Source organism: Crotalus tigris, unplaced genomic scaffold (assembly GCF_016545835.1).
Source record: "Crotalus tigris isolate CLP2741 ecotype Arizona unplaced genomic scaffold, ASM1654583v1 scf7180000018730.549990, whole genome shotgun sequence".
NCBI classification, from domain to species: Eukaryota; Metazoa; Chordata; class Lepidosauria; order Squamata; family Viperidae; genus Crotalus; species Crotalus tigris.
In genome coordinates, this window is record NW_024097172.1 from 388227 (window position 1) to 532405 (window position 144179).

General features: G+C 40.7%; 1 protein-coding gene across 1 annotated transcript; it reads left to right on the top strand.

The window, feature by feature from the left end:
* The first annotated feature begins 22806 nt into the window (after positions 1-22806).
* Positions 22807-108869, top strand: GLIPR2 (GLI pathogenesis related 2). Its single transcript, XM_039355684.1, has 5 exons — positions 22807-22951; positions 74707-74815; positions 86093-86196; positions 89567-89644; positions 105472-108869. Exons 1-5 carry the CDS (start codon positions 22939-22941, stop codon positions 105630-105632), a joined length of 465 nt encoding a protein of 154 aa, XP_039211618.1. The 5' UTR covers positions 22807-22938; the 3' UTR covers positions 105633-108869.
* Positions 108870-144179: the final 35310 nt, after the last annotated feature.

Sequence of the window (144179 nt, forward strand, 5' to 3'; positions counted from 1 at the left end):
AGTCCAAATGACAAAACTTTGAATTGGTAGGATCCCATTGGGCAATTAAATGCGGTTTTCCCTTCATCAATAGGGAATAACATGTCCTTCATGAGGGGTAGGGGGTATAGGTTACTTTCACTGATTGCATTCAGGACACAGTAATCCATGCACAAGAGCAAAGTGCCATCCTTCTTCTCTCTAAAGAGGACCGGGGCGGCTACCTTAGGCTTGGCAGGTTCAATAAACACACATTCTAGGGTTTTATTTATGAAGCTTTCCATTTTCTCCTTTTCTTTAGGGCTCATAGAGTATGGGGAGTTTTGCACCAAGCTTGAATTCTATGGCACAACCCATGGGTCAGTGAGGGGGAAGCTCATTCACCCGCTCCTCACTGAAAACTTCAGCAAGGTCTTGGTATTCCTCCAGTATTTCAGGTAGTCCCTTTTCCTCTCCCACCGATGCTTTCTCTGCTCCTCGGTTTGATAGGGCTCCTTGGGGGTTTAAGTTCGCACAATCCCCTTTGGGAAATTGAGTTCTGCCATCTTCCAATTTACCCAGGGTTCCATTTTTTTAGCCACTCCAGCCCTAGGATCACTTGGCATTTCATGCCTGGAATCACTACAAACGTTATGTCTTCCTCATGGTTCCCCAGGGATAGGTGGACTGGTAAAGTGGCTAGGGTAGCTGGCACCTCCCCTGCTATGGACCCATCTAACTGGCCAAATGAAATTGGTTGTCTCAGCCTCCTCACCAGAATGCCCAAGTTCCCCACTAGCATCAGGCTAATGAGGCAGCAGATGCAGCCAGAGTCTATTAAGGCTTTCATTTTGACAGCTTCATGCATGGAGGGGGCTGTCTTGAGGAGGGGTGTGATGGGTCCACTTACCAGGGGTTCACATTCTGAGCTGTCATCTGAGGTGTCCACTACCCCTGTGGTGTAGGCCAGAGTTCCCTCCCCATGCTTGGCAGCAGGTGGGGACTCCACAGTCTCTGTCACCCACATGGCAGGTTCTATTGGCTTGGCTGGGGATTTCCCTGATTTCCTGGCCAGTAATCGGTCTGGGTTGCGCTGAGGGGCTTTCAAGTGGCATTCTACAATGTGATGCCCCTCTCTCCTGCATTTGAAACAGCCCGTTGACTTCTTGGCCATAGCTGGTGGTTTCACTGGCTCGTGCATCAGCTCAGAAGGCAAGCGGCCCCATGGTTTTCCTCGGTGGTGCCTCTTCAGTAGGTTGATCTCTGCTTCCTCTGCCAGGATGTATCATTCATTGAGTTGACATGGGTCCCCTTGAGGCAGGCAAGCATCATACAGGTCATAGTTTAGGCCATCTTTGAAATGGCTAAGGAGGATTTCTTCTGGCCAGTTCAGCTTGTTGGCAATGGCCTGGAATTCTTGTGTATATTCGGCTACCAGGTGTCTGCTCTGCCTCACCATTTTGATTCTCTTGTGGGCCTTTCAATCAGCCAGGGAGTCATCAAATCACCTTCTCAGAGAGGATATGAAGAGGTTGAATTCGTTGAGCTCTGGGGCATTGGAATCATGCAGGTTCACATTCCAGTCTGCGGCCGCCCCATTCAGAGCGGATTGCACAATACGGGTATGGGCTTTGTCACTGGGGATGTCCCATCCATAATCTTTCATATAGCTAAGGACTTGGATTAGGAAGAACCCCAAGCGTGGCGGCTCCCGTCTGAATTTCGCGTCCAGTGGTGGGAATCTTTGGATGGGAATCCTTCACTGCCGATGGTATTGTCTCCAATCCTGATCATCATCTGTGGGTCAGCGGAGACTGGGGGCTGCCAAAGCGGTAGCTGCTGTCTCCACGGACATCCCCGGAGCTACAGTTTCTGATTCCCCCTCAGCACCTTATAGAATTAACACCAAAAAATGATGTCCTTATCATCATGGGGGATTGGAATGCTAAGGTAGGAAGCCAAAAGATAACTGGAATTACGGCAATTTTGGCCTTGGAGTACAAAATGAAGCAGAGAATATGATGGTCATAACAAACACTCTTTTCCAACAACCCAAGAGACGGCTCTACACATGGACATCATCAGACGGTCAACATAGAAATCAGATTGACTATGTGCTCTGCAGCCAAAGATGGAGAAGCTGTATACAGTCAGTAAAAACAAGACCAGGAGCTGTCTGTGGCTCAGATCATGAGCTTCTCGTTGCAAAATTTAGGCTTAAATTAAAAAAAGTAGGGAAAAGCACTAGGCCACTCAGGTATGAACTAAATCATATTCCTGATGAATATACAGTAGAGGTGACAAATAGATTTAAGGAATTAGATCTGATAGACAGAGTGCCTGAAGAACTATGGATGGAAGTTCGCAACATTGTACAAGAGGTAGCAACTAAAACCATCCCAAAGAAAAAGAAATGCAAGAAAGCAAAATGGCTGTCTGAGGAAACTTTGCAAATAGCTGAGGAAAGAAGGGAAGCGAAAGGCAAGGGAGAAAGAGAAAGATACACCCAATTGAATGCAGAATTCCAGAGAGTAGCTAGAAGAGATAAGAATGCCTTCTTAAATGAACAGTGCAAAGAAATAGAAGAAAACAACAGAATAGGGAGGACCAGAGATCTCTTCAAGAAAATTGGAGATATGAAGGGAACGTTTCATGCAAAGATGGGCATGATAAAGGACCAAAATGGCAGAGACCTAACAGAGGCAGAAGAGATTAAGAAGAGATGGCAAAACTACACAGAAGAACTATACAAGAATGAGCTTAACATCCCAGATAACCACAATGAGATGGTCACTGACCTCGAACCAGACATCCTAGAATGTGAAGTGAAATGGGCCTTAGAAAATCTGAGCAACAACAAAGCTAGTGGAGGTGACAGTATTCCAGCTGAGCTATTCAAAATCTTAAAAGACGATGCAGTAAAAGTGGTACACTCAATTTGCCAGCAAATTTGGAAAACTCAACAGTGGCTACAGGATTGGAAAAGGTCAGTTTACATTCCAATTACAAAGAAAGGAAATGCCAAAGAATGTTCAAACTATCGCACCATTGCACTCATTTCACATGCTAGTAAAGTTATGCTTAAAATCCTACAAGCTAGACTCCAGCAATATGTAGATCGAGAACTACCAGAAGTACAGGCAGGATTTCGAAGAGGCAGAGGAACTAGAGATCAAATTGCCAACATACGCTGGATCATGGAGAAAGCTAGGGAGTTCCAGAAAAACATCTACTTCTGCTTCATTGACTATGCAAAAGCCTTTGATTGTGTGGATCACAACAAATTGTGGCAAGTTCTTAAAGAGATGGGAGTACCAGACCATCTCATTTGTCTCTTGAGAAACCTATATGCGGGTCAAGAAGCAACAGTGAGAACTGGACACGGAACCACTGATTGGTTCAAAATTGGAAAAGGAGTCCGGCAAGGCTGTATACTGTCGCCCTGCCTATTTAACTTATATGCAGAGCACATCATGAGAAAGGCAGAGCTAGATGAATCAAAAGTTGGAATTAAGATTGCCGGGAGAAATATCAACAACCTAAGATATGCAGATGATACCACTCTAATGGCAGAAAGTGAAGAGGAACTAAAGAGCCTCTTGATGCGGGTGAAGAAGGAGAGTGCAAAAGTTGGCTTGAAACTCAACATTAAGAAAACCAAAATCATGGCATCCGGCCCTCTCAATTCCTGGCAAATAGATGGGGAAGAAATGGAGGTAGTGACAGATTTTATTTTTCTGGGCTCCAAGATCACCTCAGATGGGGACTGCAGCCAAGAAATTAAAAGACGCTTGCTCCTGGGGAGGAAAGCTATGGCAAATCTAGACAGCATACTAAAAAGCAGAGACATCACCCTGCCAACAAAAGTGCGTATAGTCCAGGCCATGGTTTTCCCAGTTGCAATGTATGGCTGTGAAAGTTGGACCATAAGAAAGGCTGAGCGCAAAAGAATTGAGGCCTTTGAACTATGGTGCTGGAGAAGACTCCTGCGAGTCCCTTGGACTGCAAGGCGTTCAAACCGGTTAGTCCTAGAAGAGATCAACCCCGACTGCTCTTTAGAAGGCCAGATCCTGAAGTTGAAACTCAAATACTTTGGCCACCTAATGAGAAGGAAGGACTCACTGGAGAAGGGCCTAATGCTGGGAAAGATTGAGGGCAATAGAAGAAGGGGACGACAGAGAATGAGATGGCTGGATGGAGTCACTGAAGCAGTAGGTGTGAACTTAAATGGACTCCAGAAGATGGTAGAGGACAGGAAGACCTGGAGGAACGTTGTCCATGGGGTCGCGATGGGTCGGACACGACTTCGCAATTAACAACAACAGCATTTTCACTTTAATTCATGCTTTTCCCCCTTGCCAAATAAATCTCAACATAGTTGCACTTAGGTTGTCAAAAAAGACCTTTCCCAATTTTACAGGAATCATTTGAAATAAGCAGAGTAATTTCAGTAAGATATTCATTTTCACTGTAGCTATTCTTCCTAACATTGACAGTTGAAGATTTTTCCACTTTTCCAGGTCCAATTTTATTTGTTTTAACAGTCTTTCATAACTGTCTTCTTTTAATGCTGCACTTCTTGCTGTTAAGTAGATTCCTAAGTACTTAACTTTTTTGACTATTTGCAGATTTGTCCTGTAAGTTGACTTTTCTGTTTATCTGTTAAGTTCTTTGTCAATACCTTAGTCTTTTCTCCATTTATTTTCAGGCCTGCCACTTCTCCAAACTTTTCTATTTTCTCCAACAATTTAATAGTTGTTTCAAGTGGCTCCTCCAAGATAAAAACCAAGTCATCCGCAAAGGCTTGTAATTTATATTTTTGATCTTTTATTTCCAATCCTTTAATTTCTATATCTTGTCTAATATTTCTAGTCAATACTTCCAATGTTAGTATGAATAACAATGGGGATAATGGACATCCCTGTCTTGTACCTTTTTTGATATCAAAATTTTCTGTGTAGTCTCCATTTAAAATTATTCTAGCAGTTTGTTTATGGTAAATTGTTTGAATTGCATTTATGAAATTTTTCCCAAAATCCATTTCCACCAACTGCTGGAACATAAATTGCCAGTTTAGATTATCAAATGCTTTTTGCACATCAAGGAATATTAATGCCATCTGAGGACCAGGAATTAAGGGACAGTGTCAGAATCCAATTATATTTCATCTTTAAATTATCAAATATAGAAACTCCCAATTCTGCCTTCTCTGGATTCTGCCATAAGAGGGAGAGAAGGGGGAGAACAAAGGGGCTTTATGGCCCTCACTTCCTTCTTTACACTTCAAAGAGCTAAATGCTGAATGTGTGTTTATTGTAACCTCGAAGTGTTAGCATACCAAAGGAGAGTAATTGCCTTTCATGTAGTTATCTGAAGTCTCCATCCAGACGGAAGAAAGAAGAAAGGGAGTGGAATTGTGATACTTGAAACTATCACTGGAAGGGGGGTTGATTGGGTGGGACTACTGGGGAACCCCTTAAAACCTTGAATGGGAGAGCTTGGACCCCAAGTCCTGTCTAGCATGCCTGCAACCATTTTCTCTTAATAAAGGATTCCTGTTGGAAGAATTATTCCAAGAGTTCTGTCTTCTTAAGATGCAAAGTGGGGTGGGTCCTTACATTAGACAGGACTTGCAAAATTAATCCACCTGGAAGGAAGACCCTTGCCGGGGGATTTTGCAAAAATTTACCATGTCAGACAATGGAGCAAGAGAGGGGGAAAACTCCCTGGAAAGAGAGCCGCTGACCCAGTTGGAACCTTGCCAGATGTTGGGATCCGAGAGGCCAGATTCCTCAGGAGAAGAAGTGGTGGAGACACAGGACCACAAGCCTCGCTGGTCGATGGGCGTTGGAAAGAAAAGTGAGTGGGGAAAGGAATCAAGAAAGGTGACCCTGAGACGGGGGACCAAGCAACCAGAATGGAAGCAGGAGATGGAGAAATCCCTGCACGCAAGTGAAGAGGGAGGAAGCTGGGCACCGTACTCAGACTGGATCCTAGAGAAAGCTATTGACCTGATGAAGAGAACTCTCAGCTCCCTAGGAGAGGAGAATACTGAACCCTACGGCCGCCCCAGTTCCTGGAGCCGCAAAGGGAGAGACACCGAGGGGGACATGGAACCTGCAACCCCAGGGACATCTACTGATCCAGGAGCTCCCACCCCCTACCGGACCACAGATGGCAATCTGGACGGAAGGCACTACCACCCACAACAGAGGCACCGATCCATTCCAAGACGTCCACCGTTGGAAGTGAAATTCAAAGGGGAGCCAACACGCTTGGGGTTTTTCCTAACCCAAGTCCTCAGCTACATGGAGGAATATGGGCAGGATATTCCCAGCGACAAAGCCCGCATCCGGATCGTGCAATCTGCCCTGGATGGACCAGCTGCGGATTGGGTAGTGAACTTGCATGACTCCAATGCCCCAGAACTCAGTAACTTCAACCGTTTCATGTCCTCTTTTAGAAGACGATTTGAAGACCCCCTGGCTGATCGCAAAGCCCGTGAAAGAATAACAACGATGAGGCAGGGCAAACGCCCAGTGGCTGAGTATACACAAGAATTCCGGGCCATTGCCAGCAAACTGAATTGGCCAGAAGACATCCTCCTTGGCCGTTTCAAAGACGGACTAAACTATGATCTATATGATGCTTGCCTGCCCCGAGGGGACCCACATCGACTTGAGGAATGGTACGTCTTGGCAGAGGAAGCAGAGATCGACATATTGAAGAGGCACCGCCGAGGAAAACAATGGAGCCGCCCCCCGCCTGAGCTGACACACCAACCGGTGAAATCATCGGATACAGCCAAGAAGCAAATGGGATGTTTCAAATGCGGAAGAGAAGGGCATCGAGCTGTAGAATGCCGCTCAAAGGCCCCCCAGCACAACCCAGACAGATCCCCAATCAACAAACCCGGAAAGTATTCAGCTAAGCCAAAAGAAACGGCCATGAGAATGATGGAAATTGCAGAAACCCCCACCTCTGCTCACCAAGGGGAAAGGACTCCAGCCTACACCACAGGGCCGGTGGATGCCTCAGATGACAGCTCGGAGGGCGAACCCCTGGTAAGTGGATGCATCACACCCATCTTCAAAACAGTGACTATATTAATCCCCCCCATGCCCGAAGCTGTGAAGGTGAAAGCCTTAATAGACTCTGGCTGTACCCGCTGCCTCATTAGCCCAACACTAGTGGGGAATCTGGGCATCCCATCCAGGAGACTGGAACAACCAATCTCATTTGGCCAGCTAGATGGATCCATAGCAGGGGGGGTGCCAGCTACCCTAGCCACTTTGCCAATACATCTCTCCCTGGGCAACCATGAAGAGGACTTAACGTTTGTGGTGACCCCAGGTATGGAATGCCCAATGATTCTAGGGATGGAATGGTTGAAAAAATGGAACCCCTGGGTAAATTGGAGGACGACAGAAATCAAATTCCCGAAGGGGGACCCTATGGACTTAAAACCCCAAGGGAGGCTACCAGAATCAAGAATAGAAAAAGCATCCATAGGAGAGGAAAAAAGATTAACAGAAATACCAGAGGAATATAGGGACCTTGCTGAAGTCTTCAGTGAGGAGAGGGCGAATGAGCTTCCCCCCCACCGACCCACAGACTGTACCATTGAATTCAAGCCTGGGGCAAAACTCCCGAAGCCCAGATTATACTCCATGAGCCCAAAGGAGAAGGAGGAAATGGAAAGATTTATAAAAAAAAACCTGAGAGAGGTTTCATTGAGCCAGCCAAGCCTAAAGTGGCTGCCCCGGTCCTTTTTAGAGAGAAGAAGGATGGCTCTTTACGTTTATGCGTGGATTATAGGGCCCTGAATACAATCAGTGAAAGCAACCTATACCCGCTGCCCCTCATGAAAGACATGCTGTCACACCTATCGAAAGGGAAATTTTTTTCTAAACTAGACTTAAGGGAAGCTTACTATCGCGTGAGAATCAAGGAAGGGGACGAATGGAAGACTGCATTTAACTGCCCCATGGGGTGCTATCAATTCAAAGTCTTGCCATTTGGATTACAAGGGGGCCCTGCAGTCTTTATGCAATTAATCAATGACGTTCTAAGGGAGCACCTGTTTAAGGGGGTCCTTGTTTACTTGGACGACATTCTTATCTTTACTGAAACAAAAGAAGAACACGTCAAACTTGTCAGAGCGGTTTTAAAGAAGCTGCGAGCCGCTCACCTATATGCCAAACTCTCAAAATGCGAATTCCACCAGGAAAGGATAGACTACCTAGGCTATCGCATATCCCCACAGGGCATTGAAATGGACCCAGAGAAGGTCAAAGCAGTACTAAATTGGGCACCACCCCGCACAAGAAAGCAACTACAAAGTTTCCTGGGCTTTGCAAACTTTTATCGCCAATTCATCCCCTCATTTGCCCAGATAGCCTTGCCCCTCACTAACTTACTAAAAACGAAGGGAGCATCCTTAGTAAAACCTAGCCAGCCACTAACATGGACAATGGAGTGCCAAGCAGCGTTTGAGAGACTAAAGAGACTTTTTTCTGCCGAACCAATACTAAGGCACCCAGACATGGACAAGCCCTTCGTAATACAGGCAGATGCAAGTGATGTGGCAGTGGGGGCTGTGCTATTACAAGAAAATGATGATGCAGTATTGCAACCCTGTGCATATACATCCAAGAAACTCACGGAAACAGAACAGCGCTGGCCCGTATGGGAGAAGGAGGCTTATGGGATACGTTGGGCATTACTCACGTGGCGACAGTTCCTGGAAGGCAACAAAATCCCCTTCCAGGTATGGACTGATCACAAAAATTTAGAAGCCCTGAAAACTTCCAGGAAACTCAATCCCAAACAAGCCCGCTGGTCCCAGCATTTTCACCAATTCCAATTTAAGCTCAAACATTTACCAGGAAGAAAGAACTTCCTGGCAGATGCACTATCTCGCATGCCCCAATATAACAGCGCACGAACCACAGACTCTAGACCAATAATGGCAGAGTCACAACTGGCAGCACCAGTAACCACAAGAACCCAAGCCAAAATAAAACCACAACTGGACAGCCAAACTGGGATTGAATTCAGAAAAAGCTTGGAAACAGATGAATGGTTCCAGAAAAACAAAAATGTGTGCACAATGAGAGACGGGTTGCCTTGGGTAGGGGAAAAGTTATATATACCAACAACTCAAAGAGTAACTTTCATGCACCTTTGCCATGACACAAAATCAGCAGGGCATTTTGGATTTGTAAAAACTTTACATTTAATTAAACGGCAATTTTGGTGGCCATCCATGAAAAAGGACATTGAAAGTTATATAGCCAGTTGTCCAAAATGTGCCACGGCAAAGAGGTTGCAAGGGAAAGTGCCAGGACTATTGCAAACAGTGGCAAGTCCCTCAGCCCCCTGGAGAGAAATAGCCATGGATTTTATAGTGGAATTGCCAGAAAGCAATGGGAATACTGTGGTCTGGACGGTCACGGACTTGTTTTCCAAACAGGTGCACTTTATCCCTTGCCAAAAGATTCCCACTGCAAAAGCCTTAGCAAAACTTTTCATCCAACACATTTACAGATTGCATGGGGCACCCCAACGCATCATCTCTGACAGGGGGGTGCAATTTACGTCTGCATTTTGGAAGGAATTTTTATCCCTCTTAGGAACCACTCAGGGACTGACATCTAGCCACCACCCTCAAGGAAATGGGGGGGCTGAAAAAATGAACTCAGTACTTAAGCAATATTTAAGATGTTTTCTTAGTTTCCAGCAGACCGAGTGGGCGGACTTACTCCCCTTTGCAGAAGTTGCCTACAATAATGCAGTCCACTCCAGCACAGGTTACACTCCTTTTCAAATAGCCACCGGTCAAAGCTTCAACCCCATGCCAGAATTAACCCCAAACGAACCAACGATCCCCTCGCTGAAAGAATGGATGGAAAAATTACAAAACACCTGGCCAATAGTCAGAAAAGCACTAGATGAAGCTAGGCAGGCTTACAAAACACAAGCCGATAAAAAAAGGGTTGAGCCTACACCATTCATTATAGGAGAAATGGTGTACTTATCTACAAAATACCTAAAGTCCCTACAGCCCTGTAAAAAACTTGGACCAAAATATATAGGACCTTTTCCAATTAAAAGAATCATAAATCCAGTAACAGTAGAATTAGAATTACCCAAAAATCTCAGGCAAATACACCCAATTTTTCATTGCAGCTTGCTGAAAAGAGAGCATCAGTCACCTCTACGGCCAAAAATCCCCCCCCCCACCTCCAATCATGGTGGAGGGTGAACAACACTTCGAAATAAAGGAAGTCCTTGACTCTAGGAGATATCATGGAGCAACTCAGTACCTAGTTGCCTGGAAACACCTCCCTCCCTCACAAAATGAGTGGGTCCATAAACGTCATGTCAGAGCCCCGAAGCTATTGAAGAAGTTTCACACAGAGTATCCTAACAAGCCTGACTAAATTTTATACTTGTGTTTTCTTTCAGGTGGATTTCTCTTATTGTTAAGAGGGGCCGGATGTCAGAATCCAATTATATTTCATCTTTAAATTATCAAATATAGAAACTCCCAATTCTGCCTTCTCTGGATTCTGCCATAAGAGGGAGAGAAGGGGGAGAACAAAGGGGCTTTATGGCCCTCACTTCCTTCTTTACACTTCAAAGAGCTAAATGCTGAATGTGTGTTTATTGTAACCTCGAAGTGTTAGCATACCAAAGGAGAGTAATTGCCTTTCATGTAGTTATCTGAAGTCTCCATCCAGACGGAAGAAAGAAGAAAGGGAGTGGAATTGTGATACTTGAAACTATCACTGGAAGGGGGGTTGATTGGGTGGGACTACTGGGGAACCCCTTAAAACCTTGAATGGGAGAGCTTGGACCCCAAGTCCTGTCTAGCATGCCTGCAACCATTTTCTCTTAATAAAGGATTCCTGTTGGAAGAATTATTCCAAGAGTTCTGTCTTCTTAAGATGCAAAGTGGGGTGGGTCCTTACAGACAGTATCAATTGTGAATACGTACAGATGGCCCCTCTCTCTCTGGCCACTTGCAGAGTCTGGACAACAGCAAGGACAACACCCAATGTTCTAACCCACCCAAGAACATACAATATCTTTAAGAAACACTCAAATGGGAACATGTTTAGTTACTTCTACTTTCTGCCTTCTTATCTACAGTGTGCCAGACTTACTGGGCAAAATCTTTATCTTATGTGTGTCAGCTTTGCTGGATGGGTTCCTTATGTAATTAGAAAGAATAAATACAAGGATTTCTTGTCATTTGTGGCTCCCCTCATTTAAAGGACTCTGTCTCTATTCAGCTGAATAAAAACGTAAAGCTTGAAGGCAACTTCTGGTTTCCTGTATTTCTTTATCAAGCAAAATCTCAGAACCTGCATATGTTTCCCTGGGTGGTTTTCATAGTACTCTAAAATGTCCAGAATCATTCATAAGTTATTTTTTATCTGTTTTAAGGTAAAAAGCCATTTTGATCTATATGTATAAATTCAGTCAAGAATTTCTTAGTTCTTGCTGCCATTATTGAAGCAAAAATTTTGTAATCCACATTTAATAGTGATATTGGTCTATAGTTTTTTTGTTTGTGTGAGGTCAGTATCTTCTTTAAGTATTAAGTTAATATTAGCTTCAATCCACGACTTTGGTATTTTAGTCTCCATAAGGATTTCATTACACTCTTTCAAAGTCGAGCTTAATACATCTTGTAGTGATGTGTAAAATTCTGCGGGAAGTCCATCTGGGCCCGGAGTCTTATCTCTTTTTTTGCCTTTTTATGGCTTCTGTAATCTCCAGCATTGATATTTTCCCATTTAGTATATTTCGAATATTCTCTGGAATTTTTGGCAAGTCTGCTTTTTTTAAGTACAACTGTATTTTTTCTTTAGGAACTTTCTCTGTCTTATAAAGTATCTCATAGTAGTCTTTAATAATTTTTTTTCATTGTGTCATTTTGGAACTGTAGTTCTCCTTTTGAATCTTGTAGCTTATTTATCATTCTTTTTTATTTTTTCATTCTATATGCTAACCATTTCCTGGCTTATTGGCATTTTAAAAGAAATTCTGCTTAGTCCATTTAATCTGTTGAGTCATTATTTCTGTCTTAGCCAGGTTTAGTTTATGCTTTATTATCTCCATTTGTTTCTTGAGCACTTTCTTTTATGGGTCTATTTGTAACTCTAGTTCCAATTTTTTAAGTTCTTCTCTCAGCTTTAACTGTAGTCATTTCTTTTCTTTATTCTTTTTAGAAGCATAAATTATAGCCAACCCTCTGAAATATGCTTTGGCCATGTCCCATACATTTTGAAGCAATGTTTCTTCTTTCTTATTTATTTTTTAAAAAATTCGATTTTCTTTGTCGCTAATTGCAAGAATTCTTTTTCTTTCAGTATAGATTTATTCAGAGACCATCTTAATTTTTTCTTAATTCCTTTCTAAGTCATTTTTATTGGGTTGTGGTCTGCCCAAACATTAGTTTCTATCTACACATCTTGTATTATCATTTTCAAGTCCAAAGATGTCCATATCATATCAATTCTAAACCCTGATTTATGTCTATTTGAATAAAATGTATATTGTAGTTTTTCTGGGTTTTTCTCTCTCCATATGTCTTGGATATACAGTTCTATCGTTTTTAAAAATGCTTTAAGTAGCATATTTCCTCCTTTTTTCCCTTGCTTATGGCTTTTATAATCTAAAATCGCATCTGCTATTGCATTAAAGTCTCTCATTATACAAAAATTTTGGTAATTTAGGTCCAGTATTTTCTTATGTAGTTTTTGATAAAATTGCTCTTGCTTATCATTAGGTGCATATATTGCTACCATCAATATCTGTTTTTGATCCAACATAATTTCCACCATTAGTATTCTCCCCTCTTCATCTGCATAGATTTGTTTGGGGTTCATCTTTTCTTTAATATAAAGGGCTATTCCTCTTTTCTTTTGAGATGCAATTGTGAAATAAAGTTTGCCAATTTTCAGTTGTTCTAAGATTTTGAAATGTTAGACAATCAGGATATCTTGTGGCCAATTGTTCAACCGGCAGACCAGGTTGCAGAACTCCTGGGTGTACTTGGTTACATTCCTCTGGCCCTGGCTGATGGTTTTGATGCAGTCTTCGGCTTTGCAGTTGATGAAAGGGTCCTTGAAGTGCTTGTGGAGCATGGGCATGAAGGGGTTAAAATTTCTCAGCTCTGGGGCATTGTCATCTGCCTTGCTGCTGCCCCTTCCAGGGCCATGATGATACATCTGACCTTCCGGTGTTCTGTAGCTATTTGGGGACCAAATTTGGTCCAGGAACAACCCAGTTGCTGAGGATTTCCATCAAATTTCATGCCCAGCGGTGAGGTCTTGTGGCTCCTTCTTGTTGATGCCAGTCCCACAGGGGGCCTGTGCTGGGCCACCCCTCCTGGGGCCAGGACTGCAGAGGCTGCTGCTGCCATGGATCCAGCTCCCCCATTGCCTTCTGTGGTGACTCAGGTGAGGGCTTCACATACCTTGAACGCTCCCCATATGAATTTGATGGCTTGCTCCATTATCCAGTTGGTTCAGCCCTGTTCTCTACTTGTCTCTTCCTCTTCTTCTGCCAGTTCTTGCAACTCCATTCTCTGCTCCCATCAGTAGTTGCCACAGCTCCCATGGATCAAAATAACCCCTGAGGGCTTCTCTTCCAAGTCCTTCCTTCTGATGCCCATCTGGGTCTTGTGGGTCACTGCATTAACAGAGGGATAGAATCAAGATCACATGAAGTGTTAATACCACTTTACAATGCCTTGGTAAGGCCACACTTGGAATACTGCATCCAGTTTTGGTCACCGCGATGTAAAAAAGATTTTGAGACTCTATAAAGAATACAGAGAAGAGCAACAAAGATAATTAGGGGACTGGAGGCTAAAGCATATAAGGAATGGTTGCTGGAATTGGGTATGTCTAGTTTAATGAAGAGAAGGATGCGGGGGGACATGATAGCAGTGTTCCAATATCTCAGGGGCTGCCACAAAGAAGAGGGTGTCAAGCTATTTTCCAAGGCGCCTGAAGGCAGGACAAGAAGCAATGGGTGGAAACTAATTAAGGAGAGAAGCAACGTAGAACTAAGGAGAAACTTCCTGACAGTTAGAACAATTAACCAGTAGAACAACCTGCCTCCAAAAGCAGTGAATGCTCCAAAACTGGAAGTTTTTAAGAAGAGACTGGAGAGCCATTTGTCTGAAATGGTATAGGGTTTCCTGCCTGAGCAGGGGGTTGAACTAGATGATCTCCAAGGTCCCTTCCAACTTTACAATAATTATTATTATTTCAAAAGGAACTTTTATTGGGAGATGTTGACAGCAGGAATAGAAGGCAGGATCTGAGGGTTTTCCAAATGAACCAAGTAATCAAAAGTGTCGATAGTAACCCCACCCCAACTATCCATCTGGACAGTTCAAACAGGCCAATCTGTAGATGTGAAAGCACCATGGAAACAGAACGATAAAGTGCAGTTTCCAAGGCTATTAGGTATCTGTGCTGTTTCTTCCGTAGCTGGAGATAAGACAGATGGCCAGAGGCACATTCCATTCTCACTCCATTAGAGAAAGATTAAAAAGTATAAAGCAGAAAACAAAGCAAAGGAAATACACATCAGCACCCCAAGCTTCCCCCTCTCCTCCGGCGTATGGAAGAACCTGAAAAGGATCAGAAAACCCATTCCCATAGAAAGATAGGGTTCTGATATGCTGCCCCCCTAAAAAAAGAGAGATCCACCTGGAGAAAAATAAAACAAAAATAGGGAGAGAAAATTATAAATAGATGAGTCATGTTTGTTGGGGTACTGGGAATGGACCCATTTATGGATCCATTCATTTTGAGAAGAGGAGAGATTCTTCCAGGCTATCAGGTATTGGGTGGACCAATGATGTTTTCTCAAATTTAGGATTTCTTTGATCTCAAAATGCTGTTCTCCCTCTACCATAACAGGTGGAGGAGGAGGAACTGCAGTTGGCCTTAGAGGTGAGTTCAATTCACGTTTGAGCAGGCTACAATAAAAGACCGGGTGAACTTGTCTCAATGTTTTTGGAAGGTCTAATTCTACAGTTACCAGGTTGATGATTCTTTCTATGGGGAACGGTCCTACAAACTTTGGTCCTAATTTCTTTGTTGGTTGCAATGATTCTAAGTATTTTGTGGACAAGTATACTTTCTCTCTCACTTTAAATTGCTTAGGTTCAACCAACTTCTTATCTGCTTGCACTTTACATGCTTCCCTAGCTTTGTCTAATGCTTTTCTCACTACTGACCATGTATTTTGAAGTTGTGTAGTCCACTCCTTTAGGGAGGGAATGGTGGGTTGTATGACAGGCAGTTTGGGCATTGGGTTGAAACTTTATCCTGTTGCCACTTGGAAGGGGGTGTAGCCTGTGCTGGAGTAAACCACATTATTGTAAGCCACTTCTGCAAAAGGAAGTAGATTGGTCCAATTGTCTTGTTGATAATAAAACATCTTAAGTACTGTTCCAATACAGAGTTCGAACGCTCTGTCCCACCATTCATTTGTGGATGATGATTAGATGACAGGCCCTGGGCGGTTCCCAGGAGGTCCAAAAGCACCCTCCAGAACTCTGAAGTGAATTGCAGCCCCCTGAGATTATGCATTGTGGAGCCCCATGTAGTCAGTAGATATCTTGTACAAACATCTTGGCTAGAGCCTTGGCCATAGGAATCTTGGTGCATGGGATGAAATGCACCTGTTTAGAGAACAGGTCAATTACCACCCAAATGACCCTGTTCTCTGCACTCTCTGGCAACTCCATTATAAAGTCCATGGAAATTTCCCGCCAAGGTTCTGATGGGCTTGCTACCGCTTGTAACAGTCCCAGTGTTTTGCCCTATCTCTATTTTGCCACTGCACAGATGGGGCAGCTAACCACATAGCTTTCAATGTCTTTCTTTATGGACAGCCTCTTTACTAGATGGAGTGTTTTTATGAACTCAAAATGTCCAGCCATTTTTGAGTCGTGACATAGTTGCATAAATTTCAGTCTCTGGGCTTTAGGCACATATAGTTCTCCCCCACCCAAGGCAGTCCATCATTCATTGAGCAGAGATTTTTGTGACTCAGGAATATTCATCTGTTTCCAGAGCCTGTCTGAACTCCGCTCTTGCTTCGCTGTCGAAGGACTTTGGTTTCTTTGCTTGCAAGTATGTGGTCACTCAGGCTGCTGATTGTTTAGATGGCATGAGGGAGTCTACTACTTCTGTTTGGGTACTGTTATACTGTGGCAACCCTGATAAAGTGTCCGCTAAGAAATTCTTTCCCCCAGGTAAGTATTTGTTGGAATATTCATGAACAGGAAGAGTCATGTGGTAACTCAGTCAGCCAATGTGAGGAAAGTGCAACTGAGTCTGTGCAAAAAGAGTATTGAGTTAGGAGCTGGATTTCCAGTCTCAAGTTTTGTCTCTGATCTGTCTCTGTAAGAAGTCTTCATTAAGCTATGTTGATGTAAAGAAGAATGGTATTGTAAATATTTTATATAAATATAAAGTTATTTGAATCAGCTAAATGCAGTCAACTGTGAGAGCTTCTGATTTATTTTTCACCAATAGAGAAATTAAAATTCTCTAACAGGTTATGGGCCCAGAGCTTACTAAGGACTGCATTGTAATTTAAAGCTGGAAGAAATTGCCTGTGTTTAGAAAGTTTAAGAAGAAGGCAGAATTAGCAGAATGGCTGCAATGGAATTTAAGGAAAGCTGTGGTGCCTCGTTTAGGCCAGAAGAATTACATTGTGTGGGCTGCAAAAATGGAATGTTTGCTCAAAGCAAAACAGCTGTGGTATATTGTAGAAAATCCACCACAAGTGTTTGCAGCAGTTGATCAGAAAAGTCATGATAGAGCAATGGCTTATCTTATCTTGAATTTAGATGATGCACAATTTCTAAATGTTGCAAATTTAAAGACTGCAAAGGAGATTTGGTTGAAGTTGAGAGCTGTGCACGTGAATGTTTCTGCATGCAATATAATGCAATTGTCAAGAAAACTTTACAGAGCCTGTTTGCAACCAGGTGAATCTGTGGAACAGCATTTAAATAAAATGCAAAGTTTATTTTTGGACTTAGAACAATGTGGGATTAAATTCCCTGAGTCCCAGAAGGTCCCAGTTTAGATAAAACCTGGGACACAGTTTCTGCAATATTTGAGTGCAAATTTTGAGGCTTTAAAGGCATGTTTGCTTAATGAAGAGGAAAAACACCCTTTTAGAAGCAGCACGAGGAGGAGAAGAAATTCCTGAGGAGGAGGTCCAGAGTGCAAGTCTCCAGAGAAGAAGAAACAAGCAGATTGGACCCGGACCAAATTGCAACAAAGGAGAGATTTTGCAAGCAGAGAGCTGCTCAGCAGGAAAAGACTTGCTACATTTGTGGAGCAAGCACACATTTGCAAAGGAACTGTTTGCAGAGGAACTGTTTGCAGCAAAGGACATTTGTGCAACAAAAAAGGACTAATTTGCAAAAGGAACATTTTGGTGTTGCAAAAGTTTGCAATAGCAACAACAGAGACAAGTGGCTAATAGATAGTGGGGGAAGTCAAACAATTGTTAATGACTCTGAATTATTTTGCAGGTTTGTTCCAGTAACACAAGAAGCTGTGGCTTTGGCAAATGGCCAGAAAGCAAAAGTCATTGGAAGAGGCGATGTAAAAATTCCATATTTGGAATCAAAGTTTACCAATGTGCTTTGTGTACCTGAAATGGAACATAATTTGTTAAGTGTGTCTAATTTAGACAAACAAGGTTTTGAGGTCATTTTTGTAAATGGGAAGAGTCTCATCAAAAGGAATGGGAATATTTGTGCAGAAGGCATAAAGGAAGATAATCTGTATGTATTGCAGGGACAAAAGGTTCAATGTTCCCATATATTTAAGAATGTTGCAGAACATGATTCATGTGTTCATCTTCTGCATAGAAGACTTGGCCATGCAAGCTTTAAAGTTTTGCAGCAAATGCAAGATTTTGCAGAAGGGCTAAATTTGAAGGGATGCAAAACATATTTGGATTGTGCAGTATGCAAAGCATCAAAGTCAAAGGCATTCCCAGTTAGTAAATGTAGCACAAGACAAACGAAAAGAGTTCTAGAGCTGGTCCATGCAGATCTGGTGGGACCTATGCAAACCAGTTTGGGAGGAGCAAAATATGCACTGGTAATTGTTGATGATTATAGCAGGTATTCATTTTGCTACTTGCTTAGAAGTAAGACAGAGGCGCTACAACAATTCAAACAGTGGGTAAGTTTTGTAGAGAGAAGGTACGGACAATAAGTGTGTCAGTTGCAAACTGACAGAGGTACTGAATTTATGTCAACAAAATTCCAACAATGGTTGGGGCAGTTGGGGATAAGACACAGACGTACAAATCCTTACACAGCAGCAGAGAACGGTGTAGCTGAAAGAAGGAATGGTGTTTTGCAAACAATGAAAGATTCATTATTGGAGGATTCTGGTTTGAGCAGGTCATATTGGGGAGAAGCCATATTGACTGCTAATTATATAGTTAACAGGCTGTGGAGTTCCTCCATTAATAACACTCCATATGCCATTCTATATGGGAGAAAGCCATCACTGGCACATTTGAGAATTTTTGGAAGTACTGCATGGGTACATATTCCAAAGGCAATCAGAAGAAAGGGACAGCAAAAGGCAAGAAAGCTCAGGTTTCTGGGCTATGAGCCATGGTCAAAAGGATATCGCTTTAGCGATGGAAGTAAAAGAATTGTAATTTCAAGGTCTGCTAATTTTGCAGAACAAAATTGGGACAGAATTAATGCAAATTCTGGGTATGTCTCACTTAATGACGGTGATCTGTTTAGTGACAATAACTCATCTAATGATGAAAAAATGAGTATAGAAGATGTCAATGTTCAGGGAAGAGAGGCTGAACAAGACATGAAACCAGAAAGACTTGACAGCAGTTAATACCTCATAGGTCAGAGCGATGTAATAAAGGAATTCCACCTGACAGGTATTCTGCCAGCAAGGTAAAGGTTTCTAATGTGTGGTATGAGCCAAGAAGTTATAAAGAAGTGTTGGCATTACCAAAAACTGAACAAGAAAGATGGAAGGAGGCCATGGATAAAGAGATGAAATCCATGGGAGACCATGAAGTATTTAAATCAGTGACTTTGCCACAGGGAACCAAAGCTGTGGGTTGTAAATGGGTATATAATAAAAAGGTATTGCCAAATAATGATGTACAGTATAAGGCCAGGTTAGTGGGACAAGGTTTTTCATAATTAAAGAATGTGCACTATGATGAAGTATTTGCGCCAACTGTGAAAAGTGAGAGTATAAGATTAGCACTGGCGTTGGCAGCGGCATATAAACATAAAATCTGGCACTTTGATATCACAATTGCATTTCTCAATGCTGAGTTAGAGGAAGAAATTTATATGATCCAAGCACCAGGATATGAAATTGCAAAACCTAACATGGTATATAAATTAAACAAGGCTATTTATGGGCTGAAGCAGTCAGCCAGAAACTGGAATATCTGTTTAGATACTGCTTTAAAGGATCTTGGATTTAAAAGTTGCAAAGCTGATAATTGTATATATACTGGACAGTTACAAGGAGGGAATTATCTACTGTTATCATTTGTGGATGATCTTTGCTCCATCGCAAAGGATGCATCACAAGTCAAAGAATTTGCTGATAAAGTAGGAAAGTAATTTGAATTAAAGTATTTGGGAGAAATAAAAAAATTATCTTGGTGTAGAGATACAGAAAAATGAAAAAGGTGGTTATATTCTCAGTCAAAGGAGAAAAATTGAGCAGTTATTGGAGAAATATAATATGAAGGATTGCAATACTGCTCTCACACCCATGAGTGTGGATTTTTATAATAGTTTAAGTGCAGACAAAGGTGAAACCCGTGATCAAGAAATATATCACTCAGCAATAGGGAGTTTGTTATATCTATCACAGTGGTCCAGACCAGACATAGCTTGCGCAGTAAGCATTTTGAGTCGTTTTACTGCGCCCTTACAAAGTTACATTGAATGGGTGTAAAAAGGGTTCTCAGATATTTAAAGGGAACTATACATTTGGGTCTTCAAATACAGATTACTGAGGAATTGAAATTAAAGTGTTACGTCGATAGTGACTATGCAAATGACATAAATACAAGGAAATCAAATTCTGGGATTATAATATTGTTTGGAGGGACTCTGATTGGATGGAAGTCCGGAAAACAAACAACTGTTGCTATTTCAACAGTGGAAGCAGAGTTTATTGCTTTATCTGAATTGTGTTCTGAAGTAACATGGTATGTACAGTTGTTGCAAGATTTAAATATTAATGTAAAAGAATCTGTAAAAGTATTTGAAGACAATGCTGCCTTTATAAAAATGGCAATTGGTGACAGGGTGAAGAACAGAAGTAAACATGTAAACATTAAGTATTGTAATGTCAGGGAAGCTGTAAAAGGAAAATTGATTAGTTTACATCATTGTTCTTCTGAGGATAATTTGGCAGACATGATGACTAAACCATTGGGTAATTTTCACTATGGAAAATGTGTTAAGTCAATAGGTCTGATTTCTCTTCCTGTCATGAAGGGAGGAGTGTTGGAATATTCATGAACAGGAAGAGTCATGTCGTAACTCAGTCAGCCAATGTGAGGAAAGTGCTACTGAGTCTGTGCAAAAAGAGTATTGAGTTAGGAGCTGGATTTCCAGTCTCAAGTTTTGTCTCTGATCTGTCTCTGTAAGAAGTCTTCATTAAGCTATGTTGATGTAAAGAAGAATGGTATTGTAAATATTTTTATATAAATATAAAGTTATTTGAATCAGCTAAATGCAATCAACTGTGAGAGCTTCTGATTTATTTTTCACCAATAGAGAAATTAAAATTCTCTAACAGTATTTGATGGTGAAGTTGAATTGGTGGAAATGTTGAGATTACTTTGTTTTGGTGACAATTTTCTGGGTTTTTTTTAAGGCTTCAAGAGGATAGAGCAGAAAACAAAGCACCCCAAGCTTCCACCTCTCCCCGGAGTATGGCAGAACCAGAAAATGATCAGAAAACCCATGCCCATAGAAAGATAGGGTTCTGACAGGAATACTGGTTTCAATGGAGTCAAGCAGAATTTGAAATTCCCATGCAGCAATACAGAACTAAATTCCAGGTTTCCCTAGCCCTCCCCTGTGATCCAGAGTATAGTCAATCCAGCACCACTATGATGTTATAAGAAACTTTGAGGTGTTTATGCTGGTGAAATTCCACACCCAGGGCAAATGACCTTGAAGATGCCAGCTCAAACTGGATTCCAGGCTGCTCTGTTCTTTGTCATCTGTCAATTGTCCTCTCCCAATTTCCCATCATAAAAGTATAAAGCAACCTGGCCATTTGTTCCCCTGTTCCCCTCCCTTGCCTCACTGATGTCAGAATGCCAGTGAGATGTGAAGCTGTGGCTGGTGATTCTGACAGCATCTTATTGCTGCTCTTGGTAAATGTCCTGTTGCCTGTTGTGCCCACCAAGCTTACCTGATGCTGCTGGGTTTCACTGCTTTTCACCTTCTTGCTCACCAGTAGCATGCTCTTAGCAGATGGTATTATCTTTCCTGGTCCTCCTCCTTCTTCCTTCTCCTTCTTTTTCCTTCTCCCATTTTCTTTTTCCTTCTCTCTTCCCCTCTGGTCATTTGCACCTAGTTGCTGATTCTACTCAATGGTTGAAGGGTACAAAGGCTCTCTCACCCATTCTCCTGCTCAGGTTTAGATTTTAATAAACTCAAAGCAATTATATATAGGAAAAGTATATTGAAAAAACGGAAAAAAACTGGACAAGGGCAGAAGCAGTTAATACTGCTGCCCAAAAAGTGACCATTTGAAAAAAAGCTATGTAAAAAAGGACAAATCATAAAGCAAGATCCTGTATCAATAGTTTATAACTGCAGAGATGGTGCACAGAATGTTATTACCACACTGTAAAGCTCCCAGAGATCTTAGATTTGACTAATCCTCTGCAAATGAGAGAAAACAATATGCTGTTTAGCAATTTGTTTAGCAATTTACAAGCACCCTAACAGTTGAAAGAATTGCAGTTCAGTTGAGTTTTAAACAAGCTAGAAGTGTTCTTGGACTGTTACTTTGTACCTGACTATGGGCATTTCCTCACGGCTATTTTAATGTTTTTAATACTATCCTTGAATTGGCAGGAATTATGTTCATGTTTCAACTGTTCTCATGCCTAAGCAAACGCTCTACATTTATTTTGGTTTGAATTGCAAAAGAGACAACAAAGAGGTGCTGTGTTTGGTAAAATGTGAAGATTAGCGTTAAATCTATTTACTTGGTTACATTATCAGGCAGCAACAAGGATCAATGATATAAACATGACAAAACCCTGTGAGTATTTTGCTTGTATAAGCTCTATTAAATCTTGGAATTTCAAAAATGCACATAATAAAAGTTTATATTGTTAAAAATGCAATATGCGACAACTTCCTAGATCAGTAGTGCACATATAGTAACATTTCAGGATTTTAGCAAAGGAAGAGACTCAACTCGGTTTGGAGACTCCTGTTCTTCTTGCTAAAATATGTATCACTGAATGTCCCTAGCATATTTTGCTTTAATATTCTTTCTCCCCAATTTCCTCTTGTTTTCACTGATACATGAAATCATTCAGTATTTGTTTGCATTGCTGTGTTACTCGCAGGATGAAGAATCTTTGATTACAAGGAAGCTTCAAGTTTAGAAGAAGAAAAAAATATTTATTCCTTATATGGCATCATTAGACTATTGAGCTCTGTGAATGGATGATTGCACTTTATTATGCATAGTTGTTTCATGCAGTCAAGTTGCTCAGAGCACTACCAGGAAATTACAGCCAGTTTCTAACAAAAGGCAGCATTTAAAGAAGCAGCAGATTCTTTGAACCCACTACCAGGAAATTACAACCAGTTTCTAGCAAAAGGGAGGATTTAAAAAAGAAACTTTTAAAATCAAGATCATAAGTATGGGAAAATCAGGTTGGTAAATGATTATAATTTAAATTGTTCATAAATTTGTTTGTTTTGCCCCATATTTTCATAGGTAACTTACATTGTTAAAGATTATTCATTCAAACTTAGCTATACCCTTAGACTGGAAGGAATTTCTTTCTAGCAAAGAACACACTTACATTTAAAATTTGGTATCATTTGAACTTCCAGAGGGGGTAGTAATTAAAAACTGATTTGCAGAACCCTAGCAACCAACCAATCCCCATTTTTCTTAATTTTGTATTAATTATTGTTGTAGAAAGATTTGATTAATGCTGTAAGAAATAGTGAGTAGTAAGAATATCTGTCAATTCAGATGCTTGCTTGTATATTGTTTGTAGAATTAGCAGCTATTATGGATGGTCTAAGATGAAGCAAAACATTCTTATCTCTGATTATGTTGTTTCAACAAATGGTAACCTATTTCATTGTTTTTTCTATTTTATAACTATGTATTTGTTTTGCAGTTTTTATAGCCCATCTTACTCAAGCAACTTTAAAATTTCTGAGCAAGTTACATTATGAACAAAATAAATAAACACATTCAATATATAAAAGTAGTAATAGAAAAAAACTAAATTATGAAATTCAATAGTAATAATAAATTAGCCCTTACCTGCATAATGATGGATTACCAACAATTTTAATTAGGCTTGAAGGTCCAGCAAAATAAAACTGTATTTTAAGAATCCTCTAAAAATTATGAAAGAGAAAACTTTATAAACCTCTCAGATTCTGGAAACAATGTAATTTTTATAGAAGCTGCTCTGAATTCAATATATTTTATTTTGTGATTAATGTTATCTTGGATTAGACATGCAGTGTAAAAGACTTTTAATTCCCTGAAAATGATTAGTATTCTTCACTGCTGATTTTGTGCCCTGTCTGATTATCACATTTAATTTTTGACAAGGCTTTTAAATTTTGTTAAAATGGCAATATATTGCTGTTGGTTTCTTTATCATAAGAGATTTAGTAATAATACATTTAATTTAATTAGATTAGATGAGAACTCTTAAAACATTTTTGAAAAAATATCGGGGTGAAGTCTAAGAAATAAGTTTCACTTCAAAAGTTGGAAGATGGATACCTAACGACATCTAGTGGTTGAATAGAGGCATAGCACCAAAATCAGATTTGTCTGGAGTAAACTTGGCATGAAGCCCAGGGATAAGCTTGCTTCTTTGATGTGTTTGGAAACTTTTAGCTCTGTAGACTGCAGCTGGAAGCAGAGAAAAATATTCTGGATTGTTTTCTGCATGGTGGGAGTTACAGAGTGTTTTGAAACATGCTGATCTCTTTGGATTATAAACATCCATTGATTTTTAACTTCAAGAATTATTTAGAGACAGAAAAAAAGTTATCTTTTGGTTATCTCCATTGGGGGGGGGACACCTACGGATTGATTTTAGGATGGCTGGACATTCTGGATAACAAACATCGGTTAATTGACAACTTTTGGATTTTGGATTGAAGAGTGGTAGTAGACTTTGTAATTTTCCTCTTAGACCTGGTGCTGATGGACAGAGATGGATTATAAAATTTTTTGTTGGAGGCTTCTGGTTTGCGAGTGTGGTGCCTGTGGATGTGCGGGGAGACCGCTCCGCCATCCGGTATTACTCCATCAGAAGACCCTGGAAATGATTGAAAGTCACCCTGGAGGGGCGACCACCACTGAGGAGGACCCTTGATTGATCATGGAAGGGCGGCAGCCCTTCCATTGGATCCTAGGCAGCTCCTTTGGGCCGACAAAGAAAAGATCGAGCATTAACATGGCCGATCATCAAGCCATTCAAGACGAAAGCCAAAAGCACTACTAAGCATGACCAAAGCAACATGGAGGAATTAGGTGAGACCTTACCTTACCTTTCCTGCTTCCCAACTACTTTCCTGTAAAAACCTTTGGAAATACCTTTTCCCCTTCTCTCAATTCTGCAGCTCCTGCCTACTTTGGGAATATAAAGCTAAGGGGAAAAAAAGAACAACTAAACTAAATGACTAAATATCTGGACTTGTAATTTCTGGATACCTGGGCTCCCAAAAGGTTCTTTATTCTTACAGAGACTTATTATTTTACCTATTTGCTAAGCTGGGAAAAAAAAGAATATTTCTTCCTTCCTTTCTTAAATTGGATAAAAGCTTAATTTTACATGTTACTGGGGACATCTTGTGGCAAAATTTGGTACAGCAAGTGAATTTTTTTTTGACTGGGAGACTTCTGAGACTAAAATTTGTCCTTGACATTGTCAAAAAAGATAAGAATTTGAAACAGCTGGGTGGTGAAAATAATTCTCTATAGTTGTGGTGGACATTCATTGCTTTTTTAAAAAAATTAAAAATAGCCTCCACTAAAGGACTATCTGTAAATACCACAGAAATGAAGGAATACCACCCAGCTTAACTTCAAACTTATACTTGAAAAAATCTTAGAGGCTACTGAGCTAATGAATTCGAGACTGAAAGATATACACGCCACCTTAAAGCTACAAAACGCAGCCCAGATTTCAACAGTTGAACTTACAACTCAAAAGGCAACAGAAGAAGAAGGAATTAACACTAAAGTGGATTTTAAAGAATACCAGTTACAATCTACTCAGAACTATGATACCCAAACCTTGATTCCATCTAAAAAATCTACAATTTCAACAGCAACAGAAACTGAAGAAAGCAACACTAAGACAGAAGGTGTTGAAGACTTACATACACAGTACACTGAGAATTCAGATAACCCAAATAACAACTATAACATTGAATATGACTTTGTCTCTAAACCAGCTGAAACCAGAAAAAGAAGAAGACCAGCTTGAACTCACGACAAATATACTAAGCCAAATATGGAGACTCAAACTATCAGGCCAACAATCTAATGACTATGAGGGGTCTAGCTTCCTTGACAAGTTGATAACTGGATGGTCTCCCTTATTCAAATGACATATTCAGGAATGAAGAGAGATCCACCCGAGGATTTAAAGGCTCTGCTATGGAAGCCTGTTTGGCACAAAAGGAAGGACAGAGTTAAACTTAAAAATGGTTTTCTTTGTGTGACTTTTAATGGAAGAGCCTAAAGTCTCACTTAATGGGCTAAGTAACCGAAATGTTGGAGATGTGGTAGCTTGGATGCTGCTTATTTTCATATCTGGTGGACTTGTAGAAATATAAAAGCTTTTTGGATTAAGATTTGGTGGAACATTCAAAAATTTTTTAGGAGAAAGACCTAAAAGGACCACTGCCCTCCCATGATCAACAAGGGTCCCCTCTTTCTCCATTGCCTCTTTGGGGTAACTTTGACCCTTTTTAGCATCCCCAGCAGGGCAAAATTGAATGCGGAAGATGGAGCTCCATCTTCCTGCATCTGTTATGCCCCAACATCCACTCACTTTTATTTCCACCCTCCAAGTACTTTGTCAAATCTATTATGTTCCCCAGATACTAGCCTTATCCATGGCAATCAATCTTATGGTCAGTACAACAATATATTATTTAAATTTAAATTTGAAATTGTCTCATATAGTTCTTATAGTCTTTGCTAGCCTTATCCAAAACAACTAATCTTATAGTCAGTACAGCAATAAATTTAAGTTTAGATTTAGAATTGTATCATATAGTTCTTTTAGCTTTTATATATAGCCTTTATAATCCCATAGATTCCAAAATATAGGTTCATTTTGAACAAAAAGTTTTTTTAAAACAAGTTTTATTAATTTTTCATTTTTACAAAGCTTCAGGTATTAAGAAAGCAATATGGTAGTTGGGTAATTCATAGTCCAATAACAGGCTTTACATCAATTTACATCATCAAAAATTCCTCTCTGTTTCTCTTAGTTATTATACCACATTCAAATTAATACATTACTAGTTGTAACTCAATCATTTGAAACATTCATCAATAACTTTTGACTTATATGCCTCCAGATCCTGTTTTTAACTTTTATCTGATTTCAATTGCAGTATTCCAGTTAGATTAATGTCCATAGTATTTAGGTTTTGGATATCCCACGGTTCCCTTAGTTCATTACAAAATAGTTATCATATCTAAAATCCACTTATTATTTATTCGAATAAATTCTTAGTTTATTTTACAATCATATTCTACTTCTCATTCTAATATCATCACCTACTACTATTACTACTACTACTACTACTACTACTACTACTACTACTACTAAAGTTAGAAGGGACCTTGGAGGTCATCCAGTCCAACCCCCTGCTCAGGCAGGAAACCCTATACCACTTTAGACAAATGGCTGTCCAGTCTCTTCTCTTTTTTATTGAGACGTTTTATGAAAATTACAGTATACACCCCAAAGCCCACCCACCCTAAACCCCCCTCTCCCTCCCCCACTTCCCAGAGCTGAGTACAGGGTTACAAATATAATAATCAAACTCTAACATTAACCAACTATATAAATAACCGTCCATAATGCACTTTAACTCCCCTTTAACATAGGTATAAACAAATTAAAAATAAACATAATAATATAAACAAGTTGATATTATTAAACAATACAATATCCAAATTGTTAAACAATACTAATACTAAAATAATAATAAAAGTAATAAAAATTCTACTATAATAAACTATTAATAATAATAATACTTTAAAATTTACTCATAAACTAAATGGAACTTTTTAGTCCCGTATTTATTCTGAATATAATCTATCCATCTTCTCCAGACCGAAATGTATCTTTCTTGTGAATGATCCTTCAAGTAAGCAGAAATTTTCGCCATTTCTGCTAAATTTGACACTTTAAACATCCATTCTTCTATAGTCGGCAAACAATCCTTCTTCCAATATTGCCCTACCAATAACCTTGCAGCTGTTATCAAATTCAACATCAAATTAATTTCTTTAGCATCTACAATAACACCCAATAAAAATAATTGTGGAGTAAACTTTTGATCCAAGGAAGTCTTCCAAACTAGTGGGGGAAAGACTGGCTACATTTGTGTAGCCAGTCAGAAACTGCTGACAACCGAAAAAAATAAGCATTAACCAGCAACTTTCAAGCAATGTGGATGGAACTTGGTGAGACTCTATCCTCTCTTTATGATTTTAAGACTTTTTCCTGGGAAAAAACTGTTCAAAGAAAAGAATCCTCCTGGATGAGAGAGGGAAGGGGAATTCCCATCCCATTCCCTCAGGAAAAGAAAAGCGGCAATTGCTTGGGGGAAAATAGAAAAAATTACAAGATTAGTTTGGAAGCAATACACATATATAGTTTTGAAATTTGGGGACTAAAAGTGCTTTTGAGATTTTTTTTTTTTTTAAAAAAAGAGGCTTAAAAAGCTTGTAATATAAGTTTGGATGTTGTAAAAAGCTGGAAGACAGCATCAACAACATCTAGTGACGAACTACAGCACTACAATTTATTATGCCTCAAGAAAACTTGGCTGGAAGCTCAGACTCTTGTTTTCAGAAACTTTCACTTTTGAAGACTGCAGCTGGGAAAAGAGGAAAAAAACCTCTTGGGCTGCTTATCTGTGTGGCAAAGATAATAAACTATTTTGAAACTGGCCTTCCTGGGCTATGAATATAAATACTAACTGACTTTTAGAGCTGTGTCATGGAGCTATTTCCCTATAGAAGAAGCATACATTATTGATTGAGATGATGATGAAATATTTTAGATCAGTGATGGCGAATCTTTTAGAGACCGAGTGCCGAAAAACTGGCCTCGCCCCCACTCCACCCCCTGCCCTGGCCCTGCTCTTCCCCCACCCTGCCTACCCGCAGGGCCACTCACCACCTCCAGAGCCCACCACAGATTGCCCAGGAGCCCAGCAGCACCATGGTGGCCATGCCCTCCACCTGCACCCCACAGCATCAACTGTGCATGATGGGGCGTGAGGGCAGAATCTTGTCTAAGCTGCCTGGCTGCCATGTCCTTGGCTGCACTGCTCCGCATGGGCCACGCTCGGAGGCAACTCTCCTCCAGGGAGGCTGCTGGTGAGGGGGTCGCGGGGGGAGGCAAGGCTGGGGCTCCAAGTGCCACCTCTGGCTCTCATGCTATAGGTTCATTACCACTGCTTTAGATTATAAACCTTTGATTGATGAACAATTTTTAATTACTTTTCTCTCTCTGAACAGAAAGGATATGTTTTTCATTGGACAGAAAAAATTGAAAAATTAGAACTTTACTTATATTTGCTGAGGGGAGACTTAAGGACAGACTGATAGGCCAGCTGGATAATTAGGAGTTCAAATGAGAATTGATTGAAACTTTTTAAATCCCTAAATATATTGGATGATAAAGACTACATACAAAAAAATGGATGTTCCTGTTCTATCCCAGCCTATTGCCATCCTTGTTAAAGGCACAAGGACCAAACCCCTGCAGATGCAATAGGCTGGAGACTTTACAACAAAACAAACCTGTTTTAATATGGGTGACAAACCTGTCAAATAGTCCAAAACACAAACAGCAAAAGGAAACACGATGCAAACAGACGAGAAGTCACAAGCAAGACGAACAGACCAGGATTCCAAGAAGCACTTTGCAAACGGTTGCCTTCAGCAACCAGCACCGCCCACACCTCCTCCCTTTATTCAGCAGTCCCAAGGCGTTGCCTCTCATCACCTTCTCCTTTTACTCTGGAGGCGTCATATTGATTGCTGTTGATTTTCTCTTGCTAAATGACGACGTGTGCGAGCATCAATTAGCAAGTCCATCAGGTGTGACTCTTCTGAGTCTGACTCATTCTCCTCACACAGCTGAGCTTCATCAGGAACACGACTGGAGGGCCAAGGCTCTGCATCAAACCGTGAGTCCTGTAATTCATCCTAGCCTCCCTCTGCCTCTGATGGCTCTTCAAATACCTCCTCCATTTCCTCCTCAGATTCCTCAGACTCAGCTGTTGCGAGCACAGGCTGGCACGGAATCACAACAGTTCCATTCTTAGCTTTAAATGGTAAAAGCCATCTTTAACACTTGTCCCCACGGTCCCCAGTTGACATACCAACAAGAAAATGTTGATGAATTTCAGAAAGAAATTCTGTGTTAAAATCAATACAAAAGTTAATTGCCTTACTCATGATGAGACGAAAAATAACACAAAGGAGATAAACAAACAATTCTTTGATCTAAATCTACAAACTCAGAAAATGACTACAAAGAAGGATCTAGCACCCAGAAAATAGAAGGAAAATCAGAGGAAGAAAATCCAAAGATGGAGGACCTAAAGAAAGGAATTAATAGACAGACTCAGACAAATGAAGAATTAGAAGACGTAGCGATAATATCAGAAATGGAAAAGACCTTACCTGTCAAGATCTCAGAAGACACTTGGGGATAAGAAAGAAGAGCTGATTGAATGGAAGATAGAGCTGTTAGAAGAATTGTGGGAAATTGGAGAAGGAGGGAGGCTGTTTAATGAATATTAATGGGCTGAGTGTCCTTCCAAAAATACTTTAACCAAATTGTCTTTCTTATTCCAAACAATATAAATAAAAATAGAGGAAGAATTACTTGATGATTCAAATGCATTGATTTGAAAAGTTAGTTGGCAAAGGAAGAAAGCTAGAGCAAGACAGAAAAAATAGAGGTTTTAACCCATTAGATGGGATATTATACTATTAATCAGATGTTTGAACATGGCTGAGAATAGATAATTGTTAGAAATAGAAGTATTATTATAGATAGAAAGATAGGATTTGTAGCTAGAATATTATGTTTTGGTAAGAGAAATATGAAAATGCTAAGAGGGTTTGAATAAGGGAAGCTTTTTTGTATAATTTTATTAGTTTTTATAGGGTTAGGAATAAGGTGGGGTTGGGGTTGGGGTTGGGATTTGGGTTAGGGTTAGGATTGGGATTGGGGTTTTTCCAAATAACATTCTCAATATTTAGCAAATAGTATAATGTCTGGGTTCATGTGTTTATTAATAAACAATAATAGATAATCACTCAATAGCCTTCTTGCTAATATATATTCAAAATTACATATCACATTCCTTTCTCTCTAACTCATTTTTCTAGCCATTGATAGAAATTATCCCATGTTCTAAAGCATGGCTTTTCAACCTTTTCACCCATCGTACCACTTTTAGGTATGGCAACATCCGAATACCACCAGTTGCCTAGCAAGGTGTCAAAAACTTGATGACCCCCCCCCAAAAGGAAAAATCTGATAAAGTACAGGTAGTCCTCGACTTACAACAGTTTGCTTAGTGACTCTTAGAAGTTACAATGGCACTGAAAAAAGTGCCTCCCAAGCCACAGCCGAGCAAGACACTTGCCTGCCTGCCTGGCGGTGCTCTTCCTCCTGTCCAAGGTTGTGAGCATTTCTGTTGAAGATTGGTAGCAGGGGTGGGGTGGGGGGGTGTTTGGTCTTTATTCCCCCCATCTGCTGGGTGGTTGCAGCAGGTTTTGGTCACTTCACATAACCCTGGGACACTGACCGTCATAAATATGAATCAATTGCCAAGCATCTGAATATAAATCACAAGACCCTGGAGATGCTGCAACATTCCAGCTGACTGGTGCTTCTTCTGGGCTCAGCAGAAGCACCAGGATCAACGCTGTCTCCAGCTGATTGGTGCTTCTTCAGGGCTCAGCAGAAGCACCAGGATCAGCACTGAGCTCCAGCTGGAGCCTGGCGCTGATCCTGACTCTTCCGCTGAGCACTGACAGCCCCAAAGAAGTGCCGATCAGCTGGAAAGTGGCACTGATCCTGGTGCTTCCGCTGAGCCCTGACAGCCCTGCAGCTCCAGCCGCTTCTCACTCAGGCTTGTGCAGTGCTGCCATCGGTTCAGCTCATTTCCCTCTCCTGCTACTTTTCTAGAATGGTCGTGTACCACCTGCCAGGTGCCAATGTACCACAGGTGGTACCCGTACCACTGGTTGAAAAGCCCTGTTCTAAAGTGCACCGAGTCTTCTTTCTCTTTTATCTTTAAAATCAATCTATCCATTTCTGCACACTCCGGAATTTTCTTAATTAGTACTTCTTCAGCTGGTAAATTTTCTTTTTTCCAATGTTGGGCAAATACAATTCTTGCTGCCGTTAGTACATGTAGTATTTTCCAGTGTATAAGATGATTTTCTAAAGCCTGAAAATCTTCTCAAAAGTCAGGGGTCATCTTATACGCAGGAATATACGGGTAGCTGTTCTCTGAATTTAAAACCAATCTGCCCCCTAGTGGCCAGCCCTATTTTTTTACAGAAATAAGCACTAACAGGACAAAGCTTTCTAGCAGCAAAGGAGCTCCTATTGTGCTCATCTATAAACAGAAATTCAATATTGTACTGTATTTTCTGGCGTATAAGATGACTTTCTAAAGCCTGAAAATCTTCTCAAAAGTTGGGGGTCGTCTTATACGCCCAGTCGTCTTATACGCCGGAATATACGGTATCTGCAATCTTTCTCATAATTAACTCCTATTATTCCTAACAAAAATAATTCTGATTTAAAGTCTATTTGTTTTTTAGTAATTTTCTCCAACCATAGATGCATTTTAACCCAAAATCTTTTTGCTTTAGGGCACGTTCACCATAATAATAATAAGTCTTTGTTTGCATTTCCAACAGTTGTTTGAAGTATTTTTAAACATTTTTGCTAATCTCATTGGTATCATATACCATCTGTAAAATATTTTATATAAGTTTTCTTTATATGCCACTGCTTTAGTTAATTTAATATTTCTTTCTCATAACTTTTGCTAATCTTCTAATTCTATATTATATCCAAAGTTCTTTGCCCATGTTATCATTATTTCTTTTACTTGTTCTTCCTCCATCTTTAAGTTTAACAGAAATCTATAGAGTTTCTTAATCAACTTTTCATCTATTTTTAGTAATATCTGATCAAATTCTGTCTGTTCTTTATAAAATTCCATTGTTTTAACATTTTTTTCATATCTCGTTTGAATTTGCAGATACGGCCACCATGCTAGATCAAAGCTTGTTCTTGTAAATCTTGTTTGTCTTTCAATTTTCCTTCATTGTCCAAAATATCTGTATAAGTCACAACTTTATCGTAGTTAATTAAATTTGGGTAAGCAAAAGCTTTTGGTTACGCAAATATAACTTATTATGAGAAATTATAAGCGATAGAGACATTTTGAACATTGATGAGAAATTAAAATAAAAAACCGGAAAAAACAGGATATTAATTGAACAAATGGATATTAAGTGCAAATGAAATTAAGATGTATTTTGGTTAGAAAAGATATTTTAAATCAACATTGTTGATATTATTAGGAAAATGTAACCAAGATGTATTAACAACAATAAGAATTGTATTTGCCTAATGTGGGGAAATGTGTACTACTAGAAGAAGAGAGAAGCATTGGATGGTGTAATACTGAGCCTAGGTTGAAGAAGTTAACACGTACCACTGAATTACTAATGGACCTAGGACAATACGTTGTTTATTAAGTACTTATGATTGTAAAACTAGAAAATTAATAAAATATTTATTAAAAAAGAGTGCCCCAAACCTAGCTAAAATTGGTAAAAAACAAGCCCCAGCAACTTCTTCCGAAGTCCCTAGCCCTGTGCATCAGAGATCTACAGAATTAACATTCCAACAAGATAAAATTAACAATTTCCAGAAGGAAATGCAATCTATATTGAAATTAATTCAAGAAGAATTGTTTCACACAAGGAAGATATAAGAAGGAATCGTGATGAGACAAAAGGCAATCTGGATAAGATAAATGAGAAAATTTTTAATTTAAACTACAATTAGAAAACTTTCAACAAACGATCACAAAGAATGAGCAAATAATCCAGAAAATAGAAGACAAATCAGAGGAAACTGACCAAAAGATGGAGGAAATAAAGGAAGAAAATCAAAGATTAGTGCAGGCAAATAAAAACTTGGAGGATTCAGTGGCAGTGTTGGAAATGGAAAAGACATTCCATTTCTTAAAATTTCAGAATATATCTGAAGACAAGGAAGAAGATCCTACAGAACTGATTACAGAGCTGTTAGTAGAAACGTTAGAAATTGGGAAACAAGAAATGGAAGGAGAAATTGATGGAGAAGGAAAGTGGGTTTTTTTAATGAATGTAAATGGGTTGAACTTCCCCTCAAAAATATTTTACCAAAATTGCTTTTCCTATTCCAAACAGTACCCATAAAAACAGAGAAAAAAATCCTTGACAATTTATACACATTAATTTGGAAATTTATTTGGCAAAGGAAGAAAGCCAGAATTAGATTAAAGAAAACGGAGGATTTGGCTCACTGGATGGGATCTGATACTACCAAGCATGCATTTCAACATGGCTAAAAGAATGGATAAACTTTAGACATAAAAGATTATTATACTTAGAAGGATATGATTTACAACTAGGATGGCACATCTCTCTATGGTATGGGAAGAATAAAATTTATACTTTCAAAATCTCTATGTAAGAAATGCATTCTGCTTAGCAGAAATGGCAAAAATTTCTGCTTATTTAAAAGACTATTCACAAGAAAAATATATTTCGGTTTGGAGAAGATGGATTGATTATATTCAAAAGAAATATCAGACTGAAAAATATTATCTTGCTTATGAGTACCGGTAATTTTTAGATTATTATTAATAGTTTAATATGATTGAATTTATATTATTTTATTTTATATAATATGTTATATTATATTATTTTTAGTATTATGGTTTAATTATATAATTATAGAATCATATAATTGTTTTTGTTTTCAATTTTATTTATTTTGAAGAAGAGTTAAAGTATGTTATGGATTTGATTAATAGTATAGTTGGGTAATGTTATTTAGATTATGTTTGTTTATTTGTAACCCTGTAATCAGCTCTGGGAAGTGAGGGACGGGGGGAGGGGATATATATTGTGTGAATATATTGTGTATATCCCCAATATAGATTGGGGATATATATTGTGTGAAATTTTTAAAACTTTTAATAAAAATAAAAAAAAAGAAATGCATTACTTTTACTATGGGAAAAGATAAAAGATAAAATTTATATGAAAATACTAGGATGGCTTCCAACAATGGAAGCTTTTGTTCACCCAAATCTAACTAATTTTGAGAAAATTATAACCTATAAAGATATTTTGAATATTGAAGGGAAATTAAAATCAAAACAAGAGTTGGAAGATCAGGGTATTGATTTACCATGGTGGCCTCAATTCTAGATACAACTGAGATATAAGAAAGATGCTAAAGTACATGATTTTTATAAAGACCAGATAATGTTAGATCAGGTGCTAAAAATATATATTTGGCTAGAAAAGATGTTAAGAAAAATATGTAGATTTTAAACTGGAACTATTTTTACTAGGTATAATATCAGAAAAATATGATAAAGAAAGTGTATATTTAATGTTGCATGTATTAATAACAATAAAAATTGTATTTGTTCACCACGGGGAAAATGGCTGGAAAAACGGGGTAGAGATTAGGAATTTAATATGTATTACTAAGTAAAGCAAACAGACCCAGACAACATGTTGTTTACTAAGCACCTATAAGTTGTAAAAACAGAAAACTAATAAAATATTATAAAAAAAAAGATTGAGGATGAAATTTAAGATGTAAAGACACTGGAATATGATCAGAAAAAGGTTTTGGAAGAATAATGGATTTAGTTACTTTGTGAAGCAGATCTTTTGTAATCCAAATCATATTAATTCTAGAAAAAGGATTTGTGTCTCTCTGAAAGGAAGGTAAAGTCTTTTGTTAGTCTATTTTTATATTCCAAACATTGATCAAATCTAAAGTATAGGTCAGATTGAAAAAAAGTTTGGAGCAGTTTCCCTTATGTTTCTTTAATTCCTTTATCAGCTGATCTGACCAGTTATGGGGTTACTATCCCATTGTAGTCTCCAATTATACACTGATACTGAAAAGAATAGGAGAATAAGTGTTCAGATGTTTAAAAAACTTAGTTTTGTCTTGGTGTGGGGTGTATAATCCCACCACAATGGCTTTTATGCCCTGTAATTCAATTTGCACAATTACACGCCTGCCTTGATCATCAGCAAACAATATATGTGGATGTAGTTGGGGTTTTATATTCAAAACTATCCCATTAATTTTTTTCTTTGAATTAGCAGAAACCAGGCAGGCTGGGGGCTGGGTGGCATTGCGCAGGTAATGTTGACTCTCACACTGCTCATGGCATCCCCTCCCCCAAAGCCCACCAAGCCAGATGTGTGAAGTAGGCGAGGGCCATGTACTGGCCACTTCCAGGCGAGAAATGGTGCATTTCTTCATTCCTCACGAAAGGTGACACCTCCCTAGCTGTGTTTCTTGCCTGTTTTTCTCCCTCCCTCATCTCAAATATTTTCACACCACTCTGTTTTTAGGAAGGAAGGAAGGAAGGAAGGAAGGAAGGAAGGAAGGAAGGAAGGAAGGAAGGAAAGAGAGGGAGGGAGGGTCTGCCCTGCTGCCCTTTCACCATCCCCTTGCCCTCTCCTCCTGGCCTATCCTGGGGGTCTCCCATCCTATTGCTAAGGAAGCTTTGAATACAAAGCCAGGTCTCCTCCCATGGAGACGGAGTGGGCCTCCCTCTGACTTTGCTCTCATACCCATCATGAGCAACCTGGGTAAGGAAAGCAAGCACAGCAGCAGCAGCCTTGAGGAGGAGGTAAGTGCAGCTGGGCACCCCCTTGGAGTAGTGGGGCTGGGCTTGGTGCCGCGGGTGCTTGAGGGTTGGGCTGCACATTTGATCTCTGCTACCCAGTGCTCCGGAAAGCCCACAGCACCATCCAGCCCCCCCTCGCATGGCCTGAGAGGAACAGTGAGGGTCCTCCAGTGGACCATGCCTTGGTGCTTGCCCTGGTCCAACCCCCTTCTGCCAGAGACCCTCAGATCTGTCCCATTCCTGCCCAGGCCCCCACAGTCACACTTGATGCGAACGATGTAGAGCTGGCCATGCACACCCACTCCAGCCATGCCCACCCAGTAGGCCGTGCCCACCCTGGCCACACCTACCTGGCCCCCCGAGGACAACCACAATGCTGATGCGGTCTTCAATGAAATTGAGTTTGATACCCCTGGTATAGATTGAAAAAAGAAAAAGAGAAAAAACTGATAAATAAACTGCAAGATTCAAAAGATCAATTACAGTTTCAAAATGATACAATTAAAAAAAAATCAAAGACTATTTCAAGATACTTTACAATGCAGAGGAAATTCCAAAAGAAAAAATAGAGCAAGCTGCAATGAAAATTTGGGTGTATTTGCCTGAGATTTTTGGGTACTTCTAATTCTACTGTTACTGGGTTTATGATTCTTTTAATTGGAAAAGGTCCTATATATTTTGGTCCAAGTTTTTTACAGGGCTGTAGGGACTTTAGGTATTTTGTAGATAAGTACACCATTTCTCCTATAATGAATGGTGTAGGCTCAACCCTTTTTTTATCAGCTTGTGCTTTGTATGCCTGCCTACATCTAGTGTTTTTCTAACTATTGACCAGGTGTCTTGTAGTTGTTCCATCCATTCTTTCAGTGATGGGATCGTTGGTTTGTTTGGGGTTAATTCTGGCATGGGGTTGAAATTTTGACCGTTGGCTATTTGAAAAGGAGTGTAGCCTGTGCTGTAGTGGACTGCATTATTGTAGGCAACTTTGGCAAAAGGGAGTAAGTTCGTCCAATCACTTTGTTGGAAATTCAAAAAACATCTCAAATATTGCTCAAGTACCGAATGGCAGCGTTCCGTTTGTCCATCCCCTTGTGGATGATGGCTAGATGTCAGTCCCTGAGTGGTCCCTAAGAGGGATAAAAATTCCTTCCAAAATGCAGACGTAAATTGCACTCCCCTATCAGAAATTATGCGTTGGGGTGCCCCATGCAATCTGTAAATGTACTGGACGAAAAGTTTTGCTAAGGCCTTTGCAGTGGGAATCTTTTGGCAAGGGATAAAGTGCACCTGTTTGGAAACCAAGTCTGTGACCGTCCAGATAACAATATTCCCATTGCTGTCTGGCAATTCCACTATAAAATCCATGGCTATTTCCCTCCAGGGGGCTGAGGGATTTGCCACTGGTTGTAATAGTCCTGGCGATTTCCCTTGCAACCTCTTTGCAGATGCACATGTTGGGCAGCTGGCAACATAACTTTCCATGTCTTTTTTTATTGATGGCCACCAAAATTGCCGTTTAATTAAATGTAAAGTTTTTACAAATCCAAAATGCCCTGCTGATTTTATGTCATGGCAAAGCTGCATGAAAGTGACTCTTTGGGTTGTAGGCACATATAACTTTTCCCCTACCCAAGGCAACCCATCTCTCATTGTGCACACATTTTTGTTTTTCTGGAACCATTCATCTGTTTCCAAACTTTTTCTGAATTCAATTCCAGTTTGGCTGTCCAGTTGTGGTTTGAATTTAGCTTGGGTTCTTGTGGTTACTGGTGCTGCCAGTTGTGACTCTGCCATTATTGGTTTAGAGTCTGTGGTTCGTGCGCTGTTATATTGGGGCATGCGAGATAGCGCATCTGCCAGGAAGTTCTTTCTCCCTGGTAAATGTTTGAGCTTAAATTGGAACTGGTCAAAATGCTGGGACTAGCGGACTTGTTTGGGATTGAGTTTCCTGGGCGTTTTCAGGGCATCCAAATTTTTGTAATCAGTCCACACCTGGAAAGGGATTTTGTTGCCTTCCAGGAACTGTTGCCACGTGAGTAATGCCCAACATATCCCGTATGCCTCCTTCTCCCATACGGGCCAGCACTGTTCTGTTTCTGTGAGTTTCTTGGATGTATATGCACAGGGTTGCAATACTCCATCATTGTAATAGAACAGCCCCCACTGCCACATCACTTGCATCAGCCTGTATTACAAAGGGCTTGTCCATGTCTGGGTGTCTTAGCACTGGTTCGGCAGAAAAAAGTCTCTTTTGTCTCTCAAACGCTGCTTGGCACTCCATTGTCCATGTTAGTGGCTGGCTAGGTTTTACTGAGGATGCTCCCTTCATTTTTAGTAAGTTAGTGAGGGGCAAGGCTGTCTGGGAAAATGAGGGGATGAATTGGCGGTAAAAGTTTGCAAAGCCCAGGAAACTTTGTAGTTGCTTTCTTGTGCGGGGTGGTGCCCAATCTAATACTGCTCTGACCTTCTCTGGGTCCATTTCAATCCCCTGGGAGGATATGCGATAACCTAGGTAGTCTATCCTTTCCTGGTGGAATTCGCATTTTGAGAGTTTGGCATATAGTGGGCAGCTCGCAGTTTCTTTAAAACCGCTCTGACAAGGTTGACATGTTCCTCTTTTGTTTCGGTGAAGATAAGAATGTCGTCCAAGTAAACAAGGACCCCCTTAAACAGGTGCTCCCTTAGAAGTCATTGATTAATTGCATAAAGACTGCAGGGCCACCTTGTAATCCAAATGGCAAGACTTTGAATTGATAGCACCCCATGGGGCAGTTAAATGCAGTCTTCCATTCATCCCCTTCCTTAATTCTCACGCGATAGTAAGCTTCCCTTAGGTCTAGTTTAGAAATTTTTTTCCCTTTCAATGGGTGTGACAGCATGTCTTTCATGAGGGGCAGAGGGTATAGGTTGCTTTCACTGATTGTATTCAGGGCCCTATAATCCACGCATAAACATAAAGAGCCATCCTTCTCTCTAAAAAGGACTGGGGCAGCCACTTTAGGCTTGGCTGGCTCAATGAAACCTCTCTCTAGGTTTTTTTTATGAATCTTTCCACTTCTTCCTTCTCCTTTGCGCTCATGGAGTATAATCTGGGCTTCGGGAGTTTTGCCCCAGGCTTGAATTCAATGGTACAGGCTGTGGGTCGGTGGGGGGGGGAGCTCATTCACCCTCTCCTCCCTGAAAACTTCAGCAAGGTCTCTGTATTCCTCTGGTATTTCTGTTAGTCTCTTTTCCTCTCCTATGGATGCTTTTTCTATTCTTGATTCTGGTAGCCTATCTTGGGGTTTTAAGTCCATAGGGTCCCCCTTCGGGAATTTGATTTCTGTCATCCTCCAATTTACCCAGGGGTTCCATTTTTTTAACCATTCCATCCCTAGGATCATTGGGCATTCCATGCCTGGGGTCACCACAAACGTTATGTCCTCCTCATGTTTGCCCAGGGAAAGGTGTATTGGTAGAGGGTAGTGTAGGGTAGGGTAGGGTAGGTTAGGGTAGCTGGCACCCCACCTGCTATGGATCCATCCAACTGGCCAAATGAGATTGGTTGTTCCAGTCTCCTGGATGTGATGCCCAGATTCCCCACTAGTGTTGGGCTAATGAGGCAGCTGGTGCAGCCAGAATCTGTTAAGGCTTTCACCTTCACGGCTTCGGGCATGGGGGGAATTAATATAGTCACTGTCTTGAGGATGGGTGTGATGTGTCCACTTACCAGGGCTTCGCTCTCTGAGCTGTCATCTGAGGCATCCACTGGCCCGGTGGTGTAGGCTGGAGTTCTTTCCCCTTCGTGAGCAGAAGTGGGGGGTTCCGCTATTTCCATCATTCTCATGGCAGTTTCTTTTGGCTTAGCTGAAGACTTTCCAGATTTGCTGATTGGGGATCTGTCTGGGTTGTGCTGGGGGGCTTTGGAGCGGCATTCTATGGCTCGATGCCCTTCTCTTCTGCACTTGAAACACCCCATTTGTTTCTTGGCTGTAGCCGGTGGTTTCACTGGTTCGTGTGTCAACTCAGATGGGGAACGGCTCCATTGTTTTCCTCGGCGGTGTCTTTTCAATATGTCGATCTCTGCTTCCTCTGCCAAGATGTACCATTCCTCAAGTTGGTGTGGGTCCCCTCGGGGCAGGCAAGCGTCATATAGATCATAATTTAGTCCATCTTTGAAATGGCTAAGGAGGATGTCTTCTGGCCAATTCAGTTTGCTGGCAATGGCCCGGAATTCTTGTGTATATTCAGCCACCGGGCGTTTGCCTTGCCTCATTGTTTTTATCCTGTCACGGGCTTTGTGATCAGCCAGGGGGTCTTCAAATCATCTTCTCAGAGAGGACATGAAACGGTTGAAGTCGCTGAGTTCTGGGGCATTGGAGTCATGCAAGTTCACCACCCAATCTGCCGCCGGTCCATCCAGGGCAGACTGCACGATCCATATGCGGGCTTTGTCGCTGGGGATGTCCCGCCCATATTCCTCCATGTAGCTGAGGGCTTGGGTTAGGAAAAACCCCAAGCGTGTTGGCTCCCCTTTGAATTTCACCTCCAATGGCGGACGTCTTGGAATGGGTCGGTGCCTCCATTGTTGGTGGTAGTGTCTTCCGTCCAGATTGCCATCTGTGGTCTGGTAGGGGGTGGGGACTACTGGATCAGCCGATGTCCCCGGGGTTGCAGGTTCGACGTCCCCCTCGGTGTCTCTCCCTTTGCGGCTCCAGGAGCTGGGGCAGCCGTAGGGCTCAGGATTCTTCTCTCCTAAGGAGCTGAGAGTTCCCTTTATCAGGTCGATAGTTTTCTCTAGGATCCAGTCTGAGTACGGTGCCCAGCTTTCTCCCTCTTCACTTGCATGCAGGGATTTCTCCATCTCCTGCTTCCATTCTGGTTGCTTGGTCCCCCGTCTCAGGGTTACCTTTCTTGATTCCTTTCCCCACTCACTTTTCTTTCCAACGCCCATTGACCAGCGAGGCTTGTGGTCCCGTGTCTCCACCACTTCTTCTCCTGAGGAATCTGATCTCTCGGATCCCAACATCTGGCAAGGTTCCATTTGGGTCAGTGGCTCTCTTTCCAGGGAGTTCTCCCCTTTTCTTGCTCTATTGTCTGACATGGTAATTTTTTGCAAAATCCCCCGGCAAAGGTCTCCCTTCCAGGTGGATTAATTTTGCAAGTCCTGTCTAATGTAAGGACCCACCCCACTTTGCATCTTAAGAAGACAGAACTCTTGGAATAATTCTTCCAACAGGCATTCTTTATTAAGAGAAAATGGTGGCAGGCGTTCTAGACAGGACTTGGGGTCCAAGCTCTCCAATTCAAGATTTTAAGGGGTTCCCCAGTAGCCCCACCCAATCAACCCCCTCTTTCAGCGACAGTCTCAGGCATTACACTTCCACCCCCTTTTCATTAGTGCCTGGCTGGATGGAGACTTCAAAGAAACTACATGAAAGGAAATGGCCCCATTCTTATGGTTAGTTCTTTTGCAATACACACATTCAGTTCCTTTGAGGTATATGAAGGATGTGTGGGCCATAAAGCCCCTTTGTTCTCCCCCTTCTCTTCGTCTTTTGGCAGAATCCAGAGAAGGCAAAATTGGGGTTTTCTATATTTGATAACTAAAGATGAAATATAATTGGATTCTGACACCTCAAGCCCAACCCTAACCCTAACCCTAATTGCAACCCCAATCCCGACCCTATTCCTATATATACACGTTTGTGTGTGTGTGTGTGTGTGTGTGTGTGTGTGTGTGTGTGTTAAAGAGGACTTAAGGACTTGCAACTTGAAAATGCTGGGCAACCGGAGATTGCTGAAAGCTCCAAATAATTTTAAAAGCCTAATATTTCAAGGTGTGCAATTTGCCAGGAGCAGGAGAGTCTACCTTTTATATCTGTTTTCAAAATATTTAAGCATCATGACAGCATTTTGCCCAGCATTACCAATGCACAATTTAGATATAAATACCACCTTAGAGATTGAAAATAAATGCTTATGTGTTCCAGGATTAGTTCCATAATAGTTTCACTGAGTATTGATAGGATAAGAAAAGTAACTTAAGAAGATTATTTCCCTACACAAGCAAACCTGAGCTCATGAGGCTCTTGTAGCTAGATGCATCTCATGTTTCAGGAAGAGGATAGACAGATAAAACCCATTTACACATATACGGAAAATGCACAAATAAATCTTTTTCCTCTAAATGAGCTTAAAACATTCCCTCCTGTCAAGGAAAGGCAAAAGGGAACTCAACTCTCTTCACTTCACTCTATTTTGTTGGCCAGACAAAAGAAGAGTGAAGTTATTTTTCTTTTGGTGATTTATTTTAAGCAGAATTTCTAGCAGAATTTTTAAAAAAATTCTCTTTGGATTAGAGACAAGTAACAGTTACTTTTACCTCACACACAAAGACTTTGACATATATACAAACACAAAGACAAAGAAAAGAGAACAGAAAAGGAAAACAGAAGTCTTAGTTTTACACATCCTGGTAATTCCCACCATAAATCTCAGTTAACTCAAATTAAGGAAGGCACACATCTTAAACATATCACTTGGTTGCAGAGAAAGAGAGAGAGAGGGGGGGGGAGAGAGAGTCAGTATTTCTACATCTTATTTTCCTTTTAAGTATCTTTATTTAGCAAAATTGATTTCCCAGCAAAGCCTATTATTCACAAATTTCCCTTTATCATTTTTTTCTTCATACCAGCTAGGACGTGTACTCACCTCTCGTCCTATGCCACCAACAAATTATTTAGAAGAGATCTGGGTACGACCCTCGAGCTACAGCTTCCCATGTTTCCTTTCAGATGTGGGTTCAGTGGGCAATAGCCGGGTCTCCCTCGTGGCAAAATCCCTACCGCACTGCCTGTCAGTTTTTGGACTAAAAAGTATCTAGATTTTGGTTCCCAATGCAGAATAAGGGCCCTGTTATGTACTGAGCTTAAACTAGGAACAGGTGCAAGGAAACCATTAGCAGACCATGTGGCCTGCTAGCCAGACTTACTGTCTGGCTAATTATTAGTATGCATTTAAGCGGGAGAATACATTGCATTCATTGGCTGACAGTGCCCAAAGCTGAATGTATAAAAAGGTGTGGAGTCATTTTGTTCAGAGTTCTGTTTAGCTGCAAATAAAGAAGTACCTGTTTGTGAGTCCTGCCTTTTCAATGCCTACCGATGCAAGAAACAGAACATTGGCAATGAAGGTGGGATCGTGCTGCCACAAATTCAAGGCTGATTCACCATGGGAAGCCTAGAAGGCACTGAGAAGTACGGCGTTTCAACCTCCTTCGCTCTGCCTGCCAGTATGAAAACACTGGAGGAGAGTGCCGCAAGGAATCATCCTGGAACCCCTTCGAAAACCTGTGCAGCACGAGGTGTTGAAAAGTTCCACCATGGCAAAGACTGGTCATCTTTCTGAATTTGACATCAAGCATCCAGAACGATGGAGCTCCTACACTGCTAGGGTGAGAGTCAACCGGTTCGGGAGGATGGACTGAGGGCCACGACACTGTTGTGCCTTTGCGGTCAAAAAAACTTTTGATATTGCAGAAAACCTGGTTGCTTCAGCACCATTACTTACACGGACCTGAAAAGAATGGTCAAAAAATATTTTGAGCTGAAGCTGTCGGTCATAGCTTGGCGACATGCTTTTGAACAGCAGGACCAGTGTCTTGGAGAGTCTGCTGCTGATTTCATTGCTTCTCTGTGACAAGCTGCAAGGCCTTGCAAATTTAAGGACCTAGAAGAACAGCTACAAGACCAGCTAGTTTGTGGTCTGAGGAGCCGAGAACTTCAGCAAAAGATTTTTGATAGAGAAACTGTCTCCTTCTAAGATGCACTGAGGGAGATAACAGCCGAAGAAGAAGCAGGTGGAGCTGTTATGGCCTTGCGGCTTTCCAAGAACCTCCTTACTAGGACACAGTCCATCTAGAGGATGCCAAGAGGGTTGAAGACTCCTAATTTGGACAACGAGGTTGATCGGTTGCAACAACTGCCAGAAAGAAGGCCTCAAAGGCAAGTGGACAAAAGCTTTGACAAGATAGTTCCCTTCTTGAGACTTCCGGTGGATAGTGTAGATGAAGGCGGCTATTCTGTAGCCGTCCTCCTGGGACAGCGTGAGAACCGCGGAGGGCAGCAGATATCAGCTGTCCCGCGGCTCGAAATCTCCCTCCCGGGTGAAGGGGGGGAGAAGAGAATCACCTGAATAGAGGTAGAGCCTCTTAAACCCCCCAGGAATTTTTTTCTTGGGGGGTGAAAAGAGAGCTCCCTCGGAGTTTGGGTTGCCTCTGCCTCCCAGCTGTCTTTGATCCTTTGGGAACAAAGCAAAACGCTGCTATCACCTCCGTGCTTAAAGAAACTTGGTGAGTTACTTTTAAAGCGGACAGAGCTGGGTAAAGGATTGAATTTATTGGTTTTTATTTGATTTTTAGTTTAGGTTGATCTTTTTTTCTTTTTCTTTTTGTTTGTGTGGAGAGTGAAAGTAAAACAGCGATTTGAAAGTTTTTTTTTTTCCGGAAAAAAGTGAGTTAAACAGAACGTTATGGACTACATAGTTTTCCTTCAAACTTTTTTCCTTTTTTAAAAGGTGGATTTGAGATTTTTTAAACTCTCCTTTGTTTTGTTTTTTTTTGAGGATATTTTTTATTGCCTTTCTTTTTTTTTAAGAAGGAAAAAAGAAGAAACAAGATTTTTTGTTTTTGTTTTTTTAAAAAAAATGGCTTCAAAGAGGCAAGCAGCTTCTACAGTTCCTAAGGTGGCTTCTTCTCCTGAGATTCTACCAGCACAACAACCTAAAGCTACACCACCATCCTCTCCTCCTTTGCCAACAATAACGGTACAAGATATAAAAGATATAATGGGAAATGCTGTATCTCAAATCAGAGGGGAAATGAAGGAGCTCTTAGAGCAGAATAAAATTCAAATCAGAGGGGAAATGAAGGAGCTTTTGGAGCAGAACAATACTATTTTGAGGCAAGACATAGTTATGGCATTAACAGGACTTGCTTCTGTGGTTGAGAAGCTAGACTCTAGAGTGAAAGAGGTTGCAGACAAGGTTGACATTCTGGAAGATAAGTTTGAAGGCATGGAAAAAAAGATGGAAATTTCCCAAGATGATATTGTTATGTCTCAGTACAGGGAAATGGAACATGCTTTAAGAATCAGGGGACTGAAAGAGGATATGCAGCAGGACCTGACAGAGATTGTGGTAAATGATTTTGCTGTTATTTTGAATAGAGAGAAAGAAGAGATATTTAGAGAAGTTGAAAAAATTTACAGAGTTAACTCCTGGGTCGCAAAACAAAAAAATTTACAAAGAGATGTGGTGATTTATTTTGCAAAGAGATCTCTGCGTAATGAAATCATACAAGCTTTCTATAATAAGAGGTTTCAGATTGCTGCTCAAGATGTCATTATTTTAAAGGAGATTCCATCTAAAATTTTAAGAAAGAGAAAAGACTTTGCCTTTTTAGCTAATGAGCTTAAAAAAAGAATGATGCCATTCAGATGGGAGATTCCGATGGGTATTGTCGTGAGCCATGCGGGGACGCGTTATAGACTTAACACAGTTACTAAAGCAAAGGAGTTTTATAGTTCGATCCTGGGAGCAGGCTCACCATCATCTATGATGCAGAAAGGTCTGGATGGTAAAGAGGTGGAACAGCAGTCTGAAGGATTAGGTGTGATGGTCGCTGGAAAGTTACAGGCGGACTGGTCGCGACAAACAGAGATCAAAGAGCAAAGAATGACCCGTGCAGCACATAGACGTAAGGAAAAGGAGCAACAGAAGAAAGAAGTTAAAGAATCTCTTCAAGAAATTGCTTCATTGCCGGTGGGAGGAGCAAGACCCAAGAGTTCTGCAGCATATTCTTCAATGGCAGATCTTCAAGCAGTCTTCTCCAGGCTTCTGGTTAAGGGAGATGGTAAAGCTCCTGACCTGGAATGCTAATGGCCTTAATTCCCCCCAAAAGAGAAAAAAAATCTTTCATTACTTAAAGCAATACAATAATGATATTATTTGTTTGCAGGAAACACATATTATACCTAAAGATCAAAAATACTTAGTTAATGCTCGCTTGGGATCTCATTTTGTATCTTCTGCTCCTGGGAAAAAAGGGGGAGTAGTTATTTATGTTAAGCAAAACTTATCAGCCTGTTTGGTAGAATCTGATCTTCAGGGGAGATATGTCATGATTGAAGTTGCCTTATATGGTAAGAAAGTACTTATAGTGGGATTGTACGCACCAAATCAACAACAGGAACAATTTTATAGATTGCTACACCAGAAATTAACTTTGTTGGATTATAGATCTGTTATACTAATGGGAGACTGGAATGGTGTGTTAGATACTCAAAGAGACAAAAAAGGATCTTCTACTTCTTTCAAACAGTCTAAATTACCTAAAGCCTTTTTTGAATTGAAAGAGGACTGGGAGCTGAGAGATTATTGGCGTGAATGCAATCAGGAGGAGAGAGACTTCACTTTTTTTTCAGATAGACACCAATCTTTTTCAAGAATTGACTTTTTCTTGATCACAACTGACTTATATTTTAGGGTAAAGAATGTTAAAATTTTTCCTAGGACACTGACGGATCATAGTCCAGTTTGGATGGAGTTGGTTGATGAAAAAGAGGAGAGGAGATCGTGGTGGATGAATGAAAACTTATTTCGACAAGAAAAGAATGTCCAAAAATTAAAGGAGCATTTAAAGGATTATTTTGTTTTAAATATGCATAAGGGAACTTCAATGTCTATGGTATGGGATGCAGGTAAAGCCTTCATGCGAGGGATTTTGATACAAATGAACAATGCTTACAGACAGAAGCAGATTCAGAAACGTAAGGAATTGGAAAATGAGATTAAATTAAAAGAAAAAACTTTGATTTTAAATCCTACAGATGAGAAGGTTAAAGAATCTATAAAATTGCTTAAATTACAATTTAATATGTTGATGGCTGATCAAACTGCAACTAACTTATTGTATATGAAACAAAATACATTTTGTAATGCTAACAAACCAGGGAGATGGTTGGCATATCAATTGAGAAAGAAACAGAGACAGAGAATTATAGATAAAATAAATTATAATGGTAAATTGGTATATCAGAAGGAGCTGATTAAGAAATCTTTTTTAGATTATTACCAAAAATTATATAAGAGTACTAAAGTACAGGTTTTAGATATAGATAATTATTTAAATGAAGCCACCTTCCCTAAATTAACAGAAGATCAGAAACAAGAAATTAATGGTTTGATTACTAATGAGGAAATTGAGATGGTGAGCAAAGAATTAAAATTAGGTAAAGCACCGGGTACGGATGGCTTGACATCTATTTATTATAAAACTTTGATCCAAGAGATGGTTCAACCTTTAAGAGAACTTTTTAATAATATATTACAGGGCTCAGAGATTCCCCCGTCATGGGGTAGAGCTTTTATATCTTTAATTTCAAAAGAAGATCAAGACCTTACTTTACCAAAGAATTATAGACCTATATCTCTTTATAAGAGATTATAAGATTTTTGCAAAAATTTTAGCCAATAGGCTCATGAGGGTTTTGCATCATGTCATACATACAGACCAAACAGGTTTTATAACTGGAAGGTATATGAAGAATAATGTCAGACAAATCATTAATTTATTAGAATACTTAGATAATCTTAAGAAGACAGAACTCTTGGAATAATTCTTCCAACAGGAATCCTTTATTAAGAAGAAGTGGTTGCAGGCATGCTAGACAGGACTTGGGGTCCAAGCTCTCCCATTCAAGGTTTTAAGGGGTTCCCCAGCAGTCCCACCCAATCACCCCCCCTTCCAGTGATAGTTTCAGGCATCACAATTCCACCCCTTTGCTTCTTTCTTCCATCTGTATAGAGATTTCAGATAAACTACATGAAAGGTAATTAGCTCCCTTTGTCAGGGTAAGGTTCTTTGATGCTAGTTACATTCAAAGTCTTCCTTTGATGTGCAATAAACACATTCAGTTTCTTAGAAGTGTACTGAAGGACGTGAGGGCCATAAAGCCCCTTTGTTCTCCCCCTTCTCTCCCTCTTATGGCAGAATCCAGAGAAGGCAGAATTGGGGTTTTCTATAATTGATGATTAAAGATGAAATATAATTGGATTCTGACATCCGGCCCCTCTTAACAATAAGAGAGATCCACCTGCAGAAAACAAAACAGGTATAAAAGTTAGTTAGGCTTGTTGGGATACTCTGTGTGAAACTTCTTCAATAGCTTCGGGGCTCTGACATGACGTTTATGGACCCACTCGTTTTGTGAGGCAGGGAGGTGTTTCCAGGCAACTAGGTACTGAGTTGCTCCAGGATATCTCCTAGAGTCAAGGACTTCCTTTATTTCGAAGTGTTGTTCACCCTCCACCATGATTGGAGGTGGTGGTGGGGGGGATTTTTGGCCGTAGAAGTGACTGATGCTCTCTTTTCAGCAAGCTGCAATGAAAAATTGGGTGTATTTGCCTGAGATTTTTGGGTAATTCTAATTCTACTGTTACTGGATTTATGATTCTTTTAATTGGAAAAGGTCCTATATAGTTTGGTCCAAGTTTTTTACAGGGCTGTAGGGACTTTAGGTATTTTGTAGATAAGTACACCATTTCTCTTATAATGAATGGTGTAGGCTCAACCCTTTTTTTATCGGCTTGTGCTTTGTATGCCCGCCTAGCTTCATCTAGTGATTTTCTGACTATTGGCCAGGTGTTTTGTAGGTTTTCCATCCATTCCTTCAGTGAAGGGATCGGTGGTTCTTTTGGGGTTAACTCTGGCATAGGGTTGAAACTTTGACCGTTGGCTATTTGAAAAGGAGTGTAGCCTGTGCTGGAGTTGACTGCATTATTGTAGGCAACTTCTGCAAAAGGAAGTAAGTCCGTCCAATCACTCTGTTGGAAATTTAAAAAACATCTCAAATATTGCTCAAGTACCGAAGGGCACCGTTCCGTTTGTCCATCCCCTTGTGGATGATGGCTAGATGTCAGTCCCTGAGTGGTCCCTAAGAGGGATAAAAATTCCTTCCAAAATGCAGACGTAAATTGCACTCTCCTATCAGAGATGATGCGTTGGGGTGCCCCGTGCAATCTGTAAATGTGCTGGATGAAAAGTTTTGCTAAGGCCTTTGCAGTGGGAATCTTTTGGCAAGGGATAAAATGCACCTGTTTGGAAAATAGGTCCGTGACTGTCCAGATAACAGTATTCCCATTGCTTTCTGGAAATTCCACTATAAAATCCATGGCTGTTTCCCTCCAGGGGGCTGAGGGACTTGCCACTGGTTGTAATAGCCCTGGTGACTTCCCTTGCAACCTCTTTGCCGATGCACAGGTTGGGCAGCTGGCAACATAACTTTCTATGTCCTTTTTTATTGATGGCCACCAAAATTGCCGTTTAATTAATTGGATTTACAAATCCAAAATGCCCTGCTGATTTTGTGTCATGGCAAAGCTGCATGAACGTGATTCTTTGGGTTGTTGGTATATATAACTTTTCCCCTACCCAAGGCAACCCGTCTCTCATTGTGCACATATTTTTGTTTTTCTGGAACCATTCATCTGTTTCCAAACTTTTTCTGAATTCAATTCCAGTTTGGCTGTCCAGTTGTGGTTTTAATTTGGATTGGGTTCTTGTGGTTACTGGTGCTGCCAGTTGTGACTCTGCCATTATTGGTCTAGAGTCTGTGCTTCGTGCGCTGTTATATTGAGGCATGCGAGATAGAGCATCTGCCAGGAAGTTCTTTCTCCCTGGTAAATGTTTGAGCTTAAACTGGAACTGGTGAAAATGCTGAGACCAGCGGGCTTGTTTGGGATTGAGTTTCCTGGACTTTTTCAGGGCTTCTAAATTTTTGTGATCGGTCCACACCTGGAAGGGGATTTTGTTGCCTTCCAGGAACTGTCGCCACGTGAGTAATGCCAAACGTATCCCATAAGCCTCTTTCTCCCTTTCTGTTTCCGTGAGTTTCTTGGATGTATATGCACAGGGTTGCAATACTGCATCATTATTTTCTTGTAATAGCACATCCCCCACTGCCACATCACTTGCATCTGCCTGTATTATGAAGGGCTTGTCCATATCTGGGTGCCTTAGTACTGGTTCGGCAGAAAAAAGTCTCTTTAGTCTCTCAAACGCTGCTTGGCACTCCATTGTCCATGTTAGTGGCTGGCTAGGTTTTACTGAGGATGCTCCCTTCATTTTTAGTAAGTTAGTGAGTGGCAAGGCTATCTGGGAAAATGAGGGGATGAATTGGCGGTAAAAGTTTGCAAAGCCCAGGAAACTTTGTAGTTGCTTTCTTGTGCGGGGTGGCGCCCAATCTAATACTGCTTTGACCTTCTCTGGGTCCATTTCAATGCCCTGTGGGGATATGCGATAGCCTAGGTAGTCTATCCTTTCCTGGTGGAATTCGCATTTTGAGAGTTTGGCATATAGGTGAGCGGCTCGCAGCTTCTTTTAAACCGCTCTGACAAGTTTGACGTGTTCTTCTTTTGTTTCGGTAAAGATAAGAATGTCGTCCAAGTAAACAAGGACCCCCTTAAACAGGTGCTCCCTTAGAACGTCATTGATTAAGGGCATAAAGACTGCAGGGCCCCCTTGTAATCCAAATGGCAAGACTTTGAATTGATAGCACCCCATGGGGCAGTTAAATGCAGTCTTCCATTCGTCCCCTTCCTTAATTCTCACGCGATAGTAAGCTTCCCTTAGGTCTAGTTTGGAAAAAATTTTCCCTTTCGATAGGTGTGACAGCATGTCTTTCATGAGGGGCAGGGGGTATAGGTTGCTTTCACTGATTGTATTCAGGGCCCTATAATCCACGCATAAACGTAAGGAGCCATCCTTCTTCTCTCTAAAAAGGACTGGGGCAGCCACTTTAGGCTTGGCTGGCTCAATGAAACCTCTCTCTAGGTTTTTTTTAATGAATCTTTCCATTTCCTCCTTCTCCTTTGGGCTCATGGAGTATAATCTGGGCTTCGGGAGTTTTTCCCCAGGCTTGAATTCAATGGTACAGTCTGTGGGTTGGGGGGGGGAGCTCATTTGCCCTCTCCTCACTGAAAACTTCAGCAAGGTCTCTGTATTCCTCTGGTATTTCTGTTAATCTTTTTTCCTCTCCTATGGATGCTTTTTCTATTCTTGATTCTGGTAGCCTCTCTTGGGGTTTTAAGTCCATAGGGTCCCCCTTCGGGAATTTGATTTCTGTCGTCCTCCACTTTACCCAGGGGTTCCATTTTTTCAACCATTCCATCCCTAGAATCATTGGGCATTCCATACCTGGGGTCACCACAAACGTTATGTCCTCTTCATGGTTGCCCAGGGAGAGGTGTATTGGCAGAGTGGCTAGGGTAGCTGGCACCCCCCCTGCTATGGATCCATCTAACTGGTTGTTCCAGTCTCCTGGATGGGATGCCCAGATTCCCCACTAGTGTTGGGCTAATGAGGCAGCGGGTGCAGCCAGAGTCTATTAAGGCTTTCACCTTCACAGCTTCGGGCATGGGGAGGATTAATATAGTCACTGTTTTGAGGATGGGTGTGATGCATCCACTTACCAGGGGTTCGCCCTCCGAGCTGTCATCTGAGGCATCCACCGGCCCTGTGGTGTAGGCTGGAGTTCTTTCCCCTTGGTGAGTAGATGTGGGGGGTTCTGCAATTTCCATCATTCTCATGGCCGTTTCTTTTGGCTTAGCTGAAGACTTTCCGGGTTTGTTGATTGGGGATCTGTCTGGGTTGTGCTGGGGGGCCTTTGAGCGGCATTCTACAGCTCGATGCCCTTCTCTTCTGCACTTGAAACACCCCATTTGCTTCTTGGCTGTATCCGATGATTTCACCGTTTGGTGTGTCAGCTCAGGCGGCGGGCGGCTCCATTGTTTTCCTCGGCGGTGCCTCTTCAATATGTCGATCTCTGCTTCCTCTGCCAAGACGTACCATTCCTCAAGTCGATGTGCGTCCCCTCGGGGCAGGCAAGCATCATATAGATCATAGTTTAGTCCGTCTTTGAAATGGCCAAGGAGGATGTCTTCTGGCCAATTCAGTTTGCTGGCAATGGCCCTGAATTCTTGTGTATACTTGGCCACTGGGCGTTTGCCTTGCCTCATCGTTGTTATCCTTTCACGGGCTTTGCGATCAGCCAGGGGGTCTTCAAATCGTCTTCTCAAAGAGGACATGAAACGGTTGAAGTTACTGAGTTCTGGCGAATTGGAGTCATGCAAGTTCACCACCCAATCTGCAGCTGGTCCATCCAGGGCAGATTGCACGATCCGGATGCGGGCTTTGTCGCTGGGAATATCCTGCCCATATTCCTCCATGTAGCTGAGGACTTGGGTTAGGAAAAACCCCAAGCGTGTTGGCTCCCCTTTGAATTTCACCTCCAACGGTGGACGTCTTGGAATGGATCGGTGCCTCCGTTGTGGGTGGTAGTGTCTTCCGTCCAGATTGCCATCTGTGGTCTGGTAAGGGGTGGGGGCTCCTGGATCAGTAGATGTCCCTGGGGTTGCAGGTTCCACATCCCCCTCGGTGTCTTTCCCTTTGTGGCTCCAGGAGCTGGGGCGGCCGTAGGGCTCAGTATTCTCCTCTCCTAGGAAGCTGAGAGTTCTCTTCATCAGGTCAATAGCTTTCTCTAGGATCCAGTCTGAGTACGGTGCCCAGCTTCCTCCCTCTTCACTTGCGTGCAGGGATTTCTCCATCTCCTGCTTCCATTCTGGTTGCTTGGTCCCCGTCTCAGGGTCACCTTTCTTGATTCCTTTCCCCACTCACTTTTCTTTCCAACGCCCATTGACCAGCGAGGTTTGTGGTCCCGTGTCTCCACCACTTCTTCTCCCGAGGAATCTGACCTCTCGGATCCCAACATCTGGCAAGGTTCCAACTGGGTCAGCGGCTCTCTTTCCAGGGAGTTTTTCCCCTCTCTTGCTCCAGTGTCTGACATGGTAAATTTTTGCAAAATCCCCCGGCAAGGGTCTCCCTTCCAGGTGGATTAATTTTGCAAGTCCTGTCTAATGTAAGGACCCACCCCACTTTGCATCTTAAGAAGACAGAACTCTTGGAATAATTCTTCCAACAGGAATCCTTTATTAAGAAGAAGTGGTTGCAGGCATGCTAGACAGGACTTGGGGTCCAAGCTCTCCCATTCAAGGTTTTAAGAGGTTCCCCAGCAGTCCCACCCAATCACCCCCCTTCCAGTGATAGTTCCAGGCATCACAGTTCCACCCCTTGTTCCTTTCTTCCGTCTGTATGGAGACTTCAGATAACTACATGAAAGGTAATTAGTTCTCTTTGTCATGGTAAAGTTCTTTGATGCTAGTTATATTCAAAGTCTTCCTTTGAAGTTGCAATAAGCACATTCAACTTCTTAGGAGTATACTGAAGGAAGTGAGGGCCATAAAGCCCCTTTGTTCTCCCCCTTCTCTCCCTCTTATGGCAGAATCCAGAGAAGGCAGAATTGGGGTTTTCTATAATTGATGATTAAAGATGAAATATAATTGGATTCTGACAGCAGGATTGATATTTTTAGATGCTGAAAAAGCTTTTGATCAATTGAATTGGCAATTTATGTTAAGATTAATTGAGAAAATGAATTTTGGAGGAAAAATTTTACAAGCTCTTGGTGTTATTTATCAAAAACAAACGGCACAACTTATAGTTAATGGGAGTTTGTCAGAGGTTTTTACAATACAAAAAGGGACTAGACAGGGATGTCCATTGTCACCATTGCTGTTTGTTTTAACTTTGGAAATATTGCTGATTAAAATTCGAGAATCACAGCAAATAAAAGGAATAGAAGTCAATAAAAAAGAATATAAATTAAGAGCTTTTGCAGATGACTTGGTGGTTACCTTATCACAATCTATTCATTCTGTAGTAGAGTTACTACAATTGATACATCAATATGGACGGGTTTCGGGTTTTAAAATTAACAATAATAAGACTAAAATATGACCCAAAAATATGACCAATCATGATAAGCAGACTTTGGTTAATTTGACAGATTTTGAGGTTGTTGATAAGGTAAAATATCTGGGGGTTACTTTATCTGTCTCTAATGCAAAACTGTATAAAAATAAAGAGATTTGAAAAATTGGGAGAAGTTGCATTTATCTCTTCTGGGACGAATTGCGGCGATTAAAATGAATGTTCTGCCAAAGTTTCTTTTTTTATTTCAAATGATACCTATTTTAAAGAACGAGGTTAATTTAAATGAATAGCAGAAAGATATCAACAAATTTATTTGGGCAGGGAAAAAACCAAGAGTAAAACTTAAAATTATACAAGATACTCGTGAGAGAGGTGGACTCAAGGTACCGAACTTGAAATTGTATTATGATGCTGTGGTTTTAACATTAATTAGTGATTGGGTTAACTTAACAAATGTAGAAATACTCCTCTTGGAGGGTTGGGATCTACTTTTTGGATGGCATGCCTATTTAATTTTTAATAAAAAGGTTGATAGGGTTTTTAAATCTCATATTATAAGGATTTCTTTACTTCGGGTCTGGAGGAAATATTATAGGACTGATTCTAAAATTCCATTATGGGCCATACCATGGCATGCGATAGAGGGGATAAGGAGAGGAGTTAAGATGGATAGTGTTTCTTATGCACAATTACTTAGATGGGATGGTAAAATTTGGCAGTTAAAATCTTTGGAAGATTTAGCACAAGAAAATATTATATATTCATGGTTTCAGTATAGACAAATTGTGGATAGATGGAAGGTAGATTGTAATGTGGGTTTGCTTAGAGAAGATGAGAATTTTTTTAAACAAGTAAAAGATCAAAGACGAACTCACATTAAGAGAATTTATGGGGTGTTAGTAGAATTGGATTCAGAAGCAGAATTAGCTAAAGAATGTATGATTAAATGGGCACAAAATTTTGGTGAACCAGTTTTATTAGATACTTGGGAAACTATTTGGGTGAGAAATGTTAAATTTACACAAGCCCAGAATTTAAGGGAGAATTTTTATAAAATGTTTCACAGATGGCACCTTGATCCACAAAAAATGTCTCGTATATATCCTGACTTACAACCTAAATGTTGGAGATGTGTATGTTTGGATGCTACTTATTATCATATCTGGTGGTCGTGTAAAAATATAAAAGCCTTTTGGATTAAGATATGGTGGAATATTCAAAGAATTTTTAAAAGAAGGGTAAAATTTACCCCACAATTGTTTTTGTTAGGTATCGTTATTGATTGTGATACTAAGGAGATTACATTGATGTTAAATTTAATTACAGCCACAAGATTGTTAGTAGGACAATGTTGGAAGAAGGAATCTTTGCCTACTTTGCAAGAGTGGTTTCTTAAAGTTTCCTATTTGGCGGAAATGGCAAAGATTTTGGCTTTCTTGAAGGATCAATTGCAAGAGAAGTATGTTGCGGTATGGGAAAATGGATAGATTTTATACAACATAAGTTGGATATAAAAAAATATTACTTAGCTTTTTAATAATTTATATTTAAAATGGAATATTTTTTCTTTTTTTTCTTTTTTTTTCTTCTTTTTTCCTTTTCCTTTTTTTTCCTTTCTAAACATTTATTTTTTGTATTCATGTTTTTCTTTATATATATATTATTGTTAATTATTTTATAATTTTTCTAATTAATGTATTTAGATTTCTAACTAATGTTAGATTCATTTATGGTTTATATCTTTTTTAAGATTTTTTGATGAAATTTTAATTAAGCCTATATTCAGCTCTGGGAAGGTCGGGGGAGGGAATGGAAGGGTTGGGGAGGTGGGGGGAAAGATTGTTTTGTTTTTGTAAAATTTCAAAAATTTAATAAAAATTATCTTTGAAAAAAAAAGATAGTTCCCTTCTTTTGGTGTTTCAGGTGTGAAGGCTGCCACAAACATACTGACTGTTGTTTTTGTTCTGCCACTTGCTGGGTGGGTGGCCGGCAAGGCCACATTGCCATGGTCTGCTTGGGTCGCAAGAAAGACCATCCATTGGAAGAGTTGCCTCAGAAAGATATTGGGGTCCCCAGTCAGAACAGGGTTGGGTTTTGCACAATGAGAAGGAGCATATTTAGAACAGGTGCCCACCAGCCATTGAAGAAAAAGTTCCACATTGAAGTCAAACTGCAGAGAGTCCCCTCAGACATGGAGCTGGACACAGGTTCAGCTTTGTCCATAATTTCCCAAAGAACTCTTAAACAGATTTGCTGTAGAAGCGGCCAATGAGTTAAGCTCAGGCTGTCGAATTTTGTTTTGACCGATTTCCAGAATTCCCGAGTCAGCGTCAAGGGGGAGGCCACACTCAGGGTACAGTTCAGGGATTTTGAGGGTCCCTTGGACGTTGTAGTTGTTGAGGGCAACTGCACGAGTCTAATTGGACTCAAATTGGTTTGATGAGCTAGGTATTCAGGTGACTGGTATGCAAAGAATTTGCTGATGTTTTCAGCCCTGAGCTTGAGGCATACAAAGGGCCTCCAATCACTCTTAGGTTAGACCCCTCTATCGCACCAATCAGGATTAAGCCTCATCAGATGCCCTTTGCTCTCAAGTAAAGGATCAATGCTGAGTTGGACAAATTGTTGCAGCAGGGCATTTTGGCACCAGTGGATAGTAATCCATGGGAAACCCCCATCGTTACACCACTTAAGGCCAATGGAGAAGTCCACATTTGTGCTGACTATAAATGCACGTTAAACAAAGCTCTCCAGAAGCACTCCTACCCTGTGCCTGTAGTAAGCCATATTCTGGTGTTTCTACAGGGAGGGCGCATTTTCACCAAATTAGATTTGGCCCAGGCCTATCAGCAAGCTGCCGGTGGACGGCAGAGGCCCAAATGATTGTGACTCACCGAGGAGCTTTCAAGGTGCGACGGTTACAGTTCGAGGTGAACATAGCTCCTGGCATTTTCCAAGGCATGATGGAGCACATGCTCTGAAACATTCCAGGCATATGCCTATATTTTGATGAAGTCTTCATCACAGGGGAATCAGTCAAAAACCTGTCTGACAGGCTCCGGGCCATTTTGCGGTGTTTCTGAGAAGCGAGGCTGAAGCTCAAACAGGAGAAGTGCAAAATTGGAGTCACTTCCAATAATTCCTAGGGTTTCATATTGATGCCGAAGGCATCCATCCTGCTGAATCCAAGCTCAAAGCGATTCAGCAGGCACCCAGTCCCAAGACAGAGAGCTTCAAGCCTTCCTGGGATTCCTTAATTTCTACCATGTTTTTCTCCCCCACAAGGCCGCAGTAGCAGAGCTGTTACACTTAGACAAAATGGACAACTGTCCATGAGAGGAGTTTTGCTGAGGTCAAAGCCTTGTTGTCTTCGAATGCAGTGTTGGCTCATTTCAATGAGCATTTGCCAGTTAGCATAGCTTGTGATGCATTCTGTTGGAATATTCATGAGCGGGAAGAGTCATGTAGTAACTCAGTCAGCCAATGTGAAGAAAGTGTTACTGAGTCTGTGATAAAAAGAGTATTGAGTTAGAAGCTGGATTTCCAGTCTCATGTTTGTCTCTGTATCTCTCTGTAAGAAGTCTTCAATTAAGCTATCATGCTGTAAAGAAGAATGTAGGGTAATGTAATATTTTAATATAAAGAAGTTATTTTGAATCAGTTAAATGCAGTCAACTGTGAGAGCTTCTGATTTATTTTTTCACCAATAGAGAAATTAAAATTCTCTAACAGTTTATGGGCCCAGAGCTTACTAAGGACTGCATTGTAATTTAAACCTGGAAGAAATTGCCTGTGTTTAGAAAGTATAAGAACAAGGCAGAATTAGTAGAATGGCTGCAATGGAATTTAAGGAAGGCTGTGTGCCTCATTTGAGCCAGAAGAATTACATTATATGGGCTGCAAAAATGGAATGTTTGTTCAAAGCTAGAGAGCTGTGGTATATTGTTGAAAATCAACCACAAGTATTTGCAGCAGCTGATCAGAAAAGTCATGATCAAGTAATGGCTTATCTCATCTTGAATTTAGATGATGAACAATTTCTAAATGTTGCAAATTTAAAGACTGCACAGGAGATTTGGTTGAAGTTGAGAGCTGTGCACATGAATGTTTTTGCATGCAATATAGTGCAATTGTCAAGAAAACTTTACAGAGCCTGTTTGCAACCAGGTGAATCTGTGGAAGAGCATTTAAATAAAATGCAAAGTTTATTTTTGGACTTAGAACAACGTGGGATTAAATTTCCTGAGTCCCAGAAGGTTTTATTGGTGTTGAACAGTTTAGATAAAACCTGGAACACAGTTTCTACTATATTTGAGTGTAAAGAAGAGCAAGTCTTAAAGTCTGAGGCTTTAAAGGCATGTTTGCTTAATGAAGAAGAAAAATGCCATTTTAGAAGCAGCCATGAGGAGGAGAAATTCCTGAGAAGGAGGTCCAGACTGCAAGTCTCTGGAGGAGAAAAAACAAGCAGATCGGACCCGGACCAAGTTGCAACAAAGGAGAGATTTTGCAAGCAGAGAGCTGCTCAGCGAGAAAAGAATTGCTACATTTGTGGAGAAAAGACTCATTTGCAAAGGAACTGTTTGCAGCAAAGGACATTTGTGCAACCGAAAGGGACTGCTTTGCAAAAGGAATATTTTGGTGTTGCAAAAGTTTGCTATAGCAACAACAGAGACAAGTGGCTAATAGATAATGGGGCAAGCCAAACAATTGTTAATGACTCTGAATTATTTTGCAGGTTTGTTCCAGTAGCACAAGAAGCTGTGGCTTTGGCAAATGGCCAGAAAGCAAAAGTCATTGGAAGAGGCAATGTAAAAATTCCATATTTGGAATCAAAGTTTATCAATGTGTTTTGTGTACTTGAGATGGAACATAATTTGTTAAGTGTGTCTAATTTAGACAAACAAGGTTTTGAGGTCATTTTTGTAAATGGGAAGTGTCTCATCAAAAGGAATGGGAATATTTGTGCAGAAGGCATAAAGGAAGATAATCTATATATATTGCAGGGACAAAAGGTTCAATGTTCCTATATATTTAAGAATGTTGCAGAGCATGATTCATGTGTTCATCTTCTACATAGAAGACTTGGCCATGCAAGCTTTAAAGTTTTGCAGCAAATGCAAGATTTTGAAGAAGGGCTAACTTTGAAGGGATGCAAAACATATTTGGACTGTGCAGTATGCAAAGCATCAAAGTCAAAGGCATTCCCAATTAGTAAACGTAGCATAAGACAAACGAAAAGAGTTCTAGAGCTGGTCCATGCAGATCTGGTGGGACCTATGCAAGCCAGTTTGGGAGGAGCAAAATATGCACTGATAATTGTTGATGATTATAGTAGGTATTCGTTTTGCTACTTGCTTAGAAGTAAGACAGAAGTGCTACAACAATTCAAACAGTGGGTAAGTTTTGTAGAGAGAAGGTATAGACAAGTGTGTCAGTTGCAAACTGACAGAGGTACTGAATTTATGTCAACTAAATTCCAACAATGGTTGGGGCAGTTGGGGATAAGACACAGACATACAAATCCTTACACAGCAGCAGAGAACGGTGTAGCTGAAAGAAGGAATGGTGTTTTGCAAACAATGAAAGATTCGTTATTGGAGGATTCTGGTACGAGCAGGTCATATTGGGGAGAAGCCATATCTTAAGAAGACAGAACTCTTGAAATAATTCTTCCAACAGGAATCCTTTATTAAGAGAAGTAGTTGCAGGCATGCTAGACAGGACTTGGGGTTCAAGCTCTTCCATTCAAGGTTTTAAGGGGTTCCCCAATAGTCCCACCCAATCAACCCCCCTTCCAGTGATAGTTTCAAGTATCACAATTCCACCCCTTTTCTTCTTTCTTCCGTCTGGATGGAGACTTCAGATAACTACATGAAAGGCAAATACTCTCCTTTGGTATGCTAACACTTCGAGGTTACAATAAACACACATTCAACATTCAGCCCTTTGAAGTGTACTGAAGGAAGTGAGGGCCATAAAGCCCCTTTGTTCTCCCCCTTCTCTCCCTCTTATGGCAGAATCCAGAGATGGCAGAATTGGGAGTTTCTATATTTGATAATTAAAGATGAAATATAATTGGATTCTGACATCCGGCCCCTCTTAACAATAAGAGAGATCCACCTGAAAGAAAACACAAGTATAAAATTTAGTCAGGCTTGTTAGGATACTCTGTGTGAAACTTCTTCAATAGCTTCGGGGCTCTGACATGACGTTTATGGACCCACTCATTTTGTGAGGCAGGGAGGTGTTTCCAGGCAACTAGGTACTGAGTTGCCCCATGATATCTCCTAGAATCCAGGACTTCCTTTATTTCGAAGTGTTGTTCACCCTCCACCATGAGTGGAGGTGGTGGTGGGGGGATTTTTGGCCGTAGATGTGACTGATGCTCTCTTTTCAGCAAGCTGCAATGAAAAATTGGGTGTATTTGCCTGAGGTTTTTGGGTAATTCTAATTCTACTGTTACTGGATTTATGATTCTTTTAATTGGAAAAGGTCCTATATATTTTGGTCCAAGTTTTTTACAGGGCTGTAGGGACTTTAGGTATTTTGTAGATAAGTACACCATTTCTCCTATAATGAATGGTGTAGGCTCAACCCTTTTTTTATCGGCTTGTGCTTTGTATGCCCGCCTAGCTTCATCTAGTGATTTTCTGACTATTGGCCAGGTGTTTTGTAGGTTTTCCATCCATTCTTTCAGTGAAGGGATCGTTGGTTCTTTTGGGGTTAACTCTGGCATAGGGTTGAAACTTTGACCGTTGGCTATTTGAAAAGGAGTGTAGCCTGTGCTGGAGTGGACTGCATTATTGTAGGCAACTTCTGCAAAAGGAAGTAAGTCCGTCCAATCACTCTGTTGGAAATTTAAAAAACATCTCAAATATTGCTCAAGTACCGACTGGCAGCGTTCCGCTTGTCCATCCCTGAGGGTGGTGGCTAGATGTCAGTCCCTGAGTGGTCCCTAAGAGGGATAAAAATTCCTTCCAAAATGCAGACGTAAATTGCACTCCCCTATCAGAGATGATGCGTTGGGGTGCCCCGTGCAATCTGTAAATGTGCTGGATGAAAAGTTTTGCTAAGGCCTTTGCAGTGGGAATTTTTTGGCAAGGGATAAAGTGCACCTGTTTGGAAAATAGGTCCGTGACTGTCCAGATAACAGTATTCCCATTGCTTTCTGGCAATTCCACTATAAAATCCATGGCTATTTCCCTCCAGGGGGCTGAGGGACTTGCCACTGGTTGTAATAGCCCTGGCGATTTCCCTTGCAACCTCTTTGCTGATGCACAGGTTGGGCAGCTGGCAACATAACTTTCTATGTCCTTTTTTATTGATGGCCACCAAAATTGCCGTTTAATTAAGTGTAAAGTTTTTACAAATCCAAAATGCCCTGCTGATTTTGTGTCATGGCAAAGGTGCATGAAAGTTAGTCTTTGAGTTGTTGGTATATATAACTTTTCCCCTACCCAAGGCAACCCGTCTCTCATTGTGCACACATGTTTGTTTTTCTGGAACCAGTCATCTGTTTCCAAACTTTTTCTGAATTCAATCCCAGTTTGGCTGTCCAGTTGTGGTTTTATTTTGGCTTGGGTTCTTGTGGTTACTGGTGCTGCCAGTTGTGACTCTGCCATTATTGGTCTAGAGTCTGTGGTTCGTGCGCTGTTATATTGAGGCATGCGAGATAGTGCATCTGCCAGGAAGTTCTTTCTTCCTGGTAAATGTTTGAGCTTAAATTGGAATTGGTGAAAATGCTGGGACCAGCGGGCTTGTTTGGGATTGAGTTTCCTGGAAGTTTTCAGGGCTTCTAAATTTTTGTGATCAGTCCACACCTGGAAGGGGATTTTGTTGCCTTCCAGGAACTGTCGCCACGTGAGTAATGCCCAACGTATCCCATAAGCCTCCTTCTCCCATACGGGCCAGCGCTGTTCTGTTTCCGTGAGTTTCTTGGATGTATATGCACAGGGTTGCAATACTGTATCATCATTTTCTTGTAATAGCACAGCCCCCACTGCCACATCACTTGCATCTGCCTGTATTATGAAGGGCTTGTCCATGTCTGGGTGCCTTAGTACTGGTTCGGCAGAAAAAAGTCTCTTTAGTCTCTCAAACGCTGCTTGGCACTCCATTGTCCATGTTAGTGGCTGGCTAGGTTTTACTGAGGATGTTCCCTTCGTTTTTAGTAAGTTAGTGAGGGGCAAGGCTATCTGTGCAAATGAGGGGATGAATTGGCGGTAAAAATTTGCAAAGCCCAGGAAACTTTGTAGTTGCTTTCTTGTGCGGGGTGGTGCCCAATTTAGTACTGCTTTGACCTTCTCCGGGTCCATTTCAATACCCTGTGGGGATATGCGATAGCCTAGGTAGTCTATCCTTTCCTGGTGGAATTCGCATTTTGAGAGTTTGGCATATAGGTGAGCGGCTCGCAGCTTCTTTAAAACCGCTCTGACAAGTTTGACGTGTTCTTCTTTTGTTTCAGTAAAGATAAGAATGTCGTCCAAGTAAACAAGGACCCCCTTAAATAGGTGCTCCCTTAGAACGTCATTGATTAATTGCATAAAGACTGCAGGGCCCCCTTGTAATCCAAATGGCAAGACTTTGAATTGATAGCACCCCATGGGGCAGTTAAATGCAGTCTTCCATTCGTCCCCTTCCTTGATTGTCACGCGATAGTAAGCTTCCCTTAGGTCTAGTTTAGAAAATTTTTTCCCTTTCGATAGGTGTGACAGCATGTCTTTCATGAGGGGCAGCGGGTATAGGTTGCTTTCACTGATTGTATTCAGGGCCCTATAATCCACGCATAAACGTAAAGACCCACCCCACTTTGCATCTTAAGAAGACAGAACTCTTGGAATAATTCTTCCAACAGGAATCCTTTATTAAGAGAAGTGGTTGCAGGCATGCTAGACAGGACTTGGGGTTCAAGCTCTTCCATTCAAGGTTTTAAGGGGTTCCTCAGTAGTCCCACCCAATCAACCCCCCTTCCAGTGATAGTTTCAAGTATCACAATTCCACCCTTTTTCTTCTTTCTTCCGTCTGGATGGAGACTTCAGATAACTACATGAAAGGCAAATACTCTCCTTTGGTATGCTAACACTTCGAGGTTACAATAAACACACATTCAACATTCAGCCCTTTGAAGTGTACTGAAGGAAGTGAGGGCCATAAAGCCCCTTTGTTCTCCCCCTTCTCTCCCTCTTATGGCAGAATCCAGAGATGGCAGAATTGGGAGTTTCTATATTTGATAATTAAAGATGAAATATAATTGGATTCTGACAGTTAACAGGCTGTGGAGTTCCTCCATTAATAATACTCCGTATGCCATTCTACATGGGAGAAAGCCATCACTGGCACATGATGAGAATTTTTGGAACTACTGCATGGGTACGTATTCCAAAAGCAATCAGAAGAAAGCAAGAAAGCTCAGGTTTGTGGGCTATGAACCAGGGTCAAAAGGATATCGCTTTAGCGATGGAAGTAAAAGAATTGTAATTTCAAGGTCTGCTAATTTTACAGAACAAAATTGGGACAGGATTAATCTAAATTCTGGGTATGTCTCACTTAATGATGGTGATCTATTTAATAATAACAATGACAATAACTCATCTAATGATGGAAAAATCATTATTGAAGATGTCAATGTTCAGGGAGGAGAGGCTGAACAAGACATGAAGCCAGATAGACTTGAGACACAGGAGCAGTTAATACCTCGTAGGTCAGAGCAATATAATAAAGGAATTCCACCTGACAGGTATTCTGCCAGCAAGGTAAAGTTTTCAATGTGTGGTATGAGCCAAGATGTTATAAAGAGGTGTTGGCATTACCAAAAGCTGAACAAGAAAGATGGAAGGAGGCCATGGATAAAGAGATGAAATCTATGGGAGACCATGAAGTATTTAAATCAGTGACTTTGCCACAGGGAACCAAAGCTGTGGGTTGTAAGTGGGTATATAAGAAAAAGGTATTGCCAAATAATGATGTACAGTATAAGGCCAGGTTAGTGGCACAAGGTTTTTCACAATTAAAGAATGTGCACTACGATGAAGTATTTGCGCCAACTGTGAAAAATGAGAGTATAAGATTAGCACTGGCGTTGGCAGCGGCATATAAGCATAAAATCTGGCACTTTGATATCACAACTGCATTCCTCAATGCTGAGTTAGAGGAAGAAATTTATATGATCCAAGCACCAGGATATGAAATTGCAAAACCTAACATGGTATATAAATTAAACAAGGCTATTTATGGGCTGAAGCAGTCAGCCAGAAACTGGAATATCTGTTTAGATACTGCTTTAATGGATCTTGGATTTAAAAGTTGCAAAGCTGATAATTGTATATACACTGGACAGTTACAAGGAGGGAATGTCTACTGTTATCATTTGTGGATGATCTTTGTTTCATCACAAAGGATGCATCACAAATCAAAGAATTTGCTGATAAATTAGGAAAGAAATTTGAATTAAAGAATTTGGGAGAAATAAAAAATTATCTCAGTGTATGTAGAGATACAGAAAAATGAAAAAGGTGGTTATATTCTCAGTCAAAGGAGAAAAATTGAGCAGTTATTGGAGAAATATAATATGAAAGATAGCAATACTGCTCCCACACCCATGAGTACGGATTTTTATAATAGTTTAAGTGCAGACAAAGCTGAAACCTGTGATCAAGAGATATATCACTCAGCAATAGGGAGTTTGTTATATCTATCACAGTGGTCCAGACCAGGCATAGCTTGTGCAGTAAGCATTTTGAGTCGTTTTACTGCTGCACCTACAAAGTTACATTGGATGGGTGTAAAAAGGGTTCTCAGATATTTAAAGGGAACTATAAATTTGGGTCTTCAAATACAGATTACTGAGGAATTGAAATTAAAGTGTTATGTCAATAGTGACTATGCAAATGACATAAACACAAGGAAATCAAATTCTGGGATTATAATATTGTTTGGAGGGACTCTGATTGGATGGAAGTCCAGAAAACAAACAACTGTTGCTATTTCAACAGCGGAAGCAGAGTTTATTGCTTTATCTGAATTGTGTTCTGAAGTAACATGGTATGTACAGTTGTTGCAAGATTTAAATATTAATGTAAAAGAATCTGTAAAGGTATTTGAAGACAATGCTGCCTGTATAAAAATGGCAACTGGTGACAGGGTGAAGAACAGAAGTAAACATATAGACATTAAGTATTGTAATGTCAGGGAAGCTGTAAAAGAAAAATTGATTAGTTTACATCATTGTTCTTCTGAGAATAATTTGGCAGACATGATGACTAAACCATTGGGTGGTGTTCACTATGGAGAATGTGTTAAGTCAATAGGTCTGATGTCTCCTCCTGTCATGAAGGGAGGAGTGTTGGAATATTCATGAACAGGAAGAGTCATGTGGTAACTCAGTCAGCCAATGTGAAGAAAGTGGTACTGAGTCTGTGCAAAAAAGAGTATTGAGTTAGGAGCTGGATTTCCAGTCTCAGGTTTGTTTCTGTATCTCTCTGTAAGAAGTCTTCAATTAAGCTATGTTGCTGTAAAGAAGAATGTATGGTAATGTAAATATTTTAATATAAAGAAGTTATTTTTGAATCAGCTAAATGCAGTCAACTGTGAGAGCTTCTGATTTATTTTTTCACCAATAGAGAAATTAAAATTCTCTAACACATTTCCTGTCTTAAGCCACCTCAGGGCTGATGGGACACAAGTCTATTAACCTATTACTCCAGAATTCTGTCTACTGCTGAGCACAATTATGTGCAAATAGATAGAGAGGCATTGGCCATTGTGGCTGGCATCAAGATGTTTCACGACTTTTTATTTTAATTTTTATTTATTTTCTTTTCCACCATACACCATACACCAAAACAAACTTAAAATACATAAACATAAATCTTTTCTTTTAACAGAAAAGTGCTGTACATTTTAACCATTCTTTACATCTTCTTTACATTTTATTTACATCATTAATTATATCTTTTTCTTTCTCTGTTCTGGCCAATTATAACATTTATTCCAAATTTCACAAAATTTTGTTGCCTCCTTGTCTTTTAATTCTAGTGTAAGTTTATTCATTTCTGCGCAGTCCAAGATTTTATACATAATCATGTCATTTGTGGGTGTATTTTCACTCTTCAAACATTGAGCATATGCTATCCATGCTGCAGTCAATATGTGTATAATGATGTGTTGAAGTTATTTTCAATCTTTAAATTTATTATGCCCAAAGAAATGATTCCGGTTTAAAGTCCATTTGTACCTCAGTTATCTCCTGTATCCAATCTCTTATTCATTCCCAATAGTTTTTTGCTTTAGGGCATAGCCACCACATATGATAATGTTCCTTCTCTGATTTTATATTTCCAGCACTTCGGGTCCATGTTTTTATGCATTTTGGCCAATCTCGCTGGTGTTAAATGCCATCTATAAATCATTTTATAATGATTCTCCCTGTATGCAGTTGATAGCATCAATTTGCAATTTATTTTTCATAATCTTTCCCATTCCTCTAAATTTATATTTCGCCCCACATTTCGTGCCCATGCTATCATCATCCCCTTCACTATTTCTTCCTCTAACTCTATCTCTAATAAGTACTTATAAATTTTTGATAATTTTCCCTCTTTACTTATTAGAATTTTATCAAGTTGATGTGGGGTCTGACTTATTCCACATTCTTGCCTATCCCTATTATATCTAGATTGAATTTGTAATTACGGCCACCAGTTTATGGTATTCTTTGTTCCTCCAACTCTTCTCTTGACTTAAGATTTCCTCGATTATCTAGTAAGTCTTTGTACCTAATCATTTGTTTTTTCTCTAAGGTATTGTGGTGAATCACTGCCTCCATCGACGAAAACCAATTTGGAATTTTCCCATAGTGTCTTTTTTAATTTTTTCCCATATCCCGATCAATGTTCCTCTTATCTGATATTGCTGGAAATATGTATATATTTTCTTCTGTTTCCTCCATAGGAATGCATGCCAGCCCGTCTGTAAATCATGTACCATAATCATTAGTATCCTTTCATTATCCAAATTTATCCAGTCTTTGATCCATAATAACCCTGCTGCATAATAATAGATTTCCCATTTAGGGAGTCCAAGACCACCTCTACTCTTACTATCTTGTAACGTTTTCATATTTATCCTGGCTTTTTTGCCCACCCAAATAAATGTATTTATTGTTTTATCCAATTCTTTAAAAAAAGCTTTCTCTAATTTTATTGGAATTTATTTATTTATTTATTTATGAGACTTATATACCGCTTTAAGTGCAAGCACTCTCTAAGCGGTGTACAATTATTCCAATTGTTTGGAATAAATACAATAATCTTGGTAGTATATTCATTTTAGTCAATGCAATCCTGCCTAATAGTGATAATTGAAGTTTTCCCCAGGTCTCGAGATCTTGTTTCATTTTTAATATCAGTTTTGTATAATTGTCTTCTTTTATTGAGGAACACCTTGAGGTTAACCAAATTCCTAAGTATTTATTCTTTTTCGCTACTTGTAATTCCAAGTTCTTTTCCAGTTTCCTTTTTCGTTTATTGGTTAAATTTTTTTACTAACATTTTAGTCTTTTCTCTGTTAATTTTTAATCCTGCCACTGTTCCATATTTTTCTATTTCACCCATCAAAATATTTCCTCTCTCTATAGGTTCCTCAGTGAAGAAAACCAGGTCATCAGCAAATGCCTGTACCTTATATTCCTGTTTTGACCTGTACCCCTTTTATTTCTTTATTCACTCTAATTTGAACTAATAATACTTCAAGAGTCAAGATAAAAAGTAGAGGTAAAACTGGGCATCCCTGTCTTACCCCTTTGTTTATTTCAAAAAAATTTGTGTTCTCTCCATTAATTATCACACAACCCTCTGTGTTCTGTATATTGCATTTATTATGTTACTGAATTTCTCACCAAATTTCATATTGTCAATCTGTTGAAACATAAATTGACAATTGAGGCTATCAAAGAAGTTTCATGACTTTTTGTATGGCTGCCATTTCATGGTCTTCACTGACCACAAGCTCCTCCTGGGGTTGTTCACGATGAACAAACAGACACCCCAAATCATCTCTCCTAGAATGTTGAGATGATCAATATTTCTTTCTGCTTATGACTATTGTCTGGTTCACAAACCAGGTAAGGAAATGGGCCATGCAGATAGCCTTAGTAGGTTGCCTTTAAAGCAAGTAGAGCCAGATCCTGCACTGGCCAACCACATCCTGTCTATCCAGGATTTGCCAGCATCTCCCCTCCATGCAGGGGATGTTGCTGCAGAAACAGCTACCAACAACACGTTAACACGCATGTTGAATTGGGTGCTCGCAGGATGGCCTGACACGTGTCCTGGCACTGACTTCCAGGATTTCTGGAAAAGGAAGCATGAGTTATCCACCTTTAAGGGTTGTATACTATGTGGAAGCAGGGTAGTAATCCCGACATCACTGAGGACTAGAGTCCTTGTTTCTCTGCATGAGAGTCATCCAGGAATAGTCCGGATGAAGGCGCTTGCATGCAGCTACTTTTGGTAGCCTGGGCTCAATAAAGAGCCCAGGTCCAAGGGTGCCACATTTGCCAGCAGTCCCCGCCAGAAATGTCACAGGCTCCCATCCATAGATGGGAGACCACACATGCTCCTTGGTCAAGGGTTCATATTGACTACGCTGACCCCTTTCAGGGGCAGCTCTTCCTCATTGTTGTGGACAGTCACTCCAAATGGCTGGAGGTTGTTCCAGTGTCCACTATGACGACTGCCAGGACCATCCAGGTTTTGAGGGGCATTTTCACCTCTCATGGGCTTCCAGACATCATTGTCTCTGATAACGGGCCTCAGTTTACTTCATCAGAGTTCCAGTCCTTTTAAAGGGCAAATATGATTAGGCATGCTACTTTGGCACCATTTCACCCGGCCTCAAATGGTCAAGCGGAATGCATGGTTCGCACCACAAAAGAAGTCTTGAAAAGAATAACCAAGGGAAACTGGTACCACAGGTTGGCAGACTTTCTCCTCTGTCACCGCACAACACCATGCACGTCCACGAGCAACAGCCCAGCTGAGCTCCACTGGGGTTGCTGTCTTATCACCAAGTTGGATAGATTACACTCAGATCAGGTTGCATCGCAGGTGTCACAACCAAGGGCACCAAGGCAATTGAAAGTGGGTGATCTGGTTTGGGCACATAATTATGGACCAGGGCAACTGTGGGTGGCAGCTGTGGTTTGCAAGGCTACTGGGCCACTTTCCTATGAAGTGGCATTGGACGATGGTCGTGTGCTACATAGGCACATTGACCAGCTGCAATGGAGGTTATCTAGCCACCCTTCCGCTCCTTACTCTGCTCTCAGGGGGAGGAGGACCATGATCCCGATTGTGAATCTCAGCCACTCAGCGAAAGCAGGACACTGCATTCACCAAGCAGGGGTTTTGCCAATGAGGTGGCTCCTGACTCTGGCACTGTGTCCAAGGGACATTGCGTTCAACCGGCTTATGTCACTGATCCTTCTTCAGGCTTTGCGCCAACAGGACAGTGTTTCCAACCGGCTTCTTACACCCATCAGGGGAATTTCACTCCACCTCAGAACTCTGGTTTGGGCCTACCAGAACGGACCAGCCAAAGCCAAATGGACAAAGGCTTGGGTCTACCGGAACAGGCCAGCCTTCACAATCCGGTTTCACCTGTATTGAATGGGTCCCAAAGTCCCAGTCTGCCAAGCCTGGCAGGCAAGCTTGCAGATCGGGCACTAGTAGCAGCTCCGAGATGATTGGAACGGGCCAAGGGCCCACCAAAGTTTTTGAAGGACTATGTAAGGTTTCTATCACTGCAAGCTTAAAGAAAATGCTTATGTATTGCAAACTGAAATGCTTATGTATGCTACTTTGAAATGGAAATGTATAGTATTTTAATATTGTGTTTGTAGGACTTATAATGTTGTGTATTATGGACTGTTATAATGTGCATTGTGGGAACGGGTATAGTATTGTAAAATAGGAAGTATGTGCTAAGGATGCAGGAGAGGAGGGGTGTTATGTACTGAGCTTAAACTAGGAACAGGTGTAAGGAAACCATTAGCAGACCATGTGGCCTGCTAGCCAGACTTACTGTCTGGCTAATCATTAGTATGTATTTAAGTGGGAGAATACATTGCATTCATTGGCTGACAGCACCCTAAGCTGAATGTATAAAAAGGGGCGGAGCCATTTTGTTCAGAGTTCTGTTTAGCTGCAAATAAAGAAATACCTGTTTGTGAGTCCTGCCTTTTCAATGCCTACCAATGCAAGAAACAGAACAGGCCCCTCCTTTAATGGGAATACTGCCTTAAGTTTTCAGACCAAAAAGAGGTTTGAGAGGACCTGCTGTCCCCAACCAGCAGGTGTGGGCACCCTCTTCCACCAGCTTTTCACAACTGCTTAGAACTACACTCTTATTCACAACATTTCCTAAACAACATTTACTTTGTGCGCATTTCTACTTTTACTATTTTGGACTCAGAGAAGTCTGAGAGTACTTGACTGCTTCTTCCAAGCAGCAAACATGAGTACTTCCTTCCCAGACCTGGGCTTACAGGACCTTACCAGCTGGTTGCCAAATCCAATTCTCTCATTCACTTTTCCATTCCATTTCATACAGCCTCTCCCTTTTCCCTAACAAAAGATCCTGTGCTCTGGCCAAACCCTCATGCTTTCCAGGGTCTGTCACTTAAACAGATCCTTTCTGCAGTTAGGAAAGGCCAGAGGGAAAAAGATCCAACTGTGATTGGGAAAAGGTCTTCTCATTCACATATACAGACATACACACATTTCTCTCACTCCCCTGGGGTTTAAAGTTAAAATTTAGAGATACTCACCTTCACCTTCTTTCCAAACAGACCTTGAGCTCAAACTCAAAACTCCCTTTACTACCCTCACTCCACATGGGCAGGACCTGGGAAACCCAGGGGTCTACTGCTGGCAAGATGGGACTTACCAGTCTCAGTCCATTGAAGGGATTAGCTTGGAATCCTGTCCTGGATGCCAAATTGTTGAAGGAAAAATCTTCATCAGGGTCCAGTCCAAGTCAGAAATAGACAAAAATGGAGACTGCTTTAGAAAGAAGGTTTTAGTTTAGAGCCAGACAGAGAGATGGCTCTGGAAAAAAAAGTAACCACATGTAGTAGGAGGTGGGTTTTAATACCTTCTTGGGCTTTTGTTTGGAGTTGTTCCTGTGGCATGAACTTTGACCTGAGTGTGAGTGTGCCTTTCTGGTATTCTGATGTTGGTAGATTAATTCTATTATGTCTCAAAGGCCATATCCTGCTTCCCTGGGACTGTAGTTGATGAGTGTTGGATTTTTGGTGTGAGGGATTGTTGATTCTAGGGATCTTTCTTTCTAATCCCAGTTTCCTGACACCAACCTTTCTTACAAGATTATCACATCTGCATTTCTGTAGACCTGGTTTCTGTTTGGGGCAGAGAGACTTGTGTGTGTGTGTGTGTGTATGCGTGCGCGTTGATTTCTGCTTTTAAAATCCTTTGGGGAAATGTATTATGCCTGTTTAATATTCCCAAAAATATTTCTTTCTCTGGATTGTTCCCACAATGGTATATCCATTGCCTTGGAAATGATATGGGACCCTTCTCCTGACTGATTCCTTTCAGCAATATGATCCTTTTAATATTTTATAAGATCTTTGCAGACTGTGACTTTGCTCTAAGAAGTAACTGGCAATTGTCATAAAAATCCTTCTAGAAACACTGAACTTTACATAGGCTGGATCAGAGTCACTTTAATTGATGGCAGTATATGCTGATTACTATTTATCAGTTTGAATTAGTTTGGTTAATTCTGAAGAGAGCAACATTCCTACTTAGAAGAGGATGTACACACTTATGCAACCACATTATTGTGAGCTTTTTTATTTTTATTTTTTCTCCCTAAAAGATTTCAGTTTTTTCTTCAATTGAATTGTACAGCTCATATTTATATTAAAGACAAAAAAAATAAAATAAAATTCTGAAGTGATTTATCTTGGTCTGATTTTTTTACATCTCAAACTCAGGCATTTTAACTGAGATGAGTACACTTTTATATCCACTGTTTATGTATATGTATATATGTCTAGTCTAATGAAGAGAAGGACTAAGGGTGATATGATAGCAGCTTTTCAGTATTTAAAAGGCTGAGATGAACCTGAGGACCTGAGGCCAGGACAAGAAATAATAGATGGAAGATCATTAAAGAAAAATCCAGTCTATAACTAAGGAGAAATTTCCTGAGAGTAAGAACAATTAATCAGTGAAACAGCCTGCTTCTGGATGATCAGTTGCTGGAGATTTTCAAAAAGCGATTGGACAGCCAATTCTCCAGAATATTATAGGATCTCCTTCCATGTGTAGGGGGCTGGACTAGAAGACTTTGAAGGTCTCTTCCAACCCCACTATTCTACATTCTATATTCTTTTTTAAAAATTTAAATGTATACATTTGGTCTAGGTTATTTTTCAGCAAAATGGAAGATCTGCGTATTAATATTATACATGTTAGACATAGAATTTTTAACAGAATAACAGATTTGGAAGGGATCTTGAATCATCATCTTCCTCTTCCTCCTCCTCCTCCTCCTTTTCCTCCTCCTCCTCTTCTTCTTCCTCCTCTTCCCTCTCCTCCCCCTCCCCCTCCACCCTCTTCCTCTTCTTCCTCCTTGTCCCACCTAGGGGCTTCTTGGTGCTTTGTGGCTGCTTTTGGCTTTTTTTTTTTTTTGTCACAGTGCAAATCCCAGCCAACTATGCACGCCTTGTCAGCAATAGGAGCAAGAAAACAGTAAAAGTTAAAAGGGCATCAGAGCAAAGGGCAATGAAAGTTATCAGTGAAGGGTAGATAGGCAGGTGGGTGGGAGTTAAATTACTGTTGTAACTTTGAATGGTTGTTGAACGAATGGTAATAAGTCAAGGACTACCTGTACATAGAAATAATCCCCAAGTTATGAGCATTCACTTAGCACCTGTTTGAAGGTATGTGATAAGTTCCCCCTACTGTTTATGAGCAAGTTCCGAAATTACAAATGTTGCAGCACCACTGCAGTTGTTTGCCTTACAAACGACTGCAGAGGCTCTGCAACATTCACCCTATTCTCCGCCTGCTCCACACAACCACTTCCCCTTCCCATCCTGCCACGTCTGACTAATTTTCCTTGCAAAAATCTGTCTCCTCTCTGCCATGGTTTCTTTGCCTTTGAGGGAGAGGAGTCGATGTAAGCTCCTAGATGCCATAATATTGCACGAGTTCAGGCACCCAACCTCTTTTGCAGAGAATAGGTGCCTGAACTCTCATGAGATCACGGACCCCAGAAACCTTCATTCTCAGCATGAAAAGTGTTTACAGTGCCTGTCTCCTGCTCCTCTCTCCGAACTGCTTTCTGCCACAACCGGAATACTTTTCACCTGGATGGAGACCTGACGGAGACTGGAAGCGTGCAAATGGGGTGTTTGGAAGCAAAGTGAATTGCTCCATTTCCAAGTGCCCCATTTGCAAATTGCTCTGTTTCCAAGCACCCCATAAATACTCAAACACTTTTCACTCAGACAGACTGGAAGCTTTGTCTGCTTGCAAATGGGGTGTTTGGAAAGGAGCAAATTGCTCTGCTTCCAAGCACTCCATTTGCATGCTGACAAAGCTTCCAGTCTCTGTCAGGTCTCTATCAGGATGAAAAGTATTTGAGTACCTATGAGAAACTCAGAAGGGAGCAAATCGCTCCATTTCCAAGCGCCCCATAGGCGTTCAAATATTTTCCTCCTGGATGGAGACCTGACAGAGAGTTGATGGAGACTGGAAGGTTTGTCTGCAAAAGAGTTTGGGTGCCTGAACTCGTGTGATATTAAGGCACCCAGGAGCTTCCATTGACTCTTTTCTCCCCTAAAGGCAAAGAAATAGCAGCAGAGAGGAGACAGATCTTTGCAAGATAAGTGAGTCCAGTGCAGCAGGAAGGGAGGGGAAAGCATGAGGTATCTTAGTAGGTCGGGGAGACCTTGGGGGCCTCTTCCATCACTAGGATCCCCATGGCCTTCCCCATCCTGAGATACCTCATATGCACTTAACAAATGATGCATTTGATTAGTGAATGCATGGGCAAAAGCAGGGAATGATTTTGTTCAAGGTATGAGATTTATTCCTACAAATCCTCGAATTATGAATGCAATGGGCAAGCTCCATTCCATTTGTAACTCGAGGACTACCTGTATTACTCAAATATTGCAGAGTAAGTTTTCTATAAATTATAAAACTGACTTTGTTCTTTACAGGTTTTTTTTTTTGCATTTTGACATGCTCTTATTTAGTAATATTTCTAATATTTTATACTCCATTAGCTTCCAAGCAATTTTCAGGAGAAGTCTTAAGAGCCCACAATGACTACAGGAAGAAGCACGATGTTCCTTCACTAAAACTCTGTAAAAAATTAAATAGAGAAGCACAGCAGTAAGTACAATTAGATCTTCTTGACTGAAAAATATGATAGCATTATACTTGGGTTGCAGGCAATCTTTTTGATATAGGTAGTCCAGACTGTAATGGAACCTGCGGCCCATTATGGTTGAAAGTGATGACAAATATTAAGTGAGATAATATCTCTTAATGAACCTCACTCCCTGCTCTCTCTAATGCCACTGTTATATGAATGTGCAGATTGCTAAGCAAACACTGGTACCTGATGGGTGAAAGGGGCCCTGGGCGGCCCCACCACCTAGCTGAGACAGACAAGCACCAAAAAGCTTTGCAAAGCGAAAAGTAGTCCAGAAGGGTGGAAGAGCACAGATAAATTGAGGCCCAACACTGCATTCTAATGCCAGAAGACTTCGAAACAAGCCTCCATGCTTGGTCAATGAAGCCACATTTGTGAGATGGGCCTCTACTCTGTTCAGCTGCCTGTGGGGATAATGCAGCAAAAAACTTTTCAAAGGTTTCCAAGTGTTTTGCTATCTGACTCCCTTTAGGACCCAGCTTTTGTTGCAGCCATTTGCTGCACATTTATGCCCTAGCTGCATTTTTTTTTGAGCTGAACTTTTTCTTCAGTTCTTCAACACAAACAAAAAGATGTTCTTTCCATCTTTCCTTCTTTTCTTTTTTAAGCTCTTCAATCTGCCAGTAAAATAGCAACTTATAGAGTAACTTTCCAGGCATGCAGTAAATTTAGCAAATGAGCTGGTTAAAGGGGATTGAGATTGGAAGGCAGAGTATTTAGTTTTAGTAGCTAATTGAGGGGAAGGAAGAAAGATCAATAAGTCTGTCCCTCCAAACTTTTTGGTTTTATTGTTTTCTTTATTGAAGAAATGTGAGTTTCTGAGGTAGGGAAGGTGTTACGTCCTGGGCTGTGATTGACACAGCAGGTTCAGGAAGCTGCAGAGAGTCCCAGGCAGACCACGAGGCTGCCTGGGCCAGACAGGCTGTCTCCAGCCTATTGTGCATGCGCAAGACGGGAAAAATACATTGCATTTATTGGTTGACATTGCTACCTGCAGAAGGGTATAAAAAGGATCTGTGCCATTTTGTATTGTTCTGTTGAAGATTGAATAAAGAGGCAACTGTTGTTACTCCTGTCTCGTCTCAATGCCTTACCAACACTCAGAACAGAACATTGGCAATGAAGGTGGGATCATGCTGCAAGGAAACAACAATAGAAAAAGAGGCTGACTCACCACAGAAGGCCCGAAGCGCTTGGAAGTGTGGCATTCCAAACTCGTGTGACTCTGCCTGCCAGTACGAAGACACCGGAAGCGAGCTTGGCAAGATTCATCCTGGAACCCCTTCACAAGCCAGAGCAGCACGAGGTGTTGACGAGGCCACCAAAAAGTAATAATGTCTAAGATAGGGCATTTGTCCGAATTCAATACAGCTCACCCTGAACATTGGAGCTCATATGTGTCCAGAGTAGAAAACTACTTTCGAATAAACCAAGTTCGGGAAGACAGGCTCAAAGCTGCAACGTTACTATATGTCTGTGGGCAAGAGACATTTGATATTGCCGAACATCTGGTTGCCCCAGCACCTCTGGAATCCATTGCTTATACTGAGCTGAAGAAAATGTTAAGGGAACATTTTGAAACAAAGCTATCGGTGATTGATGGTGTCACACATTTGAACAGTGGGACCAACGTCCAGGAGAATCTGCTGTGGACTTTATTGCTGTGCTGCGACAAGCTGCTAGGCCCTGTGAGTTCAAAAACCTGGAGGAAGGACTTTGAGATTGTCTAGTTTGTGGTTTGAGGAGCTGCGAGCTGCAGCAAAAAGATTTTTGCAAAGGAAAACATTTCCTTCCATGATGCACTAAGGGAGATCACAGCCGACGAAGCAGCAGGAGGAGCAGTCAAGGCCTTGCAGCTTTCCAAGCACCCTACGAGTTCAGGATCCATCCATCAAGAGGTTGCTCGAGAGGTAGCTGAGCTGGATTCTGAAAATGAGGTCGACCATCTATAGCAGCCAGCGGAGAGAAGGCCCCAAGAGCGAGCTGACAAGCAAGCTGACAAGGTAGTTCAACTTCCCTTGGTGTTTCGGATGTGAAGGATGCCACAAGTGCTCCAATTGCTGATTCTGTTCTGCTGTTTGCCGGGTATGTGGCCAGCAAGGCCACATAGCCACTGTCTGTTTGAGTTGCAAGAAAAACTGTCCTTCAGAAGAATTGCCTCAGAAAGGTGTCAGGATCCCCAGCCAGAATAGGGTGGGTTTCTGCGCATCCCGTAGGAGTGTTTTGAGAACTGGGGCCCACCGACCATTGAAGAAAAAGCTGCGCATTGATGTCAATTTGCAGGAGGTCCCTTTAACGATGAAGCTGGACATGGGTTCAGCTCTGTCAATCATATCCCAGGACAACCTCAAGCAAATCTGCTGTAGAAGCAGCCAGCAAGTTAAACTCAGGCCATCAAATCTGATCTTAGCAGATTTTCAAAATTACCAAGTCAGGGTGAAAGGGGAGGCCATGCTCAGAGTGCAGTGTAGGCAATTCAAAGGGTTCCTGGACATTGTTGTGGTTGAAGGCGACCACACGAGTCTAATTGGACTCGATTGATTTGAGGCACTTGGGATTCAAGTGACTGGGCTACACAGCTTGCAAACAGCAGGTCTTGCTGAAGTTTGCAAGGAGTTTGTTGATGTGTTTAGCCCAGAACTAGGGTCGTACAAGGGCCTCCAATTGCATTGCGGTTGGACCCATCCATTGCCCCGATTAGAATTAATCCTCATCGGGTGCCCTTTGCGCTGAAGCAAAAGATTAATGCTGAGCTGGACAAACTGCTCCAGCAAGGTATTTTGGAACCTGTGGATAGCAGTCCATGGGAAACACCCATAGTCATGCCACTTAAGGCCAATGGGGAAGTCCGCATTTGTGCTGACTATAAAGGCACATTAAACAAAGCATTACAGCAGCACTCTTATCCGGTGCCACTTAAAGGAGGCCGAGTTTTCGCCAAACTTGACTTGGCTGAGGCCTATCAACAGCTACCGGTTGATGAGGCAACGGCAGAGGCCCAGACGATTGTAACGCACCGGGAAACTTTCAAAGTCAGAAGACTGCAGTTTGGGGTTAACGTAGCCTCTGGCATTTTCGAAAGCTTTATGGAGTGAATGCTCCATAACATTCCGGGAGTTTGCCCATATTTCAATGATGTCCTTATCACAGGGGAATCACCCGAAAACTTGACTGAGAGGCTTTGGTCCGTTTTGCTGCATTTCTGCAAAACGGGGCTGAAGCTTAAGCAAGACAAATGCAAAATTTGAGTCACTTCCACTGAATTCCTGGGGTTTCGTATAGATGCAGAAGGCATCCATCCTGCTGAATCTAAGCTCAAAGCGATTCAGCAGGCCCCAAGTCGAAGAGCGAGCTTCAAGCTTTCCTTGGGCTTCTAAATTTCTATCATTTTTTCCTCCCTCACAAGGCTGCAGTGGCAGAGCTGTTACACCAGCTCTTGGACAAATAGGCTCCATGGAAGTGGACACAAGTCCACAAAAGGAGTTTTGCAGAGGTCAGGGCATTGTTGTCTTCAAATGCTGTTCTTTCTCATTTCAATGAGCAGCTGCCAGTGTGTATAGCCTACGATGTATCCCCTTATGGGATCGAGGCTGTCTTAAGTCACCTCAAGGCTGATGAGACACAAGTCCCTTTAGCCTACTATTCTAGGATTCTGTCATCTGCCGAGCATAATTACGCACAGATAGACAGAGAAGCCTTGGCCATGGTGGCTGGCATAAAAAAGTTCCACGACTTTTTGTATGGTCGCCATTTCACAGTCTTTACAGACCCTAAGCCACTGCTGGGGTTGTTTACAATAAACAAGCAAACCCCACACATAATTTCTCCTAGAATGTTGAGGTGGTCAATTTCCTTTTGTGCATATGACTACTCACTAGTTCACAAACCAGACAAAGAAATCGGCCATGCAGATGGCCTTAGCAGGTTGTCTCTACAGCTTGTTTAATCAGATCCTGCTCCAGCTAACCACATACTAGCTATTCAGGAGTTGCCTGAGTCACCCCTCAATGCAAGGGATGTGGCTGCAAAAACAGCCAATGATCACACATTAACACGTGTGTTGACATGGGTGCTGTCAGGATGGCCTGACACATGTCCTGGAACCAATTTCCAGAATTTCTGGAAAAGGGAGCATGAGTTATCCACCTTTAAGGGTTGTGTCCTGTGGAGTAGCAGGGTAGTGATCCCAACCTCATTGAGGACTAGAGTCTTGCAATCTCTGCATGAAGGACATCCGGGCATAGTGCAGATGAAGGCTCTTGCGTGCAGCTATCTCTGGCTTGATAAAGAGATTGAGACCCAGGTCCAGGGATGCCACGTTTGCCAACATTCTAGGCCTGAAATGCCACAGGCTCCTATACATAGGTGGGAGGAAACACATGCTCCTTGGTCGAGGGTTCATATCAACTACGCTGGTCCCTTTCAGGGGCAGTACTTCCTCATTGTTGTGGACAGTCACTCTAAATGGCTAGAGGTCGTTCCAATGTCCACTACGATGACTGCCAGGGCCATCCAGGTGTTGAGGGGGATCTTCGCCTCCCGTGGGCTCCCAGATATTCTTGTCTCCGACAACGGTCCTCAATTCACTTCTTTTGAGTTTTAGGCTTTCCTACAGGCCAACATGATTCACCATGCTACTTCAGCACCCTTTCATCCAGCTTCCAATGGCCAAGCTGAGCGCATGGTGCGCACAACCAAAGATGCCTTGAAGAGACTCACTCATGGGAGCTGGCATCATAGGTTGCTGACTTTCTTCTTTGCCACCGCACCACACCTTGCACAGCTACTGGGAAAAGCCCAGCTGAACTCCACTGGGATCGCCATCTCATTACCAAACTGGACAGATTGCACCCAGACCGGGTGGCTTCACAGGTGTCACAGCCATAGGCACCTAGGAGACTAAGGTAGGTGATCCAGTTTGGGTGAGGAACTATGGACCTGGACATCTCTGGGTGACTGCAGTGGTCTGCAAAGTCACTGGGCCGCTGTCATATGAAGTGGCCCTGGATGATGGTTGTGTCAATGTCGGCACATTGACTAGCTGCGCTGGAGGCTACCCAGTCAAACCTCTGCTCCTAACTCTGCTCTTGGGGGGGAGGAGAACCACGATGGCAATCATGGATCTCAGTCTTCTTGCAGAAGTGGGGAGTTTGCACTCTGCACATAGGAGTTGTGCCAATGAGGCGGCTCCTGACTCTGGCACTGGGTCCATGGAAAATTACACACAACCGGCTGTTCAGGCCACTCCATCTGCTGGCCTTGTGCCTATGGGACATTGCTCCCAAGAGGGGTCTGTCGTGGACCTGGGGAATTCCACCCCACCAAAGAACTCTGGTCTGGATTTACAGGACCCGGCCAGTCAGCATGATGTAGGTTCGCCTGTACATAGTGGGCATCCAAGTCCCAGTCTGCCATGCCTGGCAGGCAAGCTTGTAGACCGGGCATTTGCAACCACTCCAAGAAAATCAGAGTGGGCCAGAGGCCCACCAAAGTATTTGCAGGACTATGTGAAATTCCTGCTAGTAAGTGGGCAGGCTTACGTGTACTTAGAAATAAGAACATGCTCAAAATAATTGAAAAGGTGTTAGATTTGTAGTAATGTAAAATAGTAAGTTCTATGTGTTTTGAAATAAGAGGGGAGGGGTGTTATGTCCTGGGTTGTGATTGACACAGCAGGTGCAGGAAGCTGCAGAGAGTCCCAGGCAGACCACGAGGCTGCCCGGGTTGGACAGGCTGTCTCCAGCCTATTACAAGGTGCGCAAGGTGGGACAAATACATTGCATTTATTGGTTGACATTGCTCCCTGCAGAAGGGTATAAAAGGGATCCGCGCCATTTTGGGTTGTTCTGTTGAAGATTGAATAAAGAAGCAACTGTTGTTACTCCTGTCTCATCTCAATGCCTTACCAACACTCAGAACAGAACAGAAGGGGTTAAGCAAAGGAAAGATTTTGGGAAGCTCTTCCTGAAGCTGCCATCGTTGCATATGGCTGCCATCGTTGCATATGGCTGCCATCGTTGCAAAAGTCTAGCAAGGGCCAGGAAAAGTTTGCAATCTCCCAATGACCAGCTGATTGGGTAAGAAAGTTCCAAAAGCAGTTGCCATTTCCACAAGGAATTGTTAGAGTACTGAGAATGGTGCTGTTTGAGAAGCATAGAGGCATGAGAAGTAGGCCCAAGCCTGGTGAGGTCTTGTCTGGGTGTGATAGAGGGAAAGAGGTGGTGGTGGTGGTGGTGGGGTTCTAGAGCAGGGCTTTTCAACCTTTTCACCCATTGTACCACTTTTAGGATATGGCAATGTCCGAGAACCACCATTCACCTAGCAAGGTGTCAAAAACGTGATGATCCCCCCAAAATGGAAAAAAGTGATGAAGTACAGGTAGTCCTCGACTTACAACAGTTCGCTTAGTGACTGTTTGAAGTTACAATGGCACTTCACATGACCCTGAGACACTGTGACCATCATAAATATGAAGCAGTTGCCAAGCATCTGAATGTAAATTACAAGACACTGGAGATGCTGCAACATTCCAGCTGATGGGGTTTCTTCTGGACTGAACAGAAGCACCAGGATCAGCGCCGAGCTCCACCTGTAGCCTGGTGCTGCTCCTGGCACTTCCATTGAGCCCTGGCAGCCCCGAAGAAGCGCTGATCCTGATGCTTCCACTGATCCCTGACAGCCCTGCAGCTCCAGCCATCTCTTGCTCAGGCTTGTGCGGTGCTGCCACTGGTTCAGCTCATTCCCCTCCCCCGCTACCACTTTTCTAGGATGGTTGCGTACCACCTGCCAGGTGCCAATGTACCACAGGTGGTACCCGTACCACTGGTTGAAAAGCCTTGTTCTAGAGTGTCTCTTTGGTCAGATATAAGGGCCAATGATCATAAGCAGCTACCAGGATTTTATGTAGCTTTTGTAGTCCATTGTAACTTCCAATAGCTATTTAGTGTCAGATTGTATCTCAAGGACTACCTGCAATGTGGATCTCAAGAATATACTTACTCAAACCAATGTTTTATACTTTTTCATGATTACAAAATATTAGCTTCAAAGATAATACTATTTCTACAAGAAAATTGGTGACATGCTATAATCTGGTATAGTAATTTGTATAAAAATGCATTTGTGTAGAATTGAACAATTTGATGCTGCAATAATTTAAATTAGTAAGATCCTCTATAATATATTATTTATATATTATATGGATAATATTTCTTCAAGAGTAACAAATGTAGCGTATAATTTATATATGTCCTTTTGTTGTGTGCATAGGCCTTTAAGTCAGTCTTGATTCTTGGCAGATGTCTCAATCCATGAATCTTTTCAGCAAAATTTTCAAAAGAGCTTGTCCTCTTCCTGCATTTTGTGCTTAAACCAGGGCTTGAACTCACAGTCTCCTAGTTTCTAGGCTGGTGCTTTTAACCAAACTGGCTCTTTAATAATAATAATAATAATAATAATAATAATAATAATAATAATAATAATAATAATAATAATAATAATAATAATAATAAACCATTGGCATTGACAAATTTGCTATTAGTCAATTGCAAAAGGCAGCCTTACTAGGAACTGCTTCCATCCTACGATGATATCTGTAATACCATCAAATATCCACATCTGCCTATCCCAGGTCCTGGGTAAGGACTCGATAGGTAGACAAAATGCCAAATCCAGTCTGAACATCTGGCTGACTGTGCGATGATCCATAATAATAATAATAATAATAGTAAATTTGTTATTGCACTGTTTCCTCTGTCAACAATACTGAATAACTCAGGACATGGCTATCAAGCATCAAAAACATCTACCAGACTATCCCATCTCCTTTACATGGATGATCTGAAGCTGTATGGAAAAACATCATCTGAAATAGAATCGCTGCTCAACACTGTCCGTATATATAGCCAAGATATTGTTATGGAGTTTGGCTTGGACAAATGTGCCACACTTACTATCAAACAAGGAAAAGTAGTGAAAACTGAAGGAATCAAGATGCCCCACGAAAATAACATTAAGAATCTGCACACTGAAGTCAAGAAAAAGATTAGAGGTGAATACATCAAGAGAGTGAAGAAGATCTTAAAGTCCAAACTCAATGGAGGAAATACTATAAAGGCAATCAACACCTGGGCAATCCCAATCATTAGGTACACAGCTGAAATAGTGGACTGGACTCAAACAGAACTAAAAGCAATGGATAGGAAGACCAGAAAAATAATGACAATGAATCATGCCCTTCATCCACGCAGTGACATTGACAGACTTTATCTACCAAGGCAAATAGGTGGGCGTGGAATGCTACAAGTACATCAGATGGTTGAAGAAGAAAAAATGGCTTTGAAAGAATACCCGAAGAACAATGATGAAGATGCACTGAAATTAGTAAATCATTACTGACTACTGGAGAGCCCAAACTGGCCTACAAGAAAGACCAAAGGAAGAACAGAATAGAGGCATGGGAAGACAAAGCACTACATGGCCAATACATTAAAAAAATAGCTGGGGAAGCAGATAATAACAAGACCTGGCAATGGCTAAGAGCAGAAAAATTGAAGAAAAAGATTGAGGGACTGGCTGCACAAGACCAAGCCTTAAGGACAAATGCATATAAAGTCAAAATTGAGAAGACAGCAACAGACAGTAAGTGCCGTCTATGCAAAGAAGCTGAAGAAACAGTGGACCACCTGGTAAGCTGTTGCAAGAAGATTGCACAGACTGATTACAAGCAGCGGCATGACAAAGTAGCAACAATGGTGCATTGGAAGATCTGCAAAAAATATCATTTGCCTTTAAGCAAAAACTGGTGGGATCATAAAATAGAGAAAGTCATAGAAAATGATAAAATTAACTGCTCTGGGACTTCAGAATTCAAACAGACAAGCACCTGCAACATAACACCCCAGACTTAACAACTGTCGATAAGAAAGACAAAAAAAGTCTGGATAGTGGACATGGCAGTGTCTGGAGACAGCAGAATAGACGAGAAAGAAATGGAGAAGATAACAAAATACAAAGACCTACAAATAGAAATAGAAAGACTGTGGCAAAAGCAAGCAAGGGTAGTACCAATAGTGATAGGCTCCTTGGGTGAAATCCCAAAACAACTGAAGCACCACTTGAACACCATTGGCATTTACAAATTCGCTATTAGTCAATTGCAAAAGGCGGCCTTACTAGGAACTGCTTCCATCCTGCGACAATATCTGTAATAACATCAAACATCCACATCTGCCTATCCCAGGTCCTGGGTAAGGACTCAATAGGTAGACAAAATGCCAAATCTAGTCTGAACATCTGGATGACTGTGCGATGATAGTAATAATAATAATAATAGTAATAATAATATACGATAACCACATATTTTTTCCAAACCATCTCTGTACTTCTCCATGACAACTTTTTTTTAAAGGCAAACTTTGGATAATGTCTAATCTTTGACTGAATCTAGAGAAAGCCCCTTCTTGAGTGGGTACACCACTACCTTTTTAAAGAAAAGGCATTGTCCCCGTCCTCCAAGTGTTGAACATTTTCCTGATCTGACCCTTCACCGACACCACATTATATAGAAGCCAGTTGAAGTATCCATCTAGCCCACAGCTGAAAGCTGAAAAGGGTGCATGTAATTTCAAAAGAGGCTATCTTACACTTCACCACCATTACTTCTTACTTAGAATAGGACCATGCAATTTGTTTGTGTTGCACATCAGCCTCACAGTAGTCCACCTGTTCTTGTTAACCCTGAAAATGGCAAGAAGCAGAATTCATCTGTAATCTGACTGCATAATCCCAACATTGCCCCTTGAGGGATATGTAAGTGCTCAAGATATTAAAAAAGAAGCTCTGCTGATTACATTAAGTAGCAATGTCTCCTTTGTTATCTGGGGGTAGGGAGGAAATCACCAACCTGATGAAAGTGGTACATAGTAGCACCTAATATATAGAAGCAGCAGGTTGAACTCTAATGGATTACATCTGAATTGCAATTCAGCAATGAGGATGAATACTACTACTAGGTAGACCCATTGTCTAATCCCACATTATGCATTGTAGAAATATAAATCTGTTTTTGAAGGAAGAGAGAGATTATACACATGCTATTTCTGCTTTCCTACAACCTGGGTGTTTGCCTTCTGCAAATAATTCAGGTTCATGGTTCTTCTTCAGATACCCTGGCAGATTGAAAAGGAGCCCCTTTGGCACAGTGGTTAGAATGTAGACCAGTGGTTCTCAACCTTTCTAATGCCGCGACCCCATAATACAGTTCCCAATGTTGTGGTGACCCCCAACCACTTATACATCACCGGATGCCAGGGGCGTGGCCAAAGAAAAGGGGGAAAAAATGGTGGACAGCCTTGTTTGGCGACCCCCGTGAAATGGTCATTTGACCCCAAATGGGGTCCCGACCCACAGGTTGAGAACCACTGATGTAGACAGACTCTGCCCACACCTTGGAGTTTGTTCCTGATGGGGCTCAAGGTTGACTCAGCCTTCCATCCTTCTGAGGTTGGTAAAATGGGGACCCAAATTGTTGGGGACAATTTGCTGATTTTGTGAACTGCTCAGAGAGTGCTATAAAGTCTAAGTGCAATTGCTAAAACATACTTGTGCAAACCCATTCCAAACAACTTCTGCAAACAGAAGAACAAATTAATTTGTGGGCTCAAATAACACTAAACTTACATTAACAGCTATTGGCTTCTTCAGGCTGGAGAATTAAATAGCAGTTACAACTGTTGCAAATCCAGGAGCAAGAGCATTGAAATAAATAGAGACCTATTTCAAAGGAAATAATGTTTGTACCAATAGAATTCAGTATTCATTGTTCAAATCAAACTTTGTGCCAAGAACTAAATACAGCAAGTACAAATTAGAAAAATGATTCAAAGTAGAAGACATTCCAGATGGAGGCTATCACAGAAATTCAATATTGAGAAGGAACCTTAAATGCAATAAGTTCAATTTTATTAAATACAAGAAGCACTGTGCTAGGGCTTGGATTCTGTAGGCCCAGTCAGACAGTCATATTAAAGAGCAATCCACTTGTCTGTAAACCAACAGACAATCATGCTCCACAGAGTAGCAAAGGCTGCACAATAAAATGGAAAAAGGATAGATGGCTTTTTCTCACAAGTGTAAAATTTCTTCGCAAATTAAATCATATGTACTTCTGGCTAAATCCTTTAGGCTATGTACTCTCTATATTTAGCAAATGTTTGCTTATTGTGTTAAACAAGGTATTCAGAAGCACTTGCTGGCACAAGAATCCTCAAACACAGTCCTGAATCTATCAGTGGAAAATGTGGAGAAAATCTAGCATGGGCTTCATACAATCAATCAGGTAAAATAAATTTTTGTTCCTATATAAGAAAAGTATGTATTAAACCTTTTAGTGTAAAAAAATAATAATCCTGCTATATAGCGTAATCTGAACCCCAATTAATAAATGCATTTAAAATGTCTGCTCATAGCCTGTTAATCTTTCATAGATATTGTAGCCTATCTAGAATTCTAAATACCATGCAGTGTAAGCTTCTACGTGAATTATCCCACATGCTCCAAAAGAGGCAGTTCTGTGCCAAGATTTATTTATGCACATTCACTTTACTCTGATGGAACTTAATAACTGAAATATAAGCAGACCAAATCAAGAAACATTTAAGTTTTATGGACTGTAGCTAGTGGAATGAAGTGAAATATGTCATGGGGAAAAATTCCTTTTTTTAATTTTTTGGAAATGCATAATGGAGAATGATTTGGGAAGTTTATTTTAAAGGGTGCTTCAACATTAATTCCTCTTGAAATTTGGATTTAGCACTTTTTAAAATATGTAAAGGTTCCCCTAATTTTAGTCTCTTTCCTACCCATGTGAACTCAATGTACAATAATTTGAATTTCCCTCAAACCTGGCCTGTTGACATCCTCTCCATTCTATTCCTTATTCTGATATTTCATACCACTCCTTTACTGAGCAAATAAATATTTCTGATGTGCTTATGTACATCCATAAACTTGACTTATTTATATATCAGTCTGCAGATTTTTTAAAAAAATATGCTTAAATATATCTCCAACATCTAAATATCTATCCCCAAATGTGTGCTTTAAAAAGTAACATGTACAATATAAATATTAGAATATTTGGAAAAGGGAAACATAGTAAATCACAGAATATAGTAAAATGCCTTGGAGGAAACAAATGAAATTATTTGCTACCAAAATTTGCAATACATCAAGCACTTATATTCTTGGTTCTTTCATACATTCTCTGTTGCCACAAGTAAAGGGAATGAACTACTCTTGAACAGTTGTCTTGTCTCTACATTATCTATTAGTGCTGTGCCTAAATTTGTTATTACTGCTTACTTTTGGTAGATAAATTATAGTAGAAAAGTGGTTAAATTATTAGACTAAGGTAGTGAGATCCAAATCAAGTCCTCATTTGATCATGAAGCTCATAGGATAACTTGAGGTTAGATAATATTTCAACTTAGTCTGCCTAGTCAACTCATCCCCGCCAACTCACCTCTGCCAACTTGCCAACTTTGCCTTCACTGAGTTGACACAGGACAATTCCACACTGCCAACTCACTGGGGGACAACTCACCTTGGGCAGCTGTAGAAGTGAGGTGGGCAGAGCTTGTGGGTGCAGCAGGAGGATGGACCATGCCACTACCAGCTGCTAAATGTTTGGCACAAGTTGGCATGGGCCACAACAGGTAGCATCCGGAACACCCCTTTCCCTATCCAATGCATCTTATGTGACCATGGTAATGCCAGGGCAGCTTATTCTCCTTATTCTCCTCTACTGTCCACCCTGGCTGCCCCCACCATCCTTGTTCTCTTCTGCCCAGAGCCCAGCACAGCAGCTAGGATTTCTAGGATTGAATTCAGGCAACTCAGCCAGCCATTGGAACTTATTTGTTTCAGATAATATGCATATATCCCCCAAGAGAGGGGAAAAAAAGAATAACACTGAGCTTCCTATGCCTCAGATTCATTTTCAGTAATCCAATGGCAATCTGCACCAAGTACCAATTGGCTGGTGTTTCTGCATGGCAGGACACATTCTGCACTTTGCAGCTCTGGCTCCTACTGCAGCTGGTGGTGTGACCCATCCTCTCACTGCACCCTGCATGCTCTATCCACTCTGCTTACCATTCAGTTGCCCACTTGGCTCTTTCTCCAGTCACCTAGGTAATCGACCCTCACACCACACCCTGCCCACTCGCTTGCCTGCTGCACCTCATGCATTCTGCCTTCCTGCTCCTCCCCCTTGCCCACCTGGCTCTTCTTCCCACTGACCACAACAAGTTGTCCCCCTGGTGAGTTGGCCATGTGGAATTGTCTTGTGACAACTTGGTAATGGGGAGTTGGCAGAGGCGAGCTGGCCACAGTGAGCTGGCTGCGGCGAATTGTCCCATTCTGATATGGCAGTATGCAAAAAATTGTCCCCAGTCTCATGCACTTCTTATGATTATGGGGTACTTATATCTATGTCTTTAAATAGTCCCAATATAGGTTAGTACCTTAACATGAACATTCTTCCTTTATCTTGCTCTTATATGCATGTTGATGTTAAATAAATGATTTTTTTTAGAAAATAACAGGAAAATATTTTAATAATTACAGAATTATTACAAAAGCTATTTCATAGCTACCTAGGCCTTTAAAAAATTCTTTCAATAGTATTATGTGCTTACAATTTCCTTTAACTTATTTCAATATTTTCTTAAGAAATCAGACTATCATGGCTAATGATCAATATCTTAATCCAGGGCTTTTCAACCTTTTCACCCATTGTACCACTTTTAGGATATGGCAATATCCGAGTACTACGTCACCTAGCAAGGTGTCAAAACCTTGATGACCCCCCTCCCAAAAATGGAAAAAAGTGATGAAGTACAGGTAGTCCTCGACTTACAACAGTTCGCTTAGTGACTGTTTGAAGTTACAATGGCACTGAAAAAAGTGCCCCCCAAGCCACACCTGCCTGCCCAACCAATGGCGCTCTTCCTCCTCTCTGAAGTTTTCATTGTTGTGAGCATTTCTGTTGAGGATTGGCAGTGGGGTTGGGGTGGGGGGGTGTTTAGTTTTTATAACCTCCATCTGCTGGGTGGTTGTAGCAGGTTTTGGTCACTTCACATGACCCTGAGACACTGTGACCATCATAAATATGAAGCAGTTGCCAAGCATCTGAATGTAAATTACAAGACCCTGGAGATGCTGCAATATTCCAGCTGATGGGGGTTCTTCTGGGCTGAGCAGAAGCGCCAGGATCAGCGCCAAGCTCCACCTGGAGCCTGGTGCTGCTCCTGGCACTTCCATTGAGCCCTGACAGCCCCGAAGAAGCGCTGATCCTGATGCTTCTACTGATCCCTGACAGCCCTGCAGCTCCAGCCATCTCTTGCTCAGGCTTGTGCGATGCTGCCACTGGTTCAGCTCATTCCCCTCTCCCGCTACCACTTTTCTAGGATGGTTGCGTACCACCTGCCAGGTGCCAATGTACCACAGGTGGTACCCGTACCATTGGTTGAAAAGCCTTGTCTTAATCAAACTGGAATTAATAAAAATAATTGGATAATCTCTAACTGTCAGAGAAGAGAAGAGAAGAGAAGAGAAGAGAAGAGAAGAGAAGAGAAGAGAAGAGAAGAGAAGAGAAGAGGTTCACTTCATTCCAATTCCATTGCATAGTTTTCTTTGTCTTGCAGGAAATGAAGTAGCTGACAGATGGTATAGTGAAATCAAGAATTATAATTTCCAAAGCCCTGGTTTTTCGTCTGGGACCGGTAGGTATACTGGGCACTGTTTTGTAACATGGCATAGAAAGAAACATTTGGTTTCCTCTCAGATTGTAAAAGCTCATGATGACAGAAATACAAGAATACAATGTTAAAATATTGACAGAAACATTTTTAAGTCATAGGAGTGTATAGAGGCTGATAACAGTTTAAACATTTCTCTAATGTTTTAATTCAAAACATCATTGATTTCAAATATAGGTATAGTTTAGGTTCTCAGAAAAGAAATGGATTACTTAGAAATTTTATTAATAGTTTTATGTTTATTTATGTATTGGACTTGTATTTTAATTAATTTGCCTTATTTACAAAATATATAGCAATAACAATAGCATTTAGACTTATATACTACTTTACAGTGCTTTACAGCCCTATGTAAGTGGTTTACAGAATCAACATATTGTCCCCAACAATCTGGATTCTCATTTTACCAACCTTGGAAGAATGGAAGGCTGAGTCAACCTTGAGCTGGTAAAAAATAAACTGTCAAACTGCTGGCAGCTGGCAGTCAACAGAATTAGCCTGCAATACTGCATTCTAACCACTGTGCCACCCTGGCTCTTAATATAATATACAAATATTATATTTAAAATATGCAAACTACAATATATAAATACACACACATTGTTTCGGTTTCTGGGTGGGGGAGGATAATGACCCTAGGAGGGAGGGAGACTGGGCAGATTGACAGCATGCTTGCACATGCTCTAAAAGAGCACTTGAGGATTGTAAAACAACTAGTGGAGCTAAGGACAGTTTGCCTGAAGCAGAACTTTTGAGGCTTAATTTTTCCTTTAAAAATATGTTTATTTGATTAGTTAAAGATTGCATGGTTAAATGGGCTCAAAATATTCAATTTTATTGGATACATGGGAGACAATTTGGGTTAGAAATGTAAAATTTACTCAAGCGTAAAACTTAAGAAAAATTTTTTATAAAATGTTTTATAGATGGCATTTGGACCACCAAATGTTGTTCCACATGTATCCTAATTTACAGCCCAAATGTTGGAGATGTGGAAGCTTAGAGGCAACCTATTTTCACATTTGGTGGACTTGTAGAGATATAAAAGCTTTTTGGATTAAGATTTGGTGGAATATTCAAAAGATTTTTAAGAGACAGATAAAGTTTACTCCACCCGCGTGCGGCTTCCTTTGCCTTTTTCTCCGCCATCATCACCGCCGCCACCTCTTCGTTTTCCTCGGGCTCCGCGATGGGGCCTTTTCTGGTGATTTGGGCTCCCCGCGTGACTTTGCCTGCTGCCCCGGCGGCAACCGCCGCCACCGCCATTGCGGTGACGGCCAGCAACAAGAGGAAGTGCGACAACAAGGCCAGCACCTTCAGCTTCAATTGTACGCTGTTGTTGGGTCCCGCCGGGGAAAGGCCGGAGGAGTCGGCCTACACTGGCATACTGTGGAAGAAGACGAATTACAGTCCCGCTGTGGCTGGGTTGACTTTACACAATTGCTGGATGTCCGGAGAAGCCATTGATGAGCTGCACAAGTGGTACTTGGAGAAGTTGACCCAGCTCTTTGAGAAGCATAAGGCCAAGTACGGGCTGCCCCAAGACAAGTACCTAATGATCACCTAGCCGGCCACATTGGACCAGTCTGGGACACAGAGGGGCAATATCTTTTAGAGAATGTTTGTTGTGGGTATGTGTATGTACGTAGATGAATGGTGGCCCTGTTATGTATAAATTTTATTATTGTATTTAGGGCGTATGAATGTGAATATTTTTATTTTTATTTATATAAATTGAGTGTAAATGTGTATTGAGTGTTTGGGGTATGAGAATGGTGGGGTTGGGGGCGGAGCCTGGTACCCCCTCTGCTGAGTGCAATAGCAAAAGCAGGGGGGGTAGGACTTACCCTTGGGCTTGGTCTGTATGGAAAGCTAATCCGGTCAGGAAGGGAGAAGGCTGGTGAGGATGGGGGTACTCCGGGGAGGGGAGAAGGTCGGAGCATCCCGGTTATGACTGGGATGGGCAGATATGACGGGAGCCGAGGGGCAGGCCATCTTTGGGGAACGAGGACCCGCTATATTAGAGCGATTCCTTGTTCCGGCCTCTCAAAAGGCTCATCCTGTAGTACTGGTGACAGGGGAGTACAGGGCCCTAGTTGTAGGCTGCTGTTGCTTAATGCCAGGTGCGTTGTCAGCAAAGCCCCCCTTGTCCGTGATTTAATATTGGACAGCGGGGTGGACCTGGCATGTATAACCGAAACCTGGCTGGGCCCTGAGGGGGGTGTTTCCCTCTCAGAGATGTGCCCGGACAGGTTTGTGGTGCTTCATCAGCCTCGACATCAGGGCAGGGGTGGGGAGTGGCAGTCATCGCTCAGAAGTCCTTGAGTCCTCGTGGGATTCCTGCCCCGGAGGTTGTTGGGTGTGAGTCCCTCCTATTGAAGTTGGGTTCACGGGTTCAGTTGGGCTTGCTGCTGACATACCTATCTCCCAGTTGCGTTGCAACAGCCCTGCCTGCATTGCTGGAGTCAGTAGCCGGGTTGGCGGTGGAGTTCACCAGACTTATGGTACTGGGGGACTTTAACCTACCATCACTCGGCGATCGCTCAGAGGCGGCGCAAGAGTTCATGGCTTCCATGGCAACCATGGACCTGACCCAGGTAATTCAGGATCCGTCTCATAGGGGTGGTCACACACTCAACCTTGTGTTTCTCTCGGGGCAATGGAGACATGATCTGGAATTAAGGGGAATAGAGATCTCTCCCTTGTCATGGACAGATCATTTCCTATTGAGGCTGGACTTCAGAGCATCACTGCCCCATCGCAGGGAGAGGGAGCCGACTAGGTGGTTCCGCCCCAGGCGCCTAATGGACCCAGATCGGTTCCAGGAGGAGCTTGGGGAAATACTGACTCCCTTGTCTACAACTCGTCCGGGTCCCTGGTTGCGGCCTGGAATGAGGCGGTATCCGGGGCCCTGGATCGAATTGCGCCTTTGCGACCTCTCTGTGGTGGTGGTCCCCGGAGGGCGCCTTGGTTTACTGAGGAGCTCCGGGAGGTGAAGCGCCACAAGAGACGTCTAGAGCGATGTTGGAGGGCCAGTAACTCTGAATCTGACCGATCACTATTAAGAGCCTATCTTAGGACTTATTTAGTGGCGATAAGGGCGGCAAAGCGTGTTCACTTTTCCGCACTTATTGTGTCCGCAGAATCTCGCCTGGCTGCCTTGTTTAGGGTGACCCGCTCCATTCTTAAAGTGGAGGAGGCGGAGGAACCCTTGCAGGGGAGAGCTGAGGAGTTTGTTCAGTTTCTTTTGGACAAAATCGCTCAGATTCAGAGAGACCTGGACTCCGACTGGGCAGTGCCAGCCGAGTTGCCGGGGGCTGGTCTTAGTAATGTTATCTGGAGCGAGTTTGAGCCTGTGACCCCTGATGAAGTGGACAAGGCCATGAGGGCAATGAATGCCGCCACCTGTTTATTGGACCTGTGCCCCTCCTGGCTGGTTTCTGCCAGTAGGGAGGTGACACGAGGCTGGCTCCAGGCGATAATCAACACCTCCTTGATGGAGGGGTCTTTCCCGCAACCTTTAAAGGAAGCGGTGGTGAGGCCCCTCCTCAAGAAGCCTTCCCTGGACCCAGCTGTTTTGAAGAACTTTCATCCTGTCTCCAACCTCCCCTTTGTGGGGAAGGTTGTAGAGAAGGTGGTGGCGTCCCAACTCTTGCGATCCTTGGATGAAACTAATTATCTGGACCCTTTTCAATCTGGTTTCAGGCCCGGCTACAGCACTGAGACTGCTTTGGTCGCACTGACCGATGACCTCTGGCGAGCCCGGGATAGGGGTCATTCCTCTATCTTGGTGCTTCTTGACCTCTCAGCGGCTTTCAATACCATCGACCATGGTATCCTTCTGCGTTGTCTCGGATAATTGGGGGTGGGCGGCACCGTATTGCAGTGGTTCTCCTCCTACCTCTCTGAGGTAGGAGTTGGCTGCAGTTGGTTCAGAATGCAGCCGCGAGAGCGATTGTGGGCGCGCCAAGGTACGCCCACGTGTCACCTATCCTCCGCGAGCTGCACTGGCTTCCTGTGGGTCTCCAGACGCAATTCAAGGTGTTGGTTATCATCTTTAAAGCCCTTCATGGCATAGGGCCAGGTTACTTACAGGACCGCATACTGCCACACAGTTCCCAGAGACTGGTGAGGTCCCATAGATTGGGCCTCCTTCAGGTCCCATCGGCCAGGCAATGTCGGTGGCGGGCCCTCGGGGAAGGGCCTTTTCTGTGGTGGCTCCGATCTGGTGGAATCAACTTCCCCCCGAGGTTCAAACTACTCCCACCCTGCCAGCCTTTAAGAAAGCCGTTAAAACTCTCCTGTTCTGGCAGGCCTGGGGCTGATGTCCCTGGGGGGGGGGGCGGGATATGACCGGACATGCGGCATGATTGTATTATTTTATTGTATTATTGTTAGATGATTGTTTTAATTTTGTACGCTGCCCTGGGTCCTTTGGGATTGGGCGGCATATAAATAAAAATAAATAAATAAATAAATAAATTTTGTTGGGTATTACGGTTGATTTTGATGTTAAAGAAATAATTTGATGTTGAATCTTATAACAGCTGCAAGATTATTGGTGGGGCAAAATTGGAAGAAAAACTCTTTGCCTACTATGGAAGAATGGATACTTAAGGTGTCTAACTTAGCAGAAATGGCGAAAATTTCCGCTTATTTGAAAGACCATTCACAAGAAAAATACATTTCGGTTTGGAGAAGATGGATTGATTATATTCAAAAGAAATATGAGACTGAAAAGTATTATCTTGCTTATGAGTAGATTTTAGGTTATTGTTAATAGTTTAATATAATTGAATTTATACTATTTTTAGTGTTATGGTTTAACTGTATTATTATTTTTATTTTTAATTTGTTAATATTTGTTTTGAAAAAGGAATTAAAGTATGTTACGGATTTGATTGTTAGTAGAGTTGGGTAATGTTAGTTAGATTGTGATTGTTTATTTGTAACCCTGTAGTCAGCTCTGGGAAGTGGGGGAGGGGGGATTGGTGGGAGGATTTTGGGTTATATATTGTAAAAAAATGTTTAAAACTTTTAATAAAAAAACATGTTTATTGGCTACAAAGTATTGGCACTGTCAAAAGTGAAACCAAGACTAAAATTCCCTCCAAAAAGTTACAGTATACAAAGTTAAACTTCCCATCCCATTACTATGCAATCAACTATGTTTCTTAATAGACTAGTTTGTTGGGCTTTCTAACAGAAAGCTCAGCCTCCCAGTCTAACAGAAATGACCTAGGTTCCCATGGGACAGAGAATTGTTTAAGCTATCAGAAAAATACCACCACCCCCTCCCATTCTCGTGTCAACCAAAAACAAGCCAAATGGCTTCATTGAGGTTCATTGCAGAGTTGACACCATGAATCTATCTGTTGATGATGCTATCTAACCCACATTTTTCTATCTTATAAATAGCTTTTCTCTTATCCACTAATTTTGTCACTTTGATAAAGAATGCAATGAAATTTGTCTGGCATGATCTGTTTTTGCAAATCCATGTTGGCTTTTGATTATGACCTGGTTTGCTGCTAGGTTTTCATTGCTTGATTATCTTTTCCAGAATCTTCCTAGGTATTGATGTCAGGCTGATGGGTTTGCAGTTTTCTGAATTAATTTTTCCCTCTTTTTTAAAAAACAAGTTATATTAATTTTCCAGTTTTACAAAAATCCAAATATTGAGGAAGCAGCGTGGTGATCGGGTAATCAATAGTCCAGTAACAATATCTTTTGTACACATCTCAGGTTGCTTCATCAAAAATTCCCTATTTCCCTTAATTGTTATATCACATTCAAATTAATACATTGCTAATTATAATTCGATCAGCTAAGACATTTATCAGTATATTTTAATTTATACATATCCATATCCTGTATTAAACTTTTATCTAATTTCAATTATACTGTTCTAATTTAGCTTAATATCCATAGTATTTAGATTTCGGGTAACCCAAATTTCCCTTATTTCATTACAAAATAGTTGTCGTATCTAAAATACACATAATGTTTACTTAAATAGATTCTTACTTTATTTCACAAATATATTCTATTTCTTATCCTAGTACCTCATCACTTACTAATAAAGTATTGTAAATCTAAATCCTAAATATTAAATCAATTAATAACTTTTAAAATCTCCTTAGCCCATTAAATATGATTTTAGGCTCTTCCATTATAAGACTAAACATCCCATTTTTAAAATCTGACTCTAGCTTTTTTTTTTTTTTTGTGCCATCAGGCTTTCATACCAGTGCCTTTAAATCCTCAGGTGGATCTCCCTTTATTCCCACACATGTTACTTGAATCAAGGGAAACCAACCAGTTATTAATTTTCAAAGGAATTGGCCCCTTAGTAGTCATTGGATTGTTGGCCTAATAGTTCTCCATGTTTGGTTTAGTATATTTGTTGTCAGTTCAGTCTGGTCTTCTTCTTCTTCCAGTTTCATCTGGCTTAAGTAAGAAGTCATATCCAATGTTGTGATTGTTGTTTGGTTGTCTAGGTTGTCTAGATTCTCAGTATGCTGTACTTGTTGATCTTCAGCATCCTCCATCTTAGTGTTGCTTTCTTCAGTTTCTGTTGCTTTTTGGATTGCAGATTTTTTAGTTGAAATCAAGGTTTGACTATCAAAGTTGTCAGTAGATTGTAATTGGTGCTCTTCTGTTGCTTTTTGGATTGTTAGGTTCATCAGCTAAAATCTGGGCTTCATTTTGTAAATTTAGGATGTTATCTTTGTCTTTCAATCTGGAATTCATTAGCTCAGTAGCTTCAAGGATTTTTTCAAGTATAAGTTTATAGTTAAGTTGTGGGTAGTGTTCCTCCATTTCTATGATGTTTAAAGATTGTAAGGACCCACCCCACTTTGCATCTTAAGAAGACAGAACTCTTGGAATAATTCTTCCAACAGGAATCCTTTATTAAGAGAAAATGGTTGCAGGCGTTCTAGACAGGACTTGGAGTCCAAGCTCTCCCATTCAAGGTTTTAAGGGGTTCCCCAGTAGCCCCACCCAATCACCCCCCTCTTTCAGCGACAGTCTCAGGCATTGCATTCCCAACCCCTTTTCCTTACTGCCAGCTGGATGGAGACTTCAAAGAAAACTACATGAAAGGCAATAGCCCCATTCTTATGGTTAGCTCTTTTGGCAATACACACATTCAGTTCTTTTGAAGTATACCGAAGGAAGTGAGGGCCATAAAGCCCCTTTGTTCACCCCCTTCCCTTCCTTATATGGCAGAATCCATAGAAGGCAGAAATGGGGTTTTTATAATTGATAACTAGAGATGAAATATAATTGGATTCTGACACAGATAGTCCTTTAGTGGAGGCTGTTTTTGATAAAAGTCAGTGAATGTCCACCTCCACTATTCCTGAACGTTGTTTTCACCACCCAGCTGTTTCAAATTCTTATCTTTTTTAGATATTACCAAGGACAAATCTGGACTATAGGCAGATCTCACAGCCAATAAAAAAAAATTGACTTGCTATACCAGGTTTTGCCACAAGATATCCCCGATAGCATGTAAAGTCTTTTTCCAAACTCAAATCCCAAACTCAAATTATCCAATTTATTTTTTTCCCCCAATTTAACAAGTAGATAAGGTAATAAGTCCTCATAGAAATAGGAACTTTTTGGGACCCCAAATATCCAAAAAGTGCAAGTCCAGTTATTTAATTGTTTAGTTTAGTTATTCTTTTCTTTTCAAAGCTTTATTTTCCCAAAGTAGGCAGACACTGTGATGTTAAAGGGGGGTGGGGGGAAGAGAAATTTTAGGAGGCTTTTACAGGAAGGTAGTTGGGATACAAGAAAGGTAAGGTAAGTCTCACCCAATTCCTTCACAGTGCTTTCATTGTGCTTGGTGGTGATTTTGGCTTTTGGCTGATATGGCTTAGTGATCAGCCATGTTGATGGCCAATCATTTCTCCATCGGTCCAAAGGAGCTGCCTCAGATCAAACGGAAGGGCTGTTGCCCTTCTGCGATCTGTTGAGGGTCCTCCTTGCAGTTGTTGCCCCTCCAGGGTGACTTTCGACCCTTTTCAGAGTTGCTAGATGAAGGAACACCAGATGGCTGAGAGAGTGCTCCCCCTGTTTATCCACTGGCGCCACAATCACAAACCGGAAGCTCCATTTTCCCCTCTTTTTTGAAGGTTGGGACTTACATCAGCCCCTTTCCAGTCCTCTGATAGTTCCCTGGTGCTCCAGGGTCTTTGAAAGAGATATGGTTCAGTGGTTCTGAAATCACATCTGCCATTCCTTCAGAACCTTGAGCTATAATCCATGGTCCTGGTGATTTGAACATGTCTAGAGTGGATAAATGCTCATTTTCTGGCCTGTTTTAATCTGTATTCCTAAGCTGTTATTTATGGTACTGATTTTGATAAATTGGACTGTTTTTTCCTTTTGTGTAAAGACAAATGCAGAATACAAGATCAGCAATTTTCGTTTCTGTCTGTTGCTTGTAAAATAAATAAATCAAAATAAATAATAAAATAGCTCTAGCCATAGCACTTAGACTTATATATTGCTTCACAGGCTTTACAGCCCTCTCTAAGTGGTTTACAGAGTCAGCATATTGCCCCCAACAATCTGGGTCCTCATTTTACTGACCTCAGAAGGATGGAAGGCTGAGTTAATCCTGAGCCCGGTGAGACTCAAGCTGCCAAACTGCTGTCAACCAGCAATCAGCTGAAGTAGCCTGCAATACTGCATTCTAACTTCTGCACCACCAGGGTTTATTATATTTATTAAACGGTATTCTCCTTGATTCACACCAGTAATAAAATTTGTCCCAAATTTCAAAGTAATCTGATTCTGTCTTATCCTTCATTTCCATTGTGAGCCTATCCATTTCAGCACACAATAAAATTTTATATAAAATCTCTTCTTCTGTTGGAATTCCTTTATTCCTCCAGTTTTGAGCATACGCCAATCTAGCAGCTGTGAGAATGTGTAACATCAAATAAAGTACCTCTTTGTCGTATTTCTGCGTGGTTATGCCTAGTAAGAAAAATTCTGGTTTTAACTCTACCACTAACATTAATATTTCTTCCAGCCATTTTTTAATCTTATTCCAAAAGTCACGGGCTCGTATGTCCCTGTTGCCAATTTACATTTCCAGCACTTGGAAGAAACATTTGGACCCATTTTAGGTAATCTTATGGATGGGAGATGCCATCTGTAGAACATTTTGTAGAAATTTTCTTTGTAGGAGGTGGCCAGAGTGAGCTTTCTGTTTCTTACCCTTAATTCTTGCCAGATGTGCAGATCAAAGTTGAGATCAAAATCCCTGCTCCACATTAACATGGTCTCTTTTACCTATTCCTCACATGTTACCTGATCTAACAAATAATGATATAGTTTTTTAATCATTTTATCCTCAGTACCTAATTGTAGTTTATCCAGCCCTATCGGTTCTAATTTTATGCCTAACTCTTTTTTGTCTTTCCAATATCTTGCCTGTAATTGAAGGTATGCCCACCATTCCAATTCTATCCCTTCATCTTGAAGAATTTTCCTGGGTTTCAATTCCCCTTTCTCGTCTAAAACATTTTTATATGTTATAATCTTTCCTAGTTGGTTAAACTTTGGATGTACATGCATTTCTAACAATGAGATCCAGCTAGGGACTTGAGTATAATTTGGTTGCCAGGTTTTAACCCATACATCAATTAGAGCTTGTCTGATATAATGCCTTTAAAAATATTTGTGTGTCTTATATTTCTGATCCCATAACATAGCCTGCCATCCTATTTGTAAGTCATGACCTTCCAGACATAATAATCTCCTGTTCCTTAATAATATCCAATCCTTTACCCATAATAATACTATGGCCTGATAATATTTTTCCAGGTCATGGAGGCCAAATCTCCCCCTTTCCTTCGAATCCTGCAGTAATTTTAATTTAATCCTTGCTCTTTTTCCTCGCCAAATAAATCTGAGTATAATTTTGTTAAAGTTTTGAAAAAATTTCTTATCCAATTTTATGGGTATACATTGGAACAAAAATAAAATTTTCGATAGCACATTCATTTTTTATTTTTTTAAATTATTTTTTATTTTTCCAAACTCTCCCCCATACATATACTGTGATATTTATCAGATATTAACATACATTCTTTTAACATTCATATATAAGATACTTTTAATAAAATGAAATAAATACATACACATGACTTTTGGTGTTGCTCGCCCATTTCCCCTTTCACTGTATCCACATTTCTTCTCTACTTTATAGCAATTTGCCCATAAAGGAGAGTTGTAAGTTGGTCCAAGTATCTAAATCCTTTTTAATCTGTTCAATTAACTTATCATAGTTGTCTCTTTTGAGTGTAATGCATCTAGCAGTTAATTGTATCCCTAGATATCTTATTTTGTTCATAATTTGAATACCTATTCTGTCAACCAATTCATTTTTCTGTATTTTAGTCATATGTTTGACGAGCATTTTAGTTTTTTCTTTATTTATCTTTAGACCTGCTATTTCCATATATTTACTCAGTATTTCCATCAATCTTGTCCCTGATTGTAATGGCTCCTCAATTATAAAAACTAAATTGTCTGCAAAAGCTTGTGTTTTAAACATTTCTTTCTTGATGTCTAAACCTTTAATCTGTTCATCTTGCTGAATTACTCTGATTAATACCTCTAGGACTAGTATAAACAACAATGGTAATAACAGACAACCTTGCCTCGTACCTTTTTGAATTTGAAAGCTATCGGTCATTTCTCCATTAATTACTACTTTTGCTGCCTGTTTGAAATAAACTGATTTGAACATATTTAAAATTTCCCCCCCAAAATCCATATACAATTGATTGAGCATAAAATCCTGTTTCACATTGTCAAATGCTTTTTATGCGTCAAGGAAAATTAAACCCATTTGTTTTTCATTTGCACTTCATAATACTCCAATATGTCCAAAACAATCCTGACATTATTTCTTATGTATCTTTTAGATAAAAAGCCATTTTGATCAGAATGTATAAAATCTGCTAGAAAACTTTTAAATCTTTGCGCCATTATAGCCATAAAAATCTTATAATCCGAATTTAATAATGAAATAGGTTTGTATACCCATTTTAAGGGCAAGTGGCAAGCTAATAACGCACTGGGAGCATCCCGAGTCCACTAGCACTTTCAAATCTATTCGTGCACCTGTCTTAGGGATGGGTGGAGGCTTTCGGGGGGGGTGGTCATCTGGTCTGTTCTGGCTTCTGCCCAGCTTCCTGAGGCTTCTTATAATAAGCCAGCTTGACATCCAATCTTACTGCTGCTGGGTACACACCTGCAATAGGTTAGGGACAGCTCAATAGATACAGGCCTGGGAAATGTGATTGTCTAATCTCTCCTTGAAGTGGTGCACTGGGGACTGTTTGGGCCACCTTTCTATTCGACCTGCTATCTTACGAAATTCTCATATGTATTCCAAAGCAGGTCTGCCATCTTGTTTTACCTTATGAATTTGTTTCTCCACTTTGAGGGCTATGGATAGGTCCTTGAACCTGGCTCTTAATCCAAGGAGGAAGAGATGGAGGTTCCCCAACTCAGGTGCTTGCTTGTTGTACAAATTGTTTAGCCATTCAGATGCTTCCCCTTCTAAACTGGCTGTGACCACATCAACCGTAGCAGCTGGATTCGGGTAGAAATTGGCATTGCGATTCATGTGAGAACGTACTTAGGAAGAAGATCAGCTTCTCTGGGTCACTGTCAGAAGTCGCTCTAAAGGGTGGTGCCATCATGGGTTGCTGTCCCTCCCAGTGTGACTGCATTCCCAGTGGTTGCTAGCCTCCCTGCTGTGGCTGTTGCACTCCCAATGGTTGCTGACCTCCCAATGGTGGTTGCAGAATCCCCAGTTGCTGCAGGCTCCCCAGGGTTTGCTGCACATGCAGGGGCTGTTGCCAACCCACTGCTGCTGCACTCCCAACAGATGCTGATCTCCTGGTGGTGACTGGCATCCCCAGTTGCTGCAGGCCTCCCAGGGGTCCCGGTGGCAGTTGCTGTGGCATCCGCAGTTGCTGCAGGCCCACAGTGGTTGCTGCAGATTCAGGGGCTGCTGCCAGCCCCACTGTTGCTGTGCTCCTACCTGTAGCTGGCCTCCTGTCAGTGGCTACAGCATCCCCAGTTGATGCAGGCCTTCCAGTTGTTGTTGCACATTCAGGGGCTGATACCAGCCCCACTGCTGTGGTGTTCCTACCTGTGGCTAACCTTCCAACGGTGGTGGCTGTGGCATCCCCAATTGTTGCAGGGGCTCCAACAGCTGCAGTACTCTCACCCATTGCTGCCTGGCCAACTGATCATGCAGCTGTTGCATTATATCATGTTGAACACTCACATCTGACTCTTCCCCCTGCATAGGCTTCAGCTCAGGTGGTGCCAACAGTGAAGCACTGCGCTGTGTGACTGATAGTAGCGACAGTCAGGGCTTTCATGGTACTTGTGGTGACTGGAGCTCAAGACCCCAAGGTGGTTAAGGTAGAAAATGGTAGTTTTTGGGTATAAAATGGTAGTCATGGTTCCAATAGATGAAATGCATCAAAAGAACGTCCAGGCAAAATTCTTCCTTAAAGAACATTTTATTCGAGAAACAAAGTACCAGCACTACATAGTTGAACCCAAAAACTAATTTCCCTTCCCCTGGGTACAAAGTAACAAAGTACAATTCCCACCCCCAATAAACTGTCATAAATCAAATTTTCCAATTAGTTAAAAGCACGGGCTTTCTCCCCAGCTCCTCAGGCCACCAAAACGTTATCAGCTTGTCCTTGGGTTCCTACAGCAGTGTTATCATTATGGCTAGCTGAGCTTTCATTCCAACCCCCCTCCCCGCTGCACTTGATTTCTAAAAGCAAGAAAAAGCATAGAAAGGGAGAAGAGAAAATGGCTGCATTTTCATCAGTTGTCAAAGAGGGAACATCCAATGTTAGCAGCATTGACAGGTATCTTGGTACTCAACTGCTTTGAAATTCATTGAATTTTGTATACAACACATTCTGATGTGAAAATGTTGTCCCGTTGTTCATTGTTTGTTTGTTACTCAACACACAAGCTAGAACCTGTTGGTATTGGCTGCCTTATGACTCACTATATTATTTCTTATGGGAAAAAATAGTTTGGTGCTCATTATTTTTGGTACTCATTGTGCCTCCTGGAATTAATTAACGATGAGTATCAAGATACCACTGTAGTTACAACCCCCCCAAACCCTAGTTCACCAAAATTCTGAGCAAAATTAGTAATAATTGAACAGTAAATAAATAGCATAAACAAAAGAAAGCGCAGATAAAATTCAATGTAATGAATGCAAGACCAATAAAAGGACACAAGCATTAAGATTCCTTAGGAATCTGTATTGAAATGGCTATATTTTTAATATGTTCATAAATTATCTGGAAATGAGGGAGCATGAAGTAATTCTATTTGCTGATAGCATCAAATAATTTAGGATAATTGAAGACTAGACTAGACTAGACTAGACTAGACTAGACTAGAATAGAATAGAATAGACTAGAATAGAATAGAATAATGTGGAGTGGAGTGGAGTGGAGTGGCATGGAATAGAATAGAATAGAATGGAATTTTTTTTTTCACAGAGTGCATAACAAATGCCTTAAAGTAGCTATCACAAGGTGGTCATCATGGCATCATATGGAGATTCAGGAGGGGATTAGACAAATTCATTAATCTACGTAAATCTACTGGAAACTGCTTCTAATTAAAATTATATTTAATAACAAAGGAGCAGGCTTCTTGATACCAATTTGCAGACAAAATTGAGAGCAAGGCTAAGTACAAGAGAACAAATAGTAGAGTTTTAGTTCAGTATTTCAACATTATCCCTCCCATGGAATCCAAATTAATATAATAGTAATAACAGCATTCCCAAACACAGTGATACAGTAAAACAAACAATACAGTTAAATAAATGTTTCCTCCAGTGTCTAAAAATTCATATGGTTAGGCAAAAAAGCATGAATAAATGTTAAAACATTACAGGATAGTAGAAGTAGAGGTGGCCTTGGGCTTCCAAAATGGGAAACTTATTACCAAGCAGCGGGGTTGCTTTGGATTAGCGATTGGATAAATTTAGAAAATAAAAGGATTCTAACAATTGAAGGTCATGATTTACAGGCTGGTTGGCATGCTTTTTTAATGAGGAAAAATATGGAGTCCCATACATACTTTTACCGGCACCAGATAAGAGATGCATTAATTTGGACATGGGAAAAAGTAAAAAAAATATATATATACAAAAATTCCAAATTGGACCTCACCAATGGAGGCAATGATTCACCCAAATATACTGGATAAAACAAAGATGATAAGGTATAAAGAATTATTAGACAATCAAGGGAATCTTAGATCAAGGGAGGAATTAAAAGAAGAGGGAATAATTATTGATTGGTGGCCATATTTACAGATGCAATCAAAATATAGCAAAGATATGGAAGAGTATGGAATAAGTCAGATACCACAGCAATTGGACAAAATATTGACAAGCAAGAGAGGAAAATTTTTAACAAAAACCTATAAACTTTTATTAGAAGTTGAACTGAAGAAGAAATAGTAAAGGGTCCAATGATAGCATGGGCATGAAATATAGGTAGAAATATAAAATATAAAATTGAATGGGAAAGAGTATAGAACAAAAATTACAAACTAACATTGTCAACCGCATACAAAGAAAACCAATATAAAATGTTTTATAGATGACATTTAGCACCGGCGAGATTGGCTAAGATATATAAAAATATGAATCCAGACTGTTGGAAATGTAAAAATAAAGAGGGAACATTTTTCATATGTGGTGGCAATGCCCCAAAGCAAAGACTTATTGGGAGCAGATAAGGAGATGGATACAGGAAATAACAAAAGAACAAATTGAACCCGAAATATTCCTATTAGGCATAATCAATCCAAAGATGGAAAAACAACTTTAATACATCATTATACACATAATTGCTGCACGCATTGCATATGCGCAATGCTGGAAAGGGGAAAATATGCCAACAAATGTAATGATTATTTACAAGATACTAGAATGTGCTGAGATGTACAAACTTACTCTAGAAATAAAAGACAAGGAAGTTACAGAAGTTTATGAGATATGGGACAGGTATTACAATTGGTTAGAATTGAGGAATAAAAAAGTATGAGAAGTAATGTAAATTAGTGTAAATAAATGTGAGAGATATAGGACATAGTATTGTTAAGAAAAAAAGAAAAATGTACTTTGTATTTTGTTTTTTATAAAGAGAAAAAGAAAAAATTAAAATTAAAAAAAGAAAAAAGAAAAGTAATTCTGCTTATTAACAATGATTCTGAAATGAGATTGAGATAAAGAACCCTTTGTTTCAAGCCACTGTCAATATAATATATTTAGTCAAATCAGTATATCCCTCTGATCAATAATCTATTTTGCATTTGCTGCAGGAAAAATATATGCATATGGAAGTATGTATTACACTTGGCCAAGAATAGTTTGCTTGTATTCATTATTATAATTTACTATAAATTGAGGCAATTCTGTCCTATTTACTTTGACTTATGGTAAAACACGAAAATAATCAAGCATTCTTTGCCTGTTTAAGTTAGCCCAAAAGATTTTTATTTTTAGAATCTTACAAAAGCAAACCTCTTTCATTCACATGTAATATCCTGTAATTACTTGAAGCAGTTTTTCATAAACCACTAATTTGTTATTTCTTTTTCTTTGCTTAGTATGGTCTGATATTTGTGATCAAAGTATTTTTTTTAAATGTTAATGCACTTTTTTTACAATACTCTTGATTTTTCAGGTCATTTTACAGCAATGGTTTGGAAGAACACAAAAAAGATGGGAGTTGGAAAAGCAGTTGCAAGTGATGGCTCCACATTTGTAGTGGCTAGATATGAACCTGCTGGCAACATTGTAAATTCTGGGCAATATGAACAAAATGTTTTTCCACCAAAAAAATAATGGAAAGGAGCCTATTTGGAAAGGAGGCTATGTTTAACAGGTTATAAAAAGGAAACTGGGAGTTCATCTGATTACATTGGATAAACCACTGTTGAATGGTACTTCAGTCTTTTAATGATTGTTTCAAGAAATGTTTAATGGAGAAGCAGTTCTGTCTACAAAATTAATTCTTGTATGGAACCATTACTGAAACATAAAGACAATGACACAAGCCAACGTATGGAACATATATATCAAGAAATGTAAGAGCAAAATATATCGAAATAACACAATTAAAAATATAATATTTTGATATTAAAGTTTGTAAATATATTTTAGAGGGTTTATATAATTTCATATTTGTACATAATTCTCTAAAATATATTTGCAAACTTTAATATCAAAATATTGTAATTTTAATACTGTTATTTCAATATATTATATTTTCAAGGATTTCTAAAAAAATCAGTAAAGACTGATTTTAATGGCTTACAAATGCTATTCATCACCATAGGAATTGATTGTGTTGCAACAGTTTTAAATATGCTAAACTGAATGTAAATGAAAAATAGCATATGTCCTAACATAAATTGTATGAAATGATTTATCTGGTGCTTCCACCTAGTGTTTATGGATAAGCATGGACTGGTGTAGTAAGGTTGTAGGAATTCTGAAAATATAGCTATTTCCACAGAGCACAAAACTTATTTATCCCTTGGACTCTCTTCTGATTTCTTTTTGCTATTATATAAAATGCAAAGACAGAATAAACAAATAGTTTCATTTCTCAGTCTGGAAGTTTACTTAAACTTACAGAATTACCATTCAGTAAGCATTTCACCTTCTGCTTATATTGCAAAGACTTTGTGTCAGTGCAATATATGGAGAATGAGGGACTCCTATTAGGAACAGCTGACATGATTGGAGAATCAGTTAGTACAGTCTGCACCAACTGAATGATACAGTTGTTGGGGAAGTGCTCCATTGCCACAATAGTCATGTATTTTGCTTAGAAGTCACACTTTTGAAATAAATTTTTAAAAAGACTTTAAAAGGTGGAAAAATTTAAACTCTCCTGGTTAGGATTAACAGAGACTCTTAAAATGAATATATTACCCAAGACAATTTTTAAAATTTGAAATGGAGCCAATTTTATTCCCATATAAAACTTTGCAAGAATGGCAAAAAACATTCAACAGATTTATACTGAATGAGAGAAAATCTAGAATAAAATTTAAGATTTTACAAGATGGACCCAGTTGGTAAAAGAAAGCTCAAGACCTTATTGGTTGGAAACGTGAAAGAGGCCTTCAACCTGCAGTGGTTAGACAATGGCTAAAATGATGATGATGATGAGGAGGAGGAGGAGGAGGAAGAGGAGGAGGCGGAGGATATTCTTCTATTCAATCTTTTCTGGTTCTTGGAGATTGCCTGAACAAGACAGCATTTTTTTTGACAAGGTTTTTCAGACATAGTTTGCCATAGCTTTCTTCTTAGGACTGAGAAAAAGTGACTGGTCCAGAAGCCTAACTGGCATGGGTCTAGGCTATTTGAGGAGTGATCTCACTCCAATAAGACTAGCCTGCCTCATTCACTCCAGTGGAAGGATCCTGCTGTGGACCCTGTCAGCCAAGAAATTCCAGCTAGTAATGTCAAAGAAAAGAGCCTTTTCCCCTTCCCTTTGTTACACTAAAGAGCCCCAGTTCTGTGGATCATTCTACAATCAGAAGTGAAAACTGTTCCAACTCTTCAAACCTTCCAGAAGAGTATCAAAACCTGGTTTAGCTAGCTGCCTTAGGAGGTAACTGCTGGAAGTGATTGACAGAGTAAGAAGAAATCTTATCCTAATATCGTTTGTCTCCTTGGTTCTAGTTTTTATATAGTGTTTCAAAAATTTAATTGTTTCTATACTTTTTTATTTTCTGTAACTCACCTTATCATTGAGAAGGGAAAGGTAAAAATTTAATAAACAAACAAACAAACAAACAGTCATCCAGCTGACTTTGTACCCAAGACCAGACTGGAACTCATCTTCTGGTTTCTAGCCTAATGCCTTAATTACTACACCAAACTGGCTGTCTAAACTTTATTATTGTGTAATATAGTATAATATAGTATGCATATTATCTACCATAGATAACAGAATTGAGAAAATGACCAAATAGACTATCAGTTTCTCTCAGACCTAAGCCCAAAGACAACACAGTGAAATCCAATCAAGTTGACAGCCCCAATTTCTAGGTTTAGAGATTAGGGGATAGCCCTTTCATAATCTCAAGTGATTTCCCAAGCACCAACTCATAAGGAGAGATCTCTATATCTTTCTTAGGTCTAGGAAAGGGGAACAAGGCTACGGTTGGATTTGGGGCCTTGATAAATGCTTCTTTTGACAAAGTTTATCTAATAGGGTTTTTAGCATCCTGTTAGCTCATTGTTCTCTCCCTGAAGACTGCAGGTTGTAAGGGGTCTGTAAGAATGGAGAAAAGACTGGACTTGAAAAGAAGAGAAGATTTTGTGGGAATTTTACTTGGATGCAAAATTTTATTCTGATGAGTTCAGGAGAATGATATGACTGTCAGCATTCTTTGTTAGAGAAAGAAGAGCCTTTCCCTTTCTTACACCAAAGAGAGAGGTGACAAATCATATCAACTCAGTATTTACTATTTCTTCTTTTGCTTTATATCAACTGCAAATTTATGTCTATAAATGTTTTCTTTTTAATTTTTCAATATAACTGCAAAGGTTTTTTTAACATTAAGAGCTGCATACTTTTAATATTATACTTTATGAAATTAATTGAATGCAATCTGTGTGCAAAGTTTTTTTTCCCCAACCGTAAGTTTTGTATATTTATAAGGATTATAATCACTATGAACTGAATGTATATGAATGAACTGAATATGAATTTCTATGTATGATCTGAATAAACTGAATGATCATTTATAGACCCTTTGGCTACTGCAAGGCAAAGTTTTGTTTATGCTAAAGAACCTCTAATTGTTGCAAGGAAGGCTTTGTTTCCACTAACCACAAAGCAAAATTGCAAATTTAAGTAAGCCAGTAAAGTTATGAGAGCAGTAAAACTGTGATTTATGAGGATTGTAGATCTGTGTTCTAAGCTGGCAATAAGATACCACAGTTTCTATTTTTCTGCAATTATTACTCTAACCTAGCAATAAGATACTGAGTTTCTATTTCTCTACAATTATGATTCTATCGTGTGGATTAAAAACTAATAAAGATTGCAATATTGTTAAAGGAAAGAACCTCTTTTTTTATAACCGTTTACATTTACTATAAGCTGATACTTCCTTTTTAGCTGAGATTTTATATTTTTCTTTTTATTGTTTTATTCATCTGTCCAGTGCTTTTTTTCTAAAAATAGAAGGTGCCAGAACTCACATACGTCATATAACCCATCTTGCCTACCCTACAAGATTCCATCCAAAAAAGGTGCTGGAACTCCGTTCTGGGCGTTCTATGAGAAAAAAAAGCCCTGCATCTGTCAGTCTTTTATATGTCTTTCAATTACAAACTATAGAGGATTTAAGTTAAGGCATTTAACATTAAAAGACTAACATTTAAGAATAGAATTTTTTAGTTTAAAATTTTTCCAAAACAATATTTTAAATTTTTTGAAATGTTTAATTTTAGATGAGAAGGGGTATCATTAAGCAATCCAATTCTCCCAGGAGTAAAAATCAAAGATGTGACTTATTAAAATAATCAAGCCCACAGTTTTTTATCCCTTTCTTCTCTTCCATGCGGGGACAAATGATATGACTGTAAGGACCCACCTCACTTTACATCTTAAGAAGACAGAACTCTTGGAATATCTCTTCCAACAGGCATCTTTATTAAGAGAAAATGATTGTAGGCATTCTAGACAGGATCTGAGGGATCAACCCCTACCATTCAATGTTTTAAGTGGTCCCAAGCAGCCCCCACTCCACAGTACTTCCGGGCAATGATCACTTATCCTATCTTTTCCCAGATCCCAGGCATTGCATTGTTCCACCCCTTTCCCCTCACTGCCGGCAAAAGGAAGACTTCAGAGAAAGAGAGTAGATGAAAGGCAATGGCCATATTGTTATGGTCAGTCCTCTTGATGAGAATCAACATCCAGTCACTTTGTAGTTTAAATGAAGGAAGTGAGAGTCATAAAACCCCCTTGCTTCCTCCTCCCCTTTCGTAGTATGACAGAATCCAGGGAGAGTAAGAAATGGGTTTTTTTTTCAGAGTAGGTAGCTAGAAATGAAATATAATTGGATTCTGACAATGACAATGAACCAAAAAACAATATAAAGAGATTATACATGAAAGCCAAAGATTTAGGAACACTGGTGGTGAAGGAATAGAGATTTTTAAAAATAAAACACTGGCTTAGGGGATGGTGTTATTGAAAGAACTTCAGATTCTGTAATGACCCACTTCAACTGTTCTCCCAAGAATTTGAACTCTTTTTTAAATAGATTTTATTAGTTTTTATAAGGTTAGGAATAAGGTGGGGTCAAGGTTGGGGTTGAGATTTGGGTTAGGGTTAAGGTTAAGATTAGGGTTGGGGTTGGTGTTTTTCCAAATAACATTCTCAATATTTAGCAAACAGCATAATGTCTGGGTTCATGTATTTAACAGCCCAGCCACTTGCATCTCCTTGGAGAGGCCTTCTTCATCTTTCAATCATTGGAGGTCTCCAGACCATTTCTCTCATGGGAACTCCTCCATTTGTGAAATAGTTGCAGCTCCCCTGGTAGCACAGTTGTGTCTTCAGGTTGAGCATCATGCAGACCTCGCCTTCTGTAACAACCCACTTCAGCTGTTCTCCCAAGAATTTGAACTCTTGAGGCAATCACTGCTTCAGACTGGATTCTTTTATTTGGGGATCAGCAACAGTGGGGGGTCAAGGTGAGGTCTGAGGTAAAAGTTTGTTAACACCATTTAGTCACCCAAGCCGTAAAACCACTCCCACCAAAGCCATGTGTGGATTTGAATTGTATCCAATCAGCTGGCATCTCAGGGTGATCAGCCGTTGCTTTTGGCATATGATTTCCTGGCTTTGCTGACCTCCGGCTCGTTGCACTCATCTTCAGAGAGCTACCATACCCCTCCCCATGGCAATCAGGAAAAGGAAACAGAACTGGTGAGCAAATACAAAAATGCAAGTAACGCTGGGCTCCCTCTTCTGCAACAGAATGGCAGGTCCTAAAGATGGAAGGACAGAAGGAAGGTAAATAAAATAGGGAACCGTTTGGGACCTGACATATGGCCCTCCTTCAAAAAAGTGGGAGATCCACCTAGACAAGAGAAAAAGGAAAAAAAGAAAATAAAAAGGGGGGATGACAATAATGTTATTTAGGTTTATCAGGAAACAGTGTATGAAAATGTTTAAGCAATTGAGTAGCTTAAGTAGCTTGAGTAGATCCATTCCCTCTGGGAACCAGGAAGATCTTTCCAAGACATGAGGTACTGAGTTCTCCCATGGTAGGTTCTAGAATCTAAGATGTCATGGACCTTAAAATGTTGTTCTCCCTCAATCAAGATAGGGGCAGGAAGAGGAGGAGCAGGTGGCCTGAGGTCAGAGGTAATTTCTGGTTTCAGCAAACTGCAATGGAAAACTGCGTGGATTTTCCATAGATTCTTTAGTAGGTCTAATTCAACAGTTACACGGTTTATAATTCGTTTAATTGGGAAAGGACTCACAAATTTTGGGCCCAATTTCTTTGAGGGTTGTAGTGATTACAAATATTTAGTGGAAAGAAATACATGTTCCCCAATGTTGAATGGTTTTTGTTCATTTCTTTTCTTATCAGCCTGGTTTTGTAAGCTTCCCTAGTCTCATCTAGAGCCTTCCTAACTACTGGCCAAATATTCTGGAGTTGCTTAATCCATTCATGTAGCGAAGGGATTTTGGGCTCTTTAAGAAGAAGTTCTGGCATGGCTACAAAAGTCTGCCCATTGGCGTCTTGAAAAGGGGTAAATCCAGTGCTAGAATGTACAGCATTAATATAAGCCACTTCGGCAAATGGTAACAAGTCTGACCAGTCATTCTGCTGGTAGTTAATAAAACATCTTAGGTCCTGTTCCAGGACAAAGTTTAATCGTTCCATCCCCCCGTTAATTTGAGGGTGGTGAGAAGATGGCTAGAGCCCATTAAATTCAGAAATGCTCTCCAGAATTTAGAATTAAACTGGACCCCTCTATCAGAAATTATGCTTTGGTTAAATATAGCCTCCACAAAAAAGAAAAAGAGATCTTCTTTTAAGCATTAATATTAAAATGGAGAAACCTCAGCCACAATTGAACAGTGCACTTATATTGGAAAAGATCTATGAGGCCATTTCAGAAATATGTGCTACATTTAAAAACTGTACTTTAGAACCAAGATCCAGAGACTCTACTACATTTGTTCAAACTGATGTTCAGGCTACAACTGACTATGGTATAAATCAAAACGTATCAGAAGAGGAATATACAGAGATAGAAGGGGAACTTATTTCATCTGACAACCCTCTCTTCAGCAACTTAGAGAATCAGAAGAAGCAAAGACTAAGATCTCAAACTACAAAGCAACGACGCTGCAAGGAGAAGAGAAAAATACTTTTATGGCAGAGGAAGGGATTTATATTTCTTCAAAGATTACTACAAGAATAAGGATGGATTTATTGGTTGAAAGGGAAAAAAGACATTTACTGCAGAGGAAGGGATTTATATTTTCTCAAAGATCATTACAAGCAACAAGAATGGATTTATTGGTTGAAAGGGAAGCGCTTTTATGGAAGCCTGTGTGACATAGAAAAAAACTCAGAATTAGACTGAAAAAAAATCTAAAACTGTTTTATGGGTTAAAAGGCAATGCTGGCTTTATGGATTGTTTTAAGGATAATGATCTAGAGTTAGAAGTAAGAAAAATTCAATTATATACATGTGTGTTTAAATTAGTTAGATGATTTTTTTGCTTTATCGAAATTTGCTTGGTACAGAAATATGAAAGTTAAAATTGGAGTGGAAAAAACAAAGACAAAAAAGAACCTTGGCTTTATGGATTATATTAAGGATAAAAAATATATAATCATATACATACATATATATGTGACATTGCTTCTAGGAGCATGAAGCTGAAAGCACCAGCCTGAAGATAACAAATGAGACTTCGTTGAAACGTCGCCGAGACACTTCCAATTTTACGTGGGAGAAAACCTGAATAACCAAAGACCTACATACAAACACCCGCGAAAACTTCAGAATGTGTGTGTGTGTGTGTGTGTGTGTGTGTGTGTGTGTGTTCTGGAATTGAAAAAACGTTCAGTTATGAGAATGGAATTTTGAAGTGCTTAAATTGATTAGGTGATTTTTGTGTATAACAATATAATCTGATAAGGTATGATAATTAATTGGATGGAATTTGAAGTTTGTGTAATGAATTGAAAGGAATTAAGGTTTAACATTATGTTTTCTTAATTAAGTTAGTTATTATTGGAAGAAGAAATGAATGAGATTGGTGATAAAAAGAGGGATGAGAAAGATTAAGAACTTCAACATATCTGATAGAGATATTTGAAGTAATAATTTGTTGATGTAAAACAATATTTGATTATGGTAATTGTAAATTGATAAAGTTTTAAAATAGGTTGAGTAGTAATAGAAATCTAAGTGAAAAATGGAATATATTAAATTTATTATGTTATCTATGGGAAATAGAAAGATGACAGTGAATGTATTAAGTTGAGCGGTTTATTTATGTTTTTTACTTTGGAATGTTTGTTTACCCAAACACCACGATGTGTCTTAAGTACTTTTTGTTAAAATTAAAAAACCAATAAAATATATTTTAAAAAAAGAAATTATGCTTTGGGGGGACGCCAAGGAACTGATAGATATTTTATACAAAAAGTTTTAGAGACTTCCGGTGGCTGCGCTGTGCCGATGGCAGCTATCTGACAGCCGTCTGTCACAGGGAAGCGTAAAAGCCGGCAAAACAGCGCCGATCAGCTGTTTTGCGGCTTGAAACCTTCCTCCTGGGTGAAGGGAGGAAGGTGAGCCTTCTCCTGGATAGAAGTAGAGCCTCACTAATATCCCAGAGATTTTTTCCTGGGAGACGAAGTGTGAGAGCTTCTTCGGAGTCTGGGTGTGCTCCGCTTTCCTGGACGCCTTTGTTCTCCAGCGGGAGAAAGAAGCTAGATGCTGCCTCCACTGCTGCTGTTTAAATGGAAAACGTGAGTTAATTTAAAAGCAGACAGAGCAGTCAGGAAGATAAGAATTGGATGATTTTATTTTAAACTTAACTCAGTGAGAATTAACATCTTCTCCTGTTATTACTTCAATCGGAGTGAAAAAATATGGCAGAGGAATCCTGCTTCTTTGTTACTTTCTTTGTCTGAGAATTTTCACTTTTCACTTTCCTTTCACTATTGCTAATTGGCAACAAAGTTTCAACAATGTAATAGACTTGGTTTATTTAAAGACGATTTTTCTTTTTAAAGGGGAAATTGCTTTTTCTTCTCCTTTATTCCTATTTTATTATTTTTTTGTTTTTTTTCTTCTTCTTTTTCTCTGTTTTAAAAAATGGCTTCAAAACATCCTGGACCTCTTTCTCTTCCTAAAACTTCAATTTCCTCTCCAGAAATTCAGACTGTACAACAACCTAAACCTAAATCTTCCCCACCTTCTCCTCCACCTCAGGCAATTACACTTAAGGATTTACAAGATGCTTTGGATAAGACTGTACAAAAAACAGCAGAGCTCCTGGCTCAAAAAAATAATGAGTTGAGGGAAGATATTGTGTTTGCACTCCAGGGGCTTGCTGGTCTTGTAGAAAAGATTGACGACCGTGTGGATGAGGTGGTTGGTAATGTTGAAATATTACAAGACAGAGTTGAAAAAATAGAAGATAATGTGGATGTTGCACAGAATGAAATTATAATGTCACAATATAGAGAAATGGAGTATGCTTTGAGAATAAGAGGCTTGAAGGAAAATGTTCAGGAGAATTTGAAAGAAGAAATTGCAACAGAACTGGCTTCTATTTTGGAATGTGATCCTGAAGGAATGTTGAGAGATATAGAAAAGATCTTCAGAGTTAATTCGTGGGTTGCAAAACAGAGAAAATTACCAAGAGATGTGGTGGTTTACTTTGCTAGAAAATCACTTTGTAATGAAATTATACAGGCTTTCTACAAGCAAAGATTTCAGATTGCAGCTCAGGATGTGATAGGTTTAAAGGAAATACCTTCCAAAATTCTCAGAAAAAGAAAAGACTTTGCTTTTTTGGCTGAAGAACTTAAGAAATGACAAATTCAATTTAGATGGGATATACCTATGGGGATAGTGGTGACCTATGTTGGCACATGATATCGTCTTAATACAATTTCAAAAGCAAGAGATTTTTATGTTACTGTTTTAAAAGGAGGTCTACTACCATCTCCAAGATCAAAAAAGGAAGAGAGCAAGGCAGAAGCACAGCTGAATGTAGGTTCAATACCATTTTTGGGAGAAGAATTATTGGTTGAATCTATGCAACAGAGTTTGCAAATAACAGAAGACCCAAGGGAACAGAGAATTACACATGCTGCTCATAAACGTAGAGAAAGAGAACAACAACAACAGCAGCAACAACAACAAAAGGCAGATGATGGAGTTTCATCACAGTCTACTTCAGAGCCAATGGGAGGAGTAAGGCCAAAGAGGTCATCGACTGAAAATTTAGAGGTTTTGTTCCAAAGGCTTCAACCTGCCAAGAATGGCAAAGCTTCTAACCTGGAATGTTAATGGTCTCAATTCACCACAGAAAAGAAAGAAAGTCTTTCATTATTTGAAACAACACAGAAATGATATTATTTGTTTACAAGAGACTCATATTATCTTTAAAGATCAAAAATATTTGTTTAACCCCTGGCTGGGGGTACATTTCATAGCTCCTGTTTGCAGAAAAAAGGAGGTGTAGTTGTTTATGTGAGAAAGGAGCTTTCATCGAAATTAATTGATTTTGATCCACAAGGAAGATATGTCATTATTGATTTATTAATAAATGATAAGAGAACTCTTCTTGTTGGATTATATGCTCCCAATCAACAACAAAAATATTTTTACAAGATGATTCACCAGAAATTAATTTCTTTGGATTACAAGTCAGTTATTATGATGGGAGATTGGAATGGTATTCTAGATTCAAGTAAAGATAAGAAGGGTTCTTCTAAAGTCTCTAATCATGCAAGACTTCCTAAAGCTTTTTTTGATTTAAAGGATGATTTGGAACTTAGAGACATTTGGAGAGAACGGAACATTGAGGAAAAAGATTTTACCTTTTTCTCAGATAGGCACCAATCTTATTCTAGAACTGACTTCTTTTTAATTACTAATGATTTTTCTTCTAGGGTGAAGAATACCAAGATATTTCCTAGAATAATTTCAGATCATACTCCTGTGTGGTTGGAAATTTCACTGGAAGAAGGGACTAGAAGGTCTTGGAGGTTGAATGAGAATTTATTTAGATATGAAGAGAATATACAGAGATGTAGAGGTTATTTAAAGGAATTTTTTGCTTGGAACATGAATAAGGGTACCTCGATGCCAATGGTATATATGAGAGGGATTTTGATTTCTATGAATAATGCCCATAGATGTAAACAGACTCAGAAACGTAAAGAGTTGGAAGATGAGATTAAATGTAAGGAAAAGATTTTAATATCTAACCTAATGGATAATAATTTAAAGGTTTCTATAACTCTGCTTAAGAAGCAATTTAATATGTTAATAGCAGATCAGATGGCAACTAATTTGAGGTATATGAAACACAATACATTTTGTAATGCAAATAAACCTGGTAGATGGTTGGCTTATCAATTACGTAAGAAACAGAAATCGAGGACTATAGATAAAATAATTTATAAAGGTAAAGAAGTGTATCAACAAAAATTGATTAAAAAGTCTTTTTTAGATTTTTATTCAAAGTTATATGCTAGTGAAACTATACAAATTTCAGACATAGAAAAATCTTTACAGGAAGCACGTTTTCCTAGACTTACGAGTGACCAACGTGATGGGATTAATAGTTTAATTACTTCTGAAGAGATTATTTCTGCAATTAAACAATTGAAGGTTGGCAAGACTCCAGGTACTGATGGACTAACAGCAATTTATTATAAGATGCTATCTGAAGAAATGATAGAACCATTAAAGGAACTTTTTAATGACATTCTGTTGGGAGCAGAGCTACCTCCATCTTGGAGAAGGGCCTTCATATCATTGATTCCAAAGGAAGACCAGGATCTGTCCCAACCTAGAAATTATAGGCCTATATCTCTCTTAAATACAGATTATAAGATTTTTGCAAAGATACTGGCAAATAGATTAATGCAGGTTTTGAAACAATTGATTCATACTGACTAATCTGGGTTTATAATGGGAAGATATATGAAAAATAATGTAAGACAAATTGTTAACTTAATAGAGTATTTGGATAAGAACAACCAAATCCCTGCTGTTTTAATATTTATAGATGCTGAGAAAGCTTTTGATCAATTGGATTGGAAATTTTTATTGAAAGTCATAGAGGAAATGAACTTTGGAGACAAATTTTTGTGTGCTCTCAAGGCCATATATCAGCAACAATTGGCACAAATTATAATTAATGGGGGATTAACAGATGTATTTAAAATAGAAAAAGGTATGAGACAGGGTTGTCCCTTATCCCCCTTGCTATTTGTATTAACAATGGAGATTTTACTTATTAAAATTCGAGATTCATCTAGATTAAAAGGAATAAAAATAAGTAAGATTGATTATAGGCTGATTGCTTTTGCTGATGATTTAGTTGTGACGTTATCCTATCCAACAGATTCGGTCAGAGATTTGGTTGAAATTTTAGCACAGTATGGACAGGTCTCTGGTTTTAAGGTGAATAAGAATAAAACTAAAATATTATTGAAAAATATGTCTACGAAGGGAAAAGATATTATAGTTGAAGCAACAGGTTATGAAGTAGTTAATAAGTTAAGTATTTGGGAATATATATTACAACATCTAATGGAAAATTGTATAATAATAATTATGAACGCTTATGGGTAAAAGTACAAAAAGATTTAAATGATTGGCAAAAATTACAACTATCATTACTGGGGAGAATCTCAGTAGTAAAGATGAATGTTCTACCAAAGTTTCTTTTTTTGTTTCAGATGATACCTATTTTAAAAAAGGATGCTAATTTGGATGAGTGGCAGAAGGGTATCAATAAATTTATTTGGGGTGGGAAGAAATCAAGGGTAAAATTTAAGATTTTACAAGACGCTCGAGAAAGTGTGTGTAGTAAGCAGTCCTTAGTCATTAAAGGGTGCAAAGAAATGGCCGGCCGCACGCAGCCTTTATTTGTTTATATAGAGTTTTACAAATAGCAAAAGATACTTCATTTGCTAAATAGCATTTCATTGGCGAAAATCCTTTACCAATCCTCAAGAGTAAAAAGCTAGAGGCCATAAACAGGGAAACTTGTTGTTCACCAGCCAGCCTTATCAAACTGGCAAGGTCACATAGACCTGCGCACTTTCACGTCACTATGGTGATGTGAGGGGGGGGGAGATAGATGCAGAAAGGAGGGGCACCCAGGCTTTGGAGGGGCAGTTTTCTGCGCATGACTTTTGCCTGTCTCTCACTTCTACATCTCACTCCTTTTTGTTTTGTTAGACGAAATATCGCCATAAGCGGGGTTAATAAAAGGATTATAATCAGGAAAGGAGCATCCTTGCAGTTGTTAATATAGGGCCAAAACTTGACCCTGAGGCAATGTGAGAGAGGATCTACTGGGATTGATCGCTGAAATAGTTGAAGAAATAGTATTAATTGTTTTTGCCAAATTTCATGTAATAGCATTAATGTTGAGGTGAGCACGAACAGCAAGTCCTGGCACGCCCACTAGAGATATAGCCAATGCTACAAAGTAAGGTTGTCTCAGAGTCACAAGCGTTGTCTAGCGTAACACCACATGGAGAATGGTCTGTGTGAACTTGTTGTTTGGAAAGCAAAACAGGAATCAGTTGGCTGAGGCAACATTGCGCTTCACTAATATAAGCAGAAATATAATTTAAAGTTTCTTGACCACATGTAAAAAACCCTCCTTGCAGTAGCCAAGCATGTCCAAAATGAAAGGAAGTCTCTATTGAAGCTGTGCAGTTTAAAGCAGGTGAGCCAATGCGATGACAGTGAGGTTTTTTAAGCAATAACCCCCCAGAGTCAGTGAAGTTTTGAATTACTGCAGAAAGGGTGCAAACAAAGACTAAACATGTAGAAAACAAATTACATGTAGTAATTTGTAGATTTACATGTAGATAAACAAAAGAAGTCATTTTGTGTGATGTTAGATTTTGCTTCATTCATTGTTCAAATGATTATTTGAGTGGGATGACAGTTACAGTTGTCAAAGGGCAGATGTTAACGATCAGACATAAACAAATGATGGATAAGAAATTTGCAGTTAAAACCGCAAAAATGGCAGCACACAGGTTCTCGGGGATCAAGTTCTTTACATCTCCTCACGTCACTGGCTGCCTGGCATGTCAGGATTGGATTACTTGCTGTGCCATCTGTAGAGTCACCCTTGCCATTTCTGGGACTGGGTCCAGGGACTGGTGCCACGACATCCCTGGCTGGGTGATCACAACGCGCTGGAATCCGCAAAGGTCCTGTTGGAGCAAGCACAGCAGCATAGCCCCACCCCCAAGTGATCAAAGGGACTGGTCCCAACCATGCTTTGTCTTGTAATGCCCGATAATATGCCAGAGGTGGAGGCAAGCTTATTTTCTGTTGAAAATGTCTCTGATAAGCAGTCAGATTTGGAATGGAGATATTCAATTGGTATAATGTAAATAATACTTTTTGAACCTGTTGTATTACCCATGACAAATTGGGTACCCTAGATAATCCGTCCTTTTTTATTTGTTTGTGAAGGCAGTCCCTGAAAGACCAATTAGCACATTCCACGATAGCTTGACCCATGGAATTATAGAGAAGACCATGAGTAAAAACAATATTTCAGGTTGTATAAAATTGTAAAAAGGCCACTGGAAAATAGGCTGGCCCATTGTCAGTTTTTAGGGAAGAGGGTTTACCCAGGGCTGTAACAGCCAAAAAAGATAAAAAATAACATGTGAAGCTGTTTCCCCTCATAGAGGTGGGGGAAATTGTTCCTAAATACCTATTTATGAATATACATTTCTAGGAAACCAAAAAGAGAGAACATGGATAACATCCATTTGTCATAGTTGATTAGAGGCATAACCACATAAAAGACATAAAAAAGACATACAAAAAAAAATTAGGCCCAGGAAGGGAGGAGTGATTGTGTATATGAGAAACAAAATTATAAATGCTTTCAGTTCTGGAGCAGCTGCTGCAAAGTTAAAAACAAAGTAATAAGATTGGGGTCAATCCTAGGCGTGATGTAAGCACCTGAAGGAGTAAAAGTAAGTTGGCACACATAATGAGAGTCAGAGATTAAGTTAAAAAACTGTTGAGAAAAGGTTTTAAAAGCTAAAATAATTCTGAGCATTGTGATAAGGGTTGCATTACAGTGTAGGACACTTTCCAGGTATCATCCTTGTAAGCAATTGCTCCTCTCATTCACCCTCCATCAGAAAAAGCAATAACTTGTGGCAAGGGAGAAAGAGGAAGAAAGCAGTGGCTGGACTGGAAAGAGAAAAAGTCATTAAACAAGCAAGTCAAAAATCATTAGGCAAATGATATGAAATACAGCCTATATAGTCAGTTAAAGCACATTAAAGAGATAAGTTATTTTTGAAAACAATATTAATTAATCAGTTCCTTTTTGACGGCAAGCTCTTGTGCATCCTAAGGTTATCATTATAGCAACCACCTGGATAAAAAATAAAACATTTTGGGATGGGATGTGGGATAAGTAAATATTATTCAATTCAATATACTTTCTGCACTTTTATTACAGTTAATACTCCATTAGGTAATTTACTAGTAGGAAAAAAATCAAAAGTGTGGAATTCTGTCCACAAATTGAGTATTCATGTTGTCATCAATTTGTGCAACTATATTTTTTCTGGGACTTATTGCAATCCTAAATCATTTTATATTTTCTGAAAGCCAATTAAATTGTATCTTTGGTGCTTCAATTTAAGCAAAGTCCATTCCAAGCATAAACAATTTTTATATAAATAGGTTAAACATGTATAAATCTATAACAAAGTAATTCAGTTAGTTCTTTTGGTTGTTGGATATAAAAAATATTGTCCAACATTACTGTTTCTCTTTTGAGTAAAAAAAATTATTTGCCGAAACAGCATAGGTGAATGTCAAGTTTCAGATTCACTCCACTCTTCTCAGATTACAATTCCAAGCAGAGGAAAAAAAGTTTTAAACGAACAGTTCCCCCCCCCCTTCTTGTCTCTGGCTCTTTAAGCAACGCAGCCAGCCGAAAGAGATGGGGGGGGGGAAATCTCACCACCAAAAAATAGTTTCATCTCCTTCATATGCATTTTTCAATAAATTCTCTCGTACATTCTCCATGAAATTCTTCTCATACAAATATTTACTATTATTTTCACAGTTAGGGAAAAAATGGGTGGGTTTTGAAAGCTAACACACACTTCAACAAATTAACTCATTCAGTTCCATACTGACTGTTTGCATAAAACCATTCCACATACAATTATTTCATTTCATACTTTCTCCAGGCAAACCATATATTCTTAGCAAGGCCTTTTTGTATTGTTGTTATCAGAGAGGGCTTTGAGCCTCTTCCAAGTCTTGGAATAACACAGAACAACACAGACAAACGTATATACACAAATACTGTTACAACAACATTTATTTGGACATATAACTTGTGTTGCAAGAAGCAAGAAAAATAACCAAAAAGTGGTTTTGAGGGCCCTAATCATCTCCCATTTTTCTCACCATTCCAAGCCCAAGCATAATGTTCTGAGTGGCCACACACACACACATAACACAAAACACAACCAGACATTTGTCTGACGGTTAACTTAATATATTGCAAAGTTTCAAAGCACTCTGAGGGAGTACATTTTGAGTTATGACTCTATCTAATAAGCAAAGAATTAGCCTCTTCAGAAGAAGCTGAAAATCCAATTAAAGATGTTTTTAGAAGGAATAAATTTTACTTAGTTGCAAGCAAAAGGGGGCTGATAATTAATTGCCCTTCTGAAGTATTTGGGTCCATTTTTTTTCCTTTTCTGACAGGACTGAACACTATAGATGTAATACTGAAGCCCAAGGTTCAAGATGTAATTTATGCTCTAACTTTTAGTCTAAGGTTAGAGGAGGAATCTGAGTTCCTCAGATTTATTTGGGGTGGGAAGAAATCAAGGGTAAAATTTAAGATTTTACAAGACGCTCGAGAAAGTGTGTGTAGTAAGCAGTCCTTAGTCATTAAAGGGTGCAAAGAAATGGCCGGCCGCACGCAGCCTTTATTTGTTTATATAGAGTTTTACAAATAGCAAAAGATACTGCATGGCAATAGCATTTCTTTGGCTAAAATCCTTTACCAATCCTCAAGAGTAAAAAGCTAGAGGCCATAAACAGGGAAACTTGTTGTTCACCAGCCAGCCTTATCAAACTGGCAAGGTCACACAGACCTGCACACTTTCACATCACTATGGTGATGTGAGGGGGGGAGATAGATGCAGAAAGGAGGGGCACCCAGGCTTTGTAGGGGCAGTTTTCTGCGCACGACTTTTGCCTGTCTCTCACCTCTACAGAGTGAACTTAAAGCACCTAATTTGAAATTATATTATGATGCGGCCACTTTAACTTTAGTAAGTGACTGGCTTAATTTAACAAATAAAAATATTCTTGCTCTTGTAGGTTGGGATTTATTATATGGTTGGCATGCATATTTAATTTTTGATAAGAAAGGGTTTTTAAGTCACACATTTTAAGAAATGTTTTACTTCAAGTTTGGAAGAAGTATTATTGTAAGTTAAATTATAAAATACCTATTTGGGGGATTCCTGGACAAGCAATTCAGGGGCTTTCTAAGGGGGTGAATTTTGATAATATTTCGTATAAAGAGTTACTTATTTGGTCGGGTACTGATTGGCAACTAAAGTCTTCAGATGTGTTAAGGCAAGAAAATATTTTACAATCATAGTTTCAATATTTGCAAATAATGGAGAGGTGGACCTTAGATAAAAATGTGGGAATTACTTTAGTAGATGAAAATTTGGTAATTCAGATTAAAGATCAGAAATGTGCTCATATTAAAAGAATTTACAATGAGTTAATAAAATTGGATTCGGAAACAGAATTAGTAAAAGATTGTATGATTAAATGGGCCCAGAATATTCAGGAACCGATTTCATTGGATTTATGGGAGGTAATTTGGATTAGAAATGTTAAATTTACGCAGGCTCAACATTTGAGGGAAAATTTTTATAAAATGTTTTATAGATGGCATCTGGATCCTAAAAAGTTGTCTTGTATGTACCCGAACCTGGAACCTAAATGTTGGAGATGTGGTTGCTTGGATGCAACCTTTTTTCATGTTTGGTGGATTTGTAAAAATATTAAAGCCTTTTGGATTATGATTTGGTGGAACATTCAAAAGGTTTTTAAAAGGAAGATTAAGTTTACTCCCCAGTTATTTCTTTTGGGTATTTTTGTGGATTTTGATGCTAAAGAAACTATTTTAATGTTGAATTTAATAACAGCAGCAAGATTATTGGTGGGTCAATATTGGAAGAAGGACTCTCTGCCTTCTTTAGAAGAATGGGTATTTAAGGTTTCTAATTTAGCAGAAATGGCTAAAATTTCTGCTTATTTAAAGGACCATTCACAACAGAGATATGTTATTGTATGGAGAAGATGGATAGAATATGTTCAGAAGAAATATGGAACTACAAAGTTTCATTTATTTTATAAGTAATAGATTTGTTTATAAAATTATGATGTTAAAGTTTGAAGAGAGTTAAGGGTTAGTATGATTTTGGTTTTTGTATAATTAGTAAACTTAAATAGATTATGTTTAATATGTTTGTATAACCCTGTACTTGGCTCTGGGAAGTCGGGGGGGAGGGGGGTGGGGGGATGGGTTGAAGGTTAAATAGCTCCGATAAGTAGAAATAGTTTCATTGTATATAATATTATGTTTTATTTTGGAGAGAGGAATTGCTTGCGCATTTCTCCTGGACTGCATCTGGAACGAGAAGATAGGAGGAAGGGGAGAAGTAAGTAGGAAGGTTGAGGAGAAGGAGGAGAGGAGGAGAGTGAAGAAGAAGAGGGAAAGAGGGAAGTGAGAGAAGAGGTTAGAGGGTGGATGCGGATTGGGGGGAAATGGGTGAGCAATACCGAAAGTTATGTGTATAAATTTATTTTACTCTTTATCTAAAGTATTTTTATGATGTAATATAAAATTGAAAATAAAAATTTTTTTACAAAAAAAAAGTTTTGCCAAAGTTTTTGCCGTGGAAAAAACTTGGTGGAGCTACCTGAAAGTGCTGGTAATATGTTTATGTAGGTGGTTACAGATCTGTAACCACCTAAATAAACATATTACCAGCACTTTCAGGTAGCTCCACAATGAAGTCCATGGAAATCTCTCTCCATAGTGCTGAAGGGCTTGCTACCGGCTGAAGTAGTCCTGGGCTCTTCCCCTGGCACCGTTTCACTGCTGCACATATAGGGCAGCTGGCTATGTAACTCTCAATATCTTTTTTGAGTGCTGGCCACCAAAATTGTCTCTTAATCAAGTGTAATGTTTTCATGAACCCGAAGTGGCCGGTGATTTTTGAATTGTGTCCTTAATTCTCATTCCAGCTGGGACATAGATTTTCTCCCCCACCCATGCTAGTCCATCCTTTATATTACATATGTTTTTGTGGTTGCGGTGCCACTCATCAGTTTCTAGTGCTGACTTGAATTCATGTGAAAGGGTTTCGTTCACCAGAATTTTCAATTTTGATTGAGCCCTTGTGATAACAGGAGTTGCTATTGGTGAGGGTATAAGAAGAGTTTAGCAATCTCAGTTTTTTTGCTGTTATATTGAGGTAACTTAGAAAGAGCATCAGCTAAAAAATTCTTCCCTCTAGGGTGGTGGTGGATAGTGAAATTAAAATGGTGAAAATATTGAGACCATCTTGCCTGTTTGAGTGAAAGTTTCCTAGGAATCGTTCTTATGATCTGTCCATACTTGGAACAGTATTTTATTCCCATCAAGAAAATGTCTCCAAATTAGCAATGCCTACTGCACTGTGTAGGCTTCCTCCTCCCAGGATGCCCATCTTTGCTCTGTCTCTGAAAGTTTTCTGGAGGTGTAAGTGCATGGTTGTAACTGCCCCTCTTTATTCCTCTGTAGTAATACAGCACCCACGGCCACATCACTAGCATCTGCTTGTATTATAAAAGGTTGCTCTGGGTCCGGGTGTTTTAACACTGGTTCCACAGAAAAAAGGGTTTTAAATTTTTCAAATGCTGCTTGGTACTTCCCTGTCCAATTGATAGGTTTGCTAGATTTTAGTTTTTAATAAATTTGTAATAGGAAGAGCAATTTGTGCGAAAGAGGGAATAAACTGCCTGTAGAAGTTTGCAAACCCCCAAAAACCTTGAATTTGTTTTCAAGTTTTAGGAGGATCCCAGTCTAATATGGCTCTTACCTTTTCTGGTCCATCTCTATTCCCTGGTGTGATATGTGATACCCCAAATAGTCAATGCGACTTTTGTGAAATTCGCACTTTGATAATTTAGCAAACAGTTTAGCGAAGCACAGTTCTTCTAATACAGCCCTGACTAGTTTAATGAGTTTGTCTTGGGATTCTGTATATATGAAGATATCATCTAGATAAACTAGGATTCCCTTATAGAGGTGTTCATGTAAGTCTTTCTTAATTAGCTGCATAAAAACTGCAGGTGTGCTTTGTAACCCGAATGGGAGGTTACCCTAAACTGGAAGGGCAGTTAAACACAGTCTTCCACTTGTCTTCTTTCCTAATTCTTATGCAGTAGTATGCCTCTCTTAAATCAAGTTTGGAGAAAATTCTGCCCTTCAACAGGTGTGCTAGTATGTCCATCAATGGTAACGGATATACATTTTCCACACAGACTGCATTGAGGCTCCTATAGTCCAGGGCTTTTCAACCTTTTCACCCATTGTACCACTTTTAGGATATGACAACATCTGGGTACCACTAATTGCCTAGCAAGGTGTCAAAAACTTGATGACCAAAAAAAAAAAAAAAGGAAAAAAGTGATAAAGTACAGGTAGTCCTCAACTTACAATGGTTCATTTAGTGACTGTTCCAAGTTACAATGGTAACCTGCCTCCCCACTTGCCTGTCTGAGGTTTTCATTGTTGTGAGCATTTCTGTTGAGGATTGCCAGCGAGGATGGGATGGGGGTGTTTGGTTTTTATTCCCCCAATCTGCTAGGTGGTTGCAGCAGGTTTTGTGTAAGGACCCACCCCACTTTGCATCTTAAGAAGACAGAACTCTTGGAATAATTCTTCCAACAGGAATCCTTTATTAAGAGAAAATGGTTGCAGGCATGCTAGACAGGACTTGGGGTCCAAGCTCTCCCATTCAAGGTTTTAAGGGGTTCCCCAGTAGTCCCACCCAATCAACCCCCCTTCCAGTGATAGTTTCAAGTATCACAATTCCACTCCCTTTCTTCTTTCTTCCGTCTGGATGGAGACTTCAGATAACTACATGAAAGGCAACTTCCCTCCTTTGGTATGTTAACGCTTCGAGGTTACAATAAACACACATTCAGCATTCAGCTCTTTGAAGTGTAAAGAAGGAAGTGAGGGCCATAAAGCCCCTTTGTTCTCCCCCTTCTCTCCCTCTTATGGCAGAATCCAGAGAAGGCAGAATTGGGAGTTTCTATATTTGATAATTTAAAGATGAAATATAATTGGATTCTGACATCCGGCCCCTCTTAACAATAAGAGAGATCCACCTGAAAGAAAACACAAGTATAAAATTTAGTCAGGCTTGTTAGGATACTCTGTGTGAAACTTCTTCAATAGCTTCGGGGCTCTGACATGACGTTTATGGACCCACTCATTTTGTGAGGGAGGGAGGTGTTTCCAGGCAACTAGGTACTGAGTTGCTCCATGATATCTCCTAGAGTCAAGGACTTCCTTTATTTCGAAGTGTTGTTCACCCTCCACCATGATTGGAGGTGGTGGGGGGGGGATTTTTGGCCGTAGAGGTGACTGATGCTCTCTTTTCAGCAAGCTGCAATGAAAAATTGGGTGTATTTGCCTGAGATTTTTGGGTAATTCTAATTCTACTGTTACTGGATTTATGATTCTTTTAATTGGAAAAGGTCCTATGTATTTTGGTCCAAGTTTTTTACAGGGCTGTAGGGACTTTAGGTATTTTGTAGATAAGTACACCATCTCTCCTATAATGAATGGTGTAGGCTCAACCCTTTTTTTATCGGCTTGTGTTTTGTAAGCCTGCCTAGCTTCATCTAGTGCTTTTCTGACTATTGGCCAGGTGTTTTGTAATTTTTCCATCCATTCTTTCAGCGAGGGGATCGTTGGTTCGTTTGGGGTTAATTCTGGCATGGGGTTGAAGCTTTGACCGGTGGCTATTTGAAAAGGAGTGTAACCTGTGCTGGAGTGGACTGCATTATTGTAGGCAACTTCTGCAAAGGGGAGTAAGTCCGCCCACTCGGTCTGCTGGAAACTAAGAAAACATCTTAAATATTGCTTAAGTACTGAGTTCATTTTTTCAGCCCCCCCATTTCCTTGAGGGTGGTGGCTAGATGTCAGTCCCTGAGTGGTTCCTAAGAGGGATAAAAATTCCTTCCAAAATGCAGACGTAAATTGCACCCCCCTGTCAGAGATGATGCGTTGGGGTGCCCCATGCAATCTGTAAATGTGTTGGATGAAAAGTTTTGCTAAGGCTTTTGCAGTGGGAATCTTTTGGCAAGGGATAAAGTGCACCTGTTTGGAAAACAAGTCTGTGACCGTCCAGACCACAGTATTCCCATTGCTTTCTGGCAATTCCACTATAAAATCCATGGCTATTTCTCTCCAGGGGGCTGAGGGACTTGCCACTGTTTGCAATAGTCCTGGCACTTTCCCTTGCAACCTCTTTGCCGTGGCACATTTTGGACAACTGGCTATATAACTTTCAATGTCCTTTTTCATGGATGGCCACCAAAATTGCCGTTTAATTAAATGTAAAGTTTTTACAAATCCAAAATGCCCTGCTGATTTTGTGTCATGGCAAAGGTGCATGAAAGTTACTCTTTGAGTTGTTGGTATATATAACTTTTCCCCTATCCAAGGCAACCCGTCTTTCATTGTGCACACATTTTTGTTTTTCTGGAACCAATCATCTGTTTCCAAACTTTTTCTGAATTCAATTCCAGTTTGGCTGTCCAGTTGTGGTTTTAACTTGGCTTGGGTTCTTGTGGTTACTGGTGCTGCCAGTTGTGACTCTGCCATTATTGGTCTAGAGTCTGTGGTTCGTGCGCTGTTATATTGGGGCATGCGAGATAGTGCATCTGCCAGGAAGTTCTTTCTTCCTGGTAAATGTTTGAGCTTAAATTGGAATTGGTGAAAATGCTGGGACCAGCGGGCTTGTTTGGGATTGAGTTTCCTGGAAGTTTTCAGGGCTTCTAAATTTTTGTGATCAGTCCACACCTGGAAGGGGATTTTGTTGCCTTCCAGGAACTGTCGCCACGTGAGTAATGCCCAACGTATCCCATAAGCCTCCTTCTCCCATACGGGCCAGCGCTGTTCTGTTTCCGTGAGTTTCTTGGATGTATATGCACAGGGTTGCAATACTGCATCATCATTTTCTTGTAATAGCACAGCCCCCACTGCCACATCACTTGCATCTGCCTGTATTATGAAGGGTTTGTCCATGTCTGGGTGCCTTAGTACTGGTTCGGCAGAAAAAAGTCTCTTTAGTCTCTCAAACGCTGCTTGGCACTCCATTGTCCATGTTAGTGGCTGGCTAGGTTTTACTGAGGATGTTCCCTTCGTTTTTAGTAAGTTAGTGAGGGGCAAGGCTATCTGTGCAAATGAGGGGATGAATTGCCGGTAAAAATTTGCAAAGCCCAGGAAGCTTTGTAGTTGCTTTCTTGTGCGGGGTGGTGCCCATTCTAATACTGCTCTGACCTTCTCTGGGTCCATTTCAATGCCCTGTGGGGATATGCGATAGCCTAGGTAGTCTATCCTTTCCTGGTGGAATTCGCATTTTGAGAGTTTGGCATATAGGTGAGCGGCTCGCAGCTTCTTTAAAACCGCTCTGACAAGTTTGACGTGTTCTTCTTTTGTTTCGGTAAAGATAAGAATGTCGTCCAAGTAAACAAGGACCCCCTTAAACAGGTGCTCCCTTAGAACGTCATTGATTAATTGCATAAAGACTGCAGGGCCCCCTTGTAATCCAAATGGCAAGACTTTGAATTGATAGCACCCCATGGGGCAGTTAAATGCAGTCTTCCATTCGTCCCCTTCCTTGATTCTCACTCGATAGTAAGCTTCCCTTAAGTCTAGTTTAGAAAAAATTTTCCCTTTCGATAGGTGTGACAGCATGTCTTTCATGAGGGGCAGCGGGTATAGGTTGCTTTCACTGATTGTGTTCAGGGCCCTATAATCCACGCATAAACGTAAAGAGCCATCCTTCTTCTCTCTAAAAAGGACCGGGGCAGCCACTTTAGGCTTAGCTGGTTCAATGAAACCTCTCTCCAGGTTTTTTTTTATAAATCTTTCCATTTCCTCCTTCTCCTTTGGGCTCATGGAGTATAATCTGGGCTTCGGGAGTTTTGCCCCAGGCTTGAATTCAATGGTACAGTCTGTGGGTCGGTGGGGGGGAAGCTCATTCGCCCTCTCCTCACTGAAGACTTCAGCAAGGTCCCTATATTCCTCTGGTATTTCTGTTAATCTTTTTTCCTCTCCTATGGATGCTTTTTCTATTCTTGATTCTGGTAGCCTCCCTTGGGGTTTTAAGTCCATAGGGTCCCCCTTCGGGAATTTGATTTCTGTCGTCCTCCAATTTACCCAGGGGTTCCATTTTTTCAACCATTCCATCCCTAGAATCATTGGGCATTCCATACCTGGGGTCACCACAAACGTTAAGTCCTCTTCATGGTTGCCCAGGGAGAGGTGTATTGGCAGAGTGGCTAGGGTAGCTGGCACCCCCCCTGCTATGGATCCATCTAGCTGGCCAAATGAGATTGGTTGTTCCAGTCTCCTGGATGGGATGCCCAGATTCCCCACTAGTGTTGGGCTAATGAGGCAGCGGGTGCAGCCAGAGTCTATTAAGGCTTTCACCTTCACAACTTCGGGCATGGGGGGGATTAATATAGTCACTGTTTTGAAGATGGGTGTGATGCGTCCACTTACCAGGGGTTCGCCCTCCGAGCTGTCATCTGAGGCATCCACTGGCCCTGTGGTGTAGGCTGGAGTTCTTTCCCCTTGGTGAGCAGAGGTGGGGGTTTCTGCAATTTCCATCATTCTCATGGCTGTTTCTTTTGGCTTAGCTGAATACTTTCCGGGTTTGTTGATTGGGGATCTGTCTGGGTTGTGCTGGGGGGCCTTTGAGCGGCATTCTACAGCTCGATGCCCTTCTCTTCCGCACTTGAAACACCCCATTTGCTTCTTGGCTGTATCCGATGATTTCACCGGTTGGTGTGTCAGCTCAGGCGGGGGGCGGCTCCATTGTTTTCCTCGGCGGTGCCTCTTCAATATGTCGATCTCTGCTTCCTCTGCCAAGACGTACCATTCCTCAAGTCGATGTGGGTCCCCTCGGGGCAGGCAAGCATCATATAGATCATAGTTTAGTCCGTCTTTGAAATGGCCAAGGAGGATGTCTTCTGGCCAATTCAGTTTGCTGGCAATGGCCCGGAATTCTTGTGTATACTCAGCCACTGGGCGTTTGCCCTGCCTCATCGTTGTTATTCTTTCACGGGCTTTGCGATCAGCCAGGGGGTCTTCAAATCGTCTTCTCAAAGAGGACATGAAACGGTTGAAGTTACTGAGTTCTGGGGCATTGGAGTCATGCAAGTTCACTACCCAATCCGCAGCTGGTCCATCCAGGGCAGATTGCACGATCCGGATGCGGGCTTTGTCGCTGGGAATGTCCTGCCCATATTCCTCCATGTAGCTGAGGACTTGGGTTAGGAAAAACCCCAAGCGTGTTGGCTCCCCTTTGAATTTCACTTCCAACGGTGGACGTCTTGGAATGGATCGGTGTCTCTGTTGTGGGTGGTAGTGTCTTCCGTCCAGATTGCCATCTGTGGTCCGGTAGGGGGTGGGGGCTCCTGGATCAGTAGATGTCCCTGGGGTTGCAGTTTCCATGTCCCCCTCGGTGTCTCTCCCTTTGCGGCTCCAGGAACTGGGGCGGCCGTAGGGCTCAGTATTCTCCTCTCCTAGGAAGCTGAGAGTTCTCTTCATCAGGTCAATAGCTTTCTCTAGGATCCAGTCTGAGTACGGTGCCCAGCTTCCTCCCTCTTCACTTGCGTGCAGGGATTTCTCCATCTCCTGCTTCCATTCTGGTTGCTTGGTCCCCCGTCTCAGGGTCACCTTTCTTGATTCCTTTCCCCACTCACTTTTCTTTCCAACGCCCATCGACCAGCGAGGCTTGTGGTCCTGTGTCTCCACCACTTCTTCTCCTGAGGAATCTGGCCTCTCGGATCCCAACATATGGCAAGGTTCCAGCTGGGTCAGCGGCTCTCTTTCCAGGGAGTTTTCCCCCTCTCTTGCTCCATTGTCTGACATGGTAAATTTTTGCAAAATCCCCCGGCAAGGGTCTCCCTTCCAGGTGGATTAATTTTGCAAGTCCTGTCTAATGTAAGGACCCACCCCACTTTGCATCTTAAGAAGACAGAACTCTTGGAATAATTCTTCCAACAGGAATCCTTTATTAAGAGAAAATGGTTGCAGGCATGCTAGACAGGACTTGGGGTTCAAGCTCTTCCATTCAAGGTTTTAAGGGGTTCCCCAGTAGTCCCACCCAATCAACCCCCCTTCCAGTGATAGTTTCAAGTATCACAATTCCACTCCCTTTCTTCTTTCTTCCGTCTGGATGGAGACTTCAGATAACTACATGAAAGGCAACTTCCCTCCTTTGGTATGTTAACGCTTCGAGGTTACAATAAACACACATTCAGCATTCAGCTCTTTGAAGTGTAAAGAAGGAAGTGAGGGCCATAAAGCCCCTTTGTTCTCCCCCTTCTCTCCCTCTTATGGCAGAATCCAGAGAAGGCAGAATTGGGAGTTTCTATATTTGATAATTTAAAGATGAAATATAATTGGATTCTGACATTTTGGTCACTTCACATGACCCTGGAACACTGTGACCATCATAAAAATGAATCAGTTGCCAAGCATCTGAATGTAAATCACAAGATCCTGAAGATGCTGCAACATTCCAGCTGATCGGTGCTTCCTCTGGGCTCAGCAGAAGCACCAGGATCAGTGACGAGCTCCAGCTGGAACCTGCCACAGATCCTGGTGCTTCCACTGAGCCCTGACAGCCCTGCAGCTCTGGCCATCTCTCGCTCACGCTTGTGCAGTGCTGCCACCGGTTTGGCTCATTCCCCTCCCCTGCTACCACTTTTCTAGTATGGTCGCGTATCACCTGCCAGGTGCCAATGTACCAAAGGTGGTACCCATACCATTGGTTGAATAGCCCTGTTATAGTCTACACAGAGACTAAGAGAGCCATCTTTTTTTCATGGAATAACACAGGAGCTGCCAATTGAGATTTAGTAAGCACAATGAGCCTCCACTCTAAATTCTTATCTATAAAGTTTTTTAGTTCGTCCAGTTCCCTAGGAGTATATTTTTGGCTTGGTAACTTCACCCATGGGATGAATTCAATCGCGCAGTCTGTGGGTTGAGGAGGGGGAAGTTTGTCCACCCTCCGCTCACTAAATGCTTCAGAGAAATCTCTGTACTCCATTGGTAGGCTTTGCCTCTCTGGCTCAGTAAGGCAGCAGTAAACTCCTGTTTCGTTTCACCCCCCCCCCCTTGTCAAGATCGTTGGTTTATAGTCTCTTTTTTCTGAAATCTGAATTTCCCTTCCTTCCAGTCCACCATGGGGTTCCAATTTCTTAACCATGTTAGCTCCAAGACTAGTGGTCATTCCATTCTAGGGGCCACAATAAAAGCTAAAGTTTCTGTGTGGCTTCCTAGGTCGATGTGTAAGGGACTAGTGGAAAAGCTGGCAGGTACTCCCAGTGTGACTGAACCATCCAATTGGCAAAATGTGATTGGAGTCTTTAGTCTCCTAAGGGGCACTCCCATTTTCCTAACCAGTTCTGGGCCAATCATGTACTGAGTCCAACCTGAGTCTAGTAAGGCAGCTAGTTTCATGGTCCTTTCCATACCCGGAATAGATAGTTCTACAGGCACCGTTACTAAATCAATTGGCCTGCTCACCAACAGGTCATCCTCTTTCTCATCTTCCACAGTTCCGGGATCCTGAAAACATGAGGCTGTAGCTTGACCTTCTTGGTTGCGATGCCACAGGACCTCAGTGGCTTCAGCAGCCCTCATGGCAGTCTCTTTAGGGTGTAGTGGGGTTTGCAAGGGTCTACCAGCTGACAGATGATCTCCCCTCCTTGAAGGCATCTTTGCTCGACATTCTGTGGCCCAATGCCCTTCTTTCCCACATTTAAAACAGGCAGTGCTGCAGAGTGAGATAGGTGGTGCTCATATGGGTTCCATTCGGTTTTCTGAGTTTGGGGTGAAATTTAACTTCACCGGATGGTGTAAGTGCTTACGTTGATCAATTTCTACCTCTTCCGCCAGCAGGCACCAGTCATATAACTGCCTTGGGGGCCCACAAGCTACACAGGCATTGTAGAGGTCCTCATTAAGTCCATCCTGGAAGCAGCTTACCAGGATGTCCTCTGGCCAATGGAGGTAGCTACCTAACTCTCTAAACTCCTCCGTATATTCTGCTACTGGTCATCTGCCCTGCTTTACTGTTTTTATACACTCCCAGGCTTTTTTATCAGCTAGTCGGTCTTCAAAGCCTCTGTGGAGTGCAGTCATAAACTGATTAAAATTCCGCAGTTCAGGTGTGTTATAGTTATAGAGGGTGACCATTCAGTCAGCAACTTCCCCTTCCAGGGCTAATGTGACCACTGGACTTTCTCCACATCAGTAGGCAACATTCTCCCATAAATCTATATATATGTGAACACGTATGCAAGAAAGAACCCCAGTTGCTTTGAATCCCCATCAAATTTCACCCCAATTGGGACTGGTTTTGCTTCTGCTGGCTGAAGCGGTCACCCTCTTGTTGTCTGAGTTTGACACCCCGAGTACTGGGCTGTGGTCTCGGCTGCCATGGCCCCTCCCTCTCTGGTTACCAAATCCTCAACCTCCAACTCTTCTCTCCCTGATTCTGCCTCAGATTTCTGGCCCTCCTCCATCTGTAATTTGAATTCATCTAAGGCTGTCCTTATGTATTCCATTACTATCTCCATAATTTCCAATTTTGGTTCCTCCTTTCCTCCCTTCTGTCCTGGGGGTAAGGGCTGGACCCCTTCTTCTTCTTCAGGGTAACATTGGAGTCTCTCGCTTCCCAACCTTCAGATTTATTGGCTCCAAGGGACCATCAGGAAAAGGAAACAGAAGTGGTGAGCAAATACAAACATGCAAGTAATTCTGGGCTCCCCCCATCCTATAACAGAATGGCAGGTCCCAAAGATGGAAGGACAGAAGGAAGGGAACCGTTTGGGACCTGACAGATTCACTGATCTACATTACTTACATGAAGTCCTTCTTGCAGGCGATGGGCTGCACTTCACAAGAACCAGGAAGAATGTATTTGGAAAACAACTGGGTCAGCTTCCAAAGGGTTTTAAACTAAAAATGAGGGGAAGGGTGACCAATCTTTAGGATCTTTAGGACCTAATCCCAAGCATAAACCCAAGACAACTAAACAAGGAGGAAAGGAATGGTGGGAAGGAAAGAAAAGTCAGACATAAAACAAGAGCTGTAGGAAGCATACCCAGGATCAGCCATAAAGGATTCAGATGCCTATATATTAATGCTCAAAGTTTGAGGAACAAACAAAGTAAACTTGAAGTATTAATATATGAAGATAGATATGATATAATGGTCATTACCAAACTTGATGGGATGAAACTAAGAACTGGAATATAATGCTGAAAAGATACAAATTGTTCAAAAGAAACAGATCTAACAAATAAATAGAATTGCATTTGTGTAAGAAATCACTAAACTTCTATAGAAATGCATAAAACCAAGGATGAAAGACTCCTTGAATGTATATGGTTTAATATAAAAGGAAAAAAGATTGACATTTCCATAAGTGTATTCTACAGGCCACCTAAGCAAGCAGGAAAAAAAGAGATGAACATTTTGCTTATCAGTTAATTAATCTGTGCAGGAAACATATCACAATAGTAATAGAGGACTTCAATTACCCTGACATCAACAGGGAGACAAACTCTGCTTCAAGTGGGAGATCAAACAGGTTCCTGACAAGCCTAACTGACAACTTTGTCACCCCAAAAGAAGAGGAGGAAACTAAAGATGAAATGATAGAGGGGGCTGAAATTGTGGGAACTTTGGTGGAGAACTGATCCTGTCGTATTGGAATTAAATTTAATGCAGACACAATCATTGTACGTTATACAATGTACATTGCACAGGCCAGAAGAAGGGCTGAGAAGATATCGGCAGATACCTCACATCTTGGACATAAACACAGTATCAACTCCTTTCCTTGGGGCAGTGCCATATGGCATTGTATGCCAAAACAACTAGACACAGACAGGTTTTTTCCCTCATGCCATTACTCTGCTGAACACCTAATTCTCTCAGTACTGCCTAATGTCTACTAACTCATGTAGTATAACTGTAGTATTATTATTTATACTTCTAATTGTCTTCTTTACTCCCACTTTAATTGGTATTATTATTATTATTATTATTATCATTATTATTATTAATCATTGCACAGTCAGCCAGATGTCAGACTGGATTTGGCATTTTGTCTACCTATCGAGTCCTTACCAAGGACCTGGGATAGGCAGATGTGGGTGTTTGATGGTATTACAGATATTGTCACAGGATGGAAACAGTTCCTAGTAAGGCTGTCTTTTGCAATTGACTAATACCGAATTTGTCAATGCCAATGGTGTTCAAGTGATGCTCCAGTTGTTTTGAGATTGCACCCAAGGCACAATTATTATTATTATTATTACCTTTTATTCATTAAACATGAACCTCGGTTAACTGAACATTCAAATTGGCTGGTGCTGATGGTTGACACGGGTTGCTACCAGCATCCTAGGTGTCAACCAGCTACCTCCTTAAAATATAAGATGTTCCGAGCAGCACAGTTTTTTGTAACATTGCTGGAGTTATTGCAGGAAACTGCAGTTTCTTGATGTATTTTGCAAAGTTTTTGGATATAGTTCCCAGTGTGTAAGGACCCCCCCCCACTTTGCATCTTAAGAAGACAGAACTCTTGGAATAATTCTTCCAACAGGAATCCTTTATTAAGAGAAAATGGTTGCAGGCATTCTAGATAGGACTTCGGGTCCAAGCTCTCCCATTCAAGCCTTTAAGGGGTTTCCCAGTAGCCCCACCCAATCACCTCCTATTTCCAGCAACAGTCTCAGGCATTACATTCCCACCCCCTTTTTCCTAACTGCCGGCTGGATGGAGACTTCAGAAAAAACTATATGAAAGGTAATAGCCCCCTTTGTTATGATTAGGCCTTTTTGGTGCTATCCACATTAAGTCTCTTTGAAGTACACTGAAGGAAGTGAGAGCCATAAAGCCCCTTTGTTCACCCCTTCCCTTCATTGTATGACAGAATCCAGAGAAGGCAGAAATGGGGTTTTCTATAATTGATAACTAGAGATGAAATATAATTGGATTCTGACATCCGGCCCCCTCAAAAATAAGAGAGATCCAGTTGAAAGAAAACAAAACAGGTATAAAAGTTAGTCAGGCTTGTTAGGATACTCTGTGTGAAACTTCTTCAATAGCTTCGGGGCTCTGACATGACGTTTATGAACCCACTCGTTTTGTGAGGCAGGGAGGTGTTTCCAGGCAACTAGGTACTGAGTCGCTTCATGATATCTCCTAGAGTCTAGGATTTCCTTTATTTCGAAGTGTTGTTTGCCCTCTACCATGATTGAAGGTGGTGGTGGGGAGATTTTTGGCTGTAAAACTGACTGATGCTCTCTTTTCAGCAAGCTGCAATGAAAAATTGGGTGTATTTGCCTGAGTTTTTTTGGTAATTCTAATTCTACTGTTACTGGGTTTATGATTCTTTTAATTGCAAAAAGGCCCTATATATTTTGGTCCAAGTTTTTTACAGGGCTGTAGGGACTTTAGGTATTTTGTAGATAAGTACACCATTTCTCCTACAATGAATGGTGTAGGCTCAATCCGTTTTTTATCGGCTTGTGCTTTGTATGCCTGCCTAGCTTCATCTAGTACTTTTCTAACTATTGGCCAGGTGTTTTGTAGTTTTTCCATCCATTCTTTCAGTGATGGGATCGTTGGTTCGTTTGGGGTTAATTCTGGCATGGGGTTGAAACTTTGACCGTTGGCTATTTGAAAAGGAGTGTAGCATGTGCTGGAGTGGACTGCATTATTGTAGGCAACTTCTGCAAAAGGGAGTAAGTCCGCCCACTCGGTCTGCTGGAAACTAAGAAAACAACGTGAATATTGCTTAAGTACGGAGTTAATTTTTTCAGCCCCCCCCATTTGATTGTGGATGATGGTTAGATGTCAGTCCCTGAGTGGTTCCTAAGAGGGATAAAAATTCCTTCCAAAATGCAGACGTAAATTGCACCCCCCTGTCAGAGATGATGCGTTGGGGTGCCCCATGCAATCTGTAAATGTGCTGGATGAAAAGTTTTGCTAAGGCTTTTGCAGTGGGAATCTTTTGGCAAGGGATAAAGTGCACCTGTTTGGAAAACAAGTCCGTGACTGTCCAGACAACCGTATTTCCATTGCTTTCTGGCAATTCCACTATAAAATCCATGGCTATTTCTCTCCAGGGGGCTGAGGGATTTGCCACTGTTTGTAATAGTCCTGGCGATTTCCCTTGAAACCTCTTTGCAGTGGCACATTTTGGGCAACTGGCTACATAACTTTCTATGTCCTTTTTTATTGATGGCCACCAAAATTGCCATTTAATTAAGTGTAAAGTTTTTACAAATCCAAAATGCCCTGCTGATTTTGTGTCATGGCAAAGCTGCATGAAAGTGACTCTTTGGGTTGTTGGTATATATAACTTTTCCCCTACCCAAGGCAACCCGTCTCTCATTGTGCACACATTTTTGTTTTTCTGGAACCATTCGTCTGTTTCCAAACTTTTTCTGAATTCAATTCCAGTTTGGCTGTCCAGTTGTGGTTTGAATTTAGCTTGGGTTCTTGTGGTTACTGGTGCTGCCAGTTGTGACTCTGCCATTATTGGTTTAGAGTCTGTGGTTCGTGCGCTGTTATATTGGGGCATGTGAGACAGCGCATCTGCCAGGAAGTTCTTTCTCCCTGGTAAATGTTTGAGTTTAAACTGGAACTGGTGAAGCCATTTTCAGGGCTTCCAAATTTTTGTGATCAGTCCACACCTGGAAGGAGATTTTGTTGCCTTCCAGGAACTGTCACCACCTGAATAATGCCCAACGTATCCCTTATGCCTCCTTCTCCCATACGGGCCAGCGCTGTTCTGTGTCCGTGAGTTTCTTGGATGTATATGCACAGGGTTGCAAGACTCCATCATCGTTTTCTTGTAATAGCACATCCCCCACTGCCACATCACTTGCATCTCCCTGCATTACGAAGGGCTTGTCCGTGTCTGGGTGCCTTAGTACTGGTTTGGCAGAAAAAAGTCTCTTTAGTCTCTCAAACGCTGCTTGGCACTCCATTGTCCATGTTAGTGGCTGGCTAGGTTTTACTGAGGATGCTCCCTTCATTTTTAGTAAGTTAGTGAGGGGCAAGGCTGTCTGGGCAAATGAGGGGATGAATTGGCGGTAAAAGTTTGCAAAGCCAAGGAAACTTTGTAGTTGCTTTCTTGTGCAGGGTGGTGCCCAATCTAATACTGCTCTGACCTTCTCTGGGTCCATTTCAATGCCCTGGGGGGATATGCGCTAACCTAAGTAGTCTATCCTTTCCTGGTGGAATTCGCATTTTGAGAGTTTGGCATATAGGTGGGCGTCTCGCAGTTTCTTTAAAACCACTCTGACAAGGTTGACATGTTCCTCTTTTGTTTCGGTGAAAATAAGAATGTCGTCCAAGTAAACAAGGACCCCCTTGAACAGGTGCTCCCTTAGAACGTCATTGATTAATTGCATAAAGACTGCAGGGCCCCCTTGTAATCCAAATGGCAAGACTTTGAATTGATAGCACCCATGGGGCAGTTAAATGCGGTCTTCCATTCGTCCCCTTCCTTAATTCTCACGCGATAGTAAGCTTCCCTTAGGTCTAGTTTAGAAAAAAATTTTCCCTTTCGAGAGGTGTGACAGCATGTCTTTCATGAGGGGCAGAGGGTATAGGTTGCTTTCACTGATTGTATTCAGGGCCCTATAATCCATGCATAAGCGTAAAGAGCCATCCTTCTTCTCTCTAAAGAGGACCGGGGCAGCCACTTTAGGCTTGGCTGGCTCAATGAAACCTCTCTCTAGGTTTTTTTTTTATGAATCTTTCCATTTCCTCCTTCTCCTTTGGGCTCATGGAGTATAATCTGGGCTTCGGGAGTTTTGCCCCAGGCTTGAATTCAATGGTACAGTCTGTGGGTCGGTGGCGGGGGGAGCTCATTCACCCTCTCCTCACTGAAAACTTCAGCAAGGTCTCTGTATTCCTCTGGTATTTCCTCTCCCATGAATGCTTTTTCTCTTCTTTATTCTGGTAGCCTCCCTTGGGGTTTTAAGTCCATAGGGTCCCCCTTTGGGAATTTGATTTCTGTCATCCTCCAATTTACCAAGGGGTTCCATTTTTTTAACCATTCCATCCCTAGGATCATTGGGCATTCCATGCCTGGGGTCACCACAAACGTTAAATTTTCCTCATATTTGCCGAGGGAGAGGTATTGGTATTGGTAGATTGGCTAGGGTAGCTGGCACCCCCCCTCCTATGGATCCATCTGACTGTTCCAGTCTCCTCATGGGATGCCCAGATTCTCCACTAGTGTTGGGCTAATGAGGCAGCGGGTGCAGCCAGAGTCTATTAAGGCTTTCACCTTCACAGCTTTCGGCATGGGGGGAATTAATATAGTCACTGTCTTGAGGATGGGTGCGATGTGTCCACTTACCAGGGGTTCGCCCTCTGAGCTGTCATCTGAGGAATCCACCGGCCCTGCGGTGTAGGCTGGAGTTCTTTCCCCCTGATGAGCAGAAGTCGGGAGTTTCCACAATTTCCATCATTCTCGTGGCAGTTTCTTTTGGCTTAGCTGAAGACTTTCCGGATTTGCTGTTTGGGGATCTGTCTGGGTTGTGCTGGGGGGCTTTGGAGCAGCATTCTACAGCTCAATGCCCTTCTCTTCTGCACTTGAAACACCCCATTTGCTTCTTGGCTGTAGCCGGTGGTTTCACTGGTTCGTCTGTCAACTCAGGCGGGGAGCGGCTCCATTGTTTTCCTCAGCGGTGTCTTTTCAATATGTCGATCTCTGCTTCCTCTGCCAAGATGTACCATTCCTCAAGTTGGTGTGGGTCCCCTCGGGGCAGGCAAGCATCATATAGATCATAATTTAGTCCTTGAAATGGCTGAGGAGGATGTCTTCTGGCCAGTTCAGTTTGCTGGCAATGGCCCGGAATTCTTGTGTATATTCAGCCACAGGCATTTGCCCTTGTTTGCCTCGTCCTCTCAGAGAGGACATGAAACAGTTGAAGTTGCTGAGTTCTGGGGCATTGGAGTCATGCAAGTTCATCACCCAATCTGCAGCCGGTCCGTCTAGGGCAGATTGCACGATCCGGATGCGGGCTTTGTCGCTGGGGATGTCCTTCCCGTATTCCTCCATGTAGCTGAGGACTTGGGTTAGGAAAAACTCCAAGTGTGTTGGCTCCCCTTTGAATTTCACCTCCAATGGCGGATGTCTTGGAATGGATCGGTGTCTCTGTTGTGGGTGGTAGTGTCTTCCGTCCAGATCGCCATCTGTGGTTCGGTAGGGGGTGGGGACTACTGGATCAGCAGATGTCCCCGGGGCTTCAGGTTCCACTTCCCCCTCAGTGTCTCTCCCTTTGCAGCTCCAGGAGCTGGGGCGGCCATAGGGCTCAGGATTCTCCTCTCCTAGGGAGCTGAGAGTTCTCTTCATCAGGTTAATAGCTTTCTCTAGGATCCAATCTCAGTATGGTGCCCAGCTTTCTCCCTCTTCATTTGCGTGCAGGGATTTCTCCATCTCCTGCTTCCATTCTGGTTGCTTGGTCCCCCGTCTAAGGGTCACCTTTCGTGATTCCTTTCCCCACTCACTTTTCTTTCCAACGCCCATTGACCAGCGAGGCTTCTGGTCCCATATCTCCACCACTTCTTCTCCTGAGGAATCTGACCTCTCGGATCCCAACATCTGGCAAGGTTCCAATTGGGTCAGCGGCTCTCTTTCCAGGGAGTTTTCCCCTTTCTTGCTCCATTGTCTGACATGGTAATTTTTTGCAAAATCCCCTGGCAAGGGTCTCCCTTCCAGGTGGATTAATTTTGCAAGTCCTGTCTAATGTAAGGACCCACCCCACTTTGCATCTTAAGAAGACAGAACTCTTGGAATAATTCTTCCAACAGGAATCCTTTATTAAGAGAAAATGGTTGCAGACAGGACTTGGGGTCCATGCTCTCCCATTCAAGGTTTTAAGCGGTTTCCCAGTAGCCCCACCCAATCACCCCCTACTTATAGTGACAGTCTCAGGCATTACATTCCCACCCCCTTTTTCGTTACTGCCGGCTGGATGGAGACTTCAGAGAAAACTACATGAAAGGTAATAGCCCCCTTTGTTATGATTAGGCCTTTTTGGTGCTATCCACATTCAGTCTCTTTGAAGTATACTGAAGGAAGTGAGGGCCATAAAGCCCCTTTGTTCACCCCCTTCCCTTCATTGTATGACAGAATCCAGAGAAGGCAGAAATGGGGTTTTCTATAATTGATAACTAGAGATGAAATATAATTGGATTCTGACACAGTGCCCCAATGACAATGGGTATCACTGTTACACATTTCATACATAATTGTGCAGTTTTGATGGCCAGGTCACGATATTTTGAAATTTTTTTCAGTTCTTTTTCTTTGACTTTAGTATCTCCTGGTACAGCGATATCAATCAGCTGTACGCTTCGGTTCTCAATAACTGAGATATCTGGCATGTTGTGTTCCAAATGGCGATCTGTCTTTATTCGAAAGTCCAACAAGATCTTCACCCTCTCATTCTCAACAATTTTTTCCACCCTATGTTCCCATGACTTTTTGGACACAGGCAAGTTGTATTTTTTACACAATGCCCAGTGGATTAATTTAGCAACTTGGTCATATCTAGCTTTGTAATCAGTTTGTGCAATTTTGCTGCACTCACAGATTAGATGTGAAACAGTTTCAACTTTGTCACTATAAAGTTGGCAATTTGGATTGTTAGTGGATTTTCGTATCTTGGCTTTCATGGCATTAGTTTGTAGTGCTTGTTCTTGAACAGCCAGTATTAAGCCTTCTGTTTCTTTCTTGATAGTTCCCATCTTAAGCCATGCCCATGTCAAGTTGTTATCACATTTTCCTTCAATGTTTTTCAAATGCTGTCCATGCAAAGCTTTGGTTTTCCATCTATTTAATCTGTCATCCAGCCTTATAAGTTTTTCCTTATATTCTGCCTTTGTTTCTGTTATTTTTATAGTGCTCTCTGTTTTCACAGCCTGCAGCAGTTTTTCTGTACTTTGATTCACATAGTCCAGGGGTAGGCAACCCAAAACACTCAAAGAGCCACTTGGACTCATTTCCCACTGAAAACAAAACACTGGAGCCGCAAAACCCTTTTGATATCTAAAATGAAAATAACACTGCATATATCCTTTTTTACCATTATACACACACACACACACACACATACACAAACATACATATACATACATGTTAGAGAATTTTAATTTCTCTATTGGTGAAAAATAAATCAGATGCTCTCACAGTTGACTGCATTTAGCTGATTCAAAATAACTTCTTTATATTTATATCAAAATATTTACAATACCATACATCCTTCTTTACAGCAACATAGCTCAATTGAAGACTTCTTACAGAGATACAGAGACAAACCTGAGACTGGAAATTCAGCTCCTAACTCAATACTCTTTTGCACAGACTCAGTAGCACTTTCTTCACATTGGCTGACTGAGTTACCATATGACTCTTCCTACTCATGAATATTCCAACAATATACATACATACATACACATACATACATACATGCATATACATACATGCATATATATACATGCATATATATATATATTGCTGCTCGAAGCAGGAAGCTGAAAACACCAGCCTGAAGATGATGAATGGGACTTCGTCGAAACGTCGCCAAGACATTTCCAATTTTATGCGGGAGAAAACCCGAACAACCAAAGACCTATATATATATATATATATATAGATTATATATATTATATATAGGTCTTTGGTTGTTCGGGGTTTTCTCCCGCGTAAAATTGGAAGTGTCTTGGCGACGTTTCGACGAAGTCCCATTCGTCATCTTCAGGCTGGTGTTTTCAGCTTCGTGCTTCGAGCAGCAATGGGTGGGTCTTACCGAACAACCAAAGACCTACATACAAATACCCGCGAAAACCTCAGAAAACATATATATTATATATATATATATATCTATATATATATATATATATATATATATATATATATATATATATATATATATTCATTCGGATGTTTTCGCGCGTGTTTGTATGTAGGTCTTTGGTTATTCGGGTTTTCTCCCGCATCAAATTGGAAGTGTCTTGGTGACGTTTCAACAAAAGTCCCATTTGTCATCTTCAGGCTGGTGTTTTCAGCTTCGTGCTTCGAGGAGCAATGTGTGGTCTTAGCTGTTTCTTCCTTTTAACTGCCAGTGGGGGTATGAACTGATTGGGTGGGAGCTTGGCTGTGTTCTGATTGGGTGGAGGTGTGTTCTGATTGGTTAGGGGCTTGGCTGTGCTCTGATTGGCTGGGGGGTTGGCTGTACTCTGATTGGCTGGGGGTTGGCTGTGCTCTGATTGGCTGGGGGAGTGTTCTGTTTGGGTGAGGGCTTTGTTGTACTCAGGTTAGTCTGAGTTGCAGGGGGGTTTAAGATGGTGGGCTGCCTTGCAATTTTTTGGCTTCGTGTTCGTGTTCGTGCCTCATCATCGGTGTGGCTTTGGGTTTGCCTTTTGTGTGGATGTGTGGTGGTGATATCCTGTGTGGTTTTTGTGAGTGTGGGTCTGGTGTCATTTTTTGTGTTAGGGAGTCGTTTGTCAATAAGGGTGGGTTTCCAAAGATAAAATTGAGTTAGAAAATCAAGGAGTATATGAAATCCCATGCACTGCTTATCCCAACACATACATCAGACAAACCAACAGAAGAATAAGTGCACGCATTGAAGAACATAAGAACTCAGTCAAAGAAGAGGAACCAACATCTTCCCTGGTCC

Coding starts and splice junctions, on each gene's coding strand:
- GLIPR2 (XM_039355684.1), top strand. Junction 74,816..86,092: donor TTAAATAGAGAAGCACAGCA/GTAAGTACAATT, acceptor GTGTTAAACAAG/GTATTCAGAAGCACTTGCTG. Junction 89,645..105,471: donor TGGTTTTTCGTCTGGGACCG/GTAGGTATACTG, acceptor TTGATTTTTCAG/GTCATTTTACAGCAATGGTT.